A 137,500-nucleotide genomic window follows, 5' to 3' on the forward strand; every position below is an offset into this window, starting at 1 on the left:
GGAGAGAGTGAAGCTCGGGTAGTTTCTGGTTGGAGAGGGTGCAGCTCGGGTAGTGTCTGGAGTTGGAGAAGGTGCAGCTTGGACAGTTTCTGGGGATGGAGAGGGTGCAGCTCCAGCAGTTTCTGGGGGTGGAGTGGGTGAAGCTTGGGTAGTTTCTGGGGGTGGAGAGGGGGCAGCTCGGGTAGTGTCTGGGGTTGGAGAAGGTGCAGCTCGGGTAGTTTCTGGGGGTGCAGAGGGTGCAGATCGGGTAGTTTCTGGGGTTGGAGAAGGTGCAGCTCGGGTAGTTTCTGGGGATGGAGAGGGTGCAGGTCGGGTGGTTTCTGGGGGTGAAGAGGGTGCAGCTCAGGTAGTTTCTGGGGATGTACAACGTGCAGCTCGGTTAGTTTCTGGGGTCGAGAGGGTGCAGCTCGGACAGTTTCTGAGTTTGGAGAGGGTGGAGCTCGGGTAGTTTCTGGGGGTGGAGATGGGGCAGCTCGGGTAGTTTCTGCGGGTGGAGTGAGTGCAGCTCGGGTAGTTTCTGGTTGGAGAGTGTGCAGCTCGGGTAGTGTCTGGAGTTGGAGAAGGTGCAGCTCGGACAGTTTCTGTGGGTGGAGAGAGGGCAGCTCGGGTAGTTTCTGCGGGTGTTGCGGGTGCATCTCGGGCTGTTTCTGGTTGTAGAGCGTGAAGCTCGGGTAGTTTCTGGTTGGAGAGAGTGCAGCTCGGTTAGTTTCTGGGGTTGGAGAGGGTGCAGCTCGGACAGTTTCTGGGCGTGCAGAGGGTGCAGCTCGGACAGTTTCTGGGGGTGGAGAGGGTGCAGCTCGGGTAGTTTCTGGGGCTGGAGAGGGTGCAGCTCGGGTAGTTTCTGGGAATGGAGAGGGTGCAGCTCGAGTATTTTCTGGGGATGGAGAGGGTGCAGCTCGGATTGTTTCTGCGGGTTGAGAGGGCGCAGCTCGGATAGTTTCTGGGGTTGGAGAGTGTTCCACTCGTGTAGTTTCTGGGGGTGTAGAGGGTGCAGCTCGGACAGTTTCTGGGGGTGGAGAGGGGGCAGCTCGGACAGTTTCTGGGGGTGGTGAGGGCGCAGCTCGGACAGTTTCCGGGGTTGTGGAGGGTGCAAATCGGGTAGTTTCTGGGGGTGGAGTGGGTGCAGCTCGGGTAGTTTCTGGGGATGGAGAGGGTTCAGCTCGGGTAGATGTTGGGGATGGAGATGGTGCAGCTCGGGTAGTTTCTGGGGTGGGTGAGGGTGCAGCTCGGGATGTTCCTGGGGCTGGAGAGGGTGCAGTTCGGTTAGTTTCTGGGGTTGGAGACGGTGCAGCTCGGGTAGTTTCTGGGGATGGAGAGGGTGCAGCTCGGGTGGTTTCTGGGGGTGAAGAGGGTGCAGCTCGGGTAGTTTCTGGGGATGTAGAACGTGCATCTCGGTTAGTTTCTGGGGGTCAAGAGGGGTGCAGGTCGGACAGTTTCTGAGTTTGGAGAGGGTGGAGCTTGGGTCGTTTCTGCGGATGGAGATGGTGCAGCTCGGGTAGTTTCTGGGGGTGGAGTCGGTGCAGCTTGGGTAGTTTCTGGGATGGAGTGGGTGCAGCTCGTGTAGTTTCTGGGGCTGGACAGGGTGCAGCTCGGGTAGATTCTGGGGATGGAGTGGGTGCAGCTCGTGTAGTTTCTGGTGCGGGAGAGGGTGCAACTCGGGTAGTTTCTGGGGGGTGGAGAGGGGGGCAGCTCGGGTAGTTTCTGGGTGTGGAGAGAGTGCACCTCGGGTAGTTTCTGGTTGGAGAGGGTGCAGCTCGGGTAGTTTCTGGGGTTGTAGAGGGTGCTGCTCGACTAGTGTCTGGGTTTGGAGAAAGTGCAGCTCGGGTAGTTTCTGGGGATGGGGAGGGTGCAGCTCGGGTAGTTTCTGGGGGTGGAGAGGTTGCAGCCCGGGTAGTTTCTGGGGATGGAGAGGTTGCAGCTCGGGTAGTGTCTGGGGTTGGAGAGGGTGCAGCTCGGGTAGTTTCTGGGGCTGGAGAGGGTGCAGCTCGGGTTGTTTCTGGTTGGAGAGGGTGCAGCTCGGGTAGTTTCTGGGGTTGGAGACGGTGCAGCTCGGACAGTTTCTGGGGGTGGAGAGAGGGAAGCTCGGGTAGTTTCTGGGGGTGGAGAGAGGGCAGCTCGGGTAGTTTCTGGGGTTGGTGCGGGTGCAGCTCGGGTAGTGTTTGAGGTTGGAGAAGGTGCAGCTCGGGTAGTTTCTGGGGATGGAGAAGGTGCAGCTTGGGTAGTTTCTGGGGATGGAGAAGGTGCAGCTTGGGTAGTTTCTGGGGATGGAGAAGGTGCAGCTTGGGTAGTTTCTGGGGATGGAGAAGGTGCAGCTTGGGTAGTTTCTGGGGATGGAGTGGGTGCAGCTTGGGTAGTTTCTGGGGGTGGAGAGGGTGCAGCTTGGGTAGTTTCTGGGGCTGGAGAGGGTGCATCTCGGGCTGTTTCTGGTTGTAGAGGGTGAAGCTCGGGTAGTTTCTGGTTGGAGAGAATGCAGCTCGGACAGTTTCTGGGGATGGAGAGGGTTCAGCTTGGACAGTTTCTGGCGATGGAGAGGGTGCAGCTCCATTAGTTTCTGGGGGTGGAGTGGGTGCAGCTTGGGTAGTTTCTGGGGGAGGAGAGGGGGCAGCTCGGGTAGTGTCTGCGGTTGGAGAAGGTGCAGCTCGGGTAGTTTCTGGGGGTGCAGAGGGTGCAGATTGGGTAGATTCTGGGGTTGGAGACGGTGCAGCTCGGGTAGTTTCTGGGGATGGAGAGGGTGCATGTCGGGTGGTTTCTGGGGGTGAAGAGGGTGCAGCTCAGGTATTTTCTGGGGATGTAGAACGTGCAGCTCGGTTAGTTTCTGGGGGTCGAGAGGGTGCAGCTCGGACAGTTTCTGAGTTTGGAGAGGGTGGAGCTCGGGTAGTTTCTGGGGGTGGAGATGGGGCAGCTCGGGTAGTTTCTGCGGGTGGAGAGAGTGCAGCTCGGGTAGTTTCTGGTTGGAGAGTGTGCAGCTCGGGTAGTGTCTGGAGTTGGAGAAGGTGCAGCTCAGACAGTTTCTGTGGGTGGAGAGAGGGCAGCTCGGGTGGTTTCTGGGGGTGGAGAGAGTGCAGCTCGGAAAGTTTCTGGTTGGAGAGGGTGCAGCTCGGGTAGTTTCTGTGGTTGGAGAAGGTGCAGCTCGGGTAGTTTCTGGGGATGGAGAAGGTGCAGCTCGGGTAGTTTCTGGGGGTGGATTCGGTGCAGCTTGGGTAGTTTCTGGGGATGGAGTGGGTGTAGCTCGTCTAGTTTCTGGGGCTGGACAGGGTGCAGCTCGGGTAGTTTCGGGGAATGGAGAGGGGGCAGCTCGGGTAGTTTCTGGGTGTGGAGAGAGTGAAGCTCGGGTAGTTTCTGGTTGGAGAGGGTGCAGCTCGGGTAGTGTCTGGAGTTGGAGAAGGTGCAGCTCGGACAGTTTCTGGGAGTGGAGAGAGGGCAGCTCGGGTAGTTTCTGGGGGTGGAGAGAGTGCAGCTCGGGTAGTTTCTGGGGATGGAGAGTGTGCAGCTCGGGTAGTTTCTGGGGGTGGAGAGAGGGCAGCTCGGGTAGTTTCTGGGTGTGGAGAGAGTGAAGCTCGGGTAGTTTCTGGTTGGAGAGGGTGCAGCTCGGGTAGTGTCTGGAGTTGGAGAAGGTGCAGCTCGGACAGTTTCTGGGGGTGGAGAGAGGGCAGCTCGGGTAGTTTCTGGGGGTGGAGAGAGTGCAGCTCGGGTAGTTTCTGGGGATGGAGAGTGTGCAGCTCGGGTAGTTTCTGGGGGTGGAGAGAGGGCAGCTCGGGTAGTTTCTGGGTGTGGAGAGAGTGAAGCTCGGGTAGTTTCTGGTTGGAGAGGGTGCAGCTCGGGTAGTGTCTGGAGTTGGAGAAGGTGCAGCTCGGACAGTTTCTGGGAGTGGAGAGAGGGCAGCTCGGGTAGTTTCTGGGGGTGGAGAGAGTGCAGCTCGGGTAGTTTCTGGGGATGGAGAGTGTGCAGCTCGGGTAGTTTCTCGGGGTGGAGAGAGGGCAGCTCGGGTAGTTTCTGGGTGTGGAGAGAGTGAAGCTCGGGTAGTTTCTGGTTGGAGAGGGTGCAGCTCGGGTAGTGTCTGGAGTTGGAGAAGGTGCAGCTCGGACAGTTTCTGGGGGTGGAGAGTGTGCAGCTCGGGTAGTTTCTGGGGGTGGAGAGAGGGCAGCTCGGGTAGTTTCTGGGTGTGGAGAGAGTGAAGCTCGGGTAGTTTCTGGTTGGAGAGGGTGCAGCTCGGGTAGTGTCTGGAGTTGGAGAAGGTGCAGCTTGGACAGTTTCTGGGGATGGAGAGGGTGCAGCTCCAGCAGTTTCTGGGGGTGGAGTGGGTGAAGCTTGGGTAGTTTCTGGGGGTGGAGAGGGGGCAGCTCGGGTAGTGTCTGGGGTTGGAGAAGGTGCAGCTCGGGTAGTTTCTGGGGGTGCAGAGGGTGCAGATCGGGTAGTTTCTGGGGTTGGAGAAGGTGCAGCTCGGGTAGTTTCTGGGGATGGAGAGGGTGCAGGTCGGGTGGTTTCTGGGGGTGAAGAGGGTGCAGCTCAGGTAGTTTCTGGGGATGTACAACGTGCAGCTCGGTTAGTTTCTGGGGTCGAGAGGGTGCAGCTCGGACAGTTTCTGAGTTTGGAGAGGGTGGAGCTAGGGTAGTTTCTGGGGGTGGAGATGGGGCAGCTCGGGTAGTTTCTGTGGGTGGAGTGAGTGCAGCTCGGGTAGTTTCTGGTTGGAGAGTGTGCAGCTCGGGTAGTGTCTGGAGTTGGAGAAGGTGCAGCCCTGACAGTTTCTGTGGGTGGAGAGAGGGCAGCTCGGGTAGTTTCTGCGGGTGGTGCGGGTGCATCTCGGGCTGTTTCTGGTTGTAGAGCGTGAAGCTCGGGTAGTTTCTGGTTGGAGAGAGTGCAGCTCGGTTAGTTTCTGGGGTTGGAGAGGGTGCAGCTCGGACAGTTTCAGGGCGTGCAGAGGGTGCAGCTCGGACAGTTTCTGGGGGTGGAGAGGGTGCAGCTCGGGTAGTTTCTGGGGCTGGAGAGGGTGCAGCTCGGGTAGTTTCTGGGAATGGAGAGGGTGCAGCTCGAGTATTTTCTGGGGATGGAGAGGGTGCAGCTCGGATTGTTTCTGCGGGTTGAGAGGGCGCAGCTCGGATAGTTTCTGGGGTTGGAGAGTGTTCCACTCGTGTAGTTTCTGGGGGTGTAGAGGGTGCAGCTCGGACAGTTTCTGGGGGTGGAGAGGGGGCAGCTCGGACAGTTTCTGGGGGTGGTGAGGGCGCAGCTCGGACAGTTTCCGGGGTTGTGGAGGGTGCAGATCGGGTAGTTTCTGGGGGTGGAGTGGGTGCAGCTCGGGTAGTTTCTGGGGATGGAGAGGGTTCAGCTCGGGTAGATGTTGGGGATGGAGATGGTGCAGCTCGGGTAGTTTCTGGGGTGGGTGAGGGTGCAGCTCGGGATGTTCCTGGGGCTGGAGAGGGTGCAGTTCGGTTAGTTTCTGGGGTTGGAGACGGTGCAGCTCGGGTAGTTTCTGGGGATGGAGAGGGTGCAGCTCGGGTGGTTTCTGGGGGTGAAGAGGGTGCAGCTCGGGTAGTTTCTGGGGATGTAGAACGTGCATCTCGGTTAGTTTCTGGGGGTCAAGAGGGTGCAGGTCGGACAGTTTCTGAGTTTGGAGAGGGTGGAGCTTGGGTCGTTTCTGCGGATGGAGATGGTGCAGCTCGGGTAGTTTCTGGGGGTGGAGTCGGTGCAGCTTGGGTAGTTTCTGGGGATGGAGTGGGTGCAGCTCGTGTAGTTTCTGGGGCTGGACAGGGTGCAGCTCGGGTAGATTCTGGGGATGGAGTGGGTGCAGCTCGTGTAGTTTCTGGTGCGGGAGAGGGTGCAACTCGGGTAGTTTCTGGGGGTGGAGAGGGGGCAGCTCGGGTAGTTTCTGGGTGTGGAGAGAGTGCACCTCGGGTAGTTTCTGGTTGGAGAGGGTGCAGCTCGGGTAGTTTCTGGGGTTGTAGAGGGTGCTGCTCGACTAGTGTCTGGGTTTGGAGAAAGTGCAGCTCGGGTAGTTTCTGGGGATGGGGAGGGTGCAGCTCGGGTAGTTTCTGGGGGTGGAGAGGTTGCAGCCCGGGTAGTTTCTGGGGATGGAGAGGTTGCAGCTCGGGTAGTGTCTGGAGTTGGAGAGGGTGCAGCTCGGGTAGTTTCTGGGGCTGGAGAGGGTGCAGCTCGGGTTGTTTCTGGTTGGAGAGGGTGCAGCTCGGGTAGTTTCTGGGGTTGGAGACGGTGCAGCTCGGACAGTTTCTGGGGGTGGAGAGAGGGAAGCTCGGGTAGTTTCTGGGGGTGGAGAGAGGGCAGCTCGGGTAGTTTCTGGGGTTGGTGCGGGTGCAGCTCGGGTAGTGTTTGAGGTTGGAGAAGGTGCAGCTCGGGTAGTTTCTGGGGATGGAGAAGGTGCAGCTTGGGTAGTTTCTGGGGATGGAGAAGGTGCAGCTTGGGTAGTTTCTGGGGATGGAGAAGGTGCAGCTTGGGTAGTTTCTGGGGATGGAGAAGGTGCAGCTTGGGTAGTTTCTGGGGATGGAGTGGGTGCAGCTTGGGTAGTTTCTGGGGGTGGAGAGGGTGCAGCTTGGGTAGTTTCTGGGGCTGGAGAGGGTGCATCTCGGGCTGTTTCTGGTTGTAGAGGGTGATGCTCGGGTAGTTTCTGGTTGGAGAGAATGCAGCTCGGACAGTTTCTGGGGATGGAGAGGGTTCAGCTTGGACAGTTTCTGGCGATGGAGAGGGTGCAGCTCCATTAGTTTCTGGGGGTGGAGTGGGTGCAGCTTGGGTAGTTTCTGGGGGAGGAGAGGGGGCAGCTCGGGTAGTGTCTTCGGTTGGAGAAGGTGCAGCTCGGGTAGTTTCTGGGGGTGCAGAGGGTGCAGATTGGGTAGATTCTGGGGTTGGAGACGGTGCAGCTCGGGTAGTTTCTGGGGATGGAGAGGGTGCAGGTCGGGTGGTTTCTGGCGGTGAAGAGGGTGCAGCTCAGGTATTTCCTGGGGATGTAGAACGTGCAGCTCGGTTAGTTTCTGGGGGTCGAGAGGGTGCAGCTCGGACAGTTTCTGAGTTTGGAGAGGGTGGAGCTCGGGTAGTTTCTGGGGGTGGAGATGGGGCAGCTCGGGTAGTTTCTGCGGGTGGAGAGAGTGCAGCTCGGGTAGTTTCTGGTTGGAGAGTGTGCAGCTCGGGTAGTGTCTGGAGTTGGAGAAGGTGCAGCTCAGACAGTTTCTGTGGGTGGAGAGAGGGCAGCTCGGGTGGTTTCTGGGGGTGGAGAGAGTGCAGCTCGGAAAGTTTCTGGTTGGAGAGGGTGCAGCTCGGGTAGTTTCTGTGGTTGGAGAAGGTGCAGCTCGGGTAGTTTCTGGGGATGGAGAAGGTGCAGCTCGGGTAGTTTCTGGGGGTGGTGCGGGTGCATCTCGGGCTGTTTCTGGTTGTAGAGCGTGAAGCTCGGGTAGTTTCTGGTTGGAGAGAGTGCAGCTCGGGTCGTTTCTGGGGATGGAGAGGGTGCAGCTCGGGTAGTTTCTGGGGCTGGTGAGGGTGCAGCTCGGGTAGTTGCTGGGGCTGGAGAGGGTGCAGCTCCAGCAGTTTCTGGGGGTGGAGAGAGTGCAGCTTGGGTAGTGTCTGGGGTTGGAGAAGGTGCAGCTCGGATAGTTTCTGGGGGTGCAGAGGGTGCTGATCGGGTAGTTTCTGGGGTGCAGAGCGTGCAGCTCGGACAGTTTCTGGGGGTAGAGAGGGTGCAGCTCGGGTAGTTTCTGGCGTTGGAGAGGTTGCAGCTCGGGTAGTTTCTTGGGATGGAGAGGGTGCAGCTCGAGTATTTTCTGGGGATGGAGAGGGTGCAGCTCGGACTGTTTCTGGGGGTGGAGAGGGCGCAGCTCGGAGAGTTTCTGGGGTTGGAGTGTGTGCAACTCGTGTACTTTCTGTGGGTGTAGAGGGTGCAGCTCGGACAGTTTCTGGGGGTGGAGAGGGGGCAGCTCGGACAGTTTCTGGGGGTGTTGAGGGCGCAGCTCGGACAGTTTCCGGGGTTGGGGAGGGTGCAGATCGGGTAGTTTCTGGGGGTGGAGTGGGTGCAGCTCGGGTAGTTTCTGGGGATGGAGAGGGTGCAGCTCGGGTAGTTGCTGGGGATGGAGAGGGTGCAGCTTGGGTAGTTGCTGGGGATGGAGAGGGTGCAGATCGGGTAGTTTCTGGGGGTGGAGTGGGTGCAGCTCGGGTAGTTTCTGGGGATGGAGAGGGTGCAGCTCGGGTAGTTGCTGGGGATGGAGAGAGTGCAGCTCGGGATGTTCCTGCGGCTGGAGACGGTGCAGGTCGGACAGTTTCTGAGTTTGGAGAGGGTGGAGCTTGGGTCGTTTCTGGGGATGGAGATGGTGCAGCTCGGGTAGTTTCTGGGGGTGGATTTGGTGCAGCTTGGGTAGTTTCTGGGGATGGAGTGGGTGCAGCTCGTCTAGTTTCTGGGGCTGGACAGGGTGCAGCTCGGGTAGTTTCTGGGGATGGAGAGGGGGCAGCTCGGGTAGTTTCTGGGTGTGGAGAGAGTGAAGCTCGGGTAGTTTCTGGGGGTGGAGAGGGGGCAGCTCGGGTAGTGTCTGGAGTTGGAGAGAGTGCAGCTCGGGTAGTTTCTGGGGGTGGAGAGAGGGCAGCTCGGGTAGTTTCTGGGGGTGGAGAGAGTGCAGCTCGGGTAGTTTCTGGGGATGGAGAGTGTGCAGCTCGGGTAGTTTCTGGGGGTGGAGAGGGGGCAGCTCGGGTAGTTTCTGGGTGTGGAGAGAGTGAAGCTCGGGTAGTTTCTGGTTGGAGAGGGTGCAGCTCGGGTAGTGTCTGGAATTGGAGAAGGTGCAGCTCGGACAGTTTCTGGGGGTGGAGAGAGTGAGCTCGGAATGTTTCTGGTTGGAGAGGGTGCAGCTCAGGTAGTTTCTGGGGTTGGAGTAGGTGCAGCTCGGGTAGTTTCTGGGGATGGAGAAGGTGCAGCTCGGGTAGTTTCTGGGGGTGGTGCGGGAGCATCTCGGGCTGTTTCTGGTTGTAGAGCGTGAAGCTCGGGTAGTTTCTGGTTGGAGAGAGTGCAGCTCGGGTAGTTTCTGGGGTTGGAGAGGGTGCAGCTCGGACAGTTTCTGGCGGTGGAGAGGGTGCAGCTCGGGTAGTTTCTGGGGATGGAGAGGGTGCAGCTCGGGTAGTTTCTGGGGCTTTAGAGGGTGCAGCTCGGGTAGTTTCTGGGGATGGAGAGGGTGCAGCTCCAGCAGTTTCTCGGGGTGGAGAGAGTGCAGCTTGGGTAGTGTCTGGGGTTGGAGAAGGTGCAGCTCGGATAGTTTCTGGGGGTGCAGAGGTTGCTGATCGGGTAGTTTCTGGGGATGGAGAGGGTGCAGCTCGAGTATTTTCTGGGGATGGAGAGGGTGCAGCTCGGACTGTTTCTGGTGGTGTAGAGGGTGCAGCTCGGACAGTTTCTGGGGGTGGAGAGGGGGCAGCTCGGACAGTTTCTGGGGGTGGTGAGGGCGCAGCTCGGACAGTTTCCGGGGTTGTGGAGGGTGCAGATCGGGTAGTTTCTGGGGGTGGAGTGGGTGCAGCTCGGGTAGTTTCTGGGGATGGAGAGGGTGCAGCTCGGGTAGTTTCTGGGGGTGGAGTGGGTGCAGCTCGGGTAGTTTCTGGGGATGGAGAGGGTGCAGCTCGGGTAGTTGCTGGGGATGGAGAGGGTGCAGATCGGGTAGTTTCTGGGGGTGGAGTGGGTGCAGCTCGGGTAGTTTCTGGGGATGGAGAGGGTGCAGCTCGGGTAGTTCCTGGGGATGGAGAGAGTGCAGCTCGGGATGTTCCTGGGGCTGGAGAGGGTGCAGGTCGGACAGTTTCTGAGTTTGGAGAGGGTGGAGCTTGGGTCGTTTCTGGGGATGGAGATGGTGCAGCTCGGGTAGTTTCTGGGGGTGGATTCGGTGCAGCTTGGGTAGTTTCTGGGGATGGAGTGGGTGTAGCTCATCTAGTTTCTGGGGCTGGACAGGGTGCAGCTTGGGTAGTTTCTGGGAATGGAGAGGGGGCAGCTCGGGTAGTTTCTGGGTGTGGAGAGAGTGAAGCTCTGGTAGTTTCTGGTTGGAGAGGGTGCAGCTCGGGTAGTGTCTGGAGTTGGAGAAGGTGCAGCTCGGACAGTTTCTGGGAGTGGAGAGAGGGCAGCTCGGGTAGTTTCTGGGGGTGGAGAGAGTGCAGCTCGGGTAGTTTCTGGGGATGGAGAGTGTGCAGCTCGGGTAGTTTCTGGGGGTGGAGAGAGGGCAGCTCGGGTAGTTTCTGGGTGTGGAGAGAGTGAAGCTCGGGTAGTTTCTGGTTGGAGAGGGGTGCAGCTCGGGTAGTGTCTGGAGTTGGAGAAGGTGCAGCTCGGACAGTTTCTGGGAGTGGAGAGAGGGCAGCTCGGGTAGTTTCTGGGGGTGGAGAGAGTGCAGCTCGGGTAGTTTCTGGGGATGGAGAGTGTGCAGCTTGGGTAGTTTCTGGGGGTGGAGAGAGGGCAGCTCGGGTAGTTTCTGGGTGTGGAGAGAGTGAAGCTCGGGTAGTTTCTGGTTGGAGAGGGTGCAGCTCGGGTAGTGTCTGGAGTTGGAGAAGGTGCAGCTCGGACAGTTTCTGGGGGTGGAGAGAGGGCAGCTCGGGTAGTTTCTGGGGGTGGAGAGAGTGCAGCTCGGGTAGTTTCTGGGGATGGAGAGTGTGCAGCTCGGGTAGTTTCTGTGGGTGGAGAGAGGGCAGCTCGGGTAGTTTCTGGGTGTGGAGAGAGTGAAGCTCGGGTAGTTTCTGGTTGGAGAGGGTGCAGCTCGGGTAGTGTCTGGAGTTGGAGAAGGTGCAGCTCGGACAGTTTCTGGGGGTGGAGAGAGTGAACTCGGAATGTTTCTGGTTGGAGAGGGTGCAGCTCGGGTAGTTTCTGGGGTTGGAGAAGGTGCAGCTCGGGTAGTTTCTGGGGATGCAGAAGGTGCAGCTCGGGTAGTTTCTGGGGGTGGTGCGGGTGCATCTCGGGCTGTTTCTGGTTGTAGAGCGTGAAGCTCGGGTAGTTTCTGGTTGGAGAGAGTGCAGCTTGGGTAGTTTCTGGGGTTGGAGAGGGTGCAGCTCGGACAGTTTCTGGCGGTGGAGAGGGTGCAGCTCGGGTAGTTTCTGGGGATGGAGAGGGTGCAGCTCTTGTAGTTTCTGGGGCTTTAGAGGGTGCAGCTCGGGTAGTTTCTGGGGATGGAGAGGGTGCAGCTCGGGTAGTTTCTGGGGGTGGAGAGAGTGCAGCTTGGGTAGTGTCTGGGGTTGGAGAAGGTGCAGCTCGGATAGTTTCTGGGGGTGCAGAGGGTGCTGATCAGGTAGTTTCTTGGGATGGAGAGGGTTCAGCTCGAGTATTTTCTGGGGATGGAGAGGGTGCAGCTCGGACTGTTTCTGGTGGTGTAGAGGGTGCAGCTCGGACAGTTTCTGGGGGTGGAGAGGGGGCAGCTCGGACAGTTTCTGGGGGTGGTGAGGGCGCAGCTCGGACAGTTTCCGGGGTTGTCGAGGGTGCAGATCGGGTAGTTTCTGGGGGTGGAGTGGGTGCAGCTCGGGTAGTTTCTGGGGATGGAGAGGGTGCAGCTCGGGTAGTTGCTGGGGATGGAGAGGGTGCAGCTCGGGTAGTTTCTGGGGTGGGTGAGGGTGCAGCTCGGCATGTTCCTGGGGCTGGAGAGGGTGCAGTTCGGATAGTTTCTGGGGTTGGAGACGGTGCAGCTCGGGTAGTTTCTGGGGATGGAGAGGGTGCAGCTCGGGTGGTTTCTGGGGGTGAAGAGGGTGCAGCTCGTGTAGTTTCTGTGGATGTAGAACGTGCATCTCGGTTAGTTTCTTGGGGTCAAGAGGGTGCAGGTCGGACAGTTTCTGAGTTTGGAGAGGGTGGAGCTTGGGTCGTTTCTGCGGATGGCGATGGTGCATCTCGGGTATTTTCTGGGGGTGGAGTCGGTGCAGCTTGGGTAGTTTCTGGGGATGGAGTGGGTGCAGCTCGTGTAGTTTCTGGGGCTGGACAGGGTGCAGCTTGAATAGTTTCTGGGGATGGAGTGGGTGCAGCTCGTGTAGTTTCTAGGGCTGGAGAGGGTGCAACTCGGGTAGTTTCTGGGGGTGGAGAGTGGGCAGCTCGGGTAGTTTCTGGGTTTGGAGAGAGTGCACATCGGGTAGTTTCTGGTTGGAGAGAGTGCAGCTCGGCTAGTTTCTGGGGTTGTAGAGGGTGCTGCTCGACTAGTGTCTGGGTTTGGAGAAAGTGCAGCTCGGGTAGTTTCTGGGGGTGGAGAGGGTGCAGCTCGGGTAGTTTCTGGGGGTGGAGAGGTTGCAGCTCGGGTAGTGTCTGGGGTTGGAGAGGGTGCAGCTCGGGTAGTTTCTGGGGCTGGAGAGGGTGCAGCTCGGGTTGTTTCTGGTTGGAGAGGGTGCAGCTCGGGTAGTTTCTGGGGATGGAGAGGGTGCAGCTCGTGTAGTTTCTGGGTGTGGAAAGGGTGCAACTCGGGTAGTTTCTAGGCGTGAAGAGGGGACAGCTCGGGGAGTTTCTGGGGATGGAGAGGGTGCAGCTCGGGTAGTTTCTGGTTGGAGAGAGTGCAGCTCGGGCAGTTTCTAGGCGTGAAGAGGGGACAGCTCGGGGAGTTTCTGGGGATGGAGAGGGTGCAGCTCGGGTAGTTTCTGCGGGTTGAGAGTGTGCAGCTCGGGTAGTTTCTGGTTGGAGAGTGTGCAGCTCGGGTAGTTTCTGGGGTTGGAGAGTGTGCAGCTCGGGTAGTTTCTGGTTGGAGAGTGTGCAGCTCGGGTAGTTTTTGGTGTTGGAGTGGGTGCAGCTCGGATAGTTTCTGGGGTGGAGAGGGGGCAGCTCGGGTAGTTTCTGGTTGGAGAGGGTGCAGCTCGGACAGTTTCTGGTGTTGGAGTGGGTGCAGCTCGGGTAGTTTCTGGAGGTGGAGAGGGGGCAGCTCGGGTAGTTTCTGGTTGGAGAGTGTGCAGCTCGGGTAGTTTCTGGGGTTGGAGAGAGTGCAGCTCGGTAGTTTTCTGGTTGGAGAGTGTGCAGCTCGGGTAGTTTCTGGTGTTGGAGAGGGTGCTGCTCGAGTAGTGTCTTGGTTTGGAGAAAGTGCAGCTCGGGTAGTTTCTGGGGGTGGAGAGGCTGCAGCTCGGGTAGTGTCTGGGGTTGGAGAGAGTGCAGCTCGGGTAGTATCTGGTTGGAGAGTGTGCAGCTCGGGTCGTTTCTGGTGTTGGAGAGGGGCTGCTCGACTAGTGTCCTTGGTTTGGAGAAAGTGCAGCTCGGGTAGTGTCTGGGTTTTGGAGAGGGTGCAGCTCGGACAGTTTCTGGGGATGGAGAGGGTGCAGCTCGAGTATTTTCTGGGGATGGAGAGGGTGCAGCTCGGACTGTTTCTGGTGGTGTAGAGGGTGCAGCTCGGACAGTTTCTGGGGGTGGAGAGGGGGCAGCTCGGACAGTTTCTGGGGGTGGTGAGGGCGCAGCTCGGACAGTTTCTGGGGTTGTGGAGGGTGCAGATCGGGTAGTTTCTGGGGGTGGAGTGGGTGCAGCTCGGGTAGTTTCTGGGGATGGAGAGGGTGCAGCTCGGGTAGTTGCTGGGGATGGAGAGGGTGCAGCTCGGGTAGTTTCTGGGGTGGGTGAAGGTGCAGCTCGGCATGTTCCTGGGGCTGGAGAGGGTGCAGTTCGGATAGTTTCTGGGTTGGAGACGGTGCAGCTCGGGTAGTTTCTGGGGATGGAGAGGGTGCAGCTCAGGTGGTTTCTGTGGTGAAGAGGGTGCAGCTCGTGTAGTTTCTGGGGATGTAGAACATGCATCTCGGTTAGTTTCTGGGGGTCAAGAGGGTGCAGGTCAGACAGTTTCTGAGTTTGGAGAGGGTGGAGCTTGGGTCGTTTCTGCGGATGGCGATGGTGCAGCTCGGGTAGTTTCTGGGGTGGAGTCGGTGCAGCTTGGGTAGTTTCTGGGGATGGAGTGGGTGCAGCTCGTGTAGTTTCTGGGGCTGGACAGGGTGCAGCTCGAGTAGTTTCTGGGGATGGAGTGGGTGCAGCTCGTGTAGTTTCTAGGGCTGGAGAGGGGTGCAACTCGGGTAGTTTCTGGGGGTGGAGAGTGGGCAGCTCGGGGTAGTTTCTGGGTTTGGAGAGAGTGCACATCGGGTAGTTTCTGGTTGGAGAGGGTGCAGCTCGGCTAGTTTCTGGGGTTGTAGAGGGTGCTGCTCGACTAGTGTCTGGGTTTGGAGAAAGTGCAGCTCGGGTAGTTTCTGGGGGTGGAGAGGGTGCAGCTCGGGTAGTTTCTGGGGGTGGAGAGGTTGCAGCTCGGGTAGTGTCTGGGGTTGGAGAGGGTGCAGCTCGGTAGTTTCTGGGGCTGGAGAGGGTGCAGCTCGGGTTGTTTCTGGTTGGAGAGGGTGCAGCTCGGGTAGTTTCTGGGGATGGAGAGGGTGCAGCTCGTGTAGTTTCTGGGTGTGGAAAGGGTGCAACTCGGGTAGTTTCTAGGCGTGAAGAGGGGACAGCTCGGGGAGTTTCTGGGGATGGAGAGGGTGCAGCTCGGGTAGTTTCTGGTTGGAGAGAGTGCAGCTCGGGCAGTTTCTAGGCGTGAAGAGGGGACAGCTCGGGGAGTTTCTGGGATGGAGAGGGTGCAGCTCGGGTAGTTTCTGCGGTTGAGAGGTGTGCAGCTCGGGTAGTTTCTGGTTGGAGAGTGTGCAGCTCGGGTAGTTTCTGGGGTTGGAGAGAGTGCAGCTCGGGTAGTTTCTTGGTTGGAGAGTGTGCAGCTCGGGTAGTTTTTGGTGTTGGAGTGGGTGCAGCTCGGATAGTTTCTGGGGGTGGAGAGGGGGCAGCTCGGGTAGTTTCTGGTTGGAGAGGGTGCAGCTCGGACAGTTTCTGGTGTTGGAGTGGGTGCAGCTCGGGTAGTTTCTGGAGGTGGAGAGGGGGCAGCTCGGGTAGTTTCTGGTTGGAGAGTGTGCAGCTCGGGTAGTTTCTGGGGTTGGAGAGGGTGCAACTCGGGTAGTTTCTGGGGGTGGAGAGTGGGCAGCTCGGGTAGTTTCTGGGTTTGGAGAGAGTGCACATCGGGTAGTTTCTGGTTGGAGAGGGTGCAGCTCGGCTAGTTTCTGGGGTTGTAGAGGGTGCTGTTCGACTAGTGTCTGGGTTTGGAGAAAGTGCAGCTCGGGTAGTTTCTGGGGGTGGAGAGGGTGCAGCTCGGGTAGTTTCTGGGGGTGGAGAGGTTGCAGCTCGGGTAGTGTCTGGGGTTGGAGAGGGTGCAGCTCGGGTAGTTTCTGGGGCTGGAGAGGGTGCAGCTCGGGTTGTTTCTGGTTGGAGAGGGTGCAGCTCGGGTAGTTTCTGGGGATGGAGAGGGTGCAGCTCGTGTAGTTTCTGGGTGTGGAAAGGGTGCAACTCGGGTAGTTTCTAGGCGTGAAGAGGGGACAGCTCGGGGAGTTTCTGGGGATGGAGAGGGTGCAGCTCGGGTAGTTTCTGGTTGGAGAGAGTGCAGCTCGGGGCAGTTTCTAGGCGTGAAGAGGGGACAGCTCGGGGAGGTTCGGGGGATGAGAGGGTGCAGCTCGGGTAGTTTCTGCGGGTTGAGAGTGTGCAGCTCGGGTAGTTTCTGGTTGGAGAGTGTGCAGCTCGGGTAGTTTCTGGGGTTGGAGAGAGTGCAGCTCGGGTAGTTTCTGGTTGGAGAGTGTGCAGCTCGGGTAGTTTTTTGGTGTTGGAGTGGGTGGCAGCTCGGATAGTTTCTGGGGGTGGAGAGGGGGCAGCTCGGGTAGTTTCTGGTTGGAGAGGGTGCAGCTCGGACAGTTTTCTGGGTGTTGGAGTGGGTGCAGCTCGGGTAGTTTCTGGAGGGTGGAGAGGGGGCAGCTCGGGTAGTTTCTGGTTGGGAGAGTGTGCAGCTCGGGTAGTTTCTGGGGTTGGAGAGAGTGCAGCTCGGGTAGTTTCTGGTTGGAGAGTGTGCGCTCGGTAGTTTCTGTGTTGGAGAGGGTGCTGCTCGAGTAGTGTCTTGGTTTGGAGAAAGTGCAGCTACGGGTAGTTTCTGGGGGTTGAGAGGGTGCAGCTCGGGTAGTGTCTGGGGTTGGAGAGAGTGCAGCTCGGGTAGTTTCTGGTTGGAGAGTGTGCAGCTCGGGTCGTTTCTGGTGTTGGAGAGGGTGCTGCTTGACTAGTGTCTTGGTTTGGAGAAAGTGCAGCTCGGGTAGTGTCTGGGGTTGGAGAGGGTGCAGCTCGGACAGTTTCTGGGGATGGAGAGGGTGCAGCTCGGACAGTTTCTGGTGTTGGAGAGGGTACAGCTCAGGTAGTTTCTGTGGATGGAGAGGGTGCAGCTCGGACAGTTTCTGGTGTTGGAGAGGGTGCAGCTCGGGTAGTTTCTGGGGATGGAGAGGGTGGAAGGTCGACAGTTTCTGGGGGTTGAGAGGGTGCAGCTCGGGTAGTGTCTGGGGTTGGAGAGGGTGCAGCTCGGGTAGTTTCTGGTGTTGGAGAGGGTGCAGATCTGGTAGTTTCTGGGGATGGAGAGGGTGCAACTCGGGGTAGTTTCTGGGGAATGGAGAGGGTGCAGCTCGGACAGTTTCTGGGGTTGGAGAGGGCGCAGCTCGGACAGTTTCTGGGGTTGGAGAGCGGGCAACTCGGGTAGTGTCTGGGGTTGGAGAAGGTGCAGCTCGAGTAGTTTCTGGGGGTGGAGAGGGGGCAGCTCGGACAGTTTAGGGGATGGAGTGGTGGCAGCTCGGGTAGTTTCTTTTTGGAGAGGGTGCAGCTCGGGTATTTTCTGGGAATGGGGAGGGTGCAGCGTGGGTTGTTTCTGGGGATGGAGAGGGTGCAGCTTGGGTTGCTTCTCGGGGTGGAGAGGGTGCAGCTTGGGTAGATTCTGCGGGTAGAGAGGGTGCAGCTCGGGCTGTTTCTGGATGGAGAGGGTGCAGCTCGGGATGTTCCTTGGGGTGGAGACGGTGCAGCTCGGGTAGTTTCTGGGGATGGAGAGGGTGCAGCTCGGGTCGGTCCTGGGGGTGAAGAGGGTGCAGCTCGGGTAGTTTCTGGGGATGTAGAAGGTGCAGCTCAGTTAGTTTTCTGGATGTCGAGAGGGTGCAGCTCGGACAGTTTCTGAGTTTGGAGAGGGTGGAGCTTGGGTCGTTTCTGGGGATGGAGATGGTGCAGCTCGGGTAGTTTCTCGGGGTGGAGAGGGGTGCAGATCGGGTAGTTTCTGGGGATGGTGAGGATGCAGCTCGGGGTAGTTTCTGGGGGTGGAGAGCGGGCAGCTCGGGTACTGTCTGGGGTTGGAGAAGGTGCAGCTCGAGTAGTTTCTGGGGGTGGAGATGGTGCAGCTTGGGTAGTTCTGGGGTGGAGAGTGTGAAGCTTGGGTAGTTTCAGGGGCTGGAGAGGGTGCATCTTGCGCTGTTTCTGGTTGGAGAGGGTGAAGCTCGGGTAGTTTCTGGTTGGAGAGAGTGCAGCTCGGGTAGTTTCTGGGGAAGTTGAGGGTGCAGCTCGGACAGTTTCTGGGGGTTGAGAGGGTGCAGCTCGGGTAGTGTCTGGGGTTGGAGAGGGTGCAGCTCGGGTAGTTTCTGGAGGTGGAGAGGGTCTGCTCGGGTCGTTTCTGGGGATGGAGAGGGTGCAGCTCGGGTAATTTCTGGGGTTGGAGACGGTGCAGCTCGGACAGTTTCTGGGGGTGGAGAGAGGGCAGCTCGGGTAGTTTCTGGGGGGTGGAGAGAGTGCAGCTCGGGTAGTTTCTGGTTGGAGAGTGTGCAGCTCGGGTAGTTGCTGGGGTTGGTGTGGGTGCAGCTCGGGTACTGTTTGGGGTTGGAGAAGGTGCACCTCGGGTCGTTTCTGGGGCTGGAGATGGTGCAGCTTGGGTAGTTTCTGGGGTGGAGAGTGTGCAGCTGGTGTAGTTTCTGGGGCTGGAGAGGGTGCATCTCGGGCTGTTTCTGGTTGGAGAGGGTGAAGCTCGGGTAGTTTCTGGGAATGGAGAGGGTGCAGCTCGGTCACTTTCTGGGGGTGGAGTGGGCGCAGCTCGGACAGTTTCTGGGGTTGGAGTGCGTGCAGCTCAGGCAGTTTCTCGTGGTGGAGAGGGTGCAGCTCGGATATTTTCTGGGGTTGGAGTGGGTGCAGCTCAGCAGTTTCTGGTGGTGGAGAGGTTGCAGCTCGGACAGTTTCTGGGGTTGGAGTGGGTGCAGCTCAGGCAGTTTCTGGTGGTGGAGAGGTTGCAGCTCGGACAGTTTCTGGGGTTGGAGTGGGTGCAGCTCGGGTAGTGTCTGGGGTTGGAGAGGGTGCAGCTCGGGACAGTTTCTGGGGTGGAGAGGGCGCAGCTCGGACAGTTTCTGGGGTTGGAGTGGGTGCAGCTCAGGCAGTTTCTGCGGGTGGAGAGAGTGCAGCTCGGACAGTTTTGGGGATGGAGAGGTGGCAGCTCGGGTAGTTTCTTTTTGGAGAGGGTGCAGCTCGGGTATTTTCTAGGGATGGGGAGGGTGCAGCTCGGGTAGTTTCTGGGGCTGGAGAGGGTGCATCTTGCGCTGTTTCTGGTTGGATAGGGTGAAGCTCGGGTAGTTTCTGGTTGGAGAGAGTGCAGCTCGGGTAATTTCTGGGGAAGGCGAGGGTGCAGCTCGGACAGTTTCTGGGGGTTGAGAGGGTGCAGCTCGGGTAGTGTCTGGGGTTGGAGAGGGTCAGCTCGGGTATTTCTGGAGGTGGAGAGGGTCTGCTCGGGTAGTTTCTGGGGATGGAGAGGGTGCAGCTCGGGTAGTTTCTGGGGTTGGAGACGGTGCAGCTCGGACAGTTTCTGGGGGTGGAGAGAGTGCAGCTCGGGTAGTTTCTGGTTGGAGAGTGTGCAGCTCGGGTAGTTGCTGGGGTTGGTGCGGGTGCAGCTCGGGTCGTGTTTGGGGTTGGAGAAGGTGCACCTCGGGTCGTTTCCGGGTGTTGGAGATAGTGCAGCTTGGGTAGTTTCTGGGGGTGGAGAGTGTGCAGCTTGGGTAGTTTCTGGGGCTGGAGAGGGTGCATCTCGGGCTGTTTCTGGTTGGAGAGGTTGAAGCTCGGGTAGTTTCTGGGGATGGAGAGGGTGCAGCTCGGACAGTTTCTGGTGTTGGAGTGGGTGCAGCTCGGGTAGTTTCTGGAGGTGGAGAGGGGGCAGCTCGGGTAGTTTCTGGTTGGAGAGTGTGCAGCTCGGGTAGTTTCTGGGGTTGGAGAGAGTGCAGCTCGGGTAGTTTCTGGTTGGAGAGTGTGCAGCTCGGGTAGTTTCTGGTGTTGGAGAGGGTGCTGCTCGAGTAGTGTCTTGGTTTGGAGAAAGTGCAGCTCGGGTAGTTTCTGGGGGTGGAGAGGCTGCAGCTCGGGTAGTGTCTGGGGTTGGAGAGAGTGCAGCTCGGGTAGTATCTGGTTGGAGAGTGTGCAGCTCGGGTCGTTTCTGGTGTTGGAGAGGGTGCTGCTCGACTAGTGTCTTGGTTTGGAGAAAGTGCAGCTCGGGTAGTGTCTGGGTTTGGAGAGGGTGCAGCTCGGACAGTTTCTGGGGATGGAGAGGGTGCAGCTCGAGTATTTTCTGGGGATGGAGAGTGTGCAGCTCGGACTGTTTCTGGTGGTGTAGAGGGTGCAGCTCGGACAGTTTCTGGGGGTGGAGAGGGGGCAGCTCGGACAGTTTCTGGGGGTGGTGAGGGCGCAGCTCGGACAGTTTCTGGGGTTGTGGAGGGTGCAGATCGGGTAGTTTCTGGGGGTGGAGTGGGTGCAGCTCGGGTAGTTTCTGGGGATGGAGAGGGTGCAGCTCGGGTAGTTGCTGGGGATGGAGAGGGTGCAGCTCGGGTAGTTTCTGGGGTGGGTGAGGGTGCAGCTCGGCATGTTCCTGGGGCTGGAGAGGGTGCAGTTCGGATAGTTTCTGGGGTTGGAGACGGTGCAGCTCGGGTAGTTTCTGGGGATGGAGAGGGTGCAGCTCAGGTGGTTTCTGTGGGTGAAGAGGGTGCAGCTCGTGTAGTTTCTGGGGATGTAGAACATGCATCTCGGTTAGTTTCTGGGGTCAAGAGGGTGCAGGTCAGACAGTTTCTGAGTTTGGAGAGGGTGGAGCTTGGGTCGTTTCTGCGGATGGCGATGGTGCAGCTCGGGTAGTTTCTGGGGGTGGAGTCGGTGCAGCTTGGGTAGTTTCTGGGGATGGAGTGGGTGCAGCTCGTGTAGTTTCTGGGGCTGGACAGGGTGCAGCTCGAGTAGTTTCTGGGGATGGAGTGGGTGCAGCTCGTGTAGTTTCTAGGGCTGGAGAGGGTGCAACTCGGGTAGTTTCTGGGGGTGGAGAGTGGGCAGCTCGGGTAGTTTCTGGGTTTGGAGAGAGTGCACATCGGGTAGTTTCTGGTTGGAGAGGGTGCAGCTCGGCTAGTTTCTGGGGTTGTAGAGGGTGCTGCTCGACTAGTGTCTGGGTTTGGAGAAAGTGCAGCTCGGGTAGTTTCTGGGGGTGGAGAGGGTGCAGCTCGGGTAGTTTCTGGGGGTGGAGAGGTTGCAGCTCGGGTAGTGTCTGGGGTTGGAGAGGGTGCAGCTCGCGTAGTTTCTGGGGCTGGAGAGGGTGCAGCTCGGGTTGTTTCTGGTTGGAGAGGGTGCAGCTCGGGTAGTTTCTGGGGATGGAGAGGGTGCAGCTCGTGTAGTTTCTGGGTGTGGAAAGGGTGCAACTCGGGTAGTTTCTAGGCGTGAAGAGGGGACAGCTCGGGGAGTTTCTGGGGATGGAGAGGGTGCAGCTCGGGTAGTTTCTGGTTGGAGAGAGTGCAGCTCGGGCAGTTTCTAGGCGTGAAGAGGGGACAGCTCGGGGAGTTTCTGGGGATGGAGAGGGTGCAGCTCGGGTAGTTTCTGCGGGTTGAGAGTGTGCAGCTCGGGTAGTTTCTGGTTGGAGAGTGTGCAGCTCGGGTAGTTTCTGGGGTTGGAGAGAGTGCAGCTCGGGTAGTTTCTGGTTGGAGAGTGTGCAGCTCGGGTAGTTTTTGGTGTTGGAGTGGGTGCAGCTCGGGTAGTTTCTGGGGGTGGAGAGGGGGCAGCTCGGGTAGTTTCTGGTTGGAGAGGGTGCAGCTCGGACAGTTTCTGGTGTTGGAGTGGGTGCAGCTCGGGTAGTTTCTGGAGGTGGAGAGGGGGCAGCTCGGGTAGTTTCTGGTTGGAGAGTGTGCAGCTCGGGTAGTTTCTGGGGTAGGAGAGAGTGCAGCTCGGGTAGTCTCTGGTTGGAGAGTGTGCAGCTCGGGTAGTTTCTGGTGTTGGAGAGGGTGCTGCTCGAGTAGTGTCTTGGTTTGGAGAAAGTGCAGCTCGGGTAGTTTCTGGGGGTGGAGTGGGTGCAGCTCGGATAGTTTCTGGGGGTGGAGAGGGGGCAGCTCGGGTAGTTTCTGGTTGGAGAGGGTGCAGCTCGGACAGTTTCTGGTGTTGGAGTGGGTGCAGCTCGGGTAGTTTCTGGAGGTGGAGAGGGGGCAGCTCGGGTAGTTTCTGGTTGGAGAGTGTGCAGCTCGGGTAGTTTCTGGGGTTGGAGAGAGTGCAGCTCGGGTAGTTTCTGGTTGGAGAGTGTGCAGCTCGGGTAGTTTCTGGTGTTGGAGAGGGTGCTGCTCGAGTAGTGTCTTGGTTTGGAGAAAGTGCAGCTCGGGTAGTTTCTGTGGGTGGAGAGGCTGCAGCTCGGGTAGTGTCTGGGGTTGGAGAGAGTGCAGCTCGGGTAGTTTCTGGTTGGAGAGTGTGCAGCTCGGGTCGTTTCTGGTGTTGGAGAGGGTGCTGCTCGACTAGTGTCTTGGTTTGGAGAAAGTGCAGCTCGGGTAGTGTCTGGGTTTGGAGAGGGTGCAGCTCGGACAGTTTCTGGGGATGGAGAGGGTGCAGCTCGAGTATTTTCTGGGGATGGAGAGGGTGCAGCTCGGACTGTTTCTGGTGGTGTAGAGGGTGCAGCTCGGACAGTTTCTGGGGGTGGAGAGGGGGCAGCTCGGACAGTTTCTGGGGGTGGTGAGGGCGCAGCTCGGACAGTTTCTGGGGTTGTGGAGGGTGCAGATCGGGTAGTTTCTGGGGGTGGAGTGGGTGCAGCTCGGGTAGTTTCTGGGGATGGAGAGGGTGCAGCTCGGGTAGTTGCTGGGGATGGAGAGGTTGCAGCTCGGGTAGTTTCTGGGGTGGGTGAGGGTGCAGCTCGGCATGTTCCTGGGGCTGGAGAGGGTGCAGTTCGGATAGTTTCTGGGGTTGGAGACGGTGCAGCTCGGGTAGTTTCTGGGGATGGAGAGGGTGCAGCTCAGGTGGTTTCTGTGGGTGAAGAGGGTGCAGCTCGTGTAGTTTCTGGGGATGTAGAACATGCATCTCGGTTAGTTTCTGGGGGTCAAGAGGGTGCAGGTCAGACAGTTTCTGAGTTTGGAGAGGGTGGAGCTTGGGTCGTTTCTGCGGATGGCGATGGTGCAGCTCGGGTAGTTTCTGGGGGTGGAGTCGGTGCAGCTTGGGTAGTTTCTGGGGATGGAGTGGGTGCAGCTCGTGTAGTTTCTGGGGCTGGACAGGGTGCAGCTCGAGTAGTTTCTGGGGATGGAGTGGGTGCAGCTCGTGTAGTTTCTAGGGCTGGAGAGGGTGCAACTCGGGTAGTTTCTGGGGGTGGAGAGTGGGCAGCTCGGGTAGTTTCTGGGTTTGGAGAGAGTGCACATCGGGTAGTTTCTGGTTGGAGAGGGTGCAGCTCGGCTAGTTTCTGGGGTTGTAGAGGGTGCTGCTCGAATAGTGTCTGGGTTTGGAGAAAGTGCAGCTCGGGTAGTTTCTGGGGGTGGAGAGGGTGCAGCTCGGGTAGTTTCTGGGGGTGGAGAGGTTGCAGCTCGGGTAGTGTCTGGGGTTGGAGAGGGTGCAGCTCGGGTAGTTTCTGGGGCTGGAGAGGGTGCAGCTCGGGTTGTTTCTGGTTGGAGAGGGTGCAGCTCGGGTAGTTTCTGGGGATGGAGAGGGTGCAGCTCGTGTAGTTTCTGGGTGTGGAAAGGGTGCAACTCGGGTAGTTTCTAGGCGTGAAGAGGGGACAGCTTGGGGAGTTTCTGGGGATGGAGAGGGTGCAGCTCGGGTAGTTTCTGGTTGGAGAGAGTGCAGCTCGGGCAGTTTCTAGGCGTGAAGAGGGGACAGCTCGGGGAGTTTCTGGGGATGGAGAGGGTGCAGCTCGGGTAGTTTCTGCGGGTTGAGAGTGTGCAGCTCGGGTAGTTTCTGGTTGGAGAGTGTGCAGCTCGGGTAGTTTCTGGGGTTGGAGAGAGTGCAGCTCGGGTAGTTTCTGGTTGGAGAGTGTGCAGCTCGGGTAGTTTTTGGTGTTGGAGTGGGTGCAGCTCGGATAGTTTCTGGGGGTGGAGAGGGGGCAGCTCGGGTAGTTTCTGGTTGGAGAGGGTGCAGCTCGGACAGTTTCTGGTGTTGGAGTGGGTGCAGCTCGGGTAGTTTCTGGAGGTGGAGAGGGGGCAGCTCGGGTAGTTTCTGGTTGGAGAGTGTGCAGCTCGGGTAGTTTCTGGGGTTGGAGAGAGTGCAGCTCGGGTAGTTTCTGGTTGGAGTGTGTGCAGCTCGGGTAGTTTCTGGTGTTGGAGAGGGTGCTGCTCGAGTAGTGTCTTGGTTTGGAGAAAGTGCAGCTCGGGTAGTTTCTGGGGGTGGAGAGGCTGCAGCTCGGGTAGTGTCTGGGGTTGGAGAGAGTGCAGCTCGGGTAGTTTCTGGTTGGAGAGTGTGCATCTCAGGTTGTTTCTGGTGTTGGAGAGGGTGCTGCTTGACTAGTGTCTTGGTTTGGAGAAAGTGCAGCTCGGGTAGTGTCTGGGGTTGGAGAGGGTGCAGCTCGGACAGTTTCTGGGGATGGAGAGGGTGCAGCTTGGACAGTTTCTGGTGTTGGAGAGGGTACAGCTCAGGTAGTTTCTGTGGATGGAGAGGGTGCAGCTCGGACAGTTTCTGGTGTTGGAGAGGGTGCAGCTCGGGTAGTTTCTGGGGATGGAGAGGGTGGAGGTCGGACAGTTTCTGGGGGTTGAGAGGGTGCAGCTCGGGTAGTGTCTGGGGTTGGAGAGGGTGCAGCTCGGGTAGTTTCTGGTGTTGGAGAGGGTGCAGATCTGGTAGTTTCTGGGGATGGAGAGGGTGCAACTCGGGTAGTTTCTGGGGATGGAGAGGGTGCAGCTCGGACAGTTTCTGGGGTTGGAGAGGGCGCAGCTCGGACAGTTTCTGGGGTTGGAGAGCGGGCAACTCGGGTAGTGTCTGGGGTTGGAGAAGGTGCAGCTCGAGTAGTTTCTGGGGGTGGAGAGGGGGCAGCTCGGACAGTTTAGGGGATGGAGTGGTGGCAGCTCGGGTAGTTTCTTTTTGGAGAGGGTGCAGCTCGGGTATTTTCTGGGAATGGGGAGGGTGCAGCGTGGGTTGTTTCTGGGGATGGAGAGGGTGCAGCTTGGGTTGCTTCTCGGGGTGGAGAGGGTGCAGCTTGGGTAGATTCTGCGGGTAGAGAGGGTGCAGCTCGGGCTGTTTCTGGATGGAGAGGGTGCAGCTCGGGATGTTCCTTGGGGTGGAGACGGTGCAGCTCGGGTAGTTTCTGGGGATGGAGAGGGTGCAGCTCGGGTCGGTCCTGGGGGTGAAGAGGGTGCAGCTCGGGTAGTTTCTGGGGATGTAGAAGGTGCAGCTCAGTTAGTTTCTGGATGTCGAGAGGGTGCAGCTCGGACAGTTTCTGAGTTTGGAGAGGGTGGAGCTTGGGTCGTTTCTGGGGATGGAGATGGTGCAGCTCGGGTAGTTTCTCGGGGTGGAGAGGGTGCAGCTCGGGTAGTTTCTGGGGATGGTGAGGATGCAGCTCGGGTAGTTTCTGGGGGTGGAGAGCGGGCAGCTCGGGTACTGTCTGGGGTTGGAGAAGGTGCAGCTCGAGTAGTTTCTGGGGGTGGAGATGGTGCAGCTTGGGTAGTTTCTGGGGGTGGAGAGTGTGAAGCTTGGTTAGTTTCAGGGGCTGGAGAGGGTGCATCTTGCGCTGTTTCTGGTTGGAGAGGGTGAAGCTCGGGTAGTTTCTGGTTGGAGAGAGTGCAGCTCGGGTAGTTTCTGGGGAAGTTGAGGGTGCAGCTCGGACAGTTTCTGGGGGTTGAGAGGGTGCAGCTCGGGTAGTGTCTGGGGTTGGAGAGGGTGCAGCTCGGGTAGTTTCTGGAGGTGGAGAGGGTCTGCTCGGGTCGTTTCTGGGGATGGAGAGGGTGCAGCTCGGGTAATTTCTGGGGTTGGAGACGGTGCAGCTCGGACAGTTTCTGGGGGTGGAGAGAGGGCAGCTCGGGTAGTTTCTGGGGGTGGAGAGAGTGCAGCTCGGGTAGTTTCTGGTTGGAGAGTGTGCAGCTCGGGTAGTTGCTGGGGTTGGTGTGGGTGCAGCTCGGGTACTGTTTGGGGTTGGAGAAGGTGCACCTCGGGTCGTTTCTGGGGCTGGAGATGGTGCAGCTTGGGTAGTTTCTGGGGGTGGAGAGTGTGCAGCTGGTGTAGTTTCTGGGGCTGGAGAGGGTGCATCTCGGGCTGTTTCTGGTTGGAGAGGGTGAAGCTCGGGTAGTTTCTGGGAATGGAGAGGGTGCAGCTCGGACACTTTCTGGGGGTGGAGTGGGCGCAGCTCGGACAGTTTCTGGGGTTGGAGTGCGTGCAGCTCAGGCAGTTTCTCGTGATGGAGAGGGTGCAGCTCGGATATTTTCTGGGGTTGGAGTGGGTGCAGCTCAGCAGTTTCTGGTGGTGGAGAGGTTGCAGCTCGGACAGTTTCTGGGGTTGGAGTGGGTGCAGCTCAGGCAGTTTCTGGTGGTGGAGAGGTTGCAGCTCGGACAGTTTCTGGGGTTGGAGTGGGTGCAGCTCGGGTAGTGTCTGGGGTTGGAGAGGGTGCAGCTCGGACAGTTTCTGGGGGTGGAGAGGGCGCAGCTCGGACAGTTTCTGGGGTTGGAGTGGGTGCAGCTCAGGCAGTTTCTGCGGGTGGAGAGAGTGCAGCTCGGACAGTTTTGGGGATGGAGAGGTGGCAGCTCGGGTAGTTTCTTTTTGTAGAGGGTGCAGCTCGGGTATTTTCTTGGGATGGGGAGGGTGCAGCTCGGGTAGTTTCTGGGGCTGGAGAGGGTGCATCTTGCGCTTTTTCTGGTTGGATAGGGTGAAGCTCGGGTAGTTTCTGGTTGGAGAGAGTGCAGCTCGGGTAATTTCTGGGGAAGGCGAGGGTGCAGCTCGGACAGTTTCTGGGGGTTGAGAGGGTGCAGCTCGGGTAGTGTCTGGGGTTGGAGAGGGTGCAGCTCGGGTAGTTTCTGGAGGTGGAGAGGGTCTGCTCGGGTAGTTTCTGGGGATGGAGAGGGTGAAGCTCGGGTAGTTTCTGGGGTTGGAGACGGTGCAGCTCGGACAGTTTCTGGGGGTGGAGAGAGTGCAGCTCGGGTAGTTTCTGGTTGGAGAGTGTGCAGCTCGGGTAGTTGCTGGGGTTGGTGCGGGTGCAGCTCGGGTCGTGTTTGGGGTTGGAGAAGGTGCACCTCGGGTCGTTTCCGGGTGTTGGAGATAGTGCAGCTTGGGTAGTTTCTGGGGGTGGAGAGTGTGCAGCTTGGGTAGTTTCTGGGGCTGGAGAGGGTGCATCTCGGGCTGTTTCTGGTTGGAGAGGGTGAAGCTCGGGTAGTTTCTGGGGATGGAGAGGGTGCAGCTCGGACACTTTCTGGGGGTGGAGAGGGCGCAGCTCGGACAGTTTCTGGGGTTGGAGTGGGTGCAGCTCAGGCAGTTTCTCGTGGTGGAGAGGGTGCAGCTCGGGTATTTTCTGGGGATGGGGAGGGTGCAGCTCGGGTAGTTTCTGGGGCTGGAGAGGGTGCATTTGCGCTGTTTCTGGTTGGAGAGGGTGAAGCTCGGGTAGTTTCTGGTTGGAGAGGGTGCAGCTCGGGTAGTTTCTGGGGAAGACGAGCGTGCAGCTCGGACAGTTTCTGGGGATGGAGAGGGTGCAGCTCGGGTAGTTTCTGGGGTTGGAGATGGTGCAGCTCGGACAGTTTCTGGGGGTGGAGAGAGTGCAGCTCTGGTAGTTTCTGGTTGGAGAGTGTGCAGCTCGGGTAGTTGCTGGGGTTGGTGCGGGTGCTGCTCGGGTCGTGTTTGGGGTTGGAGAAGGTGCACCTCGGGTCGTTTCCGGGTGTTGGAGATAGTGCAGCTTGGGTAGTTTCTGGGGGTGGAGAGTGTGCAGCTCGGGTAGTTTCTGGGGCTGGAGAGGGTGCATCTCGGGCTGTTTCTGGTTGGAGAGGGTGAAGCTCGGGTAGTTTCTGGGAATGGAGAGGGTGCAGCTCGGACACTTTCTGGGGGTGGAGAGGGCGCAGCTCGGACAGTTTCTGGTGTTGGAGAAGGTGCAGCTCAGGCAGTTTCTCGTGGTGGAGAGGGTGCAGCTCGGGTATTTTCTGGGGTTGGAGTGGGTGCAGCTCAGGCAGTTTCTGGTGGTGGAGAGGTTGCAGCTCGGACAGTTTTTGGGGTTGGAGTGGGTGCAGCTCAGGCAGTTTCTGGTGGTGGAGAGGTTGCAGCTCGGACAGTTTCTGGGGTTGGAGTGGGTGCAGCTCAGGCAGTTTCTGGTGGTGGAGAGGTTGCAGCTCGGACAGTTTCTGGGGGTTGAGAGGGTGCAGCTCGGGTAGTGTCTGGGGGTGGAGAGGGTGCAGATCGGGTAGTTTCTGGGGGTGGAGAGGCTGCAGCTCGGGTAGTTTCTGGGGGTGGAGAGGGTGCAGATCGGGTAGTTTCTGGGGGTGAAGAGGGTGCAGCTCGGGTAGTTTCTGGGGATGGAGAGCGTGCACCTCGGGTAGTTTCTGGGGTGGAGAGCGGGCAGCTCGGGTAGTTTCTGGTTGGAGAGGGAGCAGCTCGGACAGTTTCTGGGGATGGAGAGGGGGCAGTTCGGGTAGTTTCTGGTTGGAGAGGGTGCAGCTCGGCTAGTTTCTGGGGGTGGAAAGGGTGTTCTTCGGGTAGTTTCTGGTTGGAGAGGGTGCAGCTCGGGTAGTTTCTGGTGGTGAAGAGGGTGCAGCTCGGGTAGTTTCTGGGGATGGAGAGGTGGCAGCTCGGGTAGTTTCTTGTTGGAGAGGGTGCAGCTCGGGTATTTTCTGGGGATGGGGAGGGTGCAGCTCGGGTAGTTTCTGGGGGTGAAGAGGGGTCAGCTCGGGTAGTTTCTTGTTGGAGAGGGTGCAGCTCGGGTAGTTTCTGGGGATGGAGAGGGTGCAGCTCGGGTAGTTTCTGGGGTTGGAGTGGGTGCAGCTCAGGCAGTTTCTCGTGGTGGAGAGGGTGCTGCTCGGGTATTTTCTGGGGTTGGAGTGGGTGCAGCTCAGGCAGTTTCTGGTGGTGGAGAGGTTGCAGCTCGGACAGTTTCTGGGGGTTGAGAGGGTGCAGCTCGGGTAGTTTCTGGGGGTGGAGAGGGTGCAGATCAGGTAGTTTCTGGGGGTGGAGAGGGTGCAGCTCGGGTAGTTTCTGGGGATGGAGAGCGTGCACCTCGGGTAGTTTCTGCGGGTGGAGAGCGGGCAGCTCGGGTAGTTTCTCGGGATGGAGAGGGGGCAGCTCGGGTAGTTTCTGGTTGGAGAGGGAGCAGCTCGGACAGTTTCTGGGGATGGAGAGGGGGCAGCTCGGGTAGTTTCTCGGGGTGGAGAGGGCGCTCTTTGGGTAGTTTCTGGTTGGAGAGGGTACAGCTCGGGTAGTTTCTGGGGGTGAAGAGGGTGCAGCTCGGGTAGTTTCTGGGGATGGAGAGGTGGCAGCTCGGGTAGTTTCTTGTTGGAGAGGGTGCAGCTCGGGTTTTTTCTGGGGATGGGGAGGGTGCAGCTCGGGTAGTTTCTGGGGTTGAAGAGGGGTCAGCTCGGGTAGTTTCTTGTTGGAGAGGGTGCAGCTCGGGTAGTTTCTGGGGATGGAGAGGGTGCAGCTCGGGTAGTTTCTGGGGATGGAGATGGTGCAGCTCGGGTAGTTTCTGCGGGTGGATAGGGTGCAGCTTGGGCTGTTTCTGGGGTTGGAGAGGGTGCAGCTTGGGTTGTTTCTGGGGGTGGCGAGGGTGCAGCGTGGGTAGTTTCTGCGGGTAGAGAGGGTGCAGCTCGGGCTGTTTCTGGTTGGAGAGGGTGAAGCTCGAGTAGTTTCTGGTTGGAGAGAGTGCAGCTCGGGTATTTTCTGGGGATGGAGACGGTGCAGCTCAGACAGTTTCTGGGGGTGGAGAGGGGGCAGCTCGGACAGTTTCTGGGGGTGGATAGGGCGCAGCTCGGACAGTTTCCGGGGTTGGAGAGGGTGCAGCTCGGGTAGTTTCTGGGGGTGGAGTGGGTGCAGCTCGGGTAGCTTCTGGGGATGGGGAGGATGCAGCTCGGGTATTTGCTGGGGATGGAGAGGGTGCAGCTCGGACAGTTTCTGGGGATGGAGAGGGTGCAGCTCGGGTAGTTTCTGGGGTTGGTGAGGGTGCAGCTCGGGTCGTTTCTGGGGGTGAAGAGGGTGCAGCTCGGGTAGTTTCTGGGGATGTAGAACGTGCAGCTCAGTTAGTTTCTGGGGGTCGAGAGGGTGCAGCTCGGACAGTTTCTGAGTTTGGAGAGGGTGGAGCTTGGGTCGTTTCTGGGGATGGAGATGGTGCAGCTCGGGTAGTTTCTGGGTTGGAGAGGGTGCAGCTCCGGTAGTTTCTGGGGATGGAGAGGGTGCATCTCGGGTAGTTTCTGGGGGTGGAGAGCATGCAGCTTGTGTACTTTCTGGGGTGGAGAGGGTGCAGCTCGGGTAGTTTCTGGGGATGGAGTGGGTGCAGCTCGTGTACTTTCTGGGGGTGGAGAGGGTGCAGCTTGGGTAGTTTCTGGGGATGGTGAGGATGCAGCTCGGGTAGTTTCTGGGGGTGGAGAGGGGGCAGCTCGGACTGTTTCTGGGGCTGGAGTGGGGGCAGCTCAGGTAGCTTCTGGGGGTGGAGAGAGTGCAGCTCGGGTAGTTTCTGTTTGGAGAGGGTGCAGCTCGGGTAGTTTCTGGTGTTGGAGAGGGTGCAGTTCGGGTAGTTTCTGGGGGTGGAGCGGGTGCAGCTCGGGTAGTGTCTGGGGTTGGAGAAGGTGCAGCTCGGACAGTTTCTCGGGTTGGAGAGAGGGCAGCTCGGGTGGTTTCTGGGGGTGGAGAGAGTGCAGCTCGGGTAGTTTCTGGTTGGAGAGTGTGCAGCTCGGGTAGTTTCTGGGGTTGGTGCGGGTGCAGCTCGGGTATTGTTTGGGGTTGGAGAAGGTGCAGCTCGGGTAGTTTCTGGGGATGGAGAAGGTGCAGCTTGGGTAGTTTCTGGGGGTGGAGAGGGTGCAGCTTGGGTAGTTTCTGGGAGTGGAGCGGGTGCATCTCGGGCGGTTTCTGGTTGGAGAGGGTGAAGCTCGGGTAGTTTCTGATTGGAGAGAGTGCAGCTCGGGTAGTTTCTGGGGATGGAGAGGGTGCAGCTCGGACAGTTTCTGGGGGTGGAGAGGGCGCAGCTCGGACGGTTTCTGGGGTTGGAGTGGGTGCAGCTCAGGATGTTCCTGGGGTTGGAGAGGGTGCAGCTCGGGTAGTTTCTGGGTGGAGAGGTGCAGCTCGGGTAGTTTCTGGGGATGGAGAGGGTTCAGCTCAGACAGTTTCTGGGGATGGAGAGGGTGCAGCTCGGGTAGTTTCTGGGGTTGGAGAGGTTGCAGCTCGGGTAGTTTCTGGGGGTGGAGCGGGTGCAGCTCGGTAGTTTCTGGGGATGGAGAGGGTGCAGCTCGGGTAGTTTTTGGGGGTGGAGAGGGTGCAGCTCGGGTAGTTTCTGGGGATGGAGAGGTTGCAGCTCGGATAGTTTCTGGGGATGGAGAGCGTGCAGCTCGGGTAGTTTCTGGGGTGGAGAGCGGGCAGCTCGGGTAGTTTCTCGGGATGGAGAGGGTGCAGCTCGGGTAGTTTTTGGTTGGAGAGGGTGCAGCTCGGACAGTTTCTGGGGATGGAGAGTGGGCAGCTCGGGTAGTTTCTGGGGATGGAGAGGGTGCAGCTCGGGTAGTTTCTGGGGTTGGAGAGGGTGCAGCTCGGGTAGTTTCTGGGGTTGGAGAGGGTGCAGCTCGGGTAGTTTCTGGGGTTGGAGAGGGTGCAGCTCGGGTAGTTTCTGGGGGTGGAGAGGGAGCAGCTCGGGTAGTTTCTGGTTGGAGAGGGTGCAGCTCGGGTAGTTTCTGGGGGTGGAGAGGGTGCAGCTCGGGTAGTTTCTGGTTGGAGAGGGTGCAGCTCGGGTAGTTTCTGGGGTTGGAGAGGGTGCAGCTCGGGTAGTTTCTGGGTGGAGAGGGTGCAGCTCGGGTAGTTTCTGGGGGTGGAGAGGGTGCAGCTCGGGTAGTTTCTGGGGGTGGAGAGGGTGCAGCTCGGGTAGTTTCTGGTTGGAGAGGGTGCAGCTCGGGTAGTTTCTGGGGTTGGAGAGGGTGCAGCTCGGGTAGTTTCTGGGTGGAGAGGGTGCAGCTCGGGTAGTTTCTGGTTGGAGAGGGTGCAGCTCGGGTAGTTTCTGGGGTTGGAGAGGGTGCAGCTCGGGTAGTTTCTGGTTGGAGAGGGTGCAGCTCGGGTAGTTTCTGGGGTTGGAGAGGGTGCAGCTCGTGTAGTTTCTGGTTGGAGCGGGTGCAGCTCGGGTAGTTTCTGGTTGGAGAGGGTGCAGCTCGGGTAGTTTCTGGTTGGAGAGGGTGCAGCTCGTGTAGTTTCTGGGGGTGGAGCGGGTGCAGCTCGGGTAGTGTCTGGGGTTGGAGAGGGTGCAGCTCGTGTAGTTCCTGGGGGTGGAGCGGGTGCATCTCGGGTAGTTTCTGGGGGTGGAGCGGGTGCAGCTCGGGTAGTGTCTGGGGTTGGAGAGGGTGCAGCTCGTGTAGTTTCTGGGGGTGGAGCGGGTGCAGCTCGGGTAGTTTCTGGGGTTGGAGAGGGTGCAGCTCGTGTAGTTTCTGGGGGTGGAGCGGGTGCAGCTCGGGTAGTGTCTGGGGTTGGAGAGGGTGCAGCTCGTGTAGTTTCTGGGGGTGGAGCGGGTGCAGCTCGGGTAGTGTCTGGGGTTGGAGAGGGTGCAGCTCGGACATTTTCTGGGGTTGGAGAGGGTGCAGCTCGGGTAGTGTCTGGGGTTGGAGAGGGTGCAGCTCGGACATTTTCTGGGGTTGGAGAGGGTGCAGCTCGGACATTTTCTGGGGGAGGAGAGGGTGCAGCTCGGACATTTTCTGGGGTTGGAGAGGGTGCAGCTCGGACATTTTCTGGGGTTGGAGAGGGTGCAGCTCGGACATTTTCTGGGGTTGGAGAGGGTGCAGCTCGGACATTTTCTGGGGTTGGAGAGGGTGCAGCTCGGACATTTTATGGGGTTGGAGAGGGTGCAGCTCGGGTAGTTTCTGGGGTTGGAGAGGGTGCAGCTCGTGTAGTTTCTGGGGTTGGAGAGGGTGCAGCTCGGGTAGTTTCTGGGGTTGGAGAGGGTGCAGCTCGGGTAGTTTCTGGGGTTGGAGAGGGTGCAGCTCGTGTAGTTTCTGGGGGTGGAGTCGGTGCAGCTTGGGTATTTTATGGGGTTGGAGAGGGTGCAGCTCGGGTAGTTTCTGGGGTAGGAGCGGGTGCAGCTCGGACATTTTCTGGGGGAGGAGAGGGTGCAGCTCGGACATTTTCTGGGGGAGGAGAGGGTGCAGCTCGGACATTTTCTGGGGGAGGAGAGGGTGCAGCTCGGATTGCTTCATTTCAGTCTGTGTGGTGAGCCGGGGAATTCCTGTTTTGACGTCACGGTGTAACTGCGTGGTGACGTCAGACGGACCGATTGCGATGACCGTGCATTGTGACATCAGGCGCGCCTTCGCTGTCCCAGCCTGGGCGGGGTGACGGGAGCGCGCGCTGCACCGAACCCTCGTCACCGTGGAGATTGTGGAGGGTCAGCAACTCCAGGCCGGGGATCGAGGCCCAGCAGCTACTGGAAGGGACAGAGAATAGAGGCGGGGCGGCCCGGCCTGGCGATGTGAGGGCGGCGGATGTGGGCCAGCCTGGGCCTGGAGTGAGGGGGTTGGGGGGCCGGAGCCCGGAGTCCGGCCTGAGGGGTCGGGGGGTTGGGAGTGAGGGGGAGCCGGGGCCGGGAGTGCGGAGGGGCCGGGAGGGAGGGCGGGGGGAGGGGGGGGGATCGGTGTCCGGACTGAGAAGGGAGTCGGGGCCGGGAGGGAGGAGGGTTGGGGCCCGAGCCCGGATTGAGGTGGGAGGGGGGGGGGGGGGGGGGGGGGGGGGGGGGAGGAGTGGGAGCGGGGTGGGGTTCGGGAGTGAGGTGGTGGGGGGAGTGGGGCCGGGCTTGGGCCCGGAGTGAGGAGGGGGTGACGGGGAGTCTGTGTGCGAGGCCTCCCCGGCGATGCGCTATGGAGCCGGGCTCCGCCGACAACCCGGTCACTCTGGTCATTAAAGCTCCGAATCAGAAATATGACGATCAGACCGTCAGCTGCTTCCTCAACTGGACCGTGGAGAAGCTCAAGAGCCACTTGTCCCGGGTCTACCCGAGCCGGCCGGTGAGTGCAGCCCAGGGGTGGGGGTGGGGAGGGGGGGAGAGAGAGGCTGGAACCCATCACCCCATCACTCCAAACCCCCCCATCACTCCAAACCCCCCCATCACTCCAAACCCCCATCACTCCAAACCCCCCATCACCCCAAACCCCCCCATCACTCCAAACCCCCATCACTCCAAACCCCCATCACCCCAAACCCCCCATCACCCCAAACCCCCCATCACCCCAAACCCCCATCACCCCAAACCCCCCCATCACCCCAAACCCCCCCATCACCCCAAACCCCCATCACTCCAAACCCCCCCATCACCCCAAACCCCCATCACCCCAAACCCCCCCATCACCCCAAACCCCCCCATCACTCCAAACCCCCCCATCACTCCAAACCCCCCCATCACTCCAAACCCCCCATCACCCCAAACCCCCCATCACTCCAAACCCCCCCCCATCACTCCAAACCCCCCCATCACTCCAAACCCCCCATCACCCCAGACCCCCCCATCACTCCAAACCCCCATCACCCCAAACCCCCCCATCACTCCAAACCCCCCCATCACTCCAAACCCCCACATCACTCCAAACCCCCCCATCACCCCAAACCCCCACATCACCCCAAACCCCCCCATCACCCCAAACCCCCCATCACCCCAAACCCCCCCATCACTCCAAACCCCCCCATCACCCCAAACCCCCATCACCCCAAACCCCCATCACCCCAAACCCCCATCACCCCAAACCCCCATCACTCCAAACCCCCATCACCCCAAACCCCCATCACCCCAAACCCCCATCACTCCAAACCCCCATCACTCCAAACCCCCCCATCACCCCAAACCCCCATCACCCCAAACCCCCCCATCACCCCAAACCCCCATCACCCCAAACCCCCATCACCCCAAACCCCCCATCACCCCAAACCCCCCCATCACTCCAAACCCCCATCACTCCAAACCCCCATCACCCCAAACCCCCCCATCACTCCAAACCCCCCCATCACTCCAAACCCCCCCATCACTCCAAACCCCCCCATCACTCCAAACCCCCCCATCACTCCAAACCCCCCCATCACTCCAAACCCCCATCACTCCAAACCCCCCATCACCCCAAACCCCCCCATCACTCCAAACCCCCCATCACTCCAAACCCCCCATCACTCCAACCCCCCATCACTCCAAACCCCCCATCACTCCAAACCCCCCCATCACTCCAAACCCCCATCACTCCAAACCCCCATCACCCCAAACCCCCCCATCACTCCAAACCCCCCATCACCCCAAACCCCCATCACCCCAAACCCCCCCATCACCCCAAACCCCCATCACCCCAAACCCCCCCCATCACTCCAAACCCCCCCATCACCCCAAACCCCCCATCACCCCAAACCCCCATCACCCCAAACCCCCCATCACTCCAAACCCCCCCATCACCCCAAACCCCCCCATCACCCAAAACCCCCCCATCACCCCAAACCCCCCATCACCCCAAACCCCCCCATCACCCCAAACCCCCCATCACTCCAAACCCCCCCATCACCCCAAACCCCCCATCACTCCAAACCCCCCCATCACCCCAAACCCCCCATCACTCCAAACCCCCCCATCACTCCAAACCCCCCATCACTCCAAACCCCCCCATCACTCCAAACCCCCCCATCACTCCAAACCCCCCATCACTCCAAACCCCCCCATCACCCCAAACCCCCCATCACCCCAAACCCCCCCATCACTCCAAACCCCCCATCACTCCAAACCCCCCCATCACTCCAAACCCCCATCACCCCAAACCCCCATCACCCCAAACCCCCCCATCACTCCAAACCCCCCCATCACTCCAAACCCCCATCACTCCAAACCCCCCCATCACCCCAAACCCCCCCATCACCCCAAACCCCCCCATCACTCCAAACCCCCCATCACTCCAAACCCCCCCATCACTCCAAACCCCCATCACTCCAAACCCCCATCACCCCAAACCCCCCCCATCACTCCAAACCCCCCATCACCCCAAACCCCCATCACCCCAAACCCCCATCACCCCAAACCCCCATCACCCCAAACCCCCCCCATCACTCCAAACCCCCCCATCACCCCAAACCCCCCATCACCCCAAACCCCCATCACCCCAAACCCCCCATCACTCCAAACCCCCCCATCACCCCAAACCCCCCATCACCCCAAACCCCCCCATCACCCCAAACCCCCCATCACCCCAAACCCCCCCATCACCCCAAACCCCCCATCACTCCAAACCCCCCCATCACCCCAAACCCCCCATCACTCCAAACCCCCCCATCACCCCAAACCCCCCATCACTCCAAACCCCCCCATCACTCCAAACCCCCCCATCACTCCAAACCCCCCCATCACTCCAAACCCCCCATCACTCCAAACCCCCCCATCACCCCAAACCCCCCCATCACCCCAAACCCCCCCATCACTCCAAACCCCCCATCACCCCAAACCCCCCCATCACCCCAAACCCCCATCACCCCAAACCCCCATCACTCCAAACCCCCCATCACTCCAAACCCCCACATCACCCCAAACCCCCCATCACCCCAAACCCCCCATCACCCCAAACCCCCCCATCACCCCAAACCCCCCATCACCCCAAACCCCCATCACTCCAAACCCCCCCATCACTCCAAACCCCCCCATCACCCCAAACCCCCCATCACCCCAAACCCCCCCATCACTCCAAACCCCCCATCACCCCAAACCCCCATCACCCCAAACCCCCCATCACCCCAAACCCCCATCACCCCAAACCCCCCATCACTCCAAACCCCCCCATCACTCCAAACCCCCCATCACCCCAAACCCCCATCACTCCAAACCCCCCCATCACTCCAAACCCCCCATCACCCCAAACCCCCCCATCACCCCAAACCCCCATCACTCCAAACCCCCCATCACCCCAAACCCCCATCACTCCAAACCCCCCCATCACTCCAAACCCCCCATCACTCCCAAACCCCCATCACTCCAAACCCCCCCATCACTCCAAACCCCCCATCACTCCCAAACCCCCCATCACTCCAAACCCCCCCATCACTCCAAACCCCCCATCACCCCAAACCCCCCCATCACCCAAACCCCCCCATCACCCCAAACCCCCCCATCACCCCAAACCCCCCCCCCATCACCCCAAACCCCCCCCATCACCCCAAACCCCCCCCCCCATCACCCCAAACCCCCCCCATCACCCCAAACCCCCCCCATCACCCCAAACCCCCCCCATCACCCCAAACCCCCCCCCCATCACCCCAAACCCCCCCCCATCACCCCAAACCCCCCCCCATCACCCCAAACCCCCCCCCATCACCCCAAACCCCCCCCCATCACCCCAAACCCCCCCCATCACCCCAAACCCCCCATCACCCCAAACCCCCCCCCATCACCCCAAACCCCCCCCCCATCACCCCAAACCCCCCCCCCATCACCCCAAACCCCCCCCCATCACCCCAAACCCCCCCCATCACCCCAAACCCCCCCATCACCCCAAACCCCCCCATCACCCCAAACCCCCCCCATCACCCCAAACCCCCCCATCACCCCAAACCCCCCCCCATCACCCCAAACCCCCCCATCACCCCAAACCCCCCCATCACTCCAAACCCCCCCATCACCCCAAACCCCCATCACCCCTCACCCCGATCACTCTGACCCACCCATCACCCCGACCCCCCCCCCACACCCCCATCACTCATCACCCCGATACACCCCCTTTACCCAATCACTCATCACCCCGACCCCCCCTTCACTCCAATCACCCATCACCCCAACCACCAATCACCCCAACCACCACCCCCCCACCCCCCCGGCACTATCCCATCAACTATCCCCACCCCAACCCCCAGCACTCTCCATTAATTACCTCCCCCCAACTCAGCCCATCAATTAACTGGGCACCGGCCATTGATTGCCCACACCCTCCGGCACTCATCAATTATCCCCACCACCCCCAAACACCCTCCATCGGTTGCCCCCAGCATCCTCCATCAGACCCCCCCACTCAGTACTCTCCATCGGGTCCCCCCCCCCCCCCCCCCCCCCCCCAGCATCCTGCTTTACCCCAATGCCCCCTCTCAGCTGGGCCATCTCTCAAAAAGGAATCCTGCTGCTTTGGCAATTTGACACATGTCTGACAGGGCTGGGTGCAACAAAAGTCTAGTCCACATTTGTGGTTAGAGTAGGGAGGATGCATCATTAGATATTGTGATAGTGAGTATACCTTAGGTTTCCCCAGGGCCCAGAGCTAACAGGCATATGAATGGATTACAAGAGACATTATTGCTGGCTATTATCTTTGTGACATTCTGGCTCTCTCCTCCAAAAGACTTGATGTAGGTCCCAGAACCAAAAAGGCTTGCAAAATTGTTATCCTAGCTACATCCTCTGTAACTTATTTGGAATTTTGTGTTTTGATATTTGAGCAAGGTAATTTTGTTCCCAGACTCTCCCGTTCTTGTTTATTGGTGACCGAGATCCGTGTTCCTTTGAGACTCTGTCTGGTTCTTGTCGCGTCAAGTAATAATGATTGGGAGTTGAAATGAGCAGTTATGTGTACATTGTATGAAGTGTTTCATTTGGGAGTAGGATACTTCTGTTTTATTTCGTTGACACAAAATTTTACAGCCTTGAGGCAGACCATTCAGCCCATGCCCCAACCTCCCTTTAACCTGAGTTCATTGTTGCTGTGACAGCAATGTATTGCTGTATTCTGTTACTACCTCCAAATCTGGATTTGCCTTCAAACCCTCTCAGCATTGGACAAACCTGAAAGCGCACATTCTGTTCAATTTAGACCTGGGTGTGGGACAAGCAAGTGCTTTGCAGTCTTTCAATGTTTTTTGCCAAAATATCTCCAGCATTATCCAGAATTCTTGTAAATTAATCATGCGATTTCATGGAACTGGGCCTGTTACTGGTTAATGTTGTTTATGGCTGTAGTTCAGAAAAGGTTTACCTCAAAATTTAGGTGAAAGTATAGCAAGAACAACCCCTGAACAAGCCCCATTTTTTTGCAAGCTCTTTTTTTTTTTAATATTCATTTATGGGATGTAGGCATTGCTGGGTAGGCCAGCATTTGTTGCCCATCCGTAATTGCCCTTGAGAAGGTGGTGGTGAGCAGCCTTCTTGAACTGCTGAAGTCCATCAGGTGGAGGTACATCATCGACAGCGCTGTTAAGGAGGGAGTTCCAGGATTTTGACCCAGTGACAGTAAAGGAACAGCGATAGTTCCAAGTCAGGATGGTGAGTGGCTTGGAGTGGCGGTGTTGGGTAAATTTCTGTTTTGGATGCAAATTGAGGATGAAATTGCGCTGAAATGAAAACAACATGCTGGAAAAACTCAGGCCTGGCAGAATCTGTGGGAAGGGAAACAGAGTTAATGTTTCGAGTCCGTACAACTCTTCAGAACTAAAGAGAAGTAGAAATGAGTTGGATTTTATACTGTTTAAGAGGAGCTAGAGCAAAATAGAAGGTCAGGGATAGGTGGGAGTTCAGGAGAGATTTGACAAAGATGTCATAGACACAGGACAAAGGGAGTGTTAATGATAGTGTTAAGGACTAAAGAAGGTGCTGATAGTGGCATAAAGGTAAGATAGCAGAATATGTTAATAGCAGAACAAGGGTCAGCGCTCTCTGAAAGTGAAACATAAAAACAAGTAACTTAGGCCCTGCGGGGGGGTGGGAGGAGGTTGGGGATAAAGGATAATAAAAATAAAGAGAATTGGACTAAAAAAGGGGTAATGATGGAGGAGAGAGTTCATGGTCTGAAGTTGTTGAACTCTTAATTCTGGAAGGCTGTAAAGTGTCTTATCAGAAGATGAGGTGCTGATCCTCCAGTTTGAGTTGGGCTTCACTGGAACATTGCAGCAGGCCAAGGGCAGACACGTGGGCATGAGAGCAGGGTGGAGTGTTGAAATGGCAAGTGACAGGGAGGTCTGGCTCATGCTTGCGGACTGAGCGAAGGTGTTCAGCAAAACGGTCACCCAGTCTATGCTTAGTCTTACCAATGTAGAGACCACCACATTGGGAGCAGCGAATGCAGTAGACCAAATTGAAGGAGGTGCAAGTGAAGTGCTGCTTCACCTGAAAAGAGTGTTTGGGTCCTTTGATAGTGAAGATGGAGGAGGTAAAGGGGCAGGTGTTGCACCTTCTGCGATTGCATGGGAAGGGGATGAGGTGCTGGGGGTGATGGAGGAGTGGACCAGGCTTCCCAAAGGTAACAGCCCCTATGGAATGCTGATGGGGGAGGTGTATGGAAGATGTTTTTCGTGTTGGCATCATGCTGGAGTTGGTGGAAGTGGCAGAGGATGATATTTTGAATGCAGATGCTGGTGGGGTGTAAAGTGAGGACAAGGGGGACCCTATCATGGTTCTGGGAAAGAGGGGAAGGGGTGAGGGCAGAGTTGCAAGAGATAGGTTGGACACAGTTGAGGGCCCTGTCAACCGCAATAGTGGGGGATCCCTCAATTAAGGAAGAAGTAAGACATGTCAGAAGTGCCCTTTTGGAAAGTAGCATCATCGGAACAGATGTGAAAGAGTTGAAGTAACTGAGAGAATGGGATTGGGTCCTTAGAGGAAGCAGGGTGTGAGGAGCTGTAGTCGAGGTAGCTAGGGGTAGAAGTCAATGGGCTTGTAATGAATATTGGTGGACTGTCCATCACCAGAAATGGAGACAGAGAAGTCGAGGAAGGGAAGGGAAGTGTCGGAAACAGACAACGTGAAGGCAAGAGAGGGTGGAAATTGGAAGCAAAATTGATAAGTTTTACTAGGTCCAGACAAAAGCGTGACGCAGCACTGATATAGTCATTGATGTACTGAAGAAAAAAGGGGCCTGAGTAGGACTGGAACAAGGAATGTTCCACATACCCCACAAAAAGACAGGCATAACTGGGGCGCATGCAGGTACCCATAGCCACACCTTTTATTTGGAGGAAGTGAGACAAATTAAAGGTGAAACTGTTCATAGGGAGAACAAATTCAATGCACTGGTTAGGTTACAATTCAGATTTCTGCTAAAATGCATGATTAAAATCCAGCATGATTACAAACGTCAAAACCTCCTTGAACCAGCACAATTGTCAGCATAATAAAACACAATTGTTTTTTTTCCCCTTGCATTTAAAAATACTTGTTTTTAAGAGTAGTAACCAGGTGCAGTTTTATTAATAGAGCTGAAAATTCAGGTCTATTAATAATAATATAAAATAAATAATAAAATAATTAAAATACTATAATATAAAATTATAAATAACAATTTATTTAATAAATAATATTATTTAATAATAAATAATAATTTATTTAAAATTATGCATTTTAAATAAATAGCTATTGCGTTACCTGGAGTAACCTGTTGTTAGATCACTGAAAATGAGTTTTAAAAAGTCCCTACTGAACCATTTACTAGTTTAATTAGTGTGCATCAGACAGTGTATTAGTAAATTAAATATTTTTATTGTGTAAAAACTTTTAAAAGCATCTACCAGTGTCTGGACCTCAGAAAACAAGCTCAATTTAAAGAGTCTCTTTGTATGGATACAATCAGCAGAAGCTTGGCACTCTGGTTATTTTGATCTGAAAGTGAGGCCTGTTTAATGACAGTGCCAGTGCTGGACAAAAAGAATTATAAACCGTCATTAAGATTACAGAAATTTGATTTACGATTAACGTAACTTATCTAAAATTCCCCAATCTTTTGAGCTAATCAACCAATTTCACTCTAATTGCACTGATGAAACTAGTAGAAACTCTGCCTCGTGGAGAACTGACAGGAGTGGAAATTGCCCGTAAGATTTCCTTGTACTACTGCACAGAATCTTGTGTATATTGATTTAACAGTAGTGTTGGTGTTGCTTTGTTTGACTCTTTTATCTCAGATATCTTTGCTATCTGAGAGTTGAGATATTTGTTACAGCAGTCTGGCCAATGCAATGGTTCATGTTTGATGTTTGGTCCTTTTACTATCTCACATGCTAGAATTTTCAATAACTGAAGTACTGATGGGGCATTGCTGATTTTAGAAACAGTTTCTGTATATTATGGACAAACTTTGGATGCAATAAATATCATGTGAATCATAGCTGTGTTTACACTTCTGACCTCCTTACAAAGCCTTCGCCATGTATCTCAGCTCTGGCTCTCAGGAAACCTGATCATTCTGTTACAAGTTTAATTAGGCCAACATCATGAGCTGATTCTTCATAGTGGTTACCATGCAGAGTTTTTCAAAGCCTATAGGTGTGATTGCAAAGAGTTATTAGCTCATTTAGTAGTTTTTCTTCAAAGTAATCTTGCATTCTGCTGTATGTTTTGTTAGCAATATCTTCCAACTGTAAGACATACAGTTCCATCATTACCAATGTTGCTTCTATCACTATGACTAAATTCCTTTGCATCAACCCTGTTGTTGGTTCTGAACTAACCTGGCGCATTCAGTCACCTGTGCCCCTTTCTGTGTCAAGTTACTCTTACCATTGTCTGCTTCCTTGGTCTTCCTCAGCTTCTTGCTCCATGTACATCTGCTGGGTCACAGAAGATGTTTTATCTGTCCATTCTGGAAAGGTGTCCAAACCACCGTAATTGCTGATCCTGGATCTTCTGTATAAGTATAGATTCGTGTCCAAGCAATGTTCTCATTAAATTATTCTTGATTATTGCATCTTGAATAGTCCCAGTGTTCCTCTCAACCAACTCCACTCATCAAGTGGTGCTCCGACATGGAGTTATTCTGCATATCCATCTTAAAACCTGATATGCAGACTTCTTTTACTTTCCGCTTCTCTGAATCCAAACTGGCCCAATTCAGATGAACTGGCATTTCACTTTTTGTTTAGTATTAGATTCCCAGTTTTCTTACATTTTCAGCACTTAATTTATTTTTAGTGCAAAATGTGTGATTATCAGCGATAAACCATAGTGTGAGTTTCACTGAAGCAATGAAGCAATTGAGCTCATGTCATTTTCCTGTTGAGCCTACTCAGGTGACATGGTGTTATTTTTCTCTGCATGTTTTATGCTAAGAAGCATTCCAAACAATTAGAATATTCTCTCATATCCTGTTCTTCATTAACATTGACTTTTATGGACATACAATTTAATCGCTGAAATCTGAAGTAGCCTGCCCGTATTCAGCAACTAATGCCTTTGTAAATACTTGTAGATTTTTCTGACATTGCTAAACATAGATGTGTTTTGTTCTGATATAGTGCACACAAACACTAGTCAACAAAACAAGGTACGGTTGATGACCTTGGCATTCCAGTTTCTGAACAGCTCGCTATCCAGCAAGGCTCTGATATATTTTAGCATTTGACCTGTGTAATGATTCTTTTGATATCCCCTTGTTTTTGTTCAGGATCTGAGCCGTGTAGTATGACCTTGAATTACTTTTGGGCCAGAACATTAAATATTGTCACAAACACAAGTCACAGACGACATGTAAAAGGAGTTAGATCTTCCTTATTGAACAGTATAGCCACAAATTCTATCATTAGAATGTCAGGGTAGCTTTCCCAGACTGTTGAGCTTGACAGGAAGTGGTTTTTCAGTGAGCTTTAAAACTTTAATTTGTTCTAAAATTCTAAGAGCACCTGTGGTTTGCATGATTAAAGGACCATTATTGGCAGTGGTTTGCTCTTCTCACCTCTTGCGATTCTTATTTGTAGATCTGTAGATTATAAATATTTTTCTACATAAAGCTATAATTGGAGTTATTTCTCTGGGGATAGGGCGGGGTGGCAGGTTTATCAACATCATTTCTAGATTTAAATGCATTTTAAGTATTTATAGCTGGACACAGATCACCCACTCCATTGAAGCAACATTTTCCAGCCACTGGCTGTGCCTTCATGACAGCCCCGTTTAGCATGTTCGGCACCTCAAACTGTACCAAGTTTCCTCATTTTCGGCCATATGTTGGCCCATAATCATCGGACTATTGAGAAAGAATTAATTTCTTCACTGCTGTGACACAAGAAAAGTTTGTTTCAGTAGAGGAAGAAGGAGGAGATGGGTTCTGTGACTTAGCAGCTATTGGAATGATTAACCACACCCACATCCAACATCTAACTTTCAGTGTGCCGCAATTTCCTCCAACAAAACATTGAGAGGAAATGAAATTGTTGTCTTCAACCAAGTCCGTGCCTTAATCACCTATTACCTCCACTTCTCTGGCCAGTGTTTCAGGCTGAAGCAGGCTGTTCCCAACCTCACTATTCTATATGACTCTTAGCTGAGCTTCCAATTGCAAATTCTCTCCATCACAAAAACCATCTACTTCTAGTTTCATAATATATCCTCCTCCTTCCAACTTCGTATCAACCCACCTACAGCTAAAACCCATTGCTACTGTCCTTGCTGACATTGGCTCCCAGATTCCCCAAGATCTCAAATTTAAAATTCTCATCCTTTTTTGGCTCCATATTGCGTAGGAAGGATCTTGAGGTTTTAGAGTTCAATTTTGATTCAGTAGGGTGCGGCCTGATATCGGAAATAGGAATATGTTACTGCTTGTTGCCACTGCTACCAGCAGATCTGCTGTCATGGCATGTCACACTCGCCTGCCTTACACCATCTTCACACATCCATTGTAGCTCATCTACCCACCAATTTGCCCGCTAAAATAGATCTCTGTAGCTTTTCAGTTCTGATCAAATGGCTGAAAAACTGGCATTTTCTTTTTTGGATCTTTTTGCTCTTACAATTTCCAGCACTTCTTTGTTTATCTTATGATCTGTTTATGGAATTTTAGCAAACAACTTAGCATCCACATTTCATAGGCCTGTGTTTTCTTCCATAAATCTTTATTTATTGCCCAGGTTTCTGAGGCAAACAGGAAAGTGGATAGAATGTAGCATCCTATGAGTTTTTTTCCTTTTTACAAGTTTGCGTTTTCTTGTTAACACATCCTTCAGCTTCACGAAATTACTTCTGGCTATCTCAATCCTTCTTCTAACTTCTGCATCACATCTGCCATCTTCTGTTATCATTTGTCCTAAATAGACAAACTGATCCATATGTTCCAGTGTGACACCATCCACTTCAATCTAGTTTCTTCTACTGTATTCCTTCTGACTATCATTGTTTTTGTCTTTTTCATATTCATAGTCAATCTATGTCCTAAACTTCTAGATTTTACTTGCTCTATGATATTTTGTGGGGCCTCTTCTGATTCTGCAAGTAGCATTGTGTCTTCAGTGTACTGCTAGTTTATTATGTTCTTGCCTCCAATTTGTAGCCTTGGAAGTACATCTAATTCTCTGAATATTTGTTCAGCAGTACACAGCCTTGCTGTACTCCTCTTTTCACTTGAAATGTGCCTGATTGTCTGTCTTCTATCCAGATGCTGGCTACTTGGTCCCAGTATAGGCTCTGGATAAATCTCATCTTTAATGTCATTGTCACATTTCAGCAACATGCCTGTTAGCTTTTGTTGATAAACGCGATCAAGCACTTTTCATAGTTTATGAAGCATATGTGAATGTTTTTGTTTACTTCCAGATATTTATCAAATATTATTCTTGGGTTAGATATTCCTTCTTTGTTCCTACACCAGGTCTAAATCCAGACTGCACTTCAGCAATTTCTACCTCAGTTGCGTTTTAGGAATATAGAATTGCGAAATTGGTTCTGTTTTTAATTACAGCAACACAGATTATAGAATGATATGACAGAAGTGTTTCACGCTATAAAAGGAAAGACAGGGTTGTTAGAAGTAGATTATTTCCAGTAGCTGAGGGGTCAAGAATGAGAGGCCATAAGATACAAAATTAAAGACTTGGAACAGAGGGCAAGGGAAATGTCTTCAGAATTGTGAGGCTGTTGAGGTCACATCCAGACTTCATGGTTGAGGCATTCAGAGTTAGATTGAGTAGGTGGATTATGGAAACCCTCACTCGGCGTCTTCACCTCCCTTTCTTCCTTCAAGATGTTCCTATCTGGTTGACCAAGTTTTGGCCATGTTAGGACATCTTGCGTTGCTCATTGTCAATTTTTGTCGAATGTGCATCGGTGAAATGCCTTGGGACATTTCACTAGGTTATAGTTGCTATCTAAATGAAGTTATTGTGATTTGGTCTGGTCGATTGGCTTGTTTCTGTGCTGTAATGTCCATGTGTCATCTTTCTACAGATTTAGAAAATCAAATCTATTTTTATAAGGAGGGGAGAGGGTTAACGTGAGCTAGTTCTTAGTTACAGAGAAATTGATTTGTTTTTGGCTGCCTATGTTGATATAGAAAGTTACATTTCAACAGAAGATGACAATATAAAGTAGGTTATTTAACACGACAGTGTGGAGTGCATGATGTGGAATCCAAATTGCTTTGCAGTCATTCGTGACTGAGTGCTCACAACAACAAAATTGAACTTCCTTTTATTTATGCTGGTTAGTTTAGCATGCTTGGATGGACGTGTCTGAATCCATGTCATGGTTTTTAATTTTACCATGGTCAATTTACCATGGTCAAGTTCTATTCAATTGTTACTTCTGAAAATGCTACCATTCGAACAAAAAATGTATGTAACAAAGCTCAGTATGGAAGGCCCATTCCTCACTGTAGTGTTTATGGTGTTTGTTGTGCTGATCCTAATCTTTATTCTACTGAGTAAACAAGGTACTAATTAATGGGACGGCTCACTAATTGAATTTGTCCTGTCCTGGGATGGGTGGGGAGGGGGATTGGGGTGGTGGAGGGGTGTGGGGGCATGCTGGGAGGCTGGGATTTTTCTCACTCAGGTAAACCTTCAGCCAATGTCCCAAAAGGAAAGTGGTCCTAACACAAGAAGAATGGAAAGATTTTCAGTGCTCTGTGCTGATACGCTGTCAGATCTCAGCCTGTTTATACTCCAGGTGTACCCTTGTTCAGGTCTGAGGTAATTAAGATGTGTCTCTGTGGAACAAACCGAAAGCCTACAGGTGGATTTAGATTGCTCAGCAGTTGAATTTGGAGACTTGTAAACATGTTGATAGTGTTATGTATATGTCAGAACAGCTGGCAGTCCAAAAAAGGACTATCATCTAAAAATAGTATTCTGGGCAATGCCTTCAGTATAGTAAATAGTTGTTAATTGTACTAAGGTACTTTACCCAAGAATGCTACTGCATGGCTTTGTGATTACCATTACTTAATTAAATTCCTGATTTTGGCCAGGTTGCCTAATGGGTAGAGCTAGTCACTCCGCTGATTTGAGGAAAAATCTTAGCTGACATTTGCATACTTTCTTGTAACTAGTTGCAGAGAGAATTAGCAGAAGCCTGTGTCTGTAATCCTTTCTCATTGCTGCCAATTGGATTTCAGTGAAACAAAATTGTGAGTATGAGAGAATTTTGAGTCACTTGACTGTACAATATTGGATTCTGCCCTTAGCAATTGGATTAGATGCATGAAAGGATTGTTTTCAGATCTTCAACAGAAATATGAAGATATGGTGATCTGGTGGAGCAGTTTGAAGTGAGTTAGCTTATTTTACGACAGCGGGCTTAATAGGGATTCCTCTTCCTTTCTGAACAGGGCTAACTAGAACGGATGACATTTTCTATTATATAAAATTAAAACAGAAGATGCTGGAAACACCGGAGAGAGAAACAGTTAATGTTTCAGATTGGTGACTTTTTCTCAGAACTGGAAATTGTTAGCGATGTAATAATTTTTAAGCAACCTCAGAGGCAGGAAAAGAGTAAAAAGGAAAGGTCTGTGATGAGTGGAATGCAGGAGAGATGAAACAATAAACAGGTTAATGATCCAAGGCAAAAGTGGGTGATAATGGGACCAGTAAAGGAACAGAAGATGGGTCCAAAGGAGGTGGAAATGAGAATATCAGCTTCATTACCATATTTCTGAGAAAAAGGGGGCAATAGTCATATGAATTGGTGATTGCAATGTTGAACGCAGAAGACTGAAAGATGAGGTGCTGTTCCTCGAGCTTAATTGAGCTTCATTGGAACAGTATAAGAGATCGGAGAGGAGGCGGTGAGATTTGAGATTGGGGTAGAGAATTAAAAATGGCAAGCAACCAGAAGTTCAGGGTTGTGCTTGTTGACTGAATAGGGATGTTCAACAAAGCAATCACCCTATATCTGCTTTTGGTCTCCCCAGTTGGGGAAACCACATTGTGAGCAGCAATTGCAGTAGATTAAATTTTTAAAAGTACAAGTAAGTCACTGTTTCAATTGGAAACAATGTTCGGGGCCCTGGATACTGGGAAGGGAGGAGGTAAAAGCGACAGGTTGTATCCTTTGACCTTGTTTGGGAAGGGGCTAGGCGAAGGGGAATTGTTGTTGAGGTGATTGAGGAGTGGGCCAGTGTGTTGCAAAGGGAACTGTTCCTTTTTTTTATTCATTCACTGGATGTGGGCTTCGCTGATCAGCCAGCATTTATTGCCCATCCCTAGCTGCCCTTAACAAGGTGATGGTGAGCTGCCTTCTTGAACCGCTGCAGTCCATGTGGTATAGGTACACCCACAGTGCTGTTAAGAAAGGAGTTCCAGAAGTTAGATCCAGTGACAGTGAAGGAACGGCGATATGTTTCCAAGTCAAGATGGTCATTAACTTGGAGGGGAACTTCCAGGTGGTAGTATTTCCATCTATCTGTTGCCCTTGTGCTCCTAGATGGTAGTGGTTGTGCGTTTGGAAGGTGCTGTCAAAGGAACCTTGGTGAATTCCTGCAGTGCATCTTGTAGATGGTACACATTGCTGCTACTGTGCATTGGTGGTGGGGGGAGTGAATGTTTGTGGATGTGGTGCCAATCAAGAGGGCTGCTTTGTCCTGGATGGTGTCAAGCTTCTTGAGTGTTGTGGGAGCTGCACTCATCCAGGCAAGTGGGGAGTATCCCATCACACTCCTGACTTGTGCCTTGGTGGACAGGCTTTGGGGAGACAGGAGTTGAGTTACCAATTGCACAATTCCTAGCCTCTGACCTGCTCTTGTAGTCACAGTATGATGTGGATAGATGTGTTTGGTGGTGGCATCACGATGGAGGTGGTCGGGGTGGTAGGTGAGGGCAATGGTAATCCTGTCATGGCTCTGGAAGGAAGAGAAAGGGGTGAGAGCAGCAGAACTGTGGAAAACAGGGCAAACGTGTTCGAAGGCCTCGTAAACCATGATGGAGGGTAAAGGGAAGACATATCGGAAGCAGTGGTGTTCTGTGGTATCATCAGAACAGATGTGACGGAGAATGGCAGAGTTCTTCCAGGAAGTGGAGTGGGAGGCAGTGTAATCACAGGAGTTACAGGCGCCTAGTGGGCTTAAGTCTTCTGTTATTCTTTGTATGTTCTCCATGACCCCACCCCTTGCCTTCTCTCACTTTGTCTTGTAATATTCTTAGTGACAGTGATAGGCTGAATGGCCTCCTTCTGTTCCTTTTCCTCCATTGTGACTCCTTGACTCTTTTAATAAGTGGTTTGTCTACATAACAAATTTACATAAGGTTAACGATGAGCAGTATAAAATCAGTTGAATGTGTGAGCAGTGAAAATCCCTGCTCCCCTGTGATAAATCTTGCCCCCTTTCACTTTGTCTCCTTTTTCTTGAAAATATCTTCCAGCTGTTGGCAGAAATATTGGTCTAAATTTCTGCATTGTAACCCTTTAGGCATTAAAAGGGGTGGCCCAGGTTGACTAGTTTCAATACTCCCCTTTGTTTCCTGGCATCAGCTACAGCTTGCATTTATATAGCGCCGTTAATGTCATCAAACATCCCAAGGCACTTTCACAAGAGCATTATCAAACAAAATTTGACATAGAGCCACATAAGTAGGTATTAGCACAGGTGAGCAAAAGCTTGATCTAACAGTTAATTTTTAAAACAAAAACAAAATTACCTGGAAAAACTCAGTGGGTCTGACAGCATCTGCAGAGAGGGATACAGTTAATGTTTTGAGTCTGAATGACTCTTCATCAGAACTAAGGAGAAATAGAAAAAAGGTGAAATATAAGCTGGTTTAAAGTGGGGGTGGGACAGGTAGAGCTGGATAGAGGGCCAGTGATAGGTGGAGATTGCCAAAAGATGTCATAGACAAAAGGACAAAGAGGTGTTGACAGTCATTCAGACTCGAAGTGTTAACTGTATCCCTCTCTACAGATGCTGTCAGACCTGCTGAGTTTTTCCAGGTATTTTTGTTTTTGTTTTAGATTTCCAGCACCTGCAGTATTTTGCTTTTATCTTAGTAGTTAATTTTTAAAAATCATTTTAAAGGAAGAGAGACATACAAAGAGATTTAGAGAGGGAATTCCAGAACTTAAGGCACCTCCTGATAGTGACACAGCATAACTTGCAGAAAACTGTATGTTTTTCTGTGAAGACGAACGGTTTGTCTTTCGTGTTATGGTTCAGGGTTTGAAACTGTGCTGTATTAGAAATATCTGTATATTTGGCAACAAGCCAGTGACAGTGCCTGAGTTCCATTGTTCATAACTGCCTGTTCCAAAGGGTACAGAAACAATAAGCTTAGTATGCAGTTTATTTCTAACAAAGCTGTCTTCCAAATACCTAGGCATTTGTGTAACCTGTAGTTTGTGTAGTGAATTCGGTGGCTGTTTTTTTAAAATTCACTCGTGATCATATGAGCATCACTGGCTGGGCCAGCATTTATTGCCCATCCCTAATTGCTCCTGAGAAGGTGGCAGTGAGCAGCTTTCTTGAACCGTTGTAGTCCATATGATGTAGAGACACCCACAGTGCTATTAGGGAGGGAGTTCCAGGATTTTGACCCTGTAAGGAACATATCTTTTTATTTTTGTTGGACTGCTGTAAAGAACATATCTTTCTATTTTCTGTGGATTGTGGATCTGCCTGACAAACGCATTTAATTGACTTATGACCAGGTGATCAGGTTTTTTATGAGAAGCAGTGCAGCAAATTGGTTCCTAGCCTAAAAGGAACAAGACCTAAAACCTCTCTCTCCTGGGTGTGGAGGATTCCTGTAATTCCACAATAATTGCTAGCTGGCATTCTTTCTCATATCTGTATAACCTGCTCTCTCTGAAAATCCCTGTCAAGAGGCAAAGGGGAAAATCACTGTTAGAGACATTGAAAGGCAAATACTGAACCAGTGAACTAAAGACAAAATGCTGGAAGACCACCTTGTGTCATCAACAAAGAACTGAAAGGAATTTGGGAGACACCAATCAAAATCAACCCACCTAATCCTGCACTCCAGAACTGGTGCTATTGATCTGTTTTATCCCACCCTTAACAGTTTTTGTGTGTGTTATGTGCCTTGTATAGGGATTTAAGAAGCGGGTAGAGTTTAAGTTATAGTGTTAGTAATTAGCAGTTCATATTTCTTTCTTTTGCCACAGGTTAATGACACTTTGTTCAATTAACTGTGACTTATTTTGCAAGTTTACAAACCTGGTGCTTGTATTCTGTTAACCTAAATTAAACAGTTAGATAGAATTGGGCAATCTGATGGTTTGATCAAACTTTTTTCACATTTGTCGTGGCTCAGGGAACAATGGGGTTTGGTATAACAGCTCACTATCCCCAGTGAGTCGTGACAGCACAGCTACGGTGATGAAACGTGATATTTTCCAAGTCACGATGGTGAGTGGCTTGGAGGGGAACTTCCAGGCTATGATGTCCGCATGTATCTGCTGCTGTTCTAGATGGTAGTGGTCGTGGGTATTGGAAGGTGCTGTCTTGGGAGGTTTGGTGAGTTCCTGCAGTGCATCTTGTAGACGGTACACGCTGCTGCCACTGTGTGTCAGTGGTGGGGGAAGTGAATGTTTGTGGATAGGGTGCCAATCTAGCAGGCTGCTTCGTCCTGGATGATGTCAGCCTTCTTGAGCGTTGTTGGAGCTGCATGCATATAGGCAAGTGGAGAGTATTCCATCACACTCCTGACATGTCTTTTAGATGGAGGACAGGCTTTGGGAGTCAGGAGGTGAGTTACTCGCCGCAAACTCCCCAGTCTCTGACCTGCTCTTGTAGCCATGGCACTTTTATGGCTGGTCCAATTCAGTTTCTGGTCAATGGTAACCCCCAGGATGATGTTAGTGGGGGATTCAGCAGTGGCAATGCCATTGAATGTGAAGGGGCGATGGTTAGACTCTCGTTGAAGATGGTCATTGCCTGGCACTTGTGTGGTGACAATGTTACTTGCCATTTGTCTGCCCAAACCTGGATTTTGTCCAGGTTTTGCTGCATTTGGACATGGACTGCTTCAGTATCTAAGGAGATGAACATTGTGCAATCATCAACAAATATCCCCACTTCTGACCTTATGACGGAGGGAAGGTCATTGATGAAGCAGCTGAAGATGGTTGAGCTGAGGACACTACCCTGAGGAACTCCTGCAGTGATGACCTGGAAGTGAGATGATTGACCTACAACAACCACAACCATCTTCCTTTGTGCTAAGTATCACTCCAGCCAATGGAGAGTATTTCCCTCCACCCCATTTCTCATTGACTCCAGTTTTGCGAGGGCTCCTTGGTGTCACACTCGGTCAAATGATGCCTTGATGTCAAGGGCATTCGCTGTCCACTCACCTTGGGTATTCAGCTCTTCTGTCCATGTTTGAACGAAGGTTGTAATGAGGTCAAGAGCTGAGTGGCCCTGGCAGAACCCAAATTGGGTGTCAGTGAGCAGGCTATTGCTAAGCAAGTGCTGCTTGATAGCACTGTTAGTGACTCCTTCCATTACTTCACTGATGATCGAGAGTAGACTGATGGGGCGGTAATTGACTGGGTTGGATTTGTCCTGCTTTTTGTGTACGGGACATACCTGGACAATTTTCCACATTGCTGGGTTGATACCAGTTTTGTAGCTGTACTGGAACAGCTTGCTAGAGGCACAGCAAGTTCTGGAGCATGAGTCTTCAGTACTATTGCTGGAATATTGTCAGGTCCATAGCCTTTGCAGTATCCAGTGTTCTCAACCATTTCTTGATATCTAATGAAGTGAATCAAACTGGCTGAAGATTGGTATCTGTGATGCTGGGAGCCTCCAGAGGAGGCCGAGATGGATCATCCACTCAGCAATTCTAGCTGAAGATTTTTACAAATGCTTCAGTCTTATCTTTTGCACTGACATGCTGGGCTCCTCCATCATTGAGGATGGGGATACTTGTAGTGCCACCTCCTCCAGTGAGTTGTTTAATTGCCCACCACCATTCACTTCTGGTTATGGCAGGACTGCAGAGTTTAGATCTGATCCGTTGGTTGTGGAATTGCTTCACTTTGTCTATCACTTGCTGCTTATGCTGTTTGGCACGCAAGTAGACCTGTGTTGGACCAGAATAAGCCAGTGACTTGTATCAGATCCTTGTTTCTCAGTCTTCTCCGTTTGGTAATCTTAATTTTGTACATTTTTTAGTTTCCACAAGTCAATCAGACACTTTTCCTTTTTTTCCCCAAAACAGTATGTGCTTTGGTTTGATTCTATTGAGCCAAAAAAAATCCAGATGTTCTGACAGTTTATTAGTATTGCACTAACTTTAACTGGAATTCCACCCCCCCCCCCCCCGCCCCGCGAGTTGAAAACAGCTGATAGTTCATTCAAAGAATTTAAATGTGTAAATTAAGATTTTCAAACCATTTCTAGGCTTTGGTCAGCAAACACTATGCTATTAGAATGGATAAAGTGATGAAGCTTTGGAGTTGTTCTGTGCTTGCTGCTAAAGCGTGTTCTGCACTGTTTCCATCGCTTGTAAATTTTTTTTCAAATCTACTTTGTTAATCCAAGGATATGAAAACCTATACCTACTATTTCAAAAAAAATCCTCACCCACTTTGACAGACACTTTAAAATGCCCTAAGCAACTTCACAGAAGCTTGACATTAAACCAAAGGAGATGAAATGATGAAAAGCTTGGCCAAAGAGTGTTTTAAAGGAGGCAAGTGAGTTGGAGAGGCGGAGAGGTTTAGTGAGGATATTCTAGACCTTAGAGCTGAGACCACTGAAGTTGTGGCCACCAATGGCAGAGCGATTAAAATAGGGGATGCTGAAGGGCCCAGATTTAGATCCAGGTGCAGATATTTTGGAGGGTTGTTGGGCTGGAGGAGATTACAGAGATGGGGAGGGGTGAGGCCATAGAGGGATTTGAAAACAAGGATGATGATTTAAAAATCAAGACGTTGCTTGACTGGAAGCTGATGTACGTCAGTGAGCACAGAGATAAGGGAACAGGACAACTTTAATTAGTACGACATGGGTATAATTACTTTGTGACAAGTTAACGTAGGCAGTTTCCAGTATAAATCTGGGCAGAATGGAAACATAAAAATAAGGACAGACTATGACGTTAGAAGTGTGACTGAATTCCATCTGTGCGTCCTGTCTGATTATTCCCCACCTTCTGTCTCTCCTCCAGCTGAACTTAGTTTTAACACAGAAATAAAAGCAAAAAACTGCGGATGCTGGAAATCCAAAACAAAAACAGAAACAGAAATACTTGGAAAAACTCAGCAGGTCTGGCAGCATCGGCGGATGAGAGCACAGTTGAAGGGTAATGAGGACTCGAAACATAGTTCTGTTGAAGGGTCATGAGGACTCGAAACGTTGGCTGTGCTCTCCTCCGCCGATGCTGCCAGACCTGCTGAGTTTTTCCAGGTATTTCTGTTTCTGTTTTTGTTTTGAACTTAGTTTTAAGTCCATGTGCACTGCCTCAGGGGATTGACTGTTAAAAGTAAACACACTCCTTCTTGAGTAAGTTTCTTGGTCCATTGGCTTTGAGATCAACAACGATTTAGTCATGGATTGTGATTGGTTTTTGGTTGTTTTCATGAGGAAGGTTCACAACAAGTTATTTGTTAAACAAAAACAGAAATACCTGGAAAAACTCAGCAGGTCTGGCAGCATCGGTGGAGGAGAGCACAGTTGACGTTTCGAGTCCTCATGACCCTTCAACAGAACTAAAAGTAAAAATAGGAAAGGGGTGAAATATGAGCTGGTTTGGTAGGGGGGAGGGGGTTGTTTGTTAAAACGTTATTTGGTAAAATGGATTTACAGAAAATTTAACTGAATTAATTTGATAAAGTACCTGGTTACCATAACACCTAAAAGACCTGCATTTATATAGAATCTTGCACTTCCCCAGGACTCCCCACAGCACTCCACAACGAATGAGTAATTTTTGAAGTCTAATCAGTGTTTTGTCAGAGAATGTGGTAGCTATTTTTGTGCACTGCAAGGCCTTGCAGACTTCATTGTGCTAAATGATAAGATAATCAGTTTTATTGATAATGGTTAAGGAATAACTTTTTTGGCCAGGACGCAGAGCTCTCCAGCTCTTATTTAAATTAGCGCCATTAAATCTTTTATGTCCATCAGAACATGCAAACTTGGCTTAACATGTCATGCAAAATTTGGCACCTTGGTGCAACACCATGTTGGGACTGAAACGTTACTTCTCATTGCGTGCTTAAGTCATGGAGTAAGGCTTGAACACAACCTGATTGGGCTGAACATGCTATTAATAAGCCACAGTGATTATGAGAATCTTCACAGCCGAAGAAGTCTGTCAGTTTCCAGTTAGTTTGTAGATCTCTCAAATTTCATTCAATTGCATTACAATCCTCCCACCATTAACATCCTGGGAGTTATCATTGACCAAAGCCATATAAATACTGTGGATGCGGGGCAAGTAACTCATTTTTTAACTGCCCAAAGCCTATCCACCATCTACAGGGCCTGAGTCAGGAGTGTGATGGAATACTCTCCACTTTCCTGGATGAGTGCAGCTCCAACAATGCTCAAGAAGTTTGACACCATGCAGGACAAAGCAGCCTGCTTGATTGGCACTCCATCCACCACCTTAAACATTCTCTCCTTCCATCACCGTCGCACAGTGACAACAGTGTGTACTATATACAACATGCACTGCAGCAACTCCTCAAGACTCCTTCAACAGCACAGGAGATGAACTGTTTTTTTATAATCCACTCTGACCACAGAATCTCCATGAAATGGACTGAATTATTTCTCTCTAAGCTTGCAGTAATGATGTCATAAAGGTTAATTCTGCAGTGTGAATGACACTGATATACAGTGCACTGGAGATGGGCAATCGTTTGGTGCCAGCACAAATATCGACTGATTGTGAGTACATCTCCACACACACCTTACAACTATACTTTAAAAAGATGCAGATTCCAAGGCTGTAATTGAAGCTCCATGTTCAAATGGTGTTCAGGGCTTTTCTGAGCTTTTATTACTTTTCCCCTAAATGTTGTTTCATTCCAGTGTCCAGTAGCAAAATAAAATAAAAATTGATTCTTTTGGTTTGACACTACCACCAAGATTGTTGTGTTGTGATTGCACTTGTTAAAAAAAATTGTATCAATCTGTGTCTAATACACTTGGCAGGTGCCACAGTGTATTTCACTTGACTGCGCTCAAGGTGCCTTCAGTCTAATTTGATAGGTTCAGCTAAAGGGGGCTAGGTGGAGACTCGTATGAAGCCTAAATGCTGGAATTGACCAGTTGAACTATTGTACATTCTAAATAACCCGCTGGTTAAAACCTATTCAAGTATCAGGCTGATAAATGTATTGCTCTTGCTCTAAGACTCTGAGCTAATCTCATCTAATTCTAATTAGATATTAAAGAAAAATATAATCAATATAAACATTACAACCATTCTTTTAAAAAATCAAGCTTCTCCCTGACTGCCCAACTTTAGGTAATAGTTACAAAATATATTGTTTAGAAATTACATCGGCATAAAATGGACAATAGAAAATGGGGATGAGGCAGAGAAAGACGTGACCAAAAGAAGTAAAGTTCTTAATTACTCCTTTTTAAAATATAGGGTTGACAAATTTAAGTAGATTGTTGCAGTAATTAAGTTGCTCCTGCTGTCTGAGTAACCTTGTAACTATTAAGTTTTATAAATTTCATAGATTACAGGTAAAATAATTTTAGCACAGCTTTCCAAAGTCACCCTCTAATACCTTACTAAGATATTCTGTACACAAGAGGTTACACATAAGATGAGTGCCTTGTGGAAAGTAAATAACTGAAGGGTGTGCCTGAATTTGGATGGCTCTGACATAAGGACCTTGTATCCCTGGACTTTATGTCCCTGGAGTGTATTCTGTTTTTTTACTAACTGCATGTAGCATATGATTTGGCATTGAATGAGATGTTTTTATAGTAACTTTTCTGTGTCCCTTATGGGTGCATGTACTGTTGAGGCTGTGACATAAAATGAGGGCAGGTGACATGATCCTAATTTTGATTTCCACCCCTCGCCACAGTAGTTTGAATATGAAACTGTGAAGTTGTGGAATGCTCTGCAGATAAGGGTGGTATTTTTTAGCTGTGGGCTTTGGGGGCAGTTTTGGTGTTTGGCACATCACGTTTGCTTAATTTTCAATCCGTCTGGCAGCCTTACACTTTGCAATGTGCTAAGTCCCCGCAGTTGCACAAAAAGACAAGAAACAGGAGCAGGAGTAGACCAAATGACTTATCACGTTTGTTCCGCTATTCCAGACAATCACGGCTGATCATGGGCAACAAAGGAAGCATTGAGTCATGAGTATGCCACCCCTTTACAAGATGCATATATTCTTTAAGAAGCTGTATTTATAGCTTAACCACTTGAAGATTTGAATTAGCTTTGGATCCAGTAATGTGGTGATGCTGCAATTTTGTTTCCCAGGCACAGTTGGCAGTTAATTCGTCCTCAAAAAATAAACCCCCCCCCCCCCCCCCCCCCCCCAAGGAATCCATGAAAGCTGTTGATGTTAACGATATGGCCCCAGGTTGACCTCACTTTAATCTTAAAACGTAGAACAGTGTGTTTGCTAATAATTTTGCAATGTCTGTTCGGGTTAGAGGGTGACTATATACTTGGGCATAATGCAGGTACTTGGCTGTATTGTGTGCCACCCTCAAGTGACTTTGAAACGACATGTTGATCTCTTCTGTTAGCCTAGTTTAAATTTTAGTAATAAAATAATGTTTGCATCAGTATAAACACAGTGTGAGGGATGTTTGAGGTTCCACTTGTTATCTTTTGTACCTGGAGAGTACAAAAATAACACCCGTTGCTGCCAAAACTTTGGATCCCTTCAGCTTGAATTAAGGAGGACATGTGAACAGTACAATTGCAATATCCCAAAAACTGTTTGAAGAGCAGTCATAGCCTTGTGCTCAGCTACATTACAGCAGAATTACAAATGGTCAAGGTACATTGTTTTCTCACTGATCATTGGAAGTGCAGTAATAGTTTTTCCATCATTTTGCATTTGGCCTTAAAGCACTGTTTTACTCTCTACCCACATGTAAAGTTCTGAACATCAAAAACTAGCTGCTGATTTTAAAGTAGAACCACAAAAAATGTCAGTTAAGGTTTTGAGTTGTGTCACTGTCCTATTTTTCTTGGGTTTAGAATAATTTGGTACACTTGAATCTAATTGTTCTGTGTGAAGTGCTGTTTCTTTTTAAAACAATAGCCCCTACAGCACAAAAGCAAAATACTGCGGATGCTGGAAATACGAAATAAGAACAAAAAGTACTGGAGAAACTTAGGTCAAGTAGCATCTGTGGAGAGAAACAGAGTTAAAGTTTCAGGTTGATAACCTTTCATCCCTACAGCACAATTGTTACAGAACACAGACGGTGCAATTGACAACACTACAGAAGCTATTTGCAAATCTGCTTTGTGAAAAATGCTAGAAGCAAAATATTTGCTTATGGTACATCTATGCTAACAGTGTGTTGAAACATTCAGTATCACCATTTGTAAGATAATTAGCTAATAAAATTAGTCATAATTAAATTTGCAACTCAGCTCTTAGTGGTGGTTTTATTCTTCTTTTCCCTGCCTTTGACACTGCCACCTGTCTTTATCTCTGCCTTTAACACTGCCACCTGTCTTGGAACAGCAGATTCTGGAGCCAACCGGAGAGCAGGCTATACTTGGCCTGGCATTGTGCAATGAGATGGGATTAATTGATAAGCTCATAGTGAAAGCACCCCGAGATATTAATGATCATAACATGATTGAATTTTACATTTAATTTGAGGGAGAAAAGAGTGGGTCCAAAAGACTAGTATTTTGAACTTAAATAAGGGCAAATATGACAGCATGAAAGTAGCTAGCTAGAGTGAACTGGCGAATGAAGTTAAGGGATAAGCCCATAGAGATGCTGTTGCAGACTTTTAAAGGGATATTTCAGAGTACACAGAACAGATACATTCCAATGAGAAAGAATACTTACAAGGGAAGGATCCACTATCCATAGTTAACTAAAGCTGAAGACAGTATCAAACTTAAAGAAAAATCATATAATTCCACCTAGATGGGTAGCAGGCCAGAAGAGTGAACAGACTATAAAGAACAGCAAAGAATGACAAAAAGATTAATAAGGAGGGAAAAATTAGAGTACGAGAGAAAGCCAGCTGGAAATGTAAAGATGGATAGTAAGAGTTTCTATAGATATTTAAATAAGAAAAGGCTTAACAAAGTGAGCATTGGTTGTGTAGAAAGTGAGCCTGGGGAATTAATAATGGAAAGTAAGGAGATGGCAGATGAATTGAACAGGTATTTTGCATCGATTTTCACTATAAAGGATACAAGTAACATCCTAGATATAGCTGTAAATCAGGAAATGGAAGGGAGGGAGGAACTTGAAGAAAATTACAATCACCAGGGAAGTGGTATTGAGCAAATTGTTGGAACTGCGGGCTGACAAATCCCCAGGTCCCGATTCATCCATTGTTTTCTCACTGATCATTGGAAGTGCAGTAATAGCTTTTCCATCATTTTGCATTTGGCCTTAAAGTACTGTTTTACTCTCTGCCCAAATGTAAAGTTCTGAGCATCAAAAACTAGCTACTGGTTCTAAAGTAGAACCACAAAAAATGTCAGTTAAGGTTTTGAGTTGTGTCACTGTCCTATTTTTCTTGAGTTTAGAATAATTTGGTACACTTGAATCTAATTGTTCTGTGTGAAGTGCTGTTTCTTTTTAAAACAATAGCCCCTACAGCACAAAAGCAAAATACTGCGGATGCTGGAAATACGAAATAAGAAAAAAAAGTGCTGGAAAAAGTTAGGTCAGGTAGCATCTGTGGGGAGAAACAGAGTTAACGTTTCAGGTTGATAACCTTTCATCCCTACAGCACAATTGTTACAGAACACAGACGGTGCAGTTGACAACACTACGGAAGCTATTTGCAAATCTGCTTTGTGAAAAATGCTAGAAGCAAAATGTTTGAAAGAAGTGGCTAGTGAAATAGTTGATGCATTGGTTTTAATTTTCCAAAATTCCCTAAATTCGGGGAAGGATCCATTAGGTTGGAAAATAGCAAATATAGCTCCCCTATTTCAAAAAGGGAGGGAGTGAGAAAGCAGAAAATTAGAGGCCAGTTAGCTTGATATCTACCATAGGGAAAATATAAGCTATTATTAAAGATGTTATAGCAGGGCACTTAGAAGAGTTTAAGACAATCAGGCAGAATCAACATGGTTTTGTGAAAGGGAAATCATGTTGAACTTCTTTATTGGAGTTCTTTGAAGGAGTCACGTGCTGAATAAAGGGGATAAAGTGGATGTGCTTTATTTAGATTTCCAGAAGGCATTTGATAAGGTACCACATCAAAGGTTATTGCGGAAAATAAAAGCTCATGGCATAGATGTAACATATTGGCATGGATAGAAGATTGGCTAGCTAACAAGAAATAGAGTAGCAGCTATAAATGGGTCTTTTTCTGGTTGGTGGGATGTAACAAGTGATGTGCCACCGGGGATCAGAGCTGGGGCCCCAACCTTTTACAATTTATATAAATTACTTGGATGAAGGGACAGAAGGTATGGTTGCTAGATTTGCTGGCGACACAAAGATAAATAGGAAAGTGAATTGTGAAAAGGACATAAGGAGGCTACAAAGTGACATAGGTTAAGTGAGTGCTCAAAGACCTGGCAAATGGAGTAAAATATGGGCAAATGTAAAATTGTCCATTTTGGAAGGAAAAATAAAAAAGAAGCATATTAGCTGAATGGTGAGAGATTGCAGAACGCTGAGATTCAGAGGGATCTGGGTGTCCTAGTGCATGAATCACAAAAGGCCAGTATGTAGGTGCAGCAAGTAATTAGCAAAGCAATTAGAATGTTATTATTTATTGTGAGGGGAATTGAATACACAAGTAGGGAGGTTATGCTTCAGTTGTACAGGGCATTGGTGATACTACATCTGTAATACAGTGTACAATATTGGTCGTCTTATTTAAGGAAAGATGTAAATGCATTAGAAGCAGTTCAGGGAAGGTTTACTAGGCTAATACCAGGAATGGGCATGTTGTATTATGAGGAATGGTTGGACAGATTAGACTGCTATCCACTGGAGTTTAGAAGAGTAGGAGCAGCTCGATCGAAACTTTTAAGATCCTGAGGGGCCTTGGCAAGGCGGATGAGGAGAGGGTGTTTCCTCTTGTGCGAGAATCTAGAACTAGGGGCCACTGTTTAAAAATACGGGGTCACTCATTTAGGATAGAGATGAGGAAAAAATTTTTCTGATGGTCAGCTTCCTCAAAGGCAGTGGAAGCTGAGTCTTTGAATATTTTTAAGGCAGAGCTAGATAGACTCTTGATTAGTGTTGCGGAAAAACGGAGTGAACACTCAGACCCAGGAGGTTTGTCTTGGAAGCCTTTTATTGTAATCGTGATATCACAGAGAGCCCAACAGCATACAACAGAGCTAGCCGGCACTCTGACTAACACCTCTTTACACACATAGATATAGCAAAAAGTTTGTGACAGAAACTTGGGCAATTACAATAGTTTCAAATGGCTTCAAAGGATAGTGATCAGTGTTAATGATTTAACGATTAGACAGGACAGTGTCAATGGTTTAGCAAATAGACAGGACAATGTCGATGGTTCAGCAAATAGATAGTGTTAATGCAAAACAAAAACAGAATTACCTGGAAAAACTCAGCAGGTCTGGCAGCATCGGCGGAGAAGAAAAGAGTTGACGTTTCGAGTCCTCATGACCCTTCGACAGAACTTGAGTTCGAGTCCAAGAAAGAGTTGAAATATAGGCTTATATAAACCAGGCTTATATATAGGCTTATATAAACCGGCTTATATATAGGCTTATATAAACCAGCTTATATATAGGCTTATATAAACCAGCTTATATATAGGCTTATATAAACCAGCTTATATTTCAACTCTTTCTTGGACTCGAACTCAAGTTCTGTCGAAGGGTCATGAGGACTCGAAACGTCAACTCTTTTCTTCTCCGCCGATGCTGCCAGACATGCTGAGTTTTTCCAGGTAATTCTGTTTTTGTTTTGGATTTCCAGCATCCGCAGTTTTTTTGTTTTTATATAGATAGTGTTAATGGTTACATATCCTGGGCAATGCACACACAATAGTTTTTTTCCTCTTAGATTTTGCCACCATAATCTGACATCCGGAGACCCTTAGTCTGGGTGGGAAGGTAGCACTGGCCCTTTGATTTGCTAATTTATGTGCTGGCTGCCTGACTATTTGGGGACATTCTACAGTAATTTCATTATACATGTATTTTAATTTCCTTTCCCAATTATACATGTAGTTTATTTCATTCACAATTATACATGTATTTTATTATATTCACAATTATACACGTATTTTATTCCTCCACAATTAGCAAGGGGGTGAAAGTTTATCAGGAGTAGGCAGAAGGTTACAATCAGTTCAGCCATAATCTTGTTGAATGGCGGAGCAGATTTAAAGGGCCGAGTGGCCTACTCCTCAGTTCACATGTTCGTATGTTCTTTGCTCTGACACTGCCACCTGTCTTTCAGGCGGATGGTATTATTTGGTCATGACTACTTATTGTGAGTCAGGTGAATCACCCTGCAGTGGAGGAGAGAGATCCTTGAAAGCCTTCAAATTTGGTGTGCATTTAATAAGCTCCAACATGTAACTTTGCATTCCCTGTCCTGTACCTCGTCTTCCTAAAATCTGTTCAAGAGAACCATTGTAATAAAGATAAATTAAGCATATGAAACTTTCTGGGATATCAGAGGGAAATGTAAGGATTGATTTAATATGTAGGGAGCTTCATTTAGACTAGGTTTTGGTGAGGTGGGGTAGAGGAAATGGGTATATTTGCATGCTTTCTGAGGTGAAACCTGCCTTAAAAAGAATCCCTAGAATTGAAAGGCAGTTTCTGATCTGTTAGACAATTGGTTTAGGAACATTGTGTCACGGATAAGCTGCATGCAGCAGCAGTATAGGCCGGTTTTGAACAAAAAGAAAGGAAATCTGGTATTGAGGTTATTTGTATTCTGACCATTCCAGGTATAAGGGGCACAGAGATCATATTAAAATACTGCAGATATTAAACTGAATGGACATCTAGTGCACAGCTGATTGCAATTTATGGTTCTGTATCAGCATAACTGTAAACTAGGAAATTTGACACCATAATCACCAACATGTTTGTTTCATTATAGTAAGGTGCTGATGCACTGATTCAGCTTTGTACATGTAGCAGGTCAGAGTGACAGCTAGTTGTTATGACTGGAGAAGAGGGTGGGTAGAACTATTTTAAATTTGCAAATACTGCTGATGGTAAGAGAGTAGTATTTTGCTGTCAGCTGCACTCCTGTGACTTTAAAAGCATTAGCTGAGTGACTGTGACTACTGCATGGAAAATCATGGAAATTCTTGGATTTCTACAGCACCTTTCACAACTTCCATATATCCCAAAATGTTTTAGAACTGATTAAATACTTTTGAAGTGTAGTCATTGTTAATGTAATAAATTCAGCAGCCAAATTGTGCACAGCAAGCTCCCACAATCAGCAAGTGATAACAATTGGATAGTTTCATTTAGTGGGTTGAGAGGGACAAATATTGGCCAGGGTGCTGAGGAAACTGCTGATCATCTTTGAAATTGTGCCTTGGGATCCCCCCGAGGGGACAGATGGGGGTCTTGGTTTAATGCTTCTTCCGAATGTCAGCATCTCTGAGAGAGGAGCACTTCTTCAGCACTGATCTGTATGATTTGCTTGCGGTTGTTTATCACTTTCATTGGCAGTGATACATTGCTCAAATCACAGGCCTAGAAGCATAAACCTGCTTGGGGTGGTGAGAGAGAACAATATAAAAGGTGTCATCAATGCTTTTTGTACAAACCCCCATCTTGGATATTGTACCATCCCCATATCTGATTCCTCTTTGAATTTCCAACAGGTTTTCACAATCCGGTATCTCATGTTTCTCTTTTCACCAGGAATAGGGGTGCAATCCTATACCCGGTAAAAGAAGAACGCTTATTTTGCAGGCACTGAATGCATGAGCTTTGTTCCATTGGTGTTTTTTTCCAACTTAATTTTTGACTTTTCCACCTGTTCGGGTAGAAGTTCATTGTGACATCAAGCTTAGAAACCAAAAATTATTATCCTGCTAAAGGAAACCAACGCAGGTGTTAAAAGCAGGTGATTTTGTATGTATCTGTTAGGTTCTATTGGCAGCAATCTTCTGAGTCAGAAGTCATGAAGGCAATCAGAGTACTATCCTTCAGCCTAGATCTCCCTTGGCTTGCAACTCCTACACAAGACTAATATTGCAGGATGTAGCCAAATGTTTGGTCCTTATTGAAGTTGTCATTGATCAGGATATAGATGTTCTTTCTGTATTTATTGGAGTTTCCATTTCCCTAGTGTACCAAATCCTGCTAGAGCACCTTGACTGATCAGTTACACATTGTGTTTGAATGATGGCCTTTTTGCAGTATTTATTTACATTAAAATTTATCTGTCATTCCCTACCTAGCCTTTGATTAACCCCAGAACTTCAGCACATCATTAATATTGATGCTTTAGCGTGTTACTGAGGCAATCCACCATCGTCAGAGGTACTGATTTTTGGATTAGACATTAAACCAAGCACTTGCCTGCCTGTTCAGATGAAGATCTCATTTCATTATTCAAAGAAAAGGAGAGTTTGCTTGTAGTCCTGACCAATATCTCTCTCTCAACCAGCACGTTTTCTGTTTGTGGCATCTTGTACACAAACTATTTGTTTGTGTCATAGGGAGAGGTGGTGGCATAGTGGTATTGTCGCTGGACTGGTAGTCCAGAGACCCGGGGTAATGCTCTGGGGACCCAAAATTCAATAAAAATCTGGAATTAAAAGTCTAATGATGACCATGAAACCATTGCCGATTTACGTAAAAACCCATCTGGTTCGCTAATGTCCTTTAGGGAAGCAGATTTCTGGTCTGGCTTACAAGTGACTCCAGACCCACAGCAATGTGGTTGACTCTTAAACGCCCCCTGAACAAAGACAATTAGGGATGGGCAATAAACACTGGCCTAGCCAGTGCCGCCCACACCCCATGAACAAATATAAAAAAAAAGTGGCTACGCTTCAAAAAGTAATTCATTGTCTGTGTTGTAGTTTGGGGTGCTCCAAAGATGGACAAAGCTTTTTATATGAATACAAAATCTTCCTCTTATTATTTGTGATGCAACTGTCTGGAAATAAATTCACCTTTTCTATTCCCTCCACAGTCCACCAAGGATCAGAGGCTTGTGTATTCTGGCAAACTTCTCCCTGACCACTTGCAGCTGAAGGACATTTTCAGAAAGGTAATTTAAAACCCTTGATGGTCTTGTGTTGGGTTAATATAAAGTGAACGTGAGTTAATAGATAGTGACCAGATTGAAATAAAACTATTTAGATGCTGACTCGCTTCCTGTGCAGTTTAAAATGTGTTCAAACACCAACTCTCCTGTTGGTTGTAATTTGTTTTAAATTGCACTTACCTTTTACACTGACTGATATGCTTGTCATACAGTGCTCACAAGTGTATACAAGGGAGGTGGGTACGTTCATATTTGGGCAGCAATATGAAAGGATGAGAATGTTGTAAAATTATGGCAGTGGTTACAAGTTGAGTTGGAGAAGGAGGCAAGTTTTATGGGTTCCAGTTAGCACATGGATATGTGTTTGAGGTGCTGTAACCTACAGGGTTATGGACCAAGAACAGGAAAGTGGGATTAGGCTGGATATCTCTTTTTAGCTGGCACAGGAATGATGGGCCAAATGGTCTCCTACTGTGCTAAAAATTCCTGACACTAGGATTCTATGAAGTTTGACCCAAAGCTGCACAATAAATCCTCTTCATGTCATTTATGAATTGCATGGAACCATTAGCTGGGCACTTGTGAAATTCCACTTGTCACTGTCCCAAGCCCTTCCCCATTTATCTCCCCATTTTTCCTCCCTATTCAGCCTGCCTTCATCCAAATTTGACAAACATAGCACTTGTCCAAGTTCTGTAATTCAATTCCAGCTACAATGGGCATGGCCACAAGGGAACATTGGCCATATATTCTAGTGTCAAGGCTCATGGAGCATGTCTTACCCATCTGTGTTCAAGCAGCAGACATCTCTATCTCTTTTAACTAATGCATGTGCTTCACTCTATATTGATATTCTTTAGTCATGGTTCTCAAAGTGTGGCCCATGGACCACTGGTGGTCTGCGAGGATCTTCAATGTGGTCCACAGGCTGGTCCAAAATACAGGTCACTGAAACTGGTGTTTGGTGAAAAGTTTGACAGACCTTTGGCTCCATGTACTGACTGATTATCCCAGACTCACCGGTGCAGCTGTGAAACACCAGCAGCCATTCCCAATGGCATACAGCAGGAAGATTGGATTTTTGGATTTTCAACACTTGTGGGACTGAAAACAAAGGGGAAGGTCAGCTGAACATGGAGCCTGACACGAGACTGAAGCTCTTCAGCTTGGAGCTAGTCATCACCTCACTGGTGTCTAATCAAAAGCAGCTTCATTTTCCACATTATTCCTCATGAGTTTTCACTGAGGTAACAAATGAAAGCAGGTGCAGTAGGATCAGTAGGTAGTCTGCACAGTCTTTTGCCCCACCTAAGTGGTCCTTGGATGAGAAAGTTTTGAGAACCACTGGTCTATTGAAGTCATAAAGTTGTAATGTCTTTTATATCTGATTTGAAGTTTGCAATTAATCTAATATTTCTCATGAGCCTGATAACATGTTAGATATTCCTTTTTCCCTGCATTTGTGAACTAGTTTACTTGAAATGAGTTACTGATAGTGTTAAACTTATGCACAGTACGATTCATAACTAAGTGCCGCTGAGTAATTTCTGTTCTGCAGTGTAAATGCTGAAGTTAAGCTCTGTGAAAATATTGTAATCTAAAAGACACACAGATTTTATCTTTCAAACAAAGGAGGAGAAGGATTGTTTAAGAGGGAATGATCAGAATGACAGAGAAACCTGCTGTTGTTGGGCGGAATGGCTGGCTTCATTCTGAATTTATTTGGGCCAGGAAATGCTGTCAAGATTTATTGCCTGTCACCAATTACTATGGGAACATGGTGATGAGCCTTCTGCTGCTATCCTTGTAGTGATGGTTCTCCCATGATGATGTTAGGTAGGGAACATTAGATGTGCAAATGAGAATGGTGTGTGATGTGGACAGGAACATACAAAATAGCCTGCTCCACCATTCAGTAAGATCACGGTTGATCTGTTTGTGTTTCAAATTCCACATTCCCATCTAGCCCCAATAGCCATAGATTCTAGAGTGTTGGTCCTCGAGAGTGACGATGGGGAGTTAATAGTAGATAATAAGGAAATGGCGGAAGAAATTAATAAATATTTTGCTTCTGTGTTCACTATAGAGGATACAAGAAACATTCCAGTAATAGCTGCAAATCAGAAGGTGAATGGGAGAAAGGAACTCGGTGAAATTGAAATCACTAGGCAAATAGTACTGAGCAAATTGATGGAGTTGCAGGCTTTCAAGTCTCCAGCTCCTGATGGACTAGGGCCTTAAAAGAGGTGGTTAATGAGGTAGTTGATGCGCTGGTGTTAATTTTCCAAAATATGCTGGATTCTGGGAAGGTTCCATCACTTTGGAAAGTAGCAAATATAACCCCTCTATTCAAGGAGGGAGGGAAGCATGCAACAGGAAACTATAGGCCAGTTAGCTTGATGTCTGTCGCGGAGAAGTTATTAGAATCAATCATTAAGGAGGTTATAGCTGGGCACTTAGAAGAGTTCAAGGCAGTTGGGAGGAGGCAGCATGGTTTTGTGAAAGGGAAATCATGTTTAACCAATTTATTGGAGTTCTTTGAAGAAGTAACATGCGCTGTGGATAAAGGGGACCCCGTAGACATACAGTACTTGGATTTCCAGAAGGCATCTGATAAGGTGCCACATCAAAGATTATTATGGAAAATGAAAGCTCATGGTGTAGTGGGTAACATAACATGGATAGAAAATTGGCTGGCAGGCAGAAAACAGAGAGTATGCATAAATGGGTCTTTTTCTGATTGGCAGGATGTGACGATGGTCACTGAGGTCTGTATTGGGGCCTAAACTTTTTACAATTTACCTCAATGACTTGGATAAAGGGAGTGAAGACGAAGTTTGCAGATGACACAAAAATAGGTAGGAAAGTATGTTGTAAAGAGGACATGAGGTTACAGTTGGATATAGATAGTTGAGTGAGTGGACAAAGACCTGGCAAATAGAGTTTAACGTGGGAAAATGTGAAGTTCGCTTTGGCAGGAAGAACAAAAAAGCAGAGTATTACTTAAATGGAGAACGGCTGCGTAATTCTGAGGTCAGAGGGATCTAGGTGTTCTAATACATGAGTCACAAATTAGCATACAGGTATAGCAAGTAATTAAGGCAGCTTATGGAATGCTATCCTTTATTGTGAGGGGGATTGAACATAAAAGTAAGGATGTTATGCTTCAGTTATACAGGGGCCATTGGTGGGACCACACCTCAATTACTGTGTGCAGTTTTGGTCTCCTTTTAGGGAAGGATGTAAATGCATTGGAGGCGGTTCAAAGGACGTTTACCAGATTGATACCTGGAATGAGTGGGTTGCCTTATGAGGAAAGGTTGGACAGACTGGGCTTGTTTCCACTGGAGTTTAGAAGAGTGAGGGGTGATTTGATTGAAGTATACAAGACCCTGAATGGCCTCAACAAGGTGGATGTCAAAATGATGTTTTCTCTTGTGGATGAGTCCAGAACAAGGGGGAACCGTTTTGAAATTAGGGGTTGCCCTTTTAGGACAGAGATGAGAATTTTTTTCTGAGGGAGAGGGTTGTGCGTCTTTGGAATTCTCTGCCTCAGAAGGTGGAGGAGGCAGGGTTAATGAATATTTTCAAGGCAGTGGTAGATAGATTCTTATACAAGGGAATCAAAGGCTTTCAGGGCTCAATGGGAATGTGGAAATCAAAACACAAGATAATCAGCCATAATCTTATTGAATGGCAGAGCAGGTTCAAGGGCCCGAATGGTCTACTCCTGTTCCTATTTCTTATCTACTTTATGTCGTCTGCAAATTTAGCTACCAGGCCTTCACTCCCCTCTCTCAGTCATTGATATAAATGGTAAAATGAGGAGGCCCTAGCACAGATCCCTGTGGGACTCCACTCATCACATCCTGCCAATCAGAAAAAGACCCATTTATGCATAATCTGTTTTCTGCCAGCCAGCCAATCTACTCTCCATGCCAATAGGTTACCCCCTACACCATGAGCTTTTATTTTCCGCAATAACCTTTGATGTGGCACCTTATCAAATGCCTTCTAGAAATCCAAGTACCATATGTCTACAGGCTCCCCTTTATCCACAGCGCATGTTACTCCTTCAAAGAATTCCAATAAATTGGTTAAACATGATTTCCCTTTCACAAAACCATGCTGACTCTTCCCTGTTGCCTTGAGCTCTCCCATGTGACCAGCTATAACCTCCTTAATGATTGATTCTAATAACTTCCCCACGACAGACATCAAGCTAACTGGTCTATAGTTTCCTGTTTTCTGCCTCCCTCCCTTCTTGAATAGAGGGGTTATATTTGCTACTTTCCAATCTGATGGAACCTTTCCAGAATCCAGCGAATTTTGGAAAATTAACTCCAACACATCAACTACCTCATTAGCCTCCGCTTTTAAAACCCTAGGATGAAGTCCATCAGGACCCGGAGACTTGTCAGTCTGTTGGAACTTTAGATATTTCATGACATTGCAGCTTGTCCTTTTCTGGAGTGGGCTGGGGAGAAGGGAGCCTGGGGGGTGGTGTTGAAGTAACTTTGGCAAGTTTTCCCTCCTGCACATCTGTCAACCCCCTTACACTATAGTATTATACAGCAGGCAGATTTCCGGAATTCTTAACTTACCATAAGAGAATATGAAATAAGAGCAGGAGTAGGCTACTCAACCCCTCAAGCCTGCTCCACCATTCAGTAAGATCATGGCTGATCTAATCGTGGCTTCAGCTGTACTTTCCTGCTTGGCTTCTATAACCCTTAACTTCTTTGCAGATCGAAATCTGTCTAATGACCCAGCCTCCACAGCTCTCTGGGAAAAGAATTCTGAAGACCAAAGACCCTCAGAGAAGAAATTTCTCCTCATCTCCATCTTATGGGAGACCCCTTATTCTGTGGCTGTGCCGCCTCTCAGCATCTATTCTGTTAATGCAGGATGTTGTGTGTTTTCCGTAAGATTACCTCACATTCTCCGAAACTCCATGAGTATAAGCCCAATCTGTTCAACCTTTCCTCATAAGACTTATCACTTCATCCCAAAAATCATCCTAGTGAATCTTCTCTGAACTGCTTCCAATGCAAGCATATCACTGCTTAAGTAAGGAGGCCAAAGCCGTACATCGTACCCCAGATGCGGCTTCACCAGTGCCTTGTACAGCTGTGGCAATATTTCCCTACTTTTATGATTCATCCCTACTGCAATAAAGGCCAACATTCCGTTTGCCTTCCTAATTACTTGCTGTACCTCCATGCTAACGTTTTGAGGTCCATGTACAAGGACACCCAGATCCCTCTGTACCGCAGTATACTGAAGCCTCTCTCCATTTGGATAATATTTGCTTTTCTATTCTTCTTACCAAAGTAGACAGCCTTTACAGTGCAGTGTGACCTTAGAATGGTGTGTTGCATATTCAAATACCCTTATGCCATGGTGTTGCTACGTAGTCACCTGGTAAAATGTTTGTACTTCTCTCCAGACCTGTCAACCAATATTACTCATTCTTCACTGATGAGTGGTTTGAAATGCTCTCATTCTTTCTTATTTTTATGTGAAGTGCTTACAGGCTAGTAATTCCTTGATTCAATTTCATATTTTAACTTTTTAAGAATTAAACAGCTTGTTTGAAACTTATCTTTTTCCCAGCACCTCTTGTCTGATGTGTAAACTGAGCAAAAACAGTCGATCAGGTTGTAATTGAAACTGTGTCTTTAGCCGTAGCTTGGATGTTATAGCACTCAACGTTCCTAATTCAGTGCTTTTGCTTCCTCCTTTTTTCATCCTCCCTCCCACCCATATTTGTGACACAGCAAGACGAGTATCACATGGTTCACCTAGTCTGCTCTTCAAGGACTCCTCCAGGATCACCCAAATCCAGTTATCGGAACAATGGAACGACGGCAGCCAGCAGTGGCACCATGGTAAATATCTTTTCATTTCAAGTCACTGCAGCCATGATTTAAAAAGTATGTATTGATGAATGCTACTTCCAGAACAGCGCAGGATACTCAGTTGCCCTAAGCTGGGTTGATCCCAATTTCACAATTTCAAAATAAGGGGGAAGCCACTTAGAACTGAGATGAGGAGAAATCTTTTTACTCAGGTTGTGAATCTTCGGAATTCTGTACCACGGAGGGCCGTGGAAGCTCAGTCATTGAGTATGTTTAAAGTAGAGATTGACAGATTTTTAAATACCAATGATGTAAAGGGATCTAGGGATAGTGTGGGGAAAAAGGCATAGAAGTGGATGATCAGCCAAGATCGCATTGAATGGCAGAGCAGGCTCGATGGGCTGAATGGCCTCTGCTCCTATGTTCCTAACTCTTAGTTTTGGTAATGGGTTGCCATGGTTCCTGGAAGAAAGTGAATACCTTTTTAAAATTACTGTTTCAGATGTATTATATTTGGCAAGTGAAAAGTTAATGCAAATACTTTTTAATCACCTGACCCTCCTCCAACCACAAACCAGCCTGTCTGAATCACTGTGCTCATACTCTATCTTACACTGTTACATTTGCCTCTTGCCCTATCTTTACTGATCCAGGTTGGCTCCTGGTCCCCTAATCCTCAAATTTAAAACTCTTATCTTGTGTCTAAATCTCTCAATGATCTCACCCCTCCTGTTTCTAGAAATTTCCTCTATCACCACAATCTTTGTCTCTCTGGCCTCTTCGATTTCTGCTTTCCCTCAGCAGCTCCAACCACCCCGCCCAAGCCTGTGTCGAATTCTTGTGTTGTGTGAGTGTTTGGGATGTTAGTGTCAGCCATGGCTCTCAGTGGTTGGCACTCTTGCCTCTGAGTTAGAAGGTTGCTCAAGTTCCGCTCCAGGACTTGAGCATAAAGATCAAGCCAGACACTTAATGTTTACACCTTGGTTTCTTCAGACTATTTCACTGCTTTTGGGACAAGTTCTTCAGTTATTATAATTTCTGTTACTAGCATTGGTATGTTTCTGAAATGTGTTTGAAAACATCAATAAATGGATTTTTCCTATGGTTATGATTTTGTGCATTCATTTGAGGTGAAATGTATTAGTTTTAGACGCACTGACTTTGGCTAAAGGCATATTTACATTTGGTGCTTCTGATTATTCATTCACTGGTTCCCTTCATTTATCTCACTTTAACCTTCGAGATGGTGGGAGTTGTGTTTTTGTGAGATTACGAAGCTGCTGTTGGGTTCAGTGAGGAATGTAAATGTACAGGGTAGACACGCAGGCATTGGTCTCCTGCAGAACATCAGACCTATAGAAGCACTGGCTATAAAAACCCATGGACATAACTGGAAAACTTTGAATATGGATGCTGATTGACATTTTCATCTTGGGCTCTTTTACCTTTCAAAGACAACTGACTTTTCCACAGCATTTTGTCAGTCTTTTGTAGGTCATTGCTTTTCTTGTTTGAGCCAAAGAAATGTTGAAAGGTAGGCCTCTGACATGTTTGTGATGTCATGATAGAAATTTTGAGCCCAAACTGTACTAATTTTGGCTGAAGGATGAGATCTGACAGGAATGAAAAGCAAAAAAATTTAGAAAACATTCAGGTGCAGGTTTAAGCGACATTGGTGGCGAGGGAAATCAAGTTCTCATTTCAGGTTAATGATCTGTTGTTCACGGTATGAGTTTATTCCACTAGAAGTTTCTAGTCTCTGAATGAAAGTATTTACAATGAACTTTAATCCTCTTTTCAGAGTTCTGAAAATTCAAGTACTACAACTGTCTCATCGTCACCAAGCCAAGAAACAATTATTGGATCCACGGGACCCAATTCAACTAATATCAGACATCGTAACTTTTCTCAGGTTCCTTTAAACCATGCACAGAGCCAAGGATTCCAACACATAATGCAAGGGTAAGTAGATGCAGTTGGAGGTGTGTCTGTTTTTATTCGTTCACGGGATGTGGGCTTCGCTGGCTGTGTCAGCATTTATTGCCCATCCCTAATTGCCCTTGAGAAGGTGATAGTGAGCTGCCTTCTTGAACCGCTGCAGTCCATGTGGTGTAGGTGCATCTACAGTGCTGTTAGGAAGGGAATTCCAGGATTTTGACCCTGCGACAGTGAAGGAATGGCGATATAGTTCCAAGTCAGGATGGTGAGTGACTTGGAGGGGAACTTCCAGGTGGTGGTGTTCCCATCTTTCTGTTGCCCTTGTCCTTCTTGATGGTAGTGGTTGGGGGTTTGTGCTGTGTAAGGAGCCTTGGAGAATTCCTGCAGTGCATCTTTAGATGGTACACATTGCTGCTACTGTGCGTCAGTGGTGGAGGGAGTGAATGTTTGTGGATGTGCTGCCAATCAAGTGGGCTACTTTGTCTTCGATGATGTCAAGTTTCTTGAGTGTTGTTGGAGCTGCACTTACCCAGGCAAGTGGGGAGTATTCCATCACACTCCTGACTTGTACCTTGTAGATGGTGGACAGGCTTTGGGGAGTCAGGAGATGAGTTTCCCATCGCAGGATTCCTAGCCTCGACCTGCTTTTGTAGCTACAGTATTGATATGGCTAGTCCAGTTCAGTTTCTGGTCAATGATAATCCCCAGGATGTTGATAGTGGGGGCCTCAGTGATGATAATGCCATTGAAAATCAAGGGGTGATGGTTGGATTCTCTCTTGTTGGAGATGGTCATTATCTGGCAGTTGTGTGGCATGAATGTTACTTGTCACTTGTCAGCCCAAGCCTGGATATTGTCCAGGTCTTGCTGCATTTGGACGTGGACTGCTTCAGTATCTGAGGAGTCGTGAATGGTGCTGAACATTGTGCAGTCATCACCGAGCATCCCCACTTCTGACCTTATGATGGAAGGAAGGTCATTGATGAAGCAGCTGAAGATGGTTGGGCCGAGGACACTACCCTGAGGAACTCCTGCAGTGATGTCCTGGAGCTGAGATGATTGACCTCCAACAACCACAACGATCTTCCTTTGTGCTAGGTATGACTCCAACCAGCAGAGAGTTTTCCCCCTGATTCCCATTGACTCCAGTTTTACTAGGGATCTCTGATGCCACACTCGGTCAAATGCTGCCTTGATGTCAAGGACAGTCACTCTCACCTCACCTCTGGAGTTCAGTTCTTTTGTCCATGTTTGAACAAAGGCTGTAAGAAGTCAAGAGCTGAGTGGCCCTGGGCATCTGTGAGCAGGTTATTGCTAAGCAAGTACCGCTTGATAGCACTGTTAATGACCCCTTCCATTACTTTACTGATGATCGAGAGTAGACTGATGGGCCGGTAATTGGCCGGGTTGGATTTGTCCTGCTTTTGTGTACAGGACATACCTGGGCAATTTTCCACATAGCCGGGTAGAAGCCAGTGTTGTAGCTGTACTCGAACAGCTTGGCTAGGGGCTGGCAAGTTCTGGAGCACAAATCTTCAGTACTATTACTGGAATATTGTCAGGGCCAATAGCCTTTGCACTATCCAGTGCCTTTAGCCCTTTCTTGATATTATGTGGAGTGAATCGAATTGGCTGGAGACTGGCATCTGTGATGCTGGGGACCTCCGGAGGAGGTTGAGATGGATCATCCACTTGGCACCTCTGGCTCAAGATTTGTAGCAAATGCTTCAGCCTTTATCTTTTGCACTGACGTGCTGGGCTCCTCCATCATTGAGGATGGGGATATTTGTGGAGCCTCCTCCTCCAGCGAGTTGTTTAATTGTCCAACCCCATTCACAGCTGGATGTGGCAAGACTGCAGAGCTTAGATCTGATCTGTTGGATGTGGGATCGCTTGGCTCTGCCTATCACTTGCTGTTTATGCTGTGTGGCATGCAAGTTGTCCTGTGTTATAGCTTCACTAGGTTGACACCTCATTTTTATCTGTGCCTGTTGCTGCTCCTAGCATGCTCTCCTGCACTCTTTATTGAACTAGGGTTGATCCCCTGGTTTTATGATAATGGTAGAGTGGGAGATATGCCGGGCCATGAGGTTACAGATTGTGGTCTAGTACAATTCTGCTACTGCTGATGGCCCACAGCACCTCATAAATGCCCAGCCTTGAGTTACTAGATCTGTTCAAAATTGATCCTATTTACCACCGCCATAGTGCCACACAACACGATAGAGGGTATCCTCAATGTGAAGGCGGGACTTTGTCTCCACACGATTGTGTGGTGGTCATTCCTAACGAGACTGTCATGGACAGATGCATCTGTGGCAGGCAGGTTGATGAGGAAGAAGTCAAGTACGTTTTTCCCTCTTGTTGTTTCCTCCACCACCTGCTGCAGACCCAGTCTTGGACCATTGCAGTTCCTGGAATGATGGCGCTCCCTTAGTGGTGTGAGGGAGGGAATTTCTTTTGACCAGTATGTGTCCCAAGTCCGGATGATTACAACTTGAAGGTCATGTTTCCATCTCCAACAGGCAGTTCACAAGCTTGGCTCTTGTTTCAGCCTGAACTGAGCGTCTAACCCACACATCCACCCCACCTGAAAAACATTAACTACTTCCACCTTCATAATATTGTCTGCCTCTGACCCGACCTATACTCATCTGTTGCTGAGACCCCCATACTTGCCAGTGATCCCCAGACTTCAATATTTCAGTATTCTCCTGACCATCACCTCACCCTCCTCCAACCACAACCAGCCTGTCTGAATCACTGTGCTCATACTGTATCTTTCACTTGTCACATTTGCCTCTTGCCCTATCTTTACTGATCCAGGTTGGCTCCTGGTCCCCTAATCCTCAAATTTAAAATTCTCATCTTGAGTCTAAATCTCTGTGATCTCACCCCTCCTGTTTCTAGAAATTTTCTCCACCACTACAACCCTCGCCACTCTGGCCTCTTCAATATTTGCTTTCCCTCAGCAGCTCCAACCATCGCACCCAAGTCTGTGTCGAATTCTTGTGTAAGTGTTTGGGATGTTAGTGTCAGTCATGGCTCAGTGGGTAGAAGGTTGCTCAAGTTCTGCTCCAGGACTTGAACATAAAAATCAAGGCTAACACTCCAGTGCAGTACCAAATGAGTGCTGCACTGTTGGAGGTGCTATCTTTCAGATGGTACATTGAATTGATGCTCCATCTGCCCTTGCAGGCGAGTGTAAAAGATTCTATGACACTACTTCAAAGAAGAGTAGGGGAGTTCTTCCTGGAGTTCTGGCCATTATTACTGTATTGTTACTATACAGCCTGAGGTTGATTCTAGAGTTTACAGAGGTTATTAAAATCGCAAGTGTAGCAATGTGTTTTGGGTGAAACGTTAATTGAGGTTGTCCAGTGTAGACAATACAACCTATCTGAGTTGCAAGATCCCACAGGTACCTGGTCCTTGGATCTTTGACTTGCTCATTTTCGGAATACCACATCAATTATGAAGCGTGATTTTGGTTTCTCCCCTCTGCTAAACTGTGCTACTTGTTTTCTTCTAGACATGGAGTTGGCCAGGTTCCTATGCAGCCAGGAATTCCAGGTGGCTTTCCAGTGTACCCCATGTACAGTCCACAACATGTCTTCTGGTGGCAACAGATGTATGCTCGCCAGTACTACATGCAATAGTAAGTACTCTGTTACTCGGATGTGAGAAGATGCATTACTCAATTCTGAATGGATATGCAGAAAAAAATCACCTTAGTGTAATGGAAAATGGTATTGCATCTCACACACACATTTGTACTTCACCTACCATTTCCAAGCTTCAGGTGTTACTTTTATGGAAAGAAATGTTGTGGAGTTGGAGGAAAGTATTAAAACAGTGTGCTGCATTTTAACCGTAGAAAGGTTATGGTGCAGACAGAGGCCATTCAATCCATTGTGCCTGCGCCAGCCAAAAAAAAGAAACTTGCGCCTCATTTTAATTCCACTTTCCAGCACCTGGTCTGTAGTCTTGCAGGTTACAGCGCTTCAGATGCAGATCCAGGCACCTTTTAAATGAGTTGAGCATTTCAGCCTCAACCACCAATTTAGACAGTGAATTCCAGACACCCACCACCCTCTAATGTTCCCCCTAATCCTTCTACCAATCACCTTAAATCTGTGCCCCCTGATAATTGACCCCTCAGCTAGGGGAAACAGGTCTTTACTGTCTACCCTATCTAGGCCCCCCATAATTTTGTACACCTCAATTAGGTCACCCCTCAGCCTTCTCTGTTCTAAGGAAAACAACCCCAGTCTATCCAGTCTTTCCTCATAGCTGCAATTTTCAAGCTCTGGCAACATTCTTGTAAATCTCCTCTGTACTCTCTTCAAAACAATTATGTCCTTCCTGTGATGCGGTGACCAGAACTGTACACAAAATTCCAGTTGTGCCCTAACTAACAATTTATACAGTCCCAGCATTACATCCCTGCTTTTGTACTCAATACCACATCCAATAAAGGAAAGCGTTCCATATGCCACCTTTACCGCCTTATCCGTCTGTCCTGCCACCTTCAGGAACCTGTAAACATGCACTCCAAGGTCGCTCACTTCCTCTACCCCTCTCAATATCCTCCCATTTATTGAGTATTCCCTTGCTTTGTTTGCACTCCCCAAATGCGTTACCTCACTTTTTTTTCGAGATTAAATTTATTTGCTACTTTTCCACCCACTCAACCAAACCATTGATATCATTCTGGAGGCAACAGCTATCCTTTTCATATACGGACGATTTTTGTGTCATCTGCAAATTTCCCAATCATGCAACGTACGTTTAAATCCAAATCGTTAATACATACAACAAATGGCAAGGGCCCCAGCTCTGTGGAACACCACTGGAAACTGCTTTCCATTCGCAAAAATATCCATCAACCGTTACCCCGCTTTCCTGTCACTGAGCCAATTTTGGATCCAACTCACCCCCTTCCCCTGTATCCCATGGGATCTCACTTTTCTGACCAGTTTGCCATGTGGGACCTTGTCAAATACCTTACTGAAGCATGTATACAACATCCCACTGCACTACCCTCATCAATCCTCCTTGTTGCTTCCTCAAAAAATTCTATTAAGTTAGACACGATCTTCCCTTAACAAAACCATGTTGACTATCCCTGATTAATCCGTGCCTTTCTAAGTGACAGTTTATCTTGTGTCTCAGAATTGATTCCAGTAATTTGCCCACCACCAAAGTCATACTGACTGGTCTATAATTTTCCGGCCTAGCCCTTGCACCCTTTTTAAATATTGGTACAATGTTCGCAGACCTCCAACCCTCTGGTACCTCGCTGTATCTGGTGAGAATTGGAAAATGATCCTCAGAGCATGCACCAATTCCTTCCTGGCTTCCTTGAACAACCTGGGATACAATCCATCTGGCCCTGGTGATTTACCTATCTTCAAGGATGTCAGCCCCTCCAGTACTTACACTCTCATTATGCTTATTTTATCCCATATTTCACACTCCTCTTTAACTAGAATGCCTGCATCATTCCTCTTCTAGTGAAGACAGAGACAAAGTACTCATTGAGAACCCTGCCCACATCTTCAGCATCAACGTGCAAGTTGTCATGTACATCTGTGATAGGCCCTACCTTTTCCTTAGTTATTCTCTTGCTCTTAATGTACTGGTAAAACATTTTTAGCTTTTCTTTGATTTTACCTGCCAACATTTTTTCCTAACATCTCTTTACTAATTTCCTTTCTTACTTCACCTCTGCACTTTCTATGCTCCTCAGATCTTGTGTACAGGAATGGTACAGTCACATTATATTCATCATAGATCATAAACCTGCAACTTTACTTAGCACTCGCTGTTTGAGTTCTACAGTGAAGTCAGTTGTACATTGAAATTCATACAGTTAGCATATGTTGTTAATTTTGGGTAGCTAATTTTTGTTGCACTATTTTTATTTTAGCATGAATTAACTTGCCTTTTAACGTTTACAAAAAAAGTTCTTGGAGGAAAGTCTTAGTTCCTGATCAGCACAGATTTGCATTTTAAAATCAGTTTTAGTGTAATTTGTTATCTTGCTTGTGTAAGCTGTTCTAAATATTTTGTAATTGTAATATAAAAATAATCTGTTGACAAAAATAGGAAAAGTTTGCATTATTACTTTCTTCCCCTTCCTTGCTGCACTCTGTAGTGTTACCTTGGTATAGGAAGAAAGGTTAAACCTAAAACAATGATTCCATAAACCCAATTTCTTTTATCCATTTACAGAACGTGGACATCACTGATGAGGCCAGTGTTTATTGCCCTATCTCTAATAGCCTTTAAGGTATCTGAGTAGCTAATCTAGGCCATTTCAGAAGGCGGTCAATAATCAACCAATTGCCATGGGTCTGGAGACACTTGTTTACGCAGCCAGACAGAATAAAAGTGGCCGATTTCCTTCCGTAAAGGACATTAGTGAACCAGACAGGCTTTTACAGCAGAGATAAAAACAAAACACTGCGGATGCTGGAAATCCAAAACAAAAACAGAAACAGAAATACCTAGAAAAACTCAGCAGGTCTGGCAGCATCGGCGGAGAAGAGCACAGTTGACGTTTCAAGTCCTCATGACTCTTCAATAGAACTAAGTAAAAATAGGAAAGGGGTGAAATATAAGTTGGTTTAAGGGGTGGGGTGGGGAGGGGGATTGGGTTTATGGGACAAGTGGCCAGTGATAGGTGGAGATAACTAAAAGATGTCACAGACAAAAGAACAAAGAGGTGTTGAAGGTGGTGATATTATCTAAAGGAATGTGCTTATTTAGAGTAGAGAGCAGGACAAGCAAGGTACAGATAGCCCTAGTGCGGTTGGGGTGAAATAAGACTAAAAGGACATAAAAGGTATAGATAAACAATGGGTGGAAATACATTTAAAAATAATGGAAATAGGTGGGAAAATAAAAATCTATATAAATTATTGGAAAAAACAAAAAGGAGGAGGAAGAAACGGAAAGGGGGGTTGGGGATGGAGGAGAGAGTTCAAGATCTAAAATTGTTGAACTCAATATTCAGTCTGGAAGGCTGTAAAGTGCCTAGTCGGAAGATGAGGTGCTGTTCCTCCAGTTTGCGTTGAGCTTCACTGGAACAATGCAGCAGGCCAAGGAGAGACATGTGGGCAAGAGAGCAGGGTGGAGTGTTGAAATGGCAAGCGACAGGGAGGTCTGGGTCATGCTTGTGGACAGACCAAAGGTGTTCTACAAAGCGGTCACCCAGTCTGCGTTTGGTCTCTCCAATGTAGAGGAAACCGCATTGGGAGCAACGAATGCAGTAGACTAAGTTGAGGGAAGTGCAAGTGAAATGCTGCTTCACTTGAAAGGAGTGTTTGGGCTCTTGGATGGTGAGGAGAGAGGAAGTGAAGGGGCAGGTGTTGCATCTTGTGCGTTTGCATGGGGAGGTGCTGTGGGAGGGGGTTGAGGTGTAGGGGGTGATGAAGGAGTGGACCAGGGTGTCCCAGAAGGAACGATCCCTACAGAATGCAGCCGGGTGGTGGGGGGTGGGGGGCGGTGGTGAAGGGAAAATGTGTTTGGTGGTGGCATCATGCTGGAGTTGGCGGAAATGGCAGAGGATGATCCTTTCAATGCAGAGGCTGGTGGTGATAAGTGAGGACAAGGCGGACCCTATCATGTTTCTGGGAGGGAGGAGAAGGCGTGAGGGCGGATGCATGGGAGATGGACCGGACATGGTTGAGGGCCCTGTCAACAACCATGCGTGGAAAACCTCGGTTAAGGAAGAAGGAAGACCTCCTGAGTTTTTCCAGGTATTTCTGTTTCTGTTTTTGTTTAGGCTTTTATGATAATCTGGTAGTTCCATGGTTACCATTACTGAGACAAGGCTTTTATTTCACATTTACTTAACTGAAATTGAAATCCCTAGCTGCCCTGGTTGGGTTTGAACTCGTGTCTGTAGATCATTCATCCGGACCTGTGGGTGAGAAGTTCAGTGACGTGACCATTGTGCTACTGTATCTGCCGATACCGTGTGCATTGTTGCTGCTGTAATGTGGAGAAATCCAGAGATGAGATCACTTGGTTTCAGCATAGCTGCTTTTGCTGAAGATTCTTCTCTCAATTATTGTGAAATTCCATTCTGTACTGTAATTTTATTCTAATTTTGAGACTTAACAGTGGGTCCCAGCAATAGGATGCAGGTCTGGTCTGTGTGTTGGCTTTAGGGGCTGTGTGTGAAATTGGATTGATGATATTCTCAACCAGTTTTTAGTAGGCATGCGCCCACAACACAGCTTACACCTATCTGGCACTAAACAAGTGACCTGTGCTAGTGGAACATTAAAGATGGTTGCATGAAAAGTGGAAATGTTTCTATAAAATAATTAAATTCATCTTTCTTCTAAATGTGAAAAAATTCCGGTTGACCAGAGATCCTTAAAATTTCTTTGGGACATGAGTTGGTTAGAGTTAAGTGTGTCTTAAATTACTGACAAGATGATGAACCACTGAGCACTTTTGTTTTACACTGGATGCTTTTCTCTCCCCCCCCCCCCCCCCCCCCGGCCAATATGATATTCCAGTAAAATTGCTGGTGGTGGTGTTGTCGTCCACTGAGTGGCAATGGAGTTGAGACACACTGGCTCCTTGTAGCCACCTCGTGGCCAGAACCTGCTATTACACTGTGATGCTGACATAGTAAAATTGAATAGGAAATGTTGACCTCAATTTACAATGGTAAATGTGGGAAGAAAAGTCAAACCAAAAATCATGTCAGTGGAGTGTAAGATTTTTGAGGTGGAAAGTTCATGCGTAGCATTAGAAAGTTTAAATGCTTTCCTGGTTTCCAGTGTATTATTTCACAGTTGTGGAGACAACCATTTGCATCTCTGCTTCCCTCTGAACTGCTCAGGTAATTTAGGATTCTGGTTTTACAAGCATTTCATGTAATGGAGTGACTTGGCCACGTCTTCCCCTTCCCCTGCCTATACTCTTTCCACGTGACCATGCTTTGTTATGATCCTCATGTCAACGGTGGAGAGCGTTAATTTTGAATCCAATCCTGTTATCGCCTGATCTCCAAAGATGAGCACTTTGCACCAGAGATGAGTAGATTTCAACCAGCAGTGGGAACCCTTGCTGACCCTCTTATTCCCTTCCTCTTCTGGCCTTTGGTGCAGCACTATAGTTCTACTTAGTTCAGCTACAGCTTATACTGGCAATCAAATCTGAACCTATTGGATGCGCTCCATCCATTTTATAATGGGAGACAGCACTTTAGATTGGCTTGGAAATTGATCCTGAACAGCCTGGGTTCAGGAAGTCCTTCAGTGTTCATCTACCAGAAAGCCCATTACTGGGGAACCTGTACTTTCTGACTGGACCTGTTTTTTTGGTCAGTACCAGAGAATGGAACAATCTTCTGTTTGTTGAGCCAAGTGTCAATATTGAATATGCTGATTGATTTGGCACTGGCAAGACGCTAGTGAAGCTCTGTCCACTTAGACATAATATTTTTTAACCTGGCTCCAAGTAAAATGCCCTCAGCCTAATCCGTATACCACTTCCATTTCTCAAACCAGCTGTGCTTCTCAAACGTTGTTGTTGGGTGTTTGTTCCTTAGTTTTATTGTCAGCAAGAACTGGGTCTAAATTATTCTCACTTGGTTAACAAGCAACCCTTAAAGTTGTTGGATTCCATATCCAACACGTTGGGTTCAGAAAAAGTGTCTGACTCACTGGCCACTCAAGCTCAAAAGAATAGTTTCAACACTTCTAACACATTGGTTTTAAAATATGCATTTTAAACAGTGACTATTGATGGCCTTGTTGGGACAGCTGGCTGACAGAATTTATCAATCTGAAATAACTAGTGTGAATGGTTCCCCAATTCAAAACTGCCACTAATTCAGCACAAATTCTCACTAAAACTGAAGTCAGGTCTTCTGAGTTTGGGCAGAGTAAAAAGAGGTTTGATTTCCATTTGACCAGTATTATCTTTGAGCTGGGAGTGTTATATGCTGCCAAAGGGTGAAAACTTCTCCATTCCCTACTCTCCACTCTTAACATCTGCCCTGGTGATGAGAACAAAGCTTCACAACTTGATTCATTTTCCTCTGCTTCTAGTCAAGCTGCAGCCAGGCTTTCAGGATCAGCCAACACACAGCCCTCCAGTCCAGCAGCCTCTGAGCCTGTGAACCCTGAGCCTAATCGCCCAGATGAGGCCCCAGCCGCCCCCATTGCAGCTGTCCCAGAGAACAGACCCATCAACCAGAATATTCAGATGAATGCACAGGGGGGCCCAGTACTAAACGAAGAGGACTTGAATCGTGATTGGTTGGACTGGATGTACACGGTCTCCCGAGCAGGCATTCTGCTAAGTATTGTGTATTTCTATTCATCTTTCAGTCGCTTTGTGATGGTGATGGGAGCTATTTTACTGGTTTACTTGTAAGTATTGGTATCATATTTTTCTTAGTTTTAAGTTTGCAATTGAATTCAAAGCTGTGCTTGAAAAAGAATCTCCCATTAATGACAGAATCTCAGAATTGTTACAGTGCAGAAGGTGGCCATTCAGCCCATTGTGTCTGCACCTGCTCTCCGAATGAGCATTATGACTCAGTGCCATTCTCCTGCCTTTTCCCCGTAACCCTGCACGTTGTTTCTATTTAAAATATCATCTAATGTCCTCTTGAATGTCTCAACTGAACCTGCTTCCACCACATTTCCAGGCAGTGCATCTCAGACCCAAACCACTCGCTGTGTGAAAAAGTTTTTCTAGCGCCTTTTGCAAATCACTTTAAATCTATGTCCCCTTGTTCTCGAGCCTTTTCTTCCTATCTACTCTGCCCAGCTCCCTCATGATTTTGAACACCTCTATCACATCTCCTCTTAGCCTTCTCCTCTCCAAGGAGAACAGTCCCAGATGAGATGTATCCCAGGCTGTTAAGGGAGGCAAGGGAAGAGATATCAGGGACCCTGGCAGTAATTTTCAAATCCTCTCTGGCCACAGTTGAGGTGTCAGAGGACTGGAGGACTGCTAACATTCTCCAATTATTTAAAAAGGGAGGAAGGGATAGACCAGGAAATTACAGGCCAGTCAGTCTAACCTCAGTGGTGGGGAAGTTACTAGAAAGAATTCTGATGGACAGGATATATCTGCACTTAGAGACATGGATTGATCAGGGATAGTCAGCATGGATTTGTTGAGGGAAGGTTGTATTTGACAAATTTGATTGAATTTTTTGAGCAGGTAACCAGGAGTGTTGATGAGAGTAATGCATTTGATGTGGTCTACATGGACTTTAGCAAGGCTTTTGATAAGGTCCCTCATGGCAGACTGGTCAAGAAAGTAACAGCCCATGGGATCCAAGGCAAAGTGGCACGTTGGATCCAAAATTAACTGAGAGGCAGGAAGCAGAGGGTGATGGTAGAGGGATGTTTCTGTGATTGGATGTCTGTTTCCAGTGGTGTTCCGCAGGGCTCGGTGCTGGGGCCCTTGCTGTTTGTGGTGTATACAAATGGTTTGGACTTCAATGTAGGGGAGTATGATCAAGGAGTTCGCGGAATACACAAAAATTGGTCGGGTGGTAAATAGTGAGGAGGATAGCCTTAAACTGCAGGAGGATATCAATGGACTGGTCAGGTGGGCAGAGCAGTGGCAAATGGAATTCAACGCAGAAAAATGTGAGGTAATGCACTTGGGGAGGGCTAACAAGGCAAGGGATTATACTATGAATGGTAGGACCCTGGAAATCAGAGGGACCTTGGTGTGCCTATCCACAGATCCCTGAGTGCACCAGGGCAGGTAGAGAAGGTAGTTAAGAAGGCATATGGGATACTGGCCTTTATTAGCTGAGGCATAGAATATAAGAGCAGGGAAGTTATGCTGGGACAGTATAAAACGCTGGTTAGGCCACAACTAGAGTACTGCATGCAGTTCTGGTCACCACATCATAGGAGGGATGTGATTGCACTGGAGAGGGTGCAGAGGAGATTTATCAGGATGCTGGTAAATGAGTTTTTCAAGTAAATCTGGATATAGCAGGCAGGCAGGGCTAGAAATATTTAACAACTTTAAAACAGTGATCACACACCTAGTAATACTTGCAAAATGCCATCTGTTTTCAACAAAGACTGGATCACAAACATCACCCTGAGTATTTATTTCAAGTAAAAGTTTCTTTAAAAGAAATGTTGTTCGATCATACCGTACGATTGAAGTATTGCCTTACTTGGAATTAATTGGAATGTGATATAGAAGAGTTCCATAAAACCAAACTTTGGTCCAATCCTAGTGCTAAAATTCTATGCAAAACCTCCTATCTGGGTCATCAACAGGTTTAGATACCAGCTCTTCTGGTAGCACTTTCTCTCCTTGTCCAGTGGAAAATAAGTTTTGTTGGTTGTTTTGTATATGATTTCATTATAATATGCATCTTTATCATTCTTAAGCTTTTGTAAAGATTTTTTTTTTATTGTGGACATTCAGTGACTTTTGTGTATATAGGCACTGTTTTTGGATTCAAGGTTTTCAATCACAGCTTCTGACATCTCGGTCACAGCTCCAGCTGCCTTATCCTCCACTTGGTTGCAGCATCTCTGTTTTAGTATCTCTGCAGTTTACATCAAGTATTTTTGGGCATCTGCATGACGTGCACAACCTGTTCTGCAATAGGTTTGACTGCAGTTCATGCATTTCCAAAAACAATTGATTTTGGTTTGTGAAGCGCTTTGGGATATTATCAGCATGTTGGAAGATACTATGAATATACAAATGTTTGTATCTTGAGCACAAGCATTGAAATTACTTTTAATCACAGTCGAGATATGGGAAACACCAGCAAGGCAGCATTTATTATTCACCCTTAGTTGCCTTGGGAGCATTAAGAGTCAGCCGTGTAGTTTGGGAATTAATCATGCATGTAGGCTAGATCTGGCAGGTTCCCTGCTTTGAAGGACTTTCGTGATCCAATTGCTGAGGAAAAAATAAAAGCAAAGGAGATAATAGCAGAGAGATCGGTTTTCAGGAGGGAGTTAAAGATTGAGAGGGGAAATGATGAGGCCAAGGAGAGTGGTTGGAGATGCACAAGTGGTGACCATTCAGTGGAGGGCAGTTGTAGGGCTGCATGTAGAGGGGGGCGGGGTGGTGATTTTGGTGGGTGGCAACAGGAGCTAGGCTTAGCTACCACTGTAGGTCAAAAGTTAGCAAAATGGACAAGCAGGTGTTTGTATGGGTTAGATATGGGCAGGGTTTTGGATGAATGCCTAGAAAGTATTGCAATAGTGGAATCTGAGGTGACAAGGAGGGACTGGCAGAGGTGAGCAGATTAATGCAGCTGGAAGTAGGTGGCTTGACAGGATGCAAACTTGTGAATAGACTAGTTCAGTCTGAGGCAGGTAGTCAAGGAGGAAGTGGCAGGGGTACAGAGTTTGTCATAGTGGCTAAAGATCATGGCTTCAGTCTTCTCAGCATTTGGATGAAGGAAATGGTGGCCCACCCGAGACTATATATCAGATCAGCAAGGGTTCAAATGGAGTTACAAGAGAAATGGGTAAAAATCACATCCAGGAACATCAGTGAGGAAAGGGAAGTTGGAGATGCGGGTAGTAGATTGCAAGGAAGGAAAGTGGGGGGGGGTGGAGGGGGGGGGGGGTCAAGAGTGAGTTTTTAAATTTATTTTATTATCATGCCACTTGTCACTGCCTCCTTACAAACAGTCACCTTCCCATGCAAAAGGGAGTAAAAACCTGGAATTCCCTCCCCAAAATGCTGACGGTGAATTGACATTTTCGAGCATCAGATGGACAGGTATTTGGTAAGAGTACAGAAGGATACGGGGCAAAGATGGATAAATGGAGTTGTACAGGTCAGCCATTATTTAACTGAATGGTTGAAGGGACTTGAATAGCCTACTCTGTTTCTATGACACAAGTAACAAGGGTGAATTCACTTTTCATTCTCTCTTCCATAACCTTGGCTGCAGCACAGTGTGTTCATTCAAACACAATGTGCCGTGTATAATCTTACCGTCTTATCATATTGTTTTTTCACTTACCTGGTGAGCTGAGTCCCATGTTGCTCTTGCTTCCGCTCTTAAGCACCTGGGTGGAAGGCTGAGCTAGATTCTTGACTGACAAGGGAGTCAAAGGGTATGGGGGTAGACAGGAAAGAAGAGGCCACAATCAGATCAACTGTGATCTTATCAAATGGCAGGGCAGGCTTGAGGGGCTGAATGGCCTACTCCTGCTCTTAATTCACATGTTCATATGTATATTCGTGAAGTAAGGGTTTATGATCTGCTATAAGCTGACACAATGGACTTTTCACATTGTTTCTGGATAACCTCATCAGTCCTAATGCTGCACAATGGCACAGTTTGAAGCTGTTTCTAGGTGATTGCAAAGCCTGGTTTCAGCATGAATGAAAATGGCTGATTGTGCTGGTCTGGGCTTCGCTATCACTTTTGACCATTGAAACATAGATTGTTACAGCACTTCTAATCCTGAACTGTTGTGTTTCCTGCTCGATAGGCATTCAATAGAATGGTTTGTTTATTATCAGGACACAGAATATTCTACTCCTTTGACCCTGTAATACTTCACTGATGTCCCCTTGTGAACTACCTGTGATAACACTTGACTAAATTTCACAATTCAGTCTGTAACTTTTGGTGAGATGAGTGAAATTTTGCTGAAACAAAGAATACCTTTTTTTAACACAATACTTTTTTCATCGTGAAGCTTTCCTGTCTGGTCACGTTTTATGATTGTTATTGTAGTAGCTCATGATGTTAAATTCTTTTTGGCACCAAAGCTGTTTTGATGAATGAGACAATTGTCACATTTGAAAAATGCTTATTGAGTTGGAAAGGTTTGACGTTCAGTTGCCTTTTTCCTATGTTACTTTCAGAAACCAGGCTGTGTGACTGCCTTGTATGGAATCTGTGTTAACTATTGTGAGACACATTCTCTGCACTTTAATAAAAGGACCCCAGTCAAATTGTAAAGTCATCTCTAAGTTTGTTCTCTTAATTTACTCAATCATGATTCACTAGAGAAAACTGAAACATTTTAATACATCATGGGCCAAGATATACAGTCTGTTTCCCTCCACAATCTCAGAACATGGAATAATTTGTATCTGTTTCTAAAGTGCTGCTATCTTCATTTCACAATCAAAGTCGATGAGCATTGCTGCTCTAACAATAATTCAAAAGAATTATTCTCGGGCTCCTTATTGCTTTGAAGCAATTAATTTATCGCATGGAGGTGCATTGTCGGCATTGGAAATTCCACTATTACACTTCTCAAAAATCTTAGTGACAACTGTGCAACGGGCCTTCACCCTCTGCATGATGTGTAACCGCCATGCCTCACCCCCACCCTCACCCCAGCTCCACCTCTATGAAGCCTTTACTTGGACCTTTTTATCGGCATATGTTTAAATTCTCACTTTTATCAGTTATTATGCTGTTGTCTCTTTTAAAAGAACAAATGTACATTTGCAATATGGTAAATGTGACAGTTCAGAGTGTCCTATTGTTGGCCTCTCCTCCAACCCTACTTTTGGATCATGTCCTTTTGGCGTACGGACGCTGAACTATATGCAAAGGCTGAAGCCTGTGCCTCTGGTACATCGCAATCTTGCAAGCTTCAGATTTGCTTTGTGTAACTGGGTAGTTAAGCACCAGTATTCGATGAGTGAGGAAGATTTTTCTAAACTCAAATGTGAATCAATGGGAAGCTTTCTTCCGCTGTGGAATGATTTGGGCCTATCCCTATTCCTGGTGTACTTTCTACAGCAGTGGATCTGATATTGTCTGACAAGATTGAGCAGCTAACACACCAAAGCATTGAGTAGGTTATGGTGCTGAGACTGAGCTGTAAAGGGAACTGTGAGTTGATTGGAACACCTGAGTTTTTATGCTGCAATAGTTTGGAGCCCTCCTTTACAGTGGGGGAAAATCAATCCAGCTTGTCCCACTGCATGCACGCTCTTGTGCTGCAATCTGGAATGCATTAAGTGCACAGCTAACTTCCTCTCTGGGCAATAGCAATGATAGATGGAGAGGAGGAGCATTGGGCTTAATCCTAATTGTGGATGTTACAGACTTAGTCGTGCCATTTATATGGTGTGTTTGAAACAGGCTCTTTAAGTCCATTTTGCAGCAGTTTCTCACGTCGATTGTACTTTTTTGAAAATAGCCACGCAAGCTTCTTTATCGGTGACCCCCAGCCAGTTGTCGCACAGTGTGCTCCCTCACTTGCCTGATGTGAGAAGAGGTGATCCGATCTACATACCAATTGAACGTTCTTTGCTGGAGCAGTCTAATGTGTTTATGGTGGGGTAGGACAAGCTATTGGTCTGCTCCACATCCTTCAGTACCAGCAGTATTCTTTCGCCACTATAGAATTAAATCAATTCACAGAGGCTTCAATTTTCCTTTTATTATAGAGCAGACCTTTCTTTTCACCTGCTGTGCCAATAAAGAACAGGCTGTCAGCAGTCTTTTCAGTCACAAGATCACTGACTATCTACTGATTAGCAGAATTTTAGTTCCTTTTTTAGATCCAGTTGGCCAGTAGTAAAAAGGCACTTTAACTATTGCAGGAGCAGGGAATTCCTTACTCTCTTCTTCATTTGCTTTTTAAAAACTTGTAGCTTAGTGTGGCTTAAAGCGTAAACCATGCCTGATTGCTGCTTTGTTCATTGAAAAATCCTAGGCATCAAGCTGGATGGTTTCCATTCAGACAAGATGTACAGAATCAGCGGCCAGCAAATCAACCTGTGGAGTTCAACCAGGAAGGACAGGAGGACAATGCCCTTGAAGTGCATGAAATGGTGAGTTTGAACTCACTCCAGTGAGTCTGGGTCTCAGTGCGGTGATTGATGGAGTCTAACCATTTTACCATCTATTTAACCGTGCGTACTGGGGGCTAGTTTCTAGGTATTATAGGCACACTGGTTACCTTGGACCCCTCCCCAGCTGTCCAAGTTGAATGTTTGATCTTACTGACGTAGGTCACTCTTACAGTGGGTGCGAGCTGTGAACAAAAGCACTGGCAGAGCCATATCCACACTCGCCAAACACTGCAGACGATAACCAGAGCTTTGAGCCGAGGATAAAATACAAACAAACAGAGAATGCTGCAAATACTCAGCAGGTCAGGCAGCATCTGTGGAGAGAGAAATAGAGTTAACGTGTCAGCTCTGTGACCTTTCATCAGATCTGGGAAAAGTTAGCGCTGTATTAGATTTTGAGCAAGGGTTGGCTGGGACGAGGACAAAAAGGTAGAAGATAGGGAGAGATTGAATGACTGAAAAGTTAGCCTTCCAGAGCCAAAGGTACTGGTGAAGGGGGTTGGAAAAGAAACAAAAGATATGCCTAAAGCAGCTGCTGTTGACTGGAAGCAAAAATGAGAAAACTGAAACATACAAAGATAAGGAAACAAGATGGGGATCAGGAAGGTGGTTCTCCATAATCTTTGTTGGGCCATAATCCACAAAAATGCCTGTTGTGTGTTTTGAGCCATTGCTCTGTCTTCACCTCAAATATGTAAGAATGAGTGGAAACCCTCCATGGGTAAATTTGGACTTGTGCATGAAGAGATCTCGATAAGGAATTATAAATGTTTTAGAAATTTTAACTCCTAAAGGCAGTGGTTAATATCTAAATTTTGGGCTTGAGTCTTTTCAACCGAGTGGTCCACCTCATGGCACAGAGAAGCTGACTCAGTCCTTGACAGTTTGATTGAAAAGCTCAAAGAAGGGAAAACACCCAGAACTTTATGGGGCCTATACAAGGCTGTTCTTTTTTTAAAAAAGAAAGTTGTGTTTATCAGGTTGAGCAGAGAAGCAGTGAGTAATCACAAAGTGAATGCTGAATTCAGCCTGATATTTAAAATTGGGAAAGAAATCTCTCAACGATACCCCTACAGCACACAGTGCTCTCTCTCATTTAATTATTTCTAATACAATTTTTATATATCTTGTTAGTACCCTCAAACTGCAGTAGTGCTATTAATCCATTTCCAACAACAATTTTGCCTAGCGTGATACATTGGGTGTGCAGATATACCACTGAGTGCCCCAAGACTGACTGGTGGTATGGGTAAGCACTGTTGGGATGTACACTGTGTAATGGATTCTAATTTGTATTTTTAGGAACAGCTAATGGATGAAGGCCTGGATGACGACAGTGGAGAAAGCGGTGAAAGTGGCGACAGTGCAGATGATACCACAGAAAGCACAGCAGGGACAGAGCCACCTGGCTTCATGGCTTCTGCATGGTCATTCATCACCACCTTCTTTACCTCACTCATCCCTGAAGGGCCTCCTCAAGTTGGCAACTAGGAGAAGCAGTGGACTTTTCATCTGACTGCTCACTACGGCTGTATGTTTGAGTGGCATTTACTAAAAGAAAAACCAAGACTGCAGTGTGGGAGTGTACTTAACCCTTTATTGCTTTGCCATTGTCTCCGCAATTTTCCACGGTGTTAGGTCTTTCACCTGATCATGACATATATTTGAGTTTCGTCTCTTTCATTGCACCCAAATTCTGGAGAGCACCAAATGAAAAATGCGTGCTTTCCTCAGTTTAGTTTTCATTGCTTTACATTAGCAAAGATAAAATATAATAAAAGTGACCTGTCTTCCATGGTTTTGTTGTAATTGCCACTAGCTGGGATTTTTGGAGCAACTGGGTGCTGGCAATAGAAAATGCAAAGAGCTAAGTGAACTAGACTAGCCTTTTTGTCTAAACCTGCAGAAGTGAGCAAACCATTTGCTTTAAAAATATTTTTTTCATAATTAATGCAAAACTGTTATAAACAAGGTCTGTGTCTGACATACCGCAGTCACACACCGAATTGCTGCTCTTTTTTCCCTTGAAGAATTATTTATCAGCAGCTGACAGCCTAGTCTCCCATTTGGACGAACACTGCCATCTGGTGAAAATACCCACCAGGAGTATTTAAGTTGAACCCAGTACTCGTGTGCTAACCAGGTGGAGGTATAGAGCGAAACATTCACAAAACTCGCCCTATTATTCAGTCACTTAAATGTTCTGGAGTATTCATGACATGGGTAACACTTCCAAGCAATGACTTGGGATTTGAAAGGCTGAGAACTGAAATAAACAGATTTAATTCCTACTTGTTATATACTTTTTAAATAACTTTTACATTTTAAAAACTCATTTTAGAATTATATATTTTACTGGCTTGACTTTATCAATGGCATTCAGAGCTTGAAGTCATAAATTTGAGGATCATTAATCAGACAATTGCCAGTTTTCATTTGGAAACAACAGTATGACTTGTGTTAAGTGGCATACGTTACTGATACATAGAAGTGTGAGAGCATAGTGTTGTAAACAACATGATCTGTTTGAGAACATTAGCAGCCTGAACAGCAATAAATGCTATGTATAAAGAAAGCAGTACTGTTTCCTGCTTTACAGGAAAGGACCGAATAAAGTCAGTGCCTGCCGCATGCTAACATACTTCATGTCAAAATACTGTCACGATGTATTGCTGATTGTTAGAAAAAAATAAAGCAAATAATGATTTATTTGAATAAACATTGCCAAAAACTTGTGCATTTAAGATGTGGCATGCAGGGGCTACATAGATTACTGCATTGAAATCGGTTGTGTGCGAGATATGGGTAGCTTCTGTTCCAAAAGGTCTGTATCCCAAAATTTGAGCGTGTCTTCTTTGCACCCCATTTTGTGGGATATTGCATCCTGTCATAACTGACTGAGAAAAACAGTCCCATTCCCTCTAATCTGACACTTCAAATATCCCCTTTAAAAGGAAAAGAACTACTATCTCAGCATTAACACCTGTGACATAATCGGTAATTTTCTTTGGTATTAAGGTCCTGTCTCAACTAATGCTTAGTGTCCAAGTTCAGAATTGATTTCTGTTTCTATAATTGACGTACAGTGGACAAAAGTTTCTAGTTTCTCTCCATGTGTTTGATTATTGGTGTGCACTAGGACAAATTTCATCCGTTATGGACAGACTCCATCCTCATTGCTTTCTAGGTAATTATACATTCAGTAGCTTGCCACATTTTTTGCTTGTGTAATTACTGTAATTATAAATAAATTTGACTTCATTTTAGCCTGATGTAATGGTTTGGCAATGAGAACAGTGCACATCCCATGTGGTTTCTGTTCATTTTTAATTTTGTACCATATTGTTCCATTAGTACCTTTTACATGGGTAAGAGTTTCAATTCATGGGAGATGTCATTCTGCTTGCTTCAAAACAACACTTTGTGAAAAAAAAGCTGCAAGTGTTGAGAGAAAGTTCAATCATTTGTTCCCATTATGGAATTTTTAACCTTTTCCTGATCTTTGGTATTAATGCATTGTCTTGTGTCACGGTGAAGAAATTATTTTATGCAGGGATAAAATAACATGCATATCAATTTTAAATATTTCATTACGACAGTGATTACACTTCAAAATTGGCTGTAAAGCGTGTAAAAGATGCTACATGAATGCAAGACTTTGCATGCAAGAGTGATTGCGTTTACACAGCAACTTTCACAATCTCAGGATGTCCTAAAGCGCTTTACAGTTAATGAAGTGTAATTCATTGTAGTGTAAAGTAGGAAACACAGCACAGCAAGCTCCCGCAAACAGCAATGAAAAAACAAGCAGCCAATCTGTTTTAGGCGTTGGTTGAAGAATAAATGTTGGTTAGAACACGGGAGAACTCCAGTACACATCTTCAAAATAGTGTAATCAGATCGTTTTAAACCTACCTGAGAGCAGAGAGGGCCTAAGTTTAACCTCTCTAAAAAACTGCACCACTGGCAGTGCAGCACTCCCTCTAAATATGAAACTATCAACAATGTGCAGTTATATAGTCTCAAAGGGCTTTACAAAGTTCCCAAATAAAATTGGATGTTGAGACAAATGGCAAAAGGCTTGGTCTATACTGCAGGCTTTAAGGAATGCTTTTATGGAGGAAAGAGAGGTGAAGAGGTTTAGGGAGAGAATTCCAGATTTTAGGGTCCAGGCAGCTGAAAGCATAACCACTGATGATGGAGCAATACAAATTGGGGATGTGCAGAAAGCCATAATTGGAGGATTGTAGGGCTGGAGGAGATTTAAGGGAAAGGGGTAAAGCCATGAAGTGATTTTAAAATAGAGGTGTTGCTAGATCAGGAACCAATGTAGGTCAGCGAGCATAGATGGTGATAGGTGAATGAAGCTTGATGTGATTTCGGATACAGCAGCAGAGTTTTAGTGTGAAGCTGGCCAGACGAGTAGTGGAATAATGCAGTCTTGAGGTAACAAAGGAGTGGATGAGGGTTTCAGCAGCAGATTAGCTGAGGCATGGGTGCAGAAAAGGAAGCAAATGTCAGTCTGAGTTATACTCTGCAGTCTTTGGGCTGAACCCAAGATCGTCTGCTTGAGGCTAGGGTGCTACCAAGCAATAGGATGGGCCCATCATGAGCTTACTTTGCCTTTACTGTAAATATGACAGCAATGCAGATGTAAAATGTATGTTTACAGCTTTCCATTGCACAACAATTGTTGACAATCACTGATGCATGGGGTTGGGGCTATGTATTTTGGCTCCGTAGTCCTTTGTTCAGACTTTGTGTGACCTGTATTTGCAAACATGCTGCAGAGATAACCAACCAGGCAATTTCCAACACAGCAGTGTCAGTGAACAGGGCATAAGTCCATTAACAAAAACAGAAATACCTGGAAAAACTCAACAGGTCTGGCAGCATCGGTGGAGAAGAGCACAGTTGACATTTCTCTCCTCCATCCCCACCCCCTTTCCGTTTTTCCCCCTCTTTGTTTTTTACAATAATTCATACAGATTTTTCTTCTCCCACCTATTTCCATTATTTTTAAATGTTTAGCCTTTTTAGCATTCCTTCATCCTGCCCCACTAGGGCTATCTGTACCTTGTTTGTCCTGCTTTCTACCCTTAATTAGCACATTCCTTACATAATATCACCACCTTCAACACCTCTTTGTCCTTTTGTCTGTGACATCTTTTGGTTATCTCCACCTATCACTGGCCCTCTATCCAGCTCTACTTGTCCCAACACCCCCCCCCCCCCCTCCTTTAAACCAGCTTATATTTCACCCCTTTCCTATTTTTACTTAGTTCTGTTGAAGGGTCATGAGGACTCGAAACGTTAACTGTGTTCCTCTTCATATATGCTGCCAGACCTGCTGAGTTTTTCCAAGTATTTCTGTTTTTGTTTTGGATTTCCAGCATCCGCAGTTCTTTGCTTTTATATAAGTCCATTAACACTGTGCTGGCACAGTGAAATATCTGCAGGCAGCAAATAACTTTACCAGCAGAGGGCAGCATAGCTACAAGAATTGGCTCCGTCTGACGATGCCACTGATTTTTCTGTGAAGGTGATGGAGGAGTCCAGCACATAAGTGCAAAAGACAAGACACATGCATTTGCTACAATCTTCAGCTAGAAGTGCTGAGTGGATGATCCATTTCAGCCTCCTCCAGAGAACCCAGCATCATAGATGCCAGTCTTCAGCCAATTTGATTCAGTCCACGTGATATCAAGAAATGGGTGAAGGCACTGGATACTGCAAAGGCTATGGGCCCTGACAATATCCTGGCAATAGTACTGAAGACTTGTGCTCCAGAACTTGCCGCGCCCCTAGCCAAGCTGTTCCAGTACAGCTACAACACTGGCATCTACCCGGCTATGTAGAAAATTGCCCAGGTATGTTCTGTACACAAAAAGCAGGACAAATCCAACCCGGCCAATTACTGCCCTCTCAGTCTGCTCTCCATCATCAGTAAAGTGATGGAAGGTGTTGTCGACGGTGTTATTGAGCAGCACTTACACAGCAATAGCCTACTCACTGACGCCCAGTTTGGGTACTGCCAGACCACTCAGCTCCTGACCTCATTACAGCCTTGGTTCAAACATGAACAGAAGAGCTGAGCTCCTGAGGTGAGGTGAGAGTGACTGCCCTTCACATCAAGGCAGCATTTGACCGAGTGTGATCAAGGAGCTCTAGCAAAACTAGAGTCAATGGGAATCAGGGGGAAAACTCTCTGCTGGTTGGAGTCATACCTAGCACAAAGGAAGATGGTTGTGGTTGTTGGAGGTCAGTCATCTCAGCTCCAGGACATCACTGCAGGAGTTCCTCAGGGTAGTGTCCTCGGCCCAACCATCTTCAGCTGCTTCATCAATGATCTTCTCTCCATCATAAGGTCAGAAGTGGGGATGTTCACTGATGATTGCACAATGTTCAGCACCATTCACGGCGACTCCAATACTGAAGCAGCCCATGTCCAAATGCAGCAAGACCTGGACAAGTAACATTTACGCCACACAAGTGCCAGGAAATGACCATTTCCAACATCCCATGAAATAATTTTTTAAAAATTAGTTAATATTGCCAAGCTACTGAGATATAAGAGATGAGGATAAGGCAAAAACTAAACCTACAATAATACTGGAGAATACAAGATAATAATAATGAAGACTTGACAGTGAGATTGTCTCAGAGAAATATATATGACAAAGGATATTTCGAAAACAAAGTTTTTTCAGATTTAGAGAAGTTAACAGTACAGGGAAACAAAATGGAACAATATTGTAATTGAGTGTAGGTTGTCAATCAGATTGATTTTAATGAATCTGATTAGATATGTAAATTTACATTGTGAAAGTATCTATAAAATGTATGAGTTTCATCATTCATATTTTAGGCATATATAGATTTGTGCAAATTCCTGGGTGACTCTTGTATTTAATTGGCTTAAATGTCAAATTGTTGAACCCCCCCAAAAAATCAGAGCTAGAGAGATTGAAGACCAATCAGTGAAGCTTGAGTGAAAACCACTGGTGGTGAAGTTCAATAAAAACTACCAATCAGAGAGGAGGAAATCAGCACCAATTACCAACAAAAAGTGTTACCATGCAACTTGCTCAAATGTATGTTTTTCCAACTATGACTGAAATATTACCTGAGAAACTTAGGATGGAAGTGTGGTTTATAAAAAAACAAGAAAGTGAACAAACTTATTTACATTGTGAGACTTTTACAATGTGTCTAAGAATGATCTATATCCGGGGTCTGCATTATTTTGAGAAGACTGGGGTTTGAGTTCATGGTCACCCAGAGATTTCACTCTATCAGCTGGAGAGAGTAGTTACAACTCCCAGCAAACATCTGGACCTATGACTCAGTGTTCCACAGGTACAAATACTCTCTGAATAAAATTCCCAGTGAGAGACCACTGGCACCCCTGAGGTCATTCTACATTTGCTTTTGCAGAGATCAACACAAGGGAAAACATGGACTGTGGATTCTTTGAGGTAGAGTTGAAAGGAAAATTAAAGTGTTGCTTTTAAGAAAGAGACAGAGACAGGCAACAGATGGAAGAGAAGCAGGAAGAGAAATAGTAGAAGCTAAGGAGGGAAAGTCTCAGAGAATGTGAAATAATGAGAGGCTGAGAATGAGTAAGAGGATGAGAGGACCTAGAATGAGTTGGAGTGGCAGAGAAAAAGTTTACGTGAGAAAGAGTGACAGAGATGAAGTGGAACTGAGAGGACGTGGTAGAGTAAAACTGAAAAGGCAAAGAGAAAGCAGATGAATGAATGGATAAATAGATAAAGAGCACTGAAGATAGTTGGGGATCAAACTGCAGTGACGCTGACTATAGTTACCCAAAAACCTTTAGAAATGGGAATGATACTAAAGTACAGCCCTGTGCTAGAAAGGAAATTAACCAGGGAACTATAGGCCAATTAGTCTGATGTCAGTTGTAATAAATTTCCAGAGGTAGTGATGTGCCTGATAGGATCTGGTGTATAAAAGCTGCTCATAGATTCTCACTTTAAAATAATCACTTTGAAAGTTATTCTGCTGTTGTAAATGGAATAATAATAAATCAATGCTTTGAATAGATGGAAGAGGAATGTTCCAGGCATTTAGTCAAGGCCATTTGAAACTTTTCATGTGGTACTTGTTCCATATTAAACAGTTTTACATATATTCATATAAAGAGGTGCCTAAAAGTCAAATAAACATGATCATTACTCGGACCAAGTCAACAATTCAAGTGTAAACAGAGAGAACTCAGAATGTTTAGGGTAATCAAGAGAAAGATTTATATTGCACCTTTCATGACCTCGGAACATCCCAAAGAACCTTTTACATGAATAAGAATCCCTGAATATATTTACCTTGTTCAACGTACAGAGGGAGTGTGGTGTTGGAGGTGCTATCTTTCAGCTGAGAAGCTAAATTGAGGTCTCCTGTCCTGGCCAATATTTATCCCTCAACCAACGTCACTGAAACCAAGTTAGCTGGCCATTATCACTTTGCTGTTTATGAGAGCTTGCTGTGCACAAATTGGCTGCTGCTTTTCCCTACATTACAACAGTGACTTTTACTTCAGAAGCATTGGTAATGGTTGTGAACACCTGGGACATCCTGAGAATAGAAAAGCACCACATAAATGCAAATTTGTTCTTTCTGGGGAACACCCCACTGTGGTTAACCAGGCCTTCACACCTCATTACGATAGCATTGGGACTCCCCTTAACAGTTAAAACTCACCAATACCCACCATGGACACAAATCATTCTTTTTGCAAGTCAACGTGGTGAAGTAAAGCAAGTTAAAAAGTTTGTGAGTTCTTTACTGTGGTGGCTGGCTAGGATTCCAGCTTTCAAGTAGATTAAAGATTATCTGTCGCATCTAGCAGCAAGGTTGTCTGAACTTGGATTTAGCAGTGATGTGGAACACCTGGTCCCTCATTTCACTCATTAAAGTTGGCTTCATATCCCTCTGCAACATTTGGGGTTAGCCTTTATTTTGGATCTGCACAAGGGGGGAAATCAGACGATCAGAATAAAAATACCTGGATCTGATTTCAAAGTCATTGCTTCATCAGGATTTGGCACATTGTTTAACTCATTCATTTCATGATTCATTCATCTTCGACTATCTCAGAATCTTTTTGAAAGGTTCAGTTTACTGAACCATTGCTGTGTACATTGTCTTTCCAAAATCTTCTAGTGAAAACCACTACAATTCACAGCAATACAACACCATTAGATTAACACAGCCATGGAATAGGAGCAAATCTCAACAAAGGATTAAAACAGCCTTTCTTCCCAAACCCTTCACCAAAAACTATGGTTATAGGTAATGCAATTTGTTTTAAAGCTCCTCTTACCTCCTCAAAACATGGACTGTCTTAGAACTGCCACAGTCCTTTAAGATGATTCAACATTTCATTAGGTAATTTAAAATGGATGTAATGCTAGTGTCTAAAACTCTGTTGCCCCTGTCTTAACTCCACCAAGTCCTGTTCACCTACCACCCCCGTGCTTGCTGACCTACTCCCGATTAAATTGTGTCTCGATTTTAAAATTCCTACATCCTTATTTACAAATCTCTCCATGGCCTCGCCCCCTCCCTGTCTCTATAATCCCCTCCAGCCCCACAATCCCTGAAATATCTGTGCTCCTTTAATTCTGGCCTCTTGAGTAACCCTAGGTTTTAATCAGTCCACCATTGGTGACTGTGTTGGTGGCTGTACCCTCAGCTGTCTGAGCCCCAAGCTCTGGAACTCCCTCCCTAAATTTCTCTGCCTCTCTAACCCTCTAAGTTGCTCTTTAAAACTCCTAGTCACCTGTCCTAATATCTCCTTATGTCAACTTTTGTGTGATGGCCCTTCCTGTGGAACACCTTGAGACATGTAATTCTGTTAAAGGGACAATATAAAATGCACATGATGGTTTTGCTGATGCTAGCTTCTTTTATTAGGCTTTATTTAGCTCTAGCTACCTGACTAGGCTGTAGTGTATGTGGGAAAAAAATTCATTGATTGAATCAATTCTAGAAAATATATCATCTCTTTTCAAGGCCCACAAACAGGTAGAGGTGTTCCCCTACCGAGAATGGAGGTAATGTGTTTCCTATTTGAGCCCTATAGTGACGAATGGAGTATTGGTTTTTATGAATATTTTCATAACACAGGCTGCATCACCAACACAGTTCATTCCTTTGTAATTCCCATGACACAGTAACAGTAAATCCATTTAACCATCCGAATGCTCCTTTTCATTTCCTAAGTCAAAAATTACACAAATTAAGCTGAGAACATTGAATATATTAAAACAAGTATTTCTTTATTTTAATGCCTAAGAAATCCCATCAGCAGTAAAAGGTTACGCCAGTGCTCTCATTGGGGAAATTATGCTCCAAATTGGTGTCAAGTGTAGGGCCTGTTGTCCAGAGGGAGAGACCATTGTTAATTGTTAATAAAAAAGAATTATCTAAGATAACAGTACAATACTGCAGATGCTGGAAATCTGAAATAAAAGCAGAAAATGCTGGAAAAACTCAGCAGGTCTGGCAGCATCTGTGGAGAGAGAAACAGAGTTAACGTTTTTAGCTCTGAAGAAGAATCATACGGACTCGAAACGTTAACTCTGTCTCTCTCTCCACAGATGCTGCCAGACCTGCTGAGTTTTTCCAGCATTTTCTGTTTTTAGTTCATTTTATCTTCTGTGTGATTGAATGTCTTCCAGTTTGAGTGTATAAATTGGAAACAGAAATGATCATTTTAACTGTGCTGACCCCACAGGTAGGCTGGGACCTAGAATTATAAAGATAGATAGTAAGAGTGAACATTGGTCCTATAGAGAGTGAGTCTGAGAAATAATAATGGAAAAGGAGGAGATGGCAGATGAATTGAACAGGTATTTTGCATTAGTCTTCACTATAGAGGATGCAACTAACATCCCAGAAATGGCTGTAAATCAGGAAATGGAAGGGAGGGAAGAACTCCAGAAAATTACAATCACCAGGGAAGTGGTACTTAGCAAATTGTTGGAGCTGTGGGCTGACAAATCTTTGGGTCCTGATGGACATCATCCTAGGATCTTAAAAGAAGTGGTTGGTGAGATAGTTGATGCGATGGTTTTAATTTTCCAAAATTCACTAGATCCGGGGAAGGTTCCATTAGATTGGAAAATAACTTATGCAACTCCTTTATTCAAAAAGGGAGGGAGACAGAAAGCAGGAAACTACAGGCCAGTTAGCTTAACATCTGTCATAATGGGGAAAATTTTAGAAGCTATTATTAAAGATGTTATAATAAGGCACTTAGATAAAGTCAAGGTAATCAGGCAGAGTCAACATGGCTTTGTGAAAGGGAAATCATGTTGAACCATTTTATTGGAGTTCTTTGAAGAAGTAAGATGTGCTGTGGATAAAGGGGAACTGGTGGATGTACTGTATTTAGATTTCCAGAAGACATTTTATAAGGTGCCACATCAAAGGTTATTGTAGAAAATAAAAGCTCATGGTGTAGTGGGTAACATATTGGATTGGATAGAAGACTGACTAGCTAACAGGAAACAGAGAGTAGGCATAAATGGGTCATTTTCTGGTTGGCAGGATGTGATGAGTGAAGTGTCACAGGCATCAGAGCTGGGGCCTCAACTCTTTATAATTGATGTAAATGATCTGGATGAAGGGACTGATGGGATGGTTGCTAAATTTGCTGATGACACAAAGTTAAGAAGGAAAGTAAATTGTGAAGAGGATATACGGAGACTACAAAGGAATAGGTTAGGTGAGTTTTTTATTCATTTATGGGATGTGGACATCACTGGCTGGGTCAGCATTTATTGCCCATCCCTAATTGCCCTTGAGAAGGTGGTGGTGAGCTGCCTTCTTGAACCGCTGCAGTCCTAGTGATGTAGGTACACCCACAGTGCTGTTAGGGAGAGAGTTCCAGGATTTTGACCCAGTGACAGTGAAGGAACGGTGATATATTTCCAAGTCAGGATGGTGAGTGGCTTGAAGGGGAACTTCCAGGTGGTAGTGTTCCCATGTGTCTGCTGCCCTTGTCCTTCTAGATGGTAGTGGTCGTAGGTTTGGAAGGTACCGTCTAAGGAGCCTTGGTGAGTTTCGATAGTGTATCTTGTAGCTGGTACACACTGCTGTTACTGTGCATCAGTAGTGGAGGGAGTGAATATTTGTGAATGTGGTGTCAATCAAATGGACTGCTTTGTCCTGGATGTTGTCAAGTTTTTAGAGTGTTGTGTGAGCTGCACTCATCCAGGCAAGTGGGGAGTATTCCATCACACTCCTGACTTGTGCCTTGTAGATGATGGACAAGATTTGGGGAGTCAGGAGGTGAGTTACTTACCACAGGATTCCTAGCCTCTGACCTGCTCTTGTAGCTACAGTATTTATATGGCTAGTCCAGTTCAGGTTCTGGTCAATGGTAACCCCCAGATAGTGGGGGATTCAGAAATGGTAATGCCATTGAACATTAAGGGGTGATGGTTGGACTCTCTCCTGTTGGAGATGGTCATTGCCTGGCAGTTGTGTGGCACGAATGTTACTTACCACTTGTCAGCCCAAGCCTGGATATTGTCCAGGTCTTGCTGCATTTGGACATGGACTGCTTCAGTATCTGAGGAGTCACGAATGATGCTGAACATTGTGCAATCATCAGCAAACATCCCCATTTCTGACCTTATGAAGGAAGGAAGGTTATTGATGAAGCAGCTGAAGATGGTTGGGCCGAGGACACTACCCTGAGGAACTCCTGCAGTGATGTCCTGGAGCTGAGATGACTGACCTCCAACAACCACAACCATCTTCCTTTGTGCTAGGTATGACCCCAAACAGCAGAGATTTTTCCCATTGACTCCAGTTTTGCTAGGGCTCCTTGATGCCACACTCGGTCAAATGCTGCCTTGATGTGAAGGGCAGTCACTCTCACCTCACATCTGGAGTTCAGCTCTTTCGTCCATGTTTGAACCAAGGCTGTAATGATGTCAAAAGCTTAATGGCCCTGGCAGAACCGAAACTGGGCATCAGTGAGCAGGTTATTGCTAAGCAAGTACCGCTTGATTACACTGTTGATACCCCTTCCATTACTTTACTGATGATCGAGAGTAGACTGATTGTGCAGTAATTGGCCGGGTTGGATTCGTCCTGCTTTTTGAGTACAGGACATACCTGGGCAATTTTCCACATAGCCGGGTAAATGCCAGTGTTGTAGCTGTACTGGAACAGCTTGGCTAGGGGCGCGGCAAGTTCTGGAGCACAAGTCTTCAGTACTATTGCCGGAATATTGTCAGGGCCCATAGCCTTTGCAGTATCCAGTGCCTTCAGCTGTTTCTTGATATCACGTGGAGTGAATCGAATTGGCTAAAGACTGACATCTGGAACGCTGGGAACCTCCAGGGGGGCTGAAATGGATCATTCACTCGGCACTTCTGGCTGAAGATTCTTGCAAATGCTTCAACCTTTTTTTTTGCACTGATGTCCTGGTTTCCCCCATCATTGAGGATGGGGATATTTGTGGAGCCTCCTCCTCCAGTAAATTGTTTAATTTTCCACCACCATTCACGACTGGATGTGACAGGACTGCAGAGCTTAGATCTGATCCGTGGGCAAAGATCTGACAAATGGAGTATAATGTAGGAAAATGTGATGTTGTCCATTTTGGCAGTATGATTAAAAAACAAACATATTATCTAAATGGTGAGAGATTGTAAAGCTCAAAGTCAGAGGGATCTGGGTGTCCTAGTGCATGAATTGCAAAAGGTTAGTATACAGGTACAGCAAGTAATTAGCAAAGCTAATAGAATGTTAGTGTTTATTGTGAGAGGAATTGAATACAAGAGTACAGAGGTTGTGCTTCAGTTGTACAGGGCATCAGTGAGACCTCATCTGGAGTACTGTGTACAGTGTTGGTCACCTTATTTAAGGAAGAATGTAAATGTGTTGCAAGCAGTTCAGAGGTTTACCAGACCAATACCTGGAATGGGTTGGTTGTCTTATGAGGTAAGGTTGGGCAAACTAGGCTTGTATCTGATGGAGTTTAGAAGAGAGAAGCGACTTAATTGAAACATATAAGATCCTGAGGGGTCTTGACAGGGTGGATGTGGGGGGGTCGCTCATTTAAAACAGAGATGAGAAAAATCGTATTTCTTCAGAGGATTGTGAGACTTTGGCAGAGTCCTTGAATATTTTTAAGGCAGAGCTAGATAGATTCTTGATAAGCAAGGGGCTGAAAGGGTATCGGGGGTAGGCAGGAATGTGACGTCGGGATTACAATCTAATCAGCCATGATCTTATTGAATGGTGGAGCAGGTTCGAGGGGCTGAGTGGCCTTCTCCTGCTCCTAATTCATATGTTTGTATGTAAACTATTGGCATGGCAGCACAGTCATTTAATCTACAAAGAGTCTGAGCTCCTGTGGAAGAGAGTGCAAACAGACAATGTTCCAAACAAATCACAGAGTCACTGATGTTCTGTAAGAGTTATTGTACACCTAACTCTCCCAGTAGTTATACTTTGATATCAGAAAAAACGTTTCCTGGATTGAGAAGCAACTAATCCCACGTCAGCTGCTGCTACAACCTCCAGACTGTCAAAGGCCAGCAGTCTGGTTACAGCTCCTCAAGATCTATAAACTCCAATGTGAGTCCTGCTGGGTGGCAGTCTAATACTGGGGTAATTTACTCCGAATCTGTGGCAATGAAGATCCACAGACAGCAACATCAGGAGGCTCACTGCAGGTGAGATTCTGCAGCTATTCGGAAATATACCCCACAGGTCGCTCTGCAACTCCAGCTGCAGACATTCCTGAAGGTTTCATCACATGAACTCTCATCGTTCAATGCCCCACCCAGTCGAACAGCCTTCTTTTGTTTCCCCGCTGCAAAATATTTACGACAAGTAAACAAACTTGTGTTCAAACGCCACCAGCCAAGTCACCACCTAGGCCATCACCCCCAACGTCTCAACCCCAACCCATCACCCCCAACCCATCAACCCCCAACCTCTCAACCCCAACCCATCAACCCCAACCCGTCACCCCCAACCTCTCAACCCCAACCCATCACGCCGAACCCGTCACCCCCAACCCATCACCCCAACCTCTCACCCCCAACCCATCACCCCCAACCCATCAACCCCCAACCTCTCATCCCCAAACCATCACCCCGAACCCGTCACCCCCAACCCATCACCCCCAACCTCTCACCCCCAACCCATCACCCCAACCCATCAACCCCCAACCTCTCACCCCCAACCCATCACCCCCAACCCATCAACCTCCAACCCGTCACCCCCAACCCATCACCCCCAAATCATCACCCCCAACCCATCAACCCCCAACCCATCACCCCCAACCCATCACCCCCAACCCATCAACCCCCAACCTCTCACCCCCAACCCATCATCCCCAACCCGCATCCCCAACCCGCACTCCCAACCCGTCACCAACTTCTCACCCCAACCCATCACCCCAACCCATCTCCCTCAACTCATCACCCCCCAACCCGTCACCCCCAACCCGACACCCTCAAACCATCAACCCCAAACCTCTCACCCCCAACACATCACCCTGAACCCGTCACCCACAACCCATCACCCCCAACCTCTCAACCCCAACCCATCACCCCCAACCCAACACCCCCAACCCATCACCCCGAACCCATCACCCCCAACCTCTCAACCCCAACCCATCACCCCAAACCCATTACCCCCAACCCATCACCCCCAACCTCTCACCCCCAACCCATCACCCCCAACCCATCACCCCCAACTTCTCACCCCCAACCCATCACCCCCAACCCATCAACCCCCAACTTCTCACCCCCAACCCATCACCCCCAACATGTCATCCCAACCCATCACCCCCAACCCATCACCCGAACCTGTCACCCCCAACCCATCAACCCCCCAACCTCCCACCCCCAACCCATCACCCCAACCCATCACCCCCAACCTCTCACCCTCAACCTCTCACCCCCAACCCATCACCCCCAACCCGCACCCTCAACCCGCACCCCCAACCCGCACTCCCAACCCGTCACCAACCTCTCACCCCAACCCATCACCCCCAACCCATCACCCTCAACCCATCACCCTCAACCCATCACCCTCAACCCATCACCCCCAACCCGTCACCACCAACCCGACACCCCCAACCCATCAACCCCAAACCTCTCACCCCCAACCCATCACCCTGAACCCGTCACCCACAACCCATCACCCCCAACCTCTCAACCCCAACCCATCACCCCCAACCCAACACCCCCAACCCATCACCCTGAACCCATCACCCCCAAACTCTCAACCCCAACCCATCACCCCAAATGCGTCACCCCCAACCCATCACCCCCAACCCATCACTCCCAACCAATCACCCCCAACCACTCACCCCCAACCCATCACCCCCAACCCATCGACCCCAAACCTCTCACCCCCAACCCATCACCCTGAACCCGTCACCCACAACCCATCACCCCCAACCTCTCACCCCCAACCCGTCACCCTCAACCCATCACCCCCCAACCCGTCACCCCCAACCCGACACCCTCAACCCATCAACCCCAAACCTCTCACCCCCAACCCATCACCCTGAACCTCTCACCACCAAACCATCACCCCCAACCCATCAACCCCCAACCCATCACCCCCAACATGTCATCCCCAACCCATCACCCCCAACCCATCACCCGAACCTGTTACCCTCAACCCATCAACCCCCCAACATCTCACCCCCAACCCATCACCCCAACACATCACCCCCAACCCATCACCCCCAACCTCTCACCCCCAACCCATCACCCCCAACCCGCACCCTCAACACACACCCCCAACCCGCACCCCCAAACCGTCACCAACTTCTCACCCCAACCCATCACCCCCAACCCATCACCCCAGCCCCGTCACCCCCAACCTGTCACCCTCAACCCATCAACCCTCAACTTCTCACCCCCAACCAGTCACCCCCAACACATCACCCCCAACCCATCACCCCCCAACCTGTCACCCCCAGCCTCTCACCCTCAACCCATCAACCCCCAACCTCTCACCCCCAACCCATCACCCCCAACCTCTCACCCCCAACCCGCACCCTCAACCCGCACCCCCAACCCGCACTCCCAACCCGTCACCAACCTCTCACCCCAACCCATCACCCCCAACCCGTCACCACCAACCCGACACCCCCAACCCATCAACACCAAACCTCTCACCCCCAACCCATCACCCTGAACCCGTCACCCCCAACCCATCACACCCAACCTCTCACCACCAAACCATCACCCCCAACCCATCACCCTGAACCCGTCACCCCCAACCCATCACCCCCAACCTCTCACCACCAAACCATCACCCCCAACCCATCAACCCCCAACCCATCACCCCCAACATGTCATCCCCAACCCATCACCCCCAACCCATCACCCGAACCTGTCAACCTCAACCCATCAACCCCCCAACCTCTCACCCCCAACCCATCACCCCAACACATCACCCCCAACCCATCACCCCCAACCTCTCACCCCCAACCCATCACCCCCAACCCGCACCCTCAACCCGCACCCCCAACCCGCACCCCCAAACCGTCACCAACTTCTCACCCCAACCCATCACCCCCAACCCATCACCCCGACCCCATCACTCCCAACCTGTCACCCTCAACCCATCAACCCCCAACTTCTCACCCCCAACCAGTCACCCCCAACACATCACCCCCAACCCATCACCCCCCAACCTGTCACCCCCAACCTCTCACCCCCAACCCATCAACCCCCAACCCATCACCCCCAACCCGTCACCCCCAACCCGACACCCCCAACCCATCAACCCCAAACCTCTCACCCCCAACCCATCACCCTGAACCCGTCACCCACAACCCATCACCCCCAACCTCTCACCCCCAACCCGTCACCCTCAACCCATCACCCCCCAACCCGACACCCTCAACCCATCAACCCCAAACCTCTCACCCCCAACCCATCACCCCCAACCCGTCACCCTCAACCCATCACCCCGACCCCATCACTCCCAACCTGTCACCCTCAACCCATCAACCCCCAACTTCTCACCCCCAACCAGTCACCCCCAACACATCACCCCCAACCCATCACCCCCCAACCTGTCACCCCCAACCTCTCACCCCCAACCCATCAACCCCCAACCCATCACCCCCAACCCGTCACCCCCAACCCGACACCCCCAACCCATCAACCCCAAACCTCTCACCCCCAACCCATCACCCTGAACCCGTCACCCACAACCCATCACCCCCAACCTCTCACCCCCAACCCGTCACCCTCAACCCATCACCCCCCAACCCGACACCCTCAACCCATCAACCCCAAAACTCTCACCCCCAACCCATAACCCCAACCCGTCACCCTCAACCCATCACCCCCAACCCGTCACCCCCAACCCACACCCCCAACCCATAACCCCCAACTTCTCATCCCCAACCCATCATCCGCAACCTGTCACCCCCAACTCATCACCCCCAACCCATCACCCCCAACCTGTCACCCCCAACCTGTCACCCCCAACCCATCACCCCCAACCCATCACCCTCAACCCATCAACCCCCAACTTCTCACCCTCAACCCATCACCCCCCAATCTGTCACCCCCAACCCATCACCCCCAACACATCACCCCCAACCCATCACCCCCAACTTCTCACCCTCAACCCATCACCCCCCAACCTGTCACCCCCAACCCATCACCCCCAACCCATCACCCCCAACCCATCAACCCCCAACTTCTCACCCTCAACCCATCACCCCCCAACCTGTCACCCCCAACCCATCACCCCCAACCCATCACCCCCAACTCATCACCCCCAACTTCTCACCCCAACCCATCACGCCCAATCCATCACCCGCAACCCATCACCCCCCAACCTGTCACCCCCAACCCGTCACGCCCCCAGCCCATCATCCCCCAACCCGTCACCCCCAACCCATCACCCCCAACCTCTCACCCGCAGCCCATCACCCCCAACCCATCAACCCCCAACTTCTCACCCCCAACTCATCACCCCCAACTTCTCACCCCAACCCATCACGCCCAACCCATCACCCGCAACCCATCACCCCCCAACCTGTCACCCCCAACCCGTCACCCCCCCAGCCCATCATCCCCCAACCCGTCACCCCCAACCCATCACGCCCAACCTCTCACCCCCAACCCGTACCCTCAACCCGCACCCCCAACCTCTCAACCCCAACCCGTCACCCTCAACCCATCAACCCCCAACTTCTCACCCCCAACCCGTCACCCCCAACCTCTCACCCCCAGCCCATCACCCCCAACCCATCAACCCCCAACCTCTCACCCCCAACCTCTCACCCCCAACCCATCACCCCCAACCCGTACCCTCAACCCGCACCCCCAACCTCTCAACCCCAACCCGTCACCCTCAACCCATCAACCCCCAACTTCTCACCCCCAACCTGTCACCCCAACCCATCACCCCCAACCCGTCACCCCCCAACCTGTCACCCCCAACCTCTCACCCTCAACCCATCAACCGCCAACCTCTCACCCCCAACCCATCACCCCCAACCCGCACCCCCAACCCATCACCCCCAACTTCTCATCCCCAACCCATCACCCCCAACCCGTCACCCCCAACTCATCACCCCCAACCCATCACCCCCAACCTGTCACCCCCAACCCATCACCCTCAACCCATCAACCCCCAACTCATCACCCCCAATCCATCACCCTGAACTTATCACCCCCAACCTCTCACCCCCAACCCATCACCCCCAACCCGCACCCTCAACCTGCACTCCTAACCCGCACCCCCAACCCGTTACCAACTTCTCACCCCAACCCATCACACCCAACCCATCACCTCCAACCCGTCACCCTCAACCCATCAACCCCCAACTTCTCACCCCCAACCCATCACTCCCCCAACCTGTCACCCCCAACCTCTCACCCTCAACCCATCAACCACCAGCCTCTCACCCCCAACCCATCACCCCCAACCCGTACCCCCAACCCATCACCCCCAACTTCTCATCCACAACCCATCACCCCCAACCCGTCACCCCCAACTCATCACCCCCAACCTGTCACCCCCAACCCGTCACCCTCAATCCATCAACCCCCAACCCATCACCCCCAACCCATCACCCCCAACCCATCACCCTCAACCCATCAACCCCCAACTTCTCACCCCCAACCCATCACCCCCAACCTGTCACCCCCAACCCATCACCCCGAATCCATCACCCCCAACCCGTCACCCCCAACCCATCACCCCCAACCCGTCACCCCCCAACCTCTCACTCCCAACCCATCACCCCCAACCCATCACCCCCAACCCATCACCCCAACCCGTCACCCCCAACCCATCACCCCCAACCTGTCACCCCCAACCCATCATCCCCAACCTATCACCCCCAACCCATCACCCCCAACCCATCACCCCAACCCATCACCTCCAACCTGTCACCCCCAACCCATCATCCACAACTCATCAACCCCAACCCATCACCTCAACCCATCACCCCCAACACATCACCCCAACCCGTCACCCCCAATCCGTCACCCTCAACCCATCACCCCCAACCCATCACCCCAACCCATCACCCTCAACCTGTCACCCCCAACTATCATCCCCAACCCATCACCCCCAACCCATCACCCCCAACCCATCACCCCAACCCATCACCTCCAACCTGTCACCCCCAACCCATCACCCCCAACCCATCAACACCAACCCATCACCCAAACCCATCACCCCCAACCCATCACCCCAACCCATCAACCCCAACCCATCACCCCCAACTCGCACCCCCAACCTGTCATCCCCAACTCATCAACCCCAACCCATCACCGCCAACCCATCACCCCCAACCCATCACCCCCAACCCGTCACCCCCAACCCGTCACCCCAAACCCATCACCCCCAACCCATCACCCCCAACCCATCACCCCTCAACCCATCATCCCCAGCCCATCACCCCAACCTCTCACCCCCAACCCATCACCCCCCAACCCATCACCCCCCCAACCCATCACCCCCAACCCATCACCTCAACCCATCACCCCCAACCTAACACCCCCAACCCGCACCCCCAACCCGTCACCCCCAACCCGTCACCCCCCAACCCGCATCCCCAACCTGTCACCCCCAACCTGTCACCCACACCCAATCCCCATAGCCACACACCAGATCCTCATAGCTATACACCTGAACTCCTAGTCACATACCTGATCCCAATAGACACACACCCGATCCCCATAGACACACACCTCATCCCCACAGCCACATACCTGATCTCCTAGTCACACACCTCATCCCCACAGCCACAAACCCAATCCCCATAGCCACACATCAGATCCTCATAGCTACACACCTGTTCTTATAGTCACACACCCGATCCCAATAGATACACACCTGATCCCCATAGACACACACCCGATCCCAATAGACACACACCTGATCCCCATAGACACACACCCAATCCCCATAGACACACACCTGATCCCCATTGACACACACCCAATCCCGATAGCCACACACCAGATCCTCATAGCTACACACCTGTTCTCCTAGTCACACACCTGATCCCCATAGACACACACCTGATCCCCATAGACACACACCTGATCCCCATTGACACACACCCAATCCCCATAGACATACACCAGATCCCCACAGCCACACACCTGATCTCCTAGTCACACACCCGATCCCAATAGACACACGCCCAATCCCCATAGCTACACACCTGATCCCCATAGCCACACACCTGATCCCAATAGACACACACCTGATCCCCATAGACACACACCTCATCCCCACAGCCACATACCTGATCTCCTAGTCACACACCTCATCCCCACAGCCACAAACCCAATCCCCATAGCCACACACCAGATCCTCATAGCTACACACCTGTTCTCCTAGTCACACACCCGATCCCAATAGATACACACCTGGTCCCCATAGACACACACCCGATCCCAATAGACACACACCTGATCCCCATAGACACACACCCAATCCCCATAGACACACACCTGATCCCCATTGACACACACCCAATCCCGATAGCCACACACCAGATCCTCATAGACACACACCCGATCCCAATAGACACACACCTGATCCCCATTGACACACACCCAATCCCCATAGACACACACCTGATCCCCATTGACACACACCCAATCCCGATAGCCACACACCAGATCCTCATAGCTACACACCTGTTCTCCTAGTCACACACCTGATCCCCATAGACACACACCTGATCCCCATAGACACACACCTGATCCCCATTGACACACACCCAATCCCCATAGACATACACCAGATCCCCACAGCCACACACCTGATCTCCTAGTCACACACCCGATCCCAATAGACACACGCCCAATCCCCATAGCTACACACCTGATCCCCATAGCCACACACCTGATCCCAATAGACACACACCTGATCCCCATAGACACACACCCAATCCCCATAGACACACACCTGATCCCCATTGACACACACCCAATCCCGATAGCCACACACCAGATCCTCATAGACACACACCCGATCCCAATAGACACACACCTGATCCCCATTGACACAAACCCAATCCCCACAGCCACACACCAGATCCTCATAGCTACACACCTGAACTCCTAGTCACATACCTGCTCCCAATAGACACACACCCGATCCCCATAGACACACACCTCATCCCCACAGCCACATACCTGATCTCCTAGTCACACACCTCATCCCCACAGCCACAAACCCAATCCCCATAGCCACACATCAGATCCTCATAGCTACACACCTGTTCTTATAGTCACACACCCGATCCCAATAGATACACACCTGATCCCCATAGACACACACCCGATCCCAATAGATACACACCTGATCCCCATAGACACACACCCGATCCCAATAGACACACACCTGATCCCCATAGACACACACCCAATCCCCATAGACACACACCTGATCCCCATTGACACACACCCAATCCCGATAGCCACACACCAGATCCTCATAGCTACACACCTGTTCTCCTAGTCACACACCTGATCCCCATAGACACACACCTGATCCCCATAGACACACACCTGATCCCCATTGACACACACCCAATCCCCATAGACATACACCAGATCCCCACAGCCACACACCTGATCTCCTAGTCACACACCCGATCCCAATAGACACACGCCCAATCCCCATAGCTACACACCTGATCCCCATAGCCACACACCTGATCCCAATAGACACACACCTGATCCCCATAGACACACACCTCATCCCCACAGCCACATACCTGATCTCCTAGTCACACACCTCATCCCCACAGCCACAAACCCAATCCCCATAGCCACACACCAGATCCTCATAGCTACACACCTGTTCTCCTAGTCACACACCCGATCCCAATAGATACACACCTGGTCCCCATTGACACACACCCAATCCCCATAGACATACACCAGATCCCCACAGCCACACACCTGATCTCCTAGTCACACACCCGATCCCAATAGACACACACCTGATCCCCATAGACACACACCTGATCCCCATAGACACACACCTGATCCCCATTGACACACACCCAATCCCCATAGACATACACCAGATCCCCACAGCCACACACCTGATCTCCTAGTCACACACCCGATCCCAATAGACACACGCCCAATCCCCATAGCTACACACCTGATCCCCATAGCCACACACCTGATCCCCATAGACACACACCTGATCCCCATTGACACACACCCAATCCCGATAGCCACACACCAGATCCTCATAGCTACACACCCGATCCCAATAGACACACACCTGATCCCCATTGACACAAACCCAATCCCCATAGCCACACACCTGATCCTCATAGCTACACACCTGAACTCCTAGTCACATACCTGCTCCCAATAGACACACACCCGATCCCCATAGACACACACCTCATCCCCACAGCCACATACCTGATCTCCTAGTCACACACCTCATCCCCACAGCCACATACCTGATCTCCTAGTCACACACCTCATCCCCACAGCCACAAACCCAATCCCCATAGCCACACACCAGATCCTCATAGCTACACACCTGTTCTCCTAGTCACACACCCGATCCCAATAGATACACACCTGATCCCCATAGATGGAGCTGAAAATAAGGAGAGGGGAATGAAAAATAAATAGTGATATTCAAAAGGAAAGGATGTTGAGGGGAAGGGGCCAAGAATTAATCCACACTTTTTATCCAATTTAATGTTCCATTTATTAAATATTTTGGAATGGAACAGGAAAAGAGAGAGCTCGGACTCTGCCCAAATGAACCAGACTGAAATATGAAGTTGGAATGTACATCTGGTGGAATGGTTACTGTGGCCAAGTTAGATCCAATTATTAGAACTCTAAAAACAGCACAGTGACCATTCAAATGATAGATGGTGATTTCACTGAAGCAGCTTTAAAATTATTATTTTTACTTATTTATTTTCCTCTAAAAACACAGAACCACACAAGTGATGACCAAAGGAATCATTGCCCTAGAGCAACCAGAGGAGAGAATTGGGAGAAAGGGTTCAGAGCAAAACTGCACTGGATCGAATTGAAAAGTAGAGAAGTTATACAAAACCTGTATCAAACTTTGGTTAGACCACACTTCGAGCGCCATGTGCAGTTCTGATCACCATATTATAACAAGGCACTGGAGAGGGTGCAGAGAAGATTTATGAGCATGATATCAGAAATGTGTGGGTTTACAGACCAGGAAAGGACTGATGGACTGGGGCTCTTCTCTCTTGAAAAAGGCTGAAGGGGTAACCTAATAGAGGTCTTTAAAATAATGGAAGGGTTTAATAGAGTGGATACAGGGAGAGTGTTTTCTCTTGTGGGGAAGAGCACAACTAGAGGCCACCAATATAAGATAGTCACCAGGAAATCCAACAGGGAATTCAGAAGAGGCTTCTTTACCCAGAGAGGGGTGAGAATGTGGAACTCGCTAGATTTAGATGAGTCAAGATGGGGGGAGGCTTGAGTGGAGCATAAGCACTGGCATGGACTGGCTGGGCTGAATGGCCTGTTTCAGTGGTGGATAGCCGATGTAATCCTATGAATTCATGCTCCAACCTGAGATTGACGTGCGGAAGCTTGTGCACTTGTCCGGGGTGCGTGGAAAAAAAGAAGTAAGACTTGCATTTATATAGCACTTTTCACAATCTCTGCATGTCCCAAAGCTTTACAGGCAATGAAATGCTTTTGAAGTGCAGTCACTGTTGAAATGTAAGAAACTCATTTACACACAGCAAGATCCCACAAACAGCAATGGGATAAAGACCCTGTTATCTGTTTGTGTGATGTTGGGATAAATATTGGTCAGGACATTGAGGAGAACTCCCCTGCTCTTCTTACAAATAGTGCCATGGGATTATTATGTCCAGCTGGGAGGCTAGACCCTTTTAATGTCTTATCCAAAAAAAGGCACCATCGGCAGTGCAGCACTCTCAGTACTGCACTAGAGTGTCAGCCTGCATTTCTGTGCTCCAGTCTCTGGAGTGGGTCTTGAGCCAACAGTTTTCTGACCCAGAAATAAAAGTGTTACCCAGCGAGGCACAGCCGACGCACAGGGCACACTGGAGGTCTGTTGGGCTTGGAGTCTCTCACATGTACAGGTTGGGTCTGTATTTCAAGAAAGAATGGCCACATAACTGGTGGTTAAAACAATGTAGCTTCCTGGAGTAAGTTAGTTAGTTACCCTTTGCTCAAGGTTGATTGGTTGCCCCAGAGGGTAGATCTACGGATTGGATTCAAGGGTGAGACTGAGACTCAAAACCCCTCATGGCCATGACTGATAGTTATGGAGGAGAAGGAGCTAATCATTTGTAACTTTTATCTCTCTAACACGGGCTGGAGTTACGAGCAGGTAACTTAGGGTAGATTGGGTTTTAAAGACATATTCTGTTTTCAAAGCAGTTCCACTGCATATTGGATCAGCCCCATTCAATAACATGCTCCTCTATATGTACATAGTCTGGGTAATTAGGAAGGGACTGGGGTGATTGATGCATTCAGAGCTGCTGACAAAGCCTGCATGAACACTGGAGAAGACACAGGCTGGACATTAGATCATTGTTCAGGGTAAATTCCCCAAGACAGCACTGTATTCATGTGGGAGGTCAGGATGCTAAAATCGTGAATGGAATTTGTAAAGCTCCAGTATTGAAACCACCAGACTGGAGATTCAGCAACATCCTGCCTCGAGGAGAGCCTCCTTAAACTATCCATCTTGTCTAACATATCTTGAAACTCATATTCATTCTGTTAACTGCAATCACCTTTACCCAGATGCTGCGCAAAATCTCAAAAGAGCAAGATAACAGTGGGGGAACTGAAAAAGGCTTAGGGGATGAGATACATCATCGATATTATAGTAAGTATAGTTCTGATAAATGTAGGATTGTAGCTTTAAGAATAATGCTGTGTTGTAAGATCACATGATCTGTGTACACCAATGAGTTTGCAGCATGGGGAACCTCTGGAGAGAGTTTTTCTTTAATTATAGAGTTCGATGCACACGTGTAGCTGCTGCTGCTGTCTCGTAAATAAAGTTCAATGTTTCCACTAGGATAAGTTGCCTGGAAAATCAACTCTATAACAGATCCAAACGCAAAACACCTTGCATGCTGGAAATCTGAAATATGAACAGAAAATGCTGGAAAAACTCAGCAGGTCAGCAGCATCTATGGAGAGAGGCAAGAGGTAATGTTTCAGATTGAGTGAGCTTTTATCAGAACTGATGGAAATGTAAGTTTTTAAGCCAATAGAAAGGTTGGAGTGGGTGGGGGTTGGTGGCAGGAAGAACAAAAAGGAAGCTCTGAGATATGATGGAGGGCAGAAAGGATTGAATAACAACAATATTTCATGAGGCAACAGCCAAAGAGAGTGGTAATGGGTTTAGTAAAGAAACAAAGGTTGTGACCAAATGAGGCGTGGATTGCTACATGGAGACATGCAACATGAAGAGATAAAGAAAGAAACGAGACAAGACAAGACCAGCCCAACAAAACAGAGTGAGAGAAAAGAAAAAACACAGAACAAGATGAAGGCAGAGGCTACGATCTGAAGTTGTTGAACTCCACGTTGAGCCCAGGAGGTTATAAAGTGCCGAGGCAAAAGATATGGTGCTGTTCCTTGAGCTTGCGTTGTCTGTTCCTCACCACTAACACGGATAATAAAATGAGAGAAGCCTAATTTGATTTCCTACTTCAAATACGGAATCAAACAGGACAGATTCCATTCTGCCCTCTCAATGGAGAATATAAACCACACCACCAGGCTCTAGGAGATATCAGTGCCACCTCTAAAATTCAGCAGCTCTGGGAAATGGTCTGAAATGACAAAATCCGATCAGCCATGATCTTATTGAATGGTGGAGCAGGCTCAAGGGGCTGAATGGCTTAATGCCCTCCCTAAACCTCCATGCCTCTGTATCTCTCTCTCCTCCATTAAAATCTATTGAGGTTTGTGGTCACCTGTCCAAATATCTCCTTGTGTGGATTGCTGGCAGATTTTGTTAGATAGCCGCTTGTGGGGAGTGTCTTGGGACTTGTTAGCACATCAAAGATGCTATATAAACACAAGTTGTTCTTATCATTAAAAACATCAAACTCCTGTTGTTCCTCAGGTCAGGATCAACTTTCAGTTATGAAGAGCTATGAAGTTAGTACGTTGTTAAAAATCCAATTATACCTCATTCAACAAGATGGAACATTTTGAAGCGTTTTTACACAAGTGTCTCAGATTGAAAGTTTCCATCAGTTCAATTGATTTCTAATTGCTTTCAATCTGAGGAATGTTTCAACAGTGTACCCTGGGGAGAGGTTTCGAATCACTGACATCAGCATCTGTAACTCCAGATTATTCTGCGCATGTGCAGACTCCAGAAATGACTGTTGGTTCCAGTGGAGTAATGACAGTGAACTTGAATAGTTTCATCATCATTCCCACTGCAAATCCGGGTGAGTGTGACCCTGAGAGAATTCTGGGACTTGCTTCATCCTCGAATGAGCATGCCTTAGTTTCCTATTGGCTGAAATTGATGGTGTATTGGGATGCTGATCTGTTCTGATTCTCCCCAGCCATCATGTAGGAGATTCCTCACCCCTTGATGCCCCTAATATCCAAAAACTTATCAATCTCTTTCTTGAATATACTCAGTGACCCGACCTCCACAGCCTCTGTGGTAGAGAATTCCACAGGTTGACCACCCTCTGAATGAAGAAATCTTTCCTCATCTCTGTCCTAAATGGTCTGCCCCATATCCTGAGACTGTAGCCCCTGGTTCTAGAGCCCCCCCATTCAGGAGAAACATCCTCCTTGCATCCAGTCTGTCTAGCCCCATTAGAATTTTATACGTTTCAATCAGATCCCCTCTCATTCTTCTAAACTATGTGAATACCGGCCCAGTGGAACCAATCTCTCATCATGTGATAGTCCTGCCATCCCTGGTATCGGCCTAGTGAGCCACTGTAGGAGGGTCAGTACTGAGGGAGTGCCGCACTGTCAGAGGGTCAGCACTGAGGGAGTGCTGCACTGTCAGAGGGTCAGTACTGAGGGAGTGCCGCACTGTCAGAGGGTCAGCACTGAGGGTGTGCGGCACTGTCAGAGGATCAGTACTGAGGGAGTGCTGCACTGTCAGAGGATCAGTACTGAGAGAGTGCCGCACTGTAGGAGGGTCAGTACTGAAGGAGTGCTGCCCTGTAGGAGGGTCAGTACTGAAGAAGTGCTGCACTGTCAGAGGGTCACAACTGAGGGAGTGCTGCACTGTCAGAGGGTCACAACTGAGGGAGTGCTGCACTGTCAGAGGGTCAGTACTGAGGGAATGCTGCACTGTCAGAGGGTCAGTACTGAGGGAGTGCTGCACTGTCAGAGGGTCAGTACTGAGGGAGTGCTGCACTGTCAGAGGGTCAGTACTGAGGGAGTGCTGCACTGTCAGAGGGTCAGTTCTGAGGGAGTGCTGCACTGTCAGAGGGTCAGTACTGAGGGAGTGCTGCACTGTAGGAGGGTCAGTACTGAAGAAATGCTGCACTGTTGGAGGGTCACAACTGAGGGAGTGCTGCACTGTCAGAGGGTCAGTACTGAGGGAGTGCTGCACTGTCAGAATGTCAGTACTGAGGGAGTGCCGCACTGTCAGAGGGTCAGTACTGAGGGAGTGCTGCACTGTAGGAGGGTCAGTACTGAAGGAGTGCTGCACTGTTGGAGGGTCAGTACTGAGGGAGTGCTGCACTGTCAGATGGTCAGTACTGAGGGAGTGCTGCACTGTAGGAGGGTCAGTACTGAAGGAGTGCTGCACTGTTGGAGGGTCAGTACTGAGGGAGAGCTGCACTGTCAGAGGGTCAGTACTGAGGTAGCGCTGCACTGTCAGAAGGTCAGTACTGAGGGAGTGCTGCACTGTAGGAGGGTCAGTACTGAAGGAGTGCTGCACTGTTGGAGGGTCAGTACTGAGGGAGTGCTGCACTGTCAGAGGGTCAGTACTGAGGGAGTGCTGCACTGTAGGAGGGTCAGTACTGAGGGAGTGCTGCACTGTTGGAGGGTCAGTACTGAGGGAGTGCTGCACTGTAGGAGGGTCAGTACTGAGGGAGTGCTGCACTGTTGGAGGGTCAGTACTGAGGGAGTGCTGCACTGTCAGATGGTCAGTATTGAGGGAGTGCTGCACTGTAGGAGAGTCAGTACTGAAGGAGTGCTGCACTGTTGGAGGGTCAGTACTGAGGGAGAGCTGCACTGTCGGAGGGTCAGTACTGAGGTAGCGCTGCACTGTCAGAAGGTCAGTACTGAAGGAGTGCTGCACTGTCAGAGGGTCAGTACTGAGGGAGTGCTGCACTGTCAGAGGGTCAGTACTGAGGGGGTGCTTCACTGTCAGAGGGTCAGTACTGAGGGAGTGCTGCACTGTCAGATGGTCAGTACTGAGGGAGTGCTGCACTGTAGGAGGGTCAGTACTGAGGGAGTGCTGCACTGTCAGAGCGTCAGTACTGAGGGAGTGCTGCACTGTCAGAGGATCAGTACTGAGGGAGTGCTGCACTGTCAGAGGATCAGTACTGAGGGAGTGCTGCACTGTAGGAGGGTCAGTACTGAGGGAGTGCTGCACTGTCAGAGGGTCAGTACTGAGGGAGTGCTGCACTGTCAGATGGTCAGTACTGAGGGAGTGCTGCACTGTCAGAGGATGGTCTCTTTTGGAGAAAACATTACATTGTTAGCTGAGACTGAGGTGTAAAATGTGCCTCAGTCAATATCTAAAACAGCTCCAGTTATCCGGTCATTGGTACATTGCTGCTTGTGGGAGTTTGTGCTGTGAAAGGAGCTGTGGTTATTCAACAGGGGCAGTTCTGGTTATAAAAACTTTGAAATGTCTTCATATCACAAAAGTTGCAACATAAGCGAGTAAGTTGGTCTTTTTTTCCCAATGCAGAATAAAAAGCAGAAATAACTGAGGGATCTGGGTGGGGGGAGAAAGCAAGGGGTGGGGGAGAGTGAGGAGGGGGAGAGAGTGAGGAGGGGAGAGAGTGAGGAGGGGGAGAGAGTGAGGAGGGGAGAGAGTGAGGAGGGAGGAGAGAGTGAGGAGGGGAGAGAGTGAGGAGGGGGGAGAGTGAGGAGCGGGGAGAGAGTGAGGAGGGGAGAGAGTGAGGAGGGGAGAGAGTGAGGAGGGGAGAGAGTGAGGAGGGGAGAGAGTGAGGAGGGGAGAGAGTGAGGAGGGGGAGAGAGTGAGGAGGGGAGAGAGTGAGGAGGGAGGAGAGAGTGAGGAGGGGAGAGAGTGAGGAGGGGAGAGAGTGAGGAGGGAGGAGAGAGTGAGGAGGGGGGAGAGAGTGAGGAGGGGGGAGAGTGAGGAGCGGGGAGAGAGTGAGGAGGGGAGAGAGTGAGGAGGGGAGAGAGTGAGGAGGGGAGAGAGTGAGGAGGGGAGAGAGTGAGGAGGGGAGAGATTGAGGAGGGGAGAGAGTGAGGAGGGAGGAGAGAGTGAGGAGGGGGGAGAGAGTGAGGAGGGGAGAGAGTGAGGAGGGAGGAGAGAGTGAGGAGGGGGGAGAGAGTGAGGAGGGGAGAGAGTGAGGAGGGGAGAGAGTGAGGAGGGAGGAGAGAGTGAGGAGGGGGGAGAGTGAGGAGCGGGGAGAGAGTGAGGAGGGGAGAGAGTGAGGAGGGGAGAGAGTGAGGAGGGGAGAGAGTGAGGAGGGAGGAGAGAGTGAGGAGGGGGGAGAGTGAGGAGCAGGGAGAGAGTGAGGAGGGGAGAGAGTGAGGAGGGGGGAGAGAGTGAGGAGGGGAGAGAGTGAGGAGGGGAGAGAGTGAGGAGGGGAGAGAGTGAGGAGGGGGAGAGAGTGAGGAGGGGAGAGAGTGAGGAGGGGAGAGAGTGAGGAGGGGAGAGATTGAGGAGGGGAGAGAGTGAGGAGGGAGGAGAGAGTGAGGAGGGGGGAGAGAGTGAGGAGGGGAGAGAGTGAGGAGGGAGGAGAGAGTGAGGAGGGGGGAGAGAGTGAGGAGGGGAGAGAGTGAGGAGGGAGGAGAGAGTGAGGAGGGGGGAGAGTGAGGAGGGGGAGAGAGTGAGGAGGGGGAGAGAGTGAGGAGGGGAGAGAGTGAGGAGGGGAGAGAGTGAGGAGGGGAGAGCGTGAGGAGGGAGGAGAGAGTGAGGAGGGGGGAGAGAGTGAGGAGGGGGAGAGAGTGAGGAGGGAGGAGCGAGTGAGGAGGGGAGAGAGTGAGGAGGGGAGAGAGTGAGGAGGGAGGAGAGAGTGAGGAAGGGAGAGAGTGAGGAGGGTGGGAGAGAGTGAGGAGGGAGAAGGTGAGGAGGGGGAGGGAGCGAGGAGGGGAGAGCGAGGAGGGGGAGAGAGTGAGGAGGGGGGAGAGAGTGAGGAGGGGGAGAGAGTGAGGAGGGTGGGAGAGAGTGAGGAGGGAGAAGGTGAGGAGGGGGAGGGAGCGAGGAGGGGAGAGCGAGGAGGGGGAGAGAGTGAGGAGGGGGGAGAGAGTGAGGAGGGGGAGAGAGTGAGGAGGGGGAGAGAGTGAGGAGGGGGAGAGAGTGAGGAGGGAGGAGAGAGTGAGGAGGGAGAAGGTGAGGAGGGGAGGGAGCGAGGAGGGGAGAGCGAGGAGGGGGAGAGAGTGAGGAGGGGGGAGAGAGTGAGGAGGGGGAGAGAGAGTGAGGAGGGAGGAGAGTGAGGAGGGGGAGAGAGTGAGGAGGGAGGAGAGTGAGGAGGGGGAGAGAGTGAGGAGGGGGAGAGAGCGAGGAGGGGGAGAGAATGAGGGGGGAGGGAGCAAGGAGTGGAGAGAGAGCGAGGAGGGGGGAGAGAGTGAGGAGGGGGAGAGAGTGAGAAGGGGGAGAGAGTGAGGAGGGGGAAGAGAGCGAGGGGGGCAGAGAGTGAGGAGGTGGAGAGAGTGAGGAGGGGTGAGAGAGTGAGGGTGGGAGAGAGTGAGGAGGGGGGAGAGAGTGAGGAGGGGGAGAGAGCGAGGAGGGGGAGAGAATGAGGGGGGAGGGAGCAAGGAGTGGAGAGAGAGCGAGGAGGGGTGAGAGAGTGAGGAGGGAGGAGAGTGAGGTGGGGGAGAGAGTGAGGAGGGGGAGAGAGCGAGGAGGGGGAGAGAATGAGGGGGGAGAGAGTGAAGAGGGGGGAGGGAGCAAGGAGTGGAGAGAGAGCGAGGAGGGGGAGAGAGTGAGGAGGGGCAGAGTGAGGAGGGGGAGAGTGTGAGGAGGGGCAGAGTGAGGAGGGGGAGAGTGTGAGGAGGGGTGAGAGAGTGAGGGTGGGAGAAAGTGAGGAGGGGGGAGAGAGTGAGGAGGGGGAGGGAGTGAGGAGGGGCAGAGTGAGGAGGGGGAGAGTGTGAGGAGGGGCAGAGTGAGGAGGGGGAGAGTGTGAGGAGGGGTGAGAGAGTGAGGGTGGGAGAAAGTGAGGAGGGGGAGAGAGTGAGGAGGGGGAGGGAGTGAGGAGGGGTGAGGGAGCGAGGAGGGGAGAGAGTGAGGAGGGGGAGAGAGTGAGGAGGGGAGAGAGTGAGGAGGGGGAGGGAGCGAGGAGGGGAGAGAGTGAGGAGGGGGAGAGAGTGAGGAGGGGCAGAGAGTGAGGATTGGGGAGAGAGTGAGGAGGGGGAGGGAGTGAGGAGGGGGAGAGAGTGAGGAGGGGGAGGGAGTGAGGAGGGGGAGAGAGTGAGGAGGGGGAGAGAGTGAGGAGGGGGAGAGAGTGAGGAGGGGGAGGGAGTGAGGAGGGGGAGGGAGTGAGGAGGGGGGAGAGAGTGAGGAGGGGGAGGGAGTGAGGAGGGGGAGAGAGTGAGGAGGGGGAGGGAGTGAGGAGGGGGAGAGAGTGAGGAGGGGGAGAGAGTGAGGAGGGGGAGAGAGCATGAGGAAGGGAGAGTGAGGAGGGGGAGAGAGTGAGGAGGGGGGAGGGAGTGAGGAGGGGGGAGAGAGTGCGGAGGGGGGAGAGAGTGAGGAGGGGGGAGAGTGAGGAGGGGGGAGAGTGAGGAGGGAGGAGAGTGAGGAGGGGGGAGAGAGTGAGGAGGGGGGGAGAGTGAGGAGGGGGGAGAGTGAGGAGGGAGGAGAGTGAGGAGGGGGGAGAGAGTGAGGAGGGGGGAGAGTGAGGAGGGGGGAGAGTGAGGAGGGAGGAGAGTGAGGAGGGGGGAGGGAGTGAGGAGGGGGGAGAGAGTGCGGAGGGGGGAGAGAGTGAGGAGGGGGGAGAGTGAGGAGGGAGGAGAGTGAGGAGGGGGGAGAGAGTGAGGAGGGGTAGAGAGTGAGGAGGGGGAGAGAGTGAGGAGGGGTGAGATTGAGGAGGGGGAGTGAGATTGAGGAGGGAGGTGAGAGTGAGGGTGGGAGTGAAATTGAGGTGATGATTTTGACTGTAGTTCCTGGTCAGTAAGTGTGAATCTCTCCATCGAGATGTTTTGTTCTCCTTCTGTGAAACTGGGGTTTTTGGGTGTTTTGGTTACTTATTCTCATCCTGTGTAGCAATTGAACCAGAGCCTCTGACAATGCTGCACTCCATCAGGACTGCACTACAATGTCAGCTCAGGCTCTCAGACTGATTCTGTCATCTGCTCCTGGTCAGCTGGGTCAGAAGATCCCATGGTCTGTTCTCAAGGACGGCTAACGTTCTGGCTGAAGGTTAACCCAGCAGGAAACAGATTAATCAGTCAGCTACCTCGCTGCTGTTGGTGGGATCTTGCTGTGCACAAACTCTGCACGCTGATAGCGACGGGGCTTTGGAAGAAACGCGGTGACCGGTGAAGCCCTGCCTGAGAATGTGAAAGGCGCACAGTGATTCCCTCCTACCTGGTGGCAATGCCAATGCCGGACTGGGACAGGTTTTTGGTGAAGTGAGGTGAAGATGGGAGGTCTGCAGAGACGGTGTCTCCAAACGTGATCCCTGAATCGTGGGCGTGGGAGCATCAACCATGGCTGAGTGACACGGCAAAGAGGTTTAGAATCTGGGGCCAGTACAACAGAATCTTCGTTGTGAATGATGCAGGAGTGATGTGCCGAGCTTCTGGCTTGACCTGAATGTTCCGATTGTGAAGAAAAATAATTCGAGACAGATGGGAAAGCTGAGTCTGGTAGAGGGAGATTGGAAGATATCGGGGGTTTTATTTGATTACCGGTTAGAAAGAACATATTGCCAGAATTTGGACTTTGCTGGTGTCCCAGGTACATGTTCCACCAGTCGCTCCCTCACAATGTTACTGGGTCATTGCAGGCCCCATTGTGATGACACCAGGTTACCAGGGCTCCTTCCCCCCTGCCCCCCCACCCCCCACCTCCCTTATCTTCTTGTTGTGAGACCTGCCCACCTGAAAGTGGAAGTTGTTAATCACACAGAATTATCTGTGCTTTAACTCGCCTTCATCCTGATCTCGGCCAATGCCAGAATACAGTGAAGGATGGCTCTGGGAGGCTACACATGATCTATTATGTCACTTTGACCAGGTCCACAAAGTCTTTATGGAACAGCTGCCACATGGGATTAGAAATGTTTTTTTTTCCCCCTGTATACTAACTAGGATAAATCAGGAAACATTAGAGACAGAGAGCATGTTAAAAGGCCCATAATGAACTTCAGAGTCCTGAGATACTCTAATCTAATGAGGATAGATCCTTTGCATTACATACCCAATTAATTATTCATGGCAGCTACATCAATAGGCTTTCATTTTGTTTTAGGGCCAGTAAGTAACTTAGAAAATTACATTAATGTGCAAGTGTTGTCAGAAGTCTTTAGTTTGTTAAGACATCCTGGAAGAAGTGTGTCCAGAAATAGTACAATTCAGGCACAGGATAAACCAATCATTTCTACAGAAACACTTTCTTAACTTTTCACCTACCTAATAGGAACTGGTTACATATGCTGTCTTTAGAGGGGAAGAACTTGCATTTCTATAGCACCTGTCACTTCCAGAGGCTGCCCCAAAGTGCTTTCCAGCCAGTGATGTATTTTTGGAATTTAGTGACTGTTTAGGGAAATACAGCAGCCGGTGAGGAAGAGGGAGAGGAAGGGGAAGGGGAAGAGGAAGGGGAAGGGGAAGGAAGCCAATCCCGGGTAGCGATTTCCACTCCCCCCCGCGCAACAACATACCCCCCACTGCCGGAGGATGGGAGGACTTTAACTGGACAGCTACAGAAACAGGCCATTGGGCCCAACCACACCGTGCTGGTGATTCTGCTCCGCACGAGCCTCCTCCTGCCCCAGCCTTCATCTCACTCTATCAGCGTATCCTTCTATTCTTTCTCCCTCGTGTTTATCCAGCTTCCCCTTGAGTGTATCTTAAACTATTCACCTTAGCCACTCGCTGAGGGAGCACCTCCAACATTCTCCCCACTGTCTGGGTAAAGAAGTTTCTCCTGAATACCCGATTGAATATAAAAATAAATTTTGAGTAACAACTCTCAGGGAGCCATCTACTCAAATCTCAAGCTCTATTCTTCATTGAGTGTGTGAGCCACTATCTGGAAATATTTAGCTGAATGACAGTCATTCAAGCAGGAACACTTCAACTTCACTTCAAGCTTTAAAAAAATCTTTTCAATCCTCTTCTTCAAATCTGTAAGAGATTGCCAGGAATCTGGACAAAGTTTGCTGAAAGCTGTACTCCACAGATTAAATCAGAGCGGTTGGCAAGTGCAGGGTTTGGGTTGTGTAAGTTATGGAGCAGGAGAAAGGGATAAGGGAGAGAGCAGAAGATAAATGGAAATGCTGCTCTCAGAAGGGAGGGTCACAGTGTCCGATGTTCCCCCATGATTTCCGGCTCGGTCACTGCATGTCCTCTTAATGAGGAAGCAAAATCCAAGCAGGCGATTCCAGCTTTTACCACATCGCAAGTTACAAGTGACCACAAACAATTGATTTTGATTGTTAAATCTCATTAATGATGCAAAAACACAAATCTACAGCCCAACTTGCAACTCCAATTATTCTGCACACCCTCAATCATTCTCATACACCTTATGGAGCTTGCAACCAACCCTGTACCCTTCTTACCTTCTTCATACGTTCCTTGTGCTTGTTGTGCACACTCTCTGTACGCCCACTGTATACTCGCAAACTCTCTGCATACTCCACATATACATATAAACTCACTGTACACCTGGAATACACACGTAAACTTTCTGTACGCCCAGTATATGCTCATAAACTCTCTGTATGCCTGGCCTACACTCATAAACTCTCTGTACACCCGGTATGTATTTATAAACTCTCCATACACCTGGTACACTCTCACATGCGCTCTGCAACCCCCTGCACCCCCCAACACAATCCCACATACACTTCCACACTCTCTGTACCCCTGGTACACACTCATAAATTCCCTATACACCCAGTAAACACTCACACACTCTCTGTACACCCGGTATATACTCACACGCTCCCTGTACACCCGATATAAACTCAAGCACTCTTTGTATACCAGGTATATACTCACATGCTCCCTGTACGCCTGGTATACACTCACATGCTCTCTGTACACCAAGTATGCACTCACATGCTCTCCGTGCACCTGGTATGTACACACACACACACCCCGTACACCCGGTATACACTCACACGTTCTCTGTACACCCGGTATACACTCACGCATGCTCTGTACACTCAGTATACACTCGTAAACTCTGTACACCAGGTATAAATTCATAAACTCTCAGTACACCTGGTATTTGCTTGCAAACTCTCTGTATACTCGGTATATACTTGTAAAATCACTGTACGCCTGGTATACACCCGTAAGCTCTCTGTACACCTGGTATACTCTGGTAATCTCTCTGTATAATTCGTATACACTCGTAAACTCTCTGTATACTCCGTATACATTTGTAAACTTCCTGAACGCCTGGTATACATTCATAAACTCTCTGTACATCCTGTATACACTTGTAAACTCCCTGTACACCCGGTATACACTTGTAAACTCCCTGTACACCCGGTATACACTCGTAAACTCCCTGTACACTCGGTATACACTTGTAAACTCTCTGTACACTGGTGTCCGCTTGTAACCTCTCTGTATACCCCATTTACACACGTAAACTCGCTGTATACCCGGTATACATGCATAAACTCCCTGTATGCCCAGTACACACCTATAAACTCTCTGTACACCTGGTATCCGCTCGTAAACTCTCTGTATACCCCGCATACACAAGTAAACTTTCTGTACACCCGGTATACACGTGTAAACTCTCTGTATACTCTGTATACACTCTTAAACTCTCGGTATACTCTGTATACAGTTGTAAACTCTCTGTACACCCAGTATGTACTCGTAAACTCTCTGTATACCCGGTATACACTCATAAGCTCTCTGTACACCCAGTTTATATTTATAAACTCTCTGTACACTTGGTACACACTCACACATGCTCTGCAACCCCCCCCCCCCGCCGCCACCCACCCCCCCCACCCCACCACCGCCCCCCAGCCCTGCATACACTTCCACACTCTCTGTACCCCTGGTACACACTCATAAACTCCCTATACACCTAGTAAATAGTCACACACTCGCTGTACACCAGGTATATATTTATAAACTCTCTGTATACCTGGTACATACTCGCACGCTCTCTGCACCCCTGATATACATATGTATACTCTTTGTACTGAGGTATACCCTTGTACACGCTTTGAACAATTGGTATACGCTTGCATATCCTTTGTACCCCTGGTTATACACTCCTAAATCCCCTATACACCCAGTAAGCACTCGCATACACTCTGTACACCTGGTATACACTCACATGCTCTCTGTACACCTGGTATACACTCACATGCTCTCTGTACACCCATATACACTCACACGCTCTTTGTACACCCAGTATACACTCACACGCTTTCTGTATACCTGGTATACACTCACACGCTCTCTGTACACCCGGTATACACTCCCACGTGCTTTGTACACCTGGTATACACTCACACGCTCTCTGTACACCTGATACACACTCACACACTCTCTATACACCCAGTATACACTCACACACTCTCTATACACCCAGTATACACTCACACACTCTCTATACACCCAGTATACACTCACACACTCTCTATACACCCAGTATACACTCACACACTTTCTATACACCCAGTATACACTCACACACTCTCTATACACCCAGTATACACTCACACACTCTCTGTTAGCCCGATACACACTCACACGCTCTTTGTATATCCTTTGTGAAAGGGTCTCAGTTACGTTGGACATTATTCCCCCATTCATTCAGGAAATGAGTCCATTTGTCGAGTTTCAGTTCATTTACCACATGTATTCACATGTTTTGTACTCGCAGCTTTGTTTCTATATTCCTCCTGTTATAGACTCGGAACTTCAGTCAAGATGGTAACAGGAGATTTGTCAATGTTGACTTGGTGATTGGATGAGTGACTTTGTCCTGTAATTGTGGATGAGATGGGGAATCAGCTGATAGTTTGACCCCTGTGATGTTCACTTCCTCAAGTACCAAGGATATTTTGCCTCAGGGTCAGCTCTCCCTTTCCTGGTGATTCTTATTCCCCTCACACTTCCAAAAGCAGAAAAGGAAGAATCTGTTCCTGCTCACCCTAACCTTGCTGATCGGGTGGGTAGAGTTACACTCCAGCCTTTCTGCTTTCAGAACTTTGTGTATTTTTGTCAAGCACATTCTCACTGCTTCTGAGTAATCACATTGCAATTCATCAGCGTCTTATTTTTGTTTGGATTGTATAGGATCATCCAAAATCCTGATTAGCGTCTAATCGTATGACACATTTTAAAAATAACCCTAGGCCAGTGAACCCGTGTGGGGGTGGGGAGGTGGGTGGAGGGATGGGGGTGGGGGTGGTGAAGTGGGAGGGGGGGTGGGTGGGGGAGGTGTGTGGTTAGGGAAACAGTGGTCAATGTAAAGCTGCAGTGAGCTGGATGTGGGGTTTACCTAGCACAGCACCCTGTAACAATACATTGATGCACCTGGCCAAGAAAGTGAGTCTGTTCACCAGAGCTCACATCTGATAAAACCTGTATCCCACATCCAGCAGAACAAACACCCCTTCAAAGTTTTGAGTTATCTGTAATTTCTGAAATGCAGACAGCTGTTATACAGATAACTTTATGCCTGGACAGCTGTTGTAAAATTCATACGCAGTCACATGCAGTCACCCATGGTTACACACAGATACACACATTGCACACAGTCACACAGTTACAAATGGTCACACACAAGCACACACAGGTCATACACAGTCACACACAGTCACATGGCTACTTTCAGTTACACACGGTTACACATGGTCACACACAATCACACGTACTCACATGCAGTTATACGCAGTCACCCATGGTTACACACAGTCACACACAATCACAAATGGTCACACATGGTCACACACAGTCACACACAAGCACACACAGTCACATACGGTCACAAACAGTCACACATGGTCAAACATGGTCACACACAGTCACACGGTTACACTCAGTTACACATCGTTACACATGGTTGCATACAGTCACATACAGTCACAAGCAGGTCACACACAGGTCACACACGGGTCACACACAGATCACACACAATCGCACAGTTACAAATGGTCACACACATTCACACACAGTCACATGCAGGTCACACACAGGTCACGCACAGGTCATACACAGGTCACACATACACACAGTCGCACAGTTACAAATGGTCACACACAGTCACACAGTCACATGCAGGTCACACACAGGTCACACACAGTCACACAGGTCACACACAGTCACACACAGACACACACAGTCACATAGTCACACACAGGTCACACACAGTCACACACAGTCACACACAGGTCACACACAGTCACACAGGTCACACATGGTCACACACAGGTCACACACAGTCACACATGGTCACACACAGGTCACACACAGACACACAGTCACACATGGTCACACACAGGTCACACACAGGTCACACATGGTCACACACAGGTCACACACAGTCACACATGGTCACACACAGGTCACACACAGTCACGCACAGGTCACACACAGGTCACACACAGTCACACATGGTCACACACAGTCACACACAGACACAGTCACACACGGTCACACACAGGTCACAAACAGGTCACACATGGTCACACACAGGTCACACACACGCAGGTCACACAGTCACACACAGTCATACATGGTCACACATGGTCACACACAGTCACACAGAGGTCACATACAGGTCACACACAGTCACACACAGGTCACACACAGCTCACACACGGTCACACATGGTCACACACAGTCACACACAGGTCACACACCAGGTCACACACAGTCACACATGGTCACACACAGTCACACACAGGTCACACACAGGTCACACACAGTCACACATGGTCACACACAGTCGCACAGTTACACACAGTTACACACAGTTACACACAGTTTGAAAATTAAATCTTTCTATGGATCACAGTTACGAAAGTTTAATGAGGAAAATTGATCCTTGAATGTGTTGCCATCTCCCAAATTCAAGCCCATCTTTCCCAGAACTCCATGTTTGAATCCCTCTAATCAGGTTCCTGCCCCTGACACAGGACCGAATCAGCTCCCATCAAAGTCACAAATAACTGTGTCTGTGACAAAGGTAAACTTTCCCTCCTCGTCCTTCTCAACCTGTCTGTGGCCTTTGACACAACTGACCACACCATCTGCCTCCAGCCCCTCTCCACTGTCGTCTAACTGTGTGGGACTGCTCTCACCTGGTTCCGCTCTTATCTCTCTAATTGCAGCCTGAGAATCACCATCAATGACTTTTCTTCCTGCTTTTGTACTGTTACCTCTGGTGTCCTCAGAGGATCTATCCTTGGTCCCTTCCAATTTCTCATCTACATGCTGCCCCTCAGCAACATCATCCGAAAACATAGCGTTAGTTTTCACATGTACACCGATAACACCCAGCTCTATCAGACCAGCACTTCTCTCATTGTTGATAAATTATCAGGCTGCTTATCTGACATCAAATACAAGATAAGGAGAAATTTCCCCCAATCAAACATTGGGAAGATTGAAGCCTTTGTTTTCAGCCCCTGATCCAAACTCCATTCCCTAACTACCAACTCCATCCCTCTCCATGGCAACAGTCTGAGATTAAGCCAGTCTGTTCACAACTTTGGTGTCATATTTGACCCCGAGATGAGCTTCCAGCCACAGATCGGTGCGCCAGCACTAAGACAGCCTCCTTCACTACATCACTTTATTTCTCCACTGTGTCAGCTCATCCGCTACTGACTCCCTCATGCCTGGCTCCACTGTTCCAACACACTCCTGGCTGGTCGCTCCTTAAATTTGAAGTCATCCAAAACCCTGCTGCTACTTTCCTAACTCCCATTCAACCATCACCCCCTTGCTCGCTGACTTATATTGGCTCCTGGTTAACAACACAATTTTATAGTTCTCATCAAATCCCTACACGGGCTCACTCCTGACTCTCTCTGTAACCTTCTCAGTTACACAGTTACACATGGTTGCGCACAGTCACACACAGTCACACGGTCACACACAGTCACACAGCTACACACAGTTACACACGGTCACACACAGTTACACATGGTCACACACAATCACACACAGTTACACACGGTCACACACAGTCACACAGCTACACACAGTTACACACGGTCACACACAATCACACACAGTTACACACAGTCACACACAGTCACACAGCTACACACAGTTACACATGGTCACACACAATCACACACAGTTACACACGGTCACACACAGTCACACAGCTACACACAGTTACACACGGTCACACACAGTTACACACGGTCACACACAATCACACACAGTTACACACGGTCACACACAGTCACACAGCTACACACAGTTACACACAGTCACACACAATCACACACAGTTACACACAGTCACACAGCTACACACAGTTACACACGGTCACACACAATCACACACAGTTACACACAGTCACACACCTACACACAGTTGCACACGGTCACACACAGTTACACATGGTCACACACAGTTACACACGGTCACACACAATCACACACAGTTACACACAATCACATAAAATCCTTCAGTAGTCATGAGCACACGTGAGTGGTATCTGCACGTAAGTAATTCTGGCCTTTTAGGTATCCCTGATGTTAGTCTCTTCACCAGGCCTTCAGCCTGGGCCTTAACTCTGGAATTCCCTCCCTAAACCTCCCTGCCTCTCTTTCCTCATATCAGATGCTCCTTAAAACCCACCTCTTTGACCAAGCTTTTGATCACCTGTCCTAATGTCCCCTTATGTGTTTGGTGCTGTTTTATAACATTCCAGTGAAGTGCCTGAGGATGGATTACTATGTTAAAGGTGCTATGTAAATGCAAGCTGCTGTTGTAGTTCAATGTTTCCAAAATTAGATTAGAAATATAATATATACTTTTAATTGTTGACTAAGGGAAAGTGATAGGAAGATAGAAACAGCAGGAGGCCATTCAGCCTATTGAACCTGTTCACTCTTTCTATTAGATCATGGCTGATCTGTACCTTAACTCCTTCTAGCCTGTTTTGTTCCATATTCTGTGATGAACCTTACCCAAGGAACATTACTGTTGCCAACTCTGATTGAACATATTCCTGGAGTTATTGTCAATTGACCCTCCTACATCTAACCTTGTCCCCACAAGCCCCTGCCATTGGTCACCTGAAATGTCTAACCGTATGGCACTCCAGCCCACCCTCCACTAACCCTCAGTCCCGCTCTCTCCTTACCCACACCCTCACTCCCCCTCAACCCTCAATCCTGCCCTCCTCTTACCCACACCCTCACTCCCCCTCAACCCTCAGTCCCGCTCTCTCCTTACCCACACCCCCACCCTCCGCTAACCCTCAATCCTGCCCTCCTCTTACCCACACCCTCACTCCCCCTCAACCCTCAATCCTGCCCTCCTCTTACCCACACCCTCACTCCCCCTCAACCCTCAGTCCTGCCCTCCACTGACCCCCACAACCGTACCCCTCAACCCTGAGTCCTACCCTCCCATAATCCTCCACCCCACCCATGACGCAGACAGCCCGAGAATACTCCCCTCACAATCAGCCCCCGGCTGCTCTCTCAGATGGATGTAAACAATCCCACGGCCACTATTTTGACGAAGAGCAGGGGAGTTCTCCCTGGTATCGTGGCCAATGTTTATCCCTCAACCAACATCACAAAACAAACAGATTATCTGGTTATTATCACATTATTGTTTGTGGGATCTTGCTGTGTGCAAATTGGCTGCTGCACTTTCTACATTACAGCAGTGACCACACTTCACAAGTACTTCATTGTAAATCACTTTGGGACATCCTGAGATCATGAAAGGTGCTATAAAAATGCAAGTCTTTCTTAGCTGTGGACGGGTGCACTTACAGGTGAAGGGGGAGGGGAGATAGTTTTCTTTTTGTCTCGTTTTCAGGGGTTGTAATGTTAGTTGGAGCATTGGCGACATTATTGGAGCATGGATAAGGTGTTCATGTAATTAGAAAGCCAGGTTGGATCATCATATTTCTAACCAGTGAGGAACCGGCTGTAAGTGAAGCACTCACAGTCGAATAGCAAGAACAGAATGATCCTTAAAGAAGACAGACGGACCGGGCAAAGTGGATTCCAGCATTAAAGCTCCCACAGGTGCTCATGGGAGCAGCATGCCATCTGAAACCTGGATACAGGAGGAGGGAGAGTAACTTAGTACCCCAATTCTGGGAATTCCCACTTCCCTGTTTCAGGCAACATTGCTGAAGCCCCTGTGAGACCAGTCACATCGGCCAGTGGATTCTGACAGGTGGCTCCCCCTGCTGCAGTTCGGGGGGCTTTTTAAATCATTCTTTCACTGAGTGTTGGAAGCAGAGGCAAGATCAGCATTTGCTGCCTAGCCCTCATTGAACTGAGTGTCATCCTCGGCCATTTCAGAGGGCATTTAAGGGTCAGCTGTGGGTCTGGAGTCACACGTAGGGGCAGCAGATTGCCCTCCTTGAAGGACATCAATGAATCAGATGGGTTTTTACAACCAACGATGAGAATTTCACGGTCGCTGTCACTGAGACTAGTTTGACATTCCCGATTTATGTACTGAATTGACATTCCATCAGTTGCCGTGGTTGGATTCGATCTTGTCTCCCCCCCCCAGGGTAATAGCCAGGCGCCTGGCGTTACCAGCCCAGTGACATTGGCACCTCCCCACTCTCTCGCCTGGGAGGGGGTGTGGGAGGAGCGTTCACAGCCAGAGGGTGCGACTGGTTTTAAAACAAGAGGGGCTGGATAGCACTCTGCCAACCCTACTCCTGACTGGTACCCTCACGAGTGGGTTGGAGGGGGGGGGTGGGGTCCTCGACTCTGCTCCCCAGCATCGGGAGAGTCAATCCAGTTTCAACTCATCCAAAAAATTCCAGAAACAACCCAGGTTGGCTCCTGGGAGCTGAGGTTTCTGATGAGACCTTTATTGGTAAGGATATTAAGGATTATGATATTAAAGGAGAAGTGGTCAAGGCAGGTAGATGGAGTTAAACTGCACATCAACCCTAAACTAACTGGCTGGCAGATCAGGCTTGAGAGGGGCTGAATGGCCTCCTCCTGATGTATCTTCCAATCGGTGCTGAGAGTTTTATATACAATTTGCAACCAGCTGCATGTGACTCTGCAGAGCTGGACTGGAGAAGCCCTGATATAACATAGCTGTTCCATTCCATCCCTCCCCTCCTCCGACCTTGTGCTCCTGAGACATGTTTCCAAGGTACCTGTACCAGGAGCCTTCCTGAAACATATAAACCTCTCTCTCTGGATTGCCTCTTATCTCCAGCTCTGAGGTAACTCGCAGCAAATTTGTTGAAAGGTAATTGCAAGTGGGGCTTTGGAATACAAACCCTGCTTCATCGTCACTGTTGATCTCAGAATGGGAACTGCCACATCAGCAATGATCACACCTGAAAGCCTCTTATTGGAGACTTGGCAGACTGCACCGAGCTAGAAGCTCACACTGTCTGGCCCTGGCAATAGATCAGGAGAAAGAGTGAAAATATCCAAACTCAGGCCTCACAAACCAAGAAATATGAGGCGGTATTACTCCTCCATACTAGCTACACAGGAAATGGGAGCAGAAGCAGGCCATTCAGCCCCTCAAGCCTGCTCTGCCATTCAATAAGATTATGGCTGATCTGATTGTGGCCTTAACTCCACTCTCCTGTCTGTTCCCCATAAACCTCAACTCCCCTGTCAGTCAAAACTCTCTAACTCAGCCTTGAATCTATTCAGTAACCCAGCCTCCACTGCTCTCTGTAGAAGAGAATTCCAGCAACCTTCTGAGGGAAGAAATTTCTCCCCATCTCTGTCTTCAAATGGGAGAGCCCACATTCTGAATCGGTGCCCCCTTGTTCCAGATGCCCCCAAGAGGGGAAACATCCTCTCTGCATCCATCCCATCAGCCCCCTCAAGATCCTGCCCCTACCCTGTGCTACACAGAAAATCAAACACACACACAGACACACACACACACACAGACACACACACATGCACACACATGTACACACACACACACACCTGCACACACACAGACACACACGCACACACATGTACACACACACACACCTGCACACACACAGACACACAGACACACACACACACATGCACACATATACACGCAAACACGCGCACACACACACACACATGCAAACACAAGTACACACACGCACACACGCACACACACATATACATGTGCACACACGCACAGACGTGCACAAACACAAATGCACACACACACACACACGTATACACACACACACATGCATGCACACATGCACACTAGCACACACACTAGCACACACACCAACACACACGCTAGCACACACACTCACACTCACACACACTAACACACTCTCACACACTCTCACACTCACACACTCTTTCACACTCTCTCACACTCTCTCACACTCTCTCACACTCTCTCACACTCACACACTCTCTCCCACACACACTCTCTCCCACACACTCACTCACTCTCAAGCACAGTCTCTCTGCCTCACTCACACACTAACACACACTCACACACTCTCTCTCACACACACTCTCTCTCACACACACACTCTCTCTCACACACTCGCTCACTCTCACACACAGTCGCTCTCCCTCACACACTCACTCTCTCTCCCTCACACACTCACTCTCTCTCCCTCACACACTCATTCTCTCTCTCTCACACACTCACTCTCTCTCACTCTCTCACACATACACACACACTCTCTCACACACATTCTCTCTCACACACACTCTCTCTCACACACACTCTCTCTTTCATGCACACACTCTCTCCCACACACACTCTCTCTCACACACTCTCTCTCAAACACTCACACTCACACATTCACTCTCACACTCACACATTCACTCTCACCCTCACACACTTTCACACTCACACACTCTCTCACACTCACACACTCTCTCACACTCACACACTCTCTCACACACATTAACTCACTCTCACACTCTCTCTCACACACTCTCTCACACTCTCTCTCAAACACTTACACTCACACATTCACTCTCACACTCACACATTCACTCTCACACTCACACACTTTTACACTCATACACTCTCTCACACTCACACACTCTCTCACAGTCACACACTCTCTCACAGTCACACACTCTCTCACACACATTAACTCACTTTCACACACTCACACACTCACTCAAACACTCAAACACTCACACACTCACACACTCACACACTCACTCAAACACTCACACACACACACTCACACACTCTCTCACACACACTCTCTCACTCTCTCCCACACACACACTCTCTCCCACACACTCACTCACACTCACACACACTCTCTCACACACTCACTCACCCACTCACTCACTCTCACACACTGTCTCTCACACATTCACTCACACACTCATTCACTCACACACTCACTCACACTCACACACTCACTCTCTCTCTCACACGTTCTCTCTCCCACACACACTCTCTCCCATGCACACTCTCTCCCATGCACACTCTCTCCCATGCACACTCTCTCTCACGCACACACTCTCTCACTCACACACTCTCTCTCACACACTCATTCTCTCTCACACACTCATTCACTCTCACACATTCTCTCTCACACACTCACACATTCACACATTCACTCACTCACTCACTCTCTCTCTCACACTCTCTCTCCCATGCACACTCTCTCCCAAGCACACTCTCTCCCATGTACACTCTCTCCCACGCACACTCTCTCACTCTCACTCTCTCACACATACAGACACACTTTCTCCCACACACACTTTCTCCCACCTCCCACACACACTCTCTCCCACACGCACTCTCTCCCACACACACTCTCTCTCACACGCACTCTCTCTCACACGCACTCTCTCTCACACGCACTCTCTCTCACACGCACTCTCTCTCACACGCACTCTCTCTCACACGCACTCTCTCTCCCATGCACACTCTCTCCCATGCACACTCTCTCCCATGCACACTCTCTCCCATGCACACTCTCTCCCATGCACACTCTCTCTCACGCACACACTCTCTCACTCACACACTCTCTCTCACACACTCATTCTCTCTCACACACTCATTCACTCTCACACATTCTCTCTCACACACTCACACATTCACACATTCACTCACTCACTCACTCTCTCTCTCACACTCTCTCTCCCATGCACACTCTCTCCCAAGCACACTCTCTCCCACGCACACTCTCTCCCATGTACACTCTCTCCCACGCACACTCTCTCACTCTCACTCTCTCACA

At 49.1% G+C, this 137,500-nt stretch overlaps 1 protein-coding gene across 1 annotated transcript; it reads left to right on the forward strand.

Annotated features, from left to right (window-relative positions):
* The first annotated feature begins 32,895 nt into the window (after window positions 1-32,895).
* On the forward strand, window positions 32,896-91,978 carry herpud2 (HERPUD family member 2). Its single transcript, XM_041189986.1, has 8 exons — window positions 32,896-33,111; window positions 64,572-64,649; window positions 70,427-70,537; window positions 72,309-72,469; window positions 75,978-76,103; window positions 82,525-82,848; window positions 89,125-89,242; window positions 90,566-91,978. Exons 1-8 carry the CDS (start codon window positions 32,965-32,967, stop codon window positions 90,752-90,754), a joined length of 1,254 nt encoding a protein of 417 aa, XP_041045920.1. The 5' UTR covers window positions 32,896-32,964; the 3' UTR covers window positions 90,755-91,978.
* Window positions 91,979-137,500: the final 45,522 nt, after the last annotated feature.

The sequence above is a fragment of the Carcharodon carcharias genome, chromosome 6 (assembly GCF_017639515.1).
Source record: "Carcharodon carcharias isolate sCarCar2 chromosome 6, sCarCar2.pri, whole genome shotgun sequence".
Taxonomy (NCBI): Eukaryota; Metazoa; Chordata; class Chondrichthyes; order Lamniformes; family Lamnidae; genus Carcharodon; species Carcharodon carcharias.

Bases quoted from the DNA above. Each gene is read 5' to 3' on its own strand.
- herpud2 (XM_041189986.1), top strand. From the start codon at position 32,965: ATGGAGCCGGGCTCCGCCGACAACCCGGTCACTCTGGTCATTAAAGCT. The intron at 72,470-75,977 runs GTAAGTAGATGC...GTTTTCTTCTAG, and splicing joins TTCCAACACATAATGCAAGG to ACATGGAGTTGGCCAGGTTC. The intron at 76,104-82,524 runs GTAAGTACTCTG...CTCTGCTTCTAG, and splicing joins CGCCAGTACTACATGCAATA to TCAAGCTGCAGCCAGGCTTT.